The sequence below is a fragment of the Bufo bufo genome, chromosome 6, assembly GCF_905171765.1.
Source record: "Bufo bufo chromosome 6, aBufBuf1.1, whole genome shotgun sequence".
Taxonomy (NCBI): Eukaryota; Metazoa; Chordata; class Amphibia; order Anura; family Bufonidae; genus Bufo; species Bufo bufo.
This window is the reverse complement of record NC_053394.1, coordinates 362,608,736-362,721,176: the sequence shown is the minus strand read 5'-3', so window position 1 is coordinate 362,721,176 and position 112,441 is coordinate 362,608,736. Positions and strand designations below refer to the sequence as shown.

At 44.9% G+C, this 112,441-nt stretch overlaps 2 protein-coding genes across 3 annotated transcripts; both read left to right on the top strand.

The window, feature by feature from the left end:
- The first annotated feature begins 5,678 nt into the window (after positions 1–5,678).
- RSAD1 (radical S-adenosyl methionine domain containing 1) lies at positions 5,679–18,315 on the top strand. 2 transcript variants are annotated; one of them, XM_040435739.1, is made up of 9 exons: positions 5,679–5,864; positions 6,954–7,087; positions 8,011–8,215; positions 8,727–9,092; positions 10,778–10,841; positions 14,103–14,250; positions 14,710–14,764; positions 16,411–16,514; positions 17,363–18,315. In XM_040435739.1, the coding sequence occupies exons 1-9, from the start codon at positions 5,733–5,735 to the stop codon at positions 17,490–17,492; spliced, it is 1,338 nt and encodes a 445-aa protein (XP_040291673.1). In that variant the 5' UTR covers positions 5,679–5,732; the 3' UTR covers positions 17,493–18,315. The 2 variants fall into 2 exon arrangements, with proteins under 2 accessions (XP_040291673.1, XP_040291674.1); XM_040435740.1 differs by having other exon boundaries at positions 5,702–5,810.
- A 4,685-nt stretch (positions 18,316–23,000) lies between these two features.
- LOC121003826 (MYCBP associated protein) lies at positions 23,001–95,792 on the top strand. Its single transcript, XM_040435738.1, has 19 exons — positions 23,001–23,126; positions 29,887–30,017; positions 46,215–46,368; positions 48,234–48,340; positions 49,611–49,785; positions 51,868–51,983; positions 52,317–52,467; positions 52,550–52,659; positions 54,556–54,674; positions 54,776–54,884; positions 61,249–61,441; positions 65,079–65,266; positions 65,853–65,996; positions 67,628–67,831; positions 71,210–71,331; positions 73,534–73,649; positions 80,616–80,755; positions 86,371–86,559; positions 95,594–95,792. Exons 1-19 carry the CDS (start codon positions 23,081–23,083, stop codon positions 95,729–95,731), a joined length of 2,652 nt encoding a protein of 883 aa, XP_040291672.1. The 5' UTR covers positions 23,001–23,080; the 3' UTR covers positions 95,732–95,792.
- Positions 95,793–112,441: the final 16,649 nt, after the last annotated feature.

Here is a 112,441-nt window from a genome sequence, read left to right as displayed (position 1 = left end):
ACACACATGTACACACAGACATATATACTGTACATACCTACACACTGACACACATGTACACACTGACATATATACTGTACATACCTACACACTGACACACATGTACACACTGACATAAAAACTGTCCATACCTACACACTGACACACATGTACACACAGACATATATACTGTACATACCTACACACTGACACACATGTACACACTGACATCTATACTGTACATACCTACACACATGTACACACTGACATGTATACTGTACATACATACACACTGACACACATGTACACACTGACATGTATACTGTCCATACCTACACACTGACACACATGTACACACTGACATATATACTGTACATACCTACACACTGACACACATGTACACACTGACATGTATACTGTACATACCTACACACTGACACACATGTACACACTGACATATATACTGTCCATACCTACACACTGACACACATGTACACACTGACATATATACTGTACATACCTACACACTGACACACATGTACACACAGACATATATACTGTACATACCTACACACTGACACACATGTACACACTGACATATATACTGTCCATACCTACACACTGACACACATGTACACACAGACATATATACTGTACATACCTACACACTGACACACATGTACACACTGACATATATACTGTACATACCTACACACTGACACACATGTACACACTGACATATATACTGTCCATACCTACACACTGACACACATGTACACACAGGCATATATACTGTACATACCTACACACTGACACACATGTACACACTGACATGTATACTGTACATACCTACACACATGTACACACTGACATGTATACTGTACATACATACACACTGACACACATGTACACACTGACATGTATACTGTCCATACCTACACACTGACACACATGTACACACTGACATATATACTGTACATACCTACACACTGACACACATGTACACACTGACATGTATACTGTACATACCTACACACTGACACACATGTACACACTGACATATATACTGTCCATACCTACACACTGACACACATGTACACACTGACATATATACTGTACATACCTACACACTGACACACATGTACACACTGACATGTATACTGTACATACCTACACACTGACACACATGTACACACTGACATATATACTGTCCATACCTACACACTGACACACATGTACACACTGACATATATACTGTACATACCTACACACTGACACACATGTACACACAGACATATATACTGTCCATACCTACACACTGACACACATGTACACACTGACATATATACTGTACATACCTACACACTGACACACATGTACACACAGACATATATACTGTACATACCTACACACTGACACACATGTACACACAGACATTTATACTGTACATACCTACACACTGACACACATGTACACACTGACATATATGCTGTCCATACCTACACACTGACACACATGTACACACAGACATATATACTGTACATACCTACACACTGACACACATGTACACACTGACATATATACTGTACATACCTACACACTGACACACATGTACACACTGACATATATACTGTCCATACCTACACACTGACACACATGTACACACAGACATATATACTGTACATACCTACACACTGACACACATGTACACACTGACATGTATACTGTTTATACCTACACACTGACACACATGTACACACTGACATATATACTGTACATACCTACACACATGTACACACTGACACACATGTACACACTGACATGTATACTGTTTATACCTACACACTGACACACATGTACACACTGACATATATACTGTACATACCTACACACATGTACACACTGACACACATGTACACACTGACATATATACTGTACATACCTACACACTGACACACATGTACACGCTGACATGTATACTGTACATACCTACACACTGACACACATGTACACACTGACATATATACTGTACATACCTACACACTGACACACATGTACACACTGACATATATACTGTACATACCTACACACTGACACACATGTACACACTGACACACATGTACACACTGACATATATACTGTACATACCTACACACTGACACACATGTACACACTGACATGTATACTGTACATACCTACACACTGACACACATGTACACACTGACATATATACTGTACATACCTACACACTGACACACATGTACACACTGACATGTATACTGTACATACCTACACACTGACACACATGTACACACTGACATGTATACTGTACATACCTACACACTGACACACATGTACACACTGACATATATATTGTACATACCTACACACTGACACACATGTACACACTGACATGTATACTGTACATACCTACACACTGACACACATGTACACACTGACATGTATACTGTACATACCTACACACTGACACACATGTACACACTGACATATATACTGTACATACCTACACACTGACACACATGTACACACTGACATATATACTGTACATACCTACACACTGACATACATGTACACACTGACATGTATACTGTACATACCTACACACTGACACACATGTACACACTGACATATATACTGTACATACCTACACACTGACACACTGACATGTATACTGTACATACCTACACACTGACACACATGTACACACTGACATATATACTGTACATACCTACACACTGACACACTGACATGTATACTGTACATACCTACACACTGACACACATGTACACACTGACACACATGTACACACTGACATATATACTGTACATACCTACACACTGACACACATGTACACACTGACATGTATACTGTACATACCTACACACTGACACACATGTACACACTGACATGTATACTGTACATACCTACACACTGACATATGTACACACTGACATATATACTGTACATACCTACACACTGACACACATGTACACACTGACATATATACTGTACATACCTACACACTGACACACATGTACACACTGACATGTATACTGTACATACCTACACACATGTACACACTGACATGTATACTGTACATACATACACACTGACACACATGTACACACTGACATGTATACTGTCCATACCTACACACTGACACACATGTACACACAAACATATATACTGTACATACCTACACACTGACACACATGTACACACTGACATGTATACTGTACATACCTACACACTGACACACATGTACACACTGACATGTATACTGTCCATACCTACACACTGACACACATGTACACACAGACATATATACTGTACATACCTACACACTGACACACATGTACACACTGACATGTATACTGTCCATACCTACACTGACACACATGTACACACAGACATATATACTGTACATACCTACACACTGACACACATGTACACACTGACATATATACTGTCCATACCTACACACTGACACACATGTACACACTGACATATATACTGTACATACCTACACACTGACACACATGTACACACTGACATGTATACTGTACATACCTACACACTGACACACATGTTCACACTGACATATATACTGTACATACCTACACACTGACACACATGTACACACTGACATGTATACTGTACATACCTACACACTGACACACATGTACACACTGACATGTATACTGTACATACCTACACACTGACACACATGTACACACAGACATATATACTGTACATACCTACACACTGACACACATGTACACACAGACATATATACTGTACATACCTACACACTGACACATATGTACACACTGACATATATACTGTCCATACCTACACACTGACACACATGTACACACTGACATGTATACTGTACATACCTACACACTGACACACATGTACACACTGACATGTATACTGTACATACCTACACACTGACACACATGTACACACAGACATATATACTGTACATACCTACACACTGACACATATGTACACACTGACATATATACTGTCCATACCTACACACTGACACACATGTACACACTGACATATATACTGTACATACCTACACACTGACACACATGTACACACAGACATATATACTGTACATACCTACACACTGACACACATGTACACACAGACATATATACTGTACATACCTACACACTGACACATATGTACACACTGACATATATACTGTCCATACCTACACACTGACACACATGTACACACTGACATATATACTGTACATACCTACACACTGACACACATGTACACACTGACATATATACTGTACATACCTACACACTGACACACATGTACACACAGACATATATACTGTCCATACCTACACACTGACACACATGTACACACAGACATATATACTGTCCATACCTACACACTGACACATATGTACACACTGACATATATACTGTCCATACCTACACACTGACACACATGTACACACTGACATATATACTGTACATACCTACACACTGACACACATGTACACACTGACATATATACTGTACATACCTACACACTGACACACATGTACACACAGACATATATACTGTACATACCTACACACTGACACACATGTACACACTGACATATATACTGTACATACCTACACACTGACACACATGTACACACAGACATATATACTGTACATACCTACACACTGACACACATGTACACACTGACATATATACTGTCCATACCTACACACTGACACACATGTACACACTGACATGTATACTGTACATACCTACACACTGACACACATGTACACACTGACATATATACTGTACATACCTACACACTGTGACACATGTATGCAGTACATATATTCATACACACTGACACACACTATGAACACATATACACTGTACATACGTTCATACACACATCTACATGTGACACATGTATATTATACATCTATTCAAACACATGTATACAGTACATATATTCATACACACAGGCACACACGTATATTGTACATACACACATCTACACAGTGACACACATGTAGACCCTGACCCGCATGCCTAAGCTTTTACATGGGCCGCTGCCTGGCTATAGATTAGGGATGCCGCCCATAGACAATAAAGTCAGTCGATCGGTGCTCGTTTAAGGGGCTTCACACCAGCCAAAGCAAACTGAAGGAGGGACAGGTGATCATTAGTACGATCATTCATCCCTACTCTTCTTGCATACTCAGCAGCACGCTCCCGGTTTATGTTGGACATCGTGCTTCTGACCAGCGACCATTTTTATGCCCAACTAAAGGTTGTGATCAGCTGAGTGTTTTTTTATGAACGCTTCTTTAGCCAATCATTGGCTCATCTAAAAGAGCACTAAAGTAGCAGAAGCATTGCCCCCTGCCCCCTCGCTGTGCAGCTGTGGACATGCTCTTCTTTCTCCACCCAACAGTGGTACAACAGGGGCTCAAAATACGTTCTCCTCCCCCTCCCACCCGACTACAGCCAGTATGTAATGCCACCATGTAATGTTCTCCTTCCACCAGCAGATGGCAGCAAGATAGATAGGACTGGCGGAGGCGAAGAGTGCTAGGCAGGGAAGCGTTCATGTTTCCACATTACACAGCGTGCTGCTATTACCTCTATCCTCCAGCAGGGGGAACGCCGGAAGTAGCGCAGGTTGACGGACGCAACTTTCCTATGAAATGAGGAGGTCAGGCTCTGGTCATGCTGCGCTCCTGTGTGTCTGTACCTGCGGTAGCGGCTGCGATAAGGAGTGTGTGCGGCCGGTCTTATAACCAGGACGTGTATAGTGCAGAGGAGCCGAATACGGAGGAGGCTGCGGCCGTATACGTGCATGTAAGTAGTGACCGATGCTGGCACTAGTATATAGGGGGAGCTCTGCAGGGACCTGGGCATTACATATGCAGGGTGCCGGGGACCAGGGACCTGGGCATAACGTATGCAGGGTGCCGGGGACCAGGGACCTGGGTATAACGTATGCAGGGTGCCGGGGACCTGGGTATAACGTATGCAGGGTGCTGGGGACCTGGGCATAATGTATGCAGGGTGTCGGGGACCAGGGACCTGGGCATAACGTATGCAGGGTGTCGGGGACCAGGGACCTGGGCATAACGTATGCAGGGTGTCGGGGACCAGGGACCTGGGCATAACGTATGCAGGGTGCCAGGCATAACGTAGGCAGGGTGCCGGGGACCTGGGCATAATGTATGCAGGGTGTCGGGGACCAGGGACCTGGGCATAACGTATGCAGGGTGTCGGGGACCAGGGACCTGGGCATAACGTATGCAGGGTGTCGGGGACCAGGGACCTGGGCATAACGTATGCAGGGTGCCGGGCATAACGTAGGCAGGGTGCCGGGGACCTGGGCATAACGTAGGCAGGGTGCCGGGGACCTGGGCATAACGTAGGCAGGGTGCCGGGGACCTGGGCATAACGTAGGCAGGGTGCCGGGGACCTGGGCATAACGTAGGCAGGGTGCCGGGGACCTGGGCATAACGTAGGCAGGGTGCCGGGGACCTGGGCATAACGTAGGCAGGGTGCCGGGGACCTGGGCATAACGTAGGCAGGGTGCCGGGGACCTGGGCATAACGTAGGCAGGGTGCCGGGGACCAGGGACCTGGGCATAACGTAGGCAGGGTGCCGGGGACCTGGGCATAACGTAGGCAGGGTGCCGGCTATAAGGTATCCATCAGCCTAGCAGTTATCACCTATCCAGTGGGTAAGGGAGGATTGCTTCGTGTATTAGAAGATTTTTAAAACTTTCCAGAGTGCAGCGTCTATGACCCCTCGCTGAGCCTTCTGCTCGGACTGTGTCATTTGGTTTTCTAGTATTTATCACTAGGTCCACACAGGATTTTGCAGACATCCCCATACCCTATAGATAAGCCGTGTAGACCTCCTCTGGACTGTCCCCTCTTTCCTCAGTGGCCGTACTGTGAGAAACGCTGCACTTACTGTAATTTCAACAAATACATTGCTCGCTCTGACAACGAGGACGCCATCCGCTCCTGCCTGGTGCAAGAAGCTCACACTTTGATCCAGCTCAGCCAGGTGCGCAGGTGAGAGCTGCTCCGAAGCGGGGACATTTGGGGGTATGAAGGGCGGCAGGGTGTAGCGTTAAATTAATATTTCCATGGCAAATATTTATGGCATGTCCACAGGATATGTCCTAAACGTCCCACATCTATCTCTAGAAGGTGTCCCCCCCCCCCCCATAAATCCACTCTCACCTGGATGCAGTGGCCAAAGGTGGTCGGCACTACAGCACAGCCCGCATGACTGTTTCTCTAGTTCCCACCACCTCAAGCCACCGCATCCAGGCAGGACGAAATTAGAGGAGCCCTCTTCTGAGATGGAAGTACCCTTTTAAAGGGATTGTCTGGAGATACATAAATTCTGAAAGGATCTTTCCTGCTCCCTGCTGGCTCCGGTCCTCTGCGCTGGCTCCCGCGTCTCCATCTTTTGGTCTGGGGTTTATTTTCTTGCTCCCCAGCATGGTCACCTGATCCTCTTCAGTGGTGACATGTCTCCTTTGGACGCATCACCATTGAAGCCAGTGTTTGGCTGAAGAGGATCAGATGACTGTGCCCATGTCAGAGCGGAAGAAAACAAACCGCGGACCAGGACTAGCATGGAAGATCGGAGCGGTGGGGAGCAGGTATGTATCATCCTTTCAGTAGGGTAGGCAGACTGCCAGCACCTATTAGAAATTATGTATTGACCGGACAACCGTTTTAATGAACACCCATCAGCAGGGTCAACCCTGTGAGACCAGGGATGCATCGGCTAGAGGTAGGAGCAATGTAACAGTAGGAGGTACTGTAGTAAAATATCCGCTGTATGCTCAATATGGGTGGGCTGCAATGGATGAAAAACTGTGGTGCTCGCAGGGTTAAGCAGCGCTATAAAATCTAGTAGTAATCCAATGAATGGAGTGTTAGTAAGCATTGTGTTTTTCCTTTCTATATTTTCTGACATACAGAGTACCCTCAGTATTTTTCGGTGGGGGAACACCAAGCCTTGCCAGTCCGTCCACCATAAGTGCTGTTTTGGAGGCGATCGCTAAGTATGCGGACTTACCAGCAGATGCTGAAATCAGCCTGGAGGCAAATCCTACGTCATCCATGAAGAGTAAACTGCAGCAATTCCGGGATGTCGGGGTGAATCGCCTCTCTATTGGGGTCCAGGTAAGTACATTATACGACCATCAGGTAATATTGTAGATCCTATCAAGACACTGTGTGGAAGACGCAGGACTTATCCTGGATGGCTCTTAAAGGGGTTGGCCACTTCCTGGCTACTTTTGACCAATGTGTATGTAAGATGACTATTTGACATTTACTAATATAGTCTTCGTTGATTTTCTGTACCATTTTTCTTTATTGATCTCTCCTCCCTTCCGCTCGCGATTGGACTCTCCTCTTTTTCCCTCCCGCTCGCGATTGGTCTCTCCTCTTTTTCCCTCCCGCTCGCGATTGGTCTCTCTCCTCTTTTTCCTTCCCGCTCGCGATTGGTCTCTCCTCTTTCTCCCTCCCGCTCGCGATTGGTCTCTCCTCCCTTTCCCTCCCGCTCGCGATTGGTCTCTCCTCCCTTTCCCTCCCGCTCGCGATTGGTCTCTCCTCTCTTTTCCTCCCGCTCGCGATTGGCCTTTCTTGTATATAGAATTTTTATTCTGTTCTACTTGTGCTTTGTTTCAAGTCCCTGAATGATCATGACCTCCTGCTCCTTGGAAGGACACATACAGCCTCAGATGCACAGCGCACATTAGAGGAAGCAAGCAAGATCTTTCCTGGTCAAACTTCAGTGGATGTAATGTTTGGTCTTCCAGGTCAAAGCCTGGGATCATGGCGCAGCACATTACACAGGCTCTTGGAACAGTGTGACGACCACGTGTCTCTCTATCAACTCACCTTGGAGAGGGGAACCATGATGTTTAAATGGAAGGAGAAAGCCCAAGTTACCTTTCCTGATCAAGAACTGACTGCTCAGATGTACGATGATGCCAGGTGGATTCTACAACGGGCTGGATTCCAGCAGTATGAAGTGTCAAATTTTGCCAGAAACGTGAGTGTTATATATATATTTTTTGGTTGAAGTTGAACGTCTTTATGAGACCAATATGAATCCAAGCTATCAGTAGGTCAAGTTATTTCTACAGCTTGGTCATAATTGGTGACTACCGTTCCATCCAAAACTGGGCACTGTTCATGCTGGGCCAGTGCGTAAATCTTTTTTTTCACTGTATAGGAAAGCTTAGACTTCCTATAAAGTTGGGCACAGTAAAAAGATTTTATACCATGTACTGTCCTTTTTTTTTTTTTTGGTGGAAGTCAATGGCTGACGTTTGGCACAGTTTTCCTGTACAGTGGCATACATTGGAGGCCTCCATCAGACATGTATAATGAGGAATACTCCTAATGTATCCAAAACCAAGATGTGAACAGAGCCTTAAATCTTACTGCTGCATGGCGTGCACCATAGCTTCCTTAAGGGTATGCCCACACAGTACTAAATTGCTGCGGATTTGTAAGCGGCTGATCCTTAGCGTTTCACAGTACAAGTGGCTGAGACTTTACGATATCTCTCTTCGATACAATCCTAAAATACGTCTGTAGTGTGAATTGACCTGTCTCTACGGACTGAAAATCTAGATGCTTTAAAGCAAGGGGTGCACAACCTGCGGCCCCCAGAGCCATGGTTTGCGGCCCACGTCCTGCTGAGCAGAAACGCATATGATCCTGTGATCAGTTGTGTTTCTGCCCGGAGCGCCGCACAGCGATGGATGACCGCTCCTGCTCTTGTACTGTAGCAGAAGCGGAAAGGGTCCCCAGCTGTTGGTGAGAGCGGGGAAGGCGAGAAGACAGAAGCACTTTATCAGCGCTTCTGCCTTCTCCTCTATGAGCGCTCTGCAGTGTGGACCCGTCGATCACATGATCGCTGGGTGTCTCAGGGGCAGAGGAGCGCAGAGCTGCAGGGTCAGTAGACCCTGATCAGCTCTGCCCTGTACAAAGCACCACTAGCAGGTTGGTTTCCCTGTAACTGGGGCTCCTTTGGATGCTTCAGTTACAGTGGAAATAGTACCAAAAAAAGTCACTTATAATCTCCCAAAGGTCTTTCAGTGACCTCTTGGGGACAAATTATGTGGTAAAAAAAAAATAAGTTAAAAAATTATTTAAAAAAATTTGAAAACTAAATAAAAATATAATAAAATATCAATAAAAGAAAAGAGAAATAAAATATGAAAATAGATAATTATATATATATATAAAAAAAAAAATACAATAAAAAGTTCTAAATAAGAGTGTTCACTGTCCCGCAACAGTCTTTTGATGACTCCTTGGGGGACATATGTGGCAAAAATATATTTAGAAAAATAGAAAATTCAAAAAAATAAATAAAAATACAAATAAAATAAAAAGGAAAAGTGTTCATTGTCCTCCAACAGTGTTTTTATGACTTCTCTTCAACGTACGCTCTGTATGCGCGATTGTACGGGCGTTTACAATCTCGCATACAGACGCTACGCCCCAATGAAGCTCCTGAACTTCTTGGGGCATTGGGCGTTTTACAGCGCGATCGTACGCGCTGTAAAACGCCCAGGTGAAAACCATGCTGATAGGGAAGCATTGGTTTCTCCTTGTTGAGTGTTTTTACAGCGCGTAGGAACGCGCTGTAAAACGCTCAGGTCTGAACCGGCTGTCAGGGTTGCATAGCTTTTGTTGTATTCTAACCACTTTTACTTTTTGTAGGGCGCAGTGAGCAAACACAACCTCTCATACTGGCTTGGAAAACAGTACATTGGTATAGGACCAGGTAAGCCTATAGGGAAACCACAGGAAGTGGCTGGGTGAGGACGGCTTTACTTAAAGGGGTATTCCCATTTTAAGAAGTGATGGCATATTGCTAGAATGATCAATGGGGGCCCAAACTCTGGGACCTCTACCTATCCTGAGAATAAAGGAGCTGCAGTGCCTGGGAGACCCAATAGCTGGTCTAAAAGAAAAATGGAAAACGGATGCAGGACCTTTACCTTCTAAGCAGTGGCAATCCGTCCTGGAGAATACACCTGTATTGTCTATTAGTGAGGCTCAACGTCGATCACAACTGTTCCTGTTGTATAGAGTGTACAGAACGCCCCTAAGGCTACTTCCACACTAGCGTTTTTTACTGGATCCGGCAGGGCTCAGCAAAAACACTTCCATTCTGATAATACAACCGTCTGCATCTGTTATCAACGGATCCGGTTGTATTATCTGTAACATAGCCAAGACAGATTCGTCATGAACTCCATTGAAAGTCAATGGAGGACGGATCAGTTTTCTATTGTGTCAGAGAAAACGGATCTGTCCCCATTGGCTTGCATTGTGGGTCATGACTGATCCGTCTTGCTTCACATCCCATGACGGAAAGAAAAACGCAGCATGCTGCGGTTTGCTTTCCGGTATGAGAACGCAACTAAACTGAATGCATTCTGGAGCACTCCGTTCTGTTCAGTTACGTTTTGTCCCCATTGACAATGAATGGGGACAAAAACTGAGGCGTTTTTGTTTTTTCCTGTATTGAGCCCCTATGACGGATCTCAATACCGGAAAATATTAACGCTAGTGTGAAAGTAGCCTGATGCTCCATAAGGTGGGAATCCGATCATGCCCTCGCTGTACAGAGGCGGAGGCAGGCCTCATCCATATGATATGGTCCTGTATAGAACTGGGTACTTATTGATCTGAGGTGTTTAGCTTGTTGGCTGCCGTGTATAATATTCCAGTTCCTAGGACCCCAGTGATTGGATTCAAACTGACGGTCCGAACCAGCAGGAACTGATGGGGGCTGTAAATCACCTGGTCCGCTTAGAAAGGGGTATTTACTTAAGAAGAGGAGAATTTGGAAAGAGGAGAATTGGATTGTAGGTTCTGGTTTAGCCTCCCAGGATCTGACGAGAACATGGCTGGTGGATAATGAGAATATCTGGCGCAGGTCGGAGAAGTAGGAATGCCCATAGATGATCAGTGGACGTAGTAGATGAGGATGGAGTGGTTAACCTTTGTTAGGAATCGGGTAAAGAAAATGCTAAGGGAGGGAGGACACTGCATGGGGGAGGGGAGGGGGGTTTGAGGGGGTTATCATTTTGTACCATTTAAATATTTTGGACAAGACAAATAAAAAATGATCTGATTTAAAAAAAAATAAAAAAAAATGCTGGTGTAGGTAACTGCATTTGAGTCCATTTCAGAGTATAGGTTATCAATACCTATAAGGTGGAAGACCCCTATAAATTTGTAGTAGAGGTCGCTACAGATGGGGCATGTTTAAAAAAAAAAAAAAAAAAAAAAACATTCTGTAATTCATTAACGTTTTCTGTGAAATCATTTAGGTGCCACAGTTAGCACTGATGGCAGCATCTGAAGGGTTAAATAGCTAGTTGGATGTAGAGGAGTGATTACATCTTTTCACTTCTTTTCTGAATAAAAAAATTGACCCCATCATGTGCGACATTCAGAGAGCGGTTATGGGGTGAGATAACATGAACAGTTAAATAGCATTTATCATGTAGAGAAAGTTAATACAAGGCACTTACTAATGTATTGTGATTGTCCATGTTGCCTCCTTTGCTGGCTGGATTCGTTTTTCCCATCACATTATACACTGCTTGTTTCGATGGTTATGACCACCAATCCAGCAGTGGTGGTCGTTCTTGCACACTATATGAAAAGGCACTGGCCTCTTTGGTAGCCGGGACCGTGGGAGCACACACGGGCTAGTACTTTTTCCAATAGTGTGCAAGCACGACCACCACTGATGGATTACATGTGGTGGTCGTAATGTGATGGAAAAATGAATCGTGCAGGTCGCAAGAAATCCAGCAGTTTTAGATTTCTTGCGACTGGCGATCCCATTCATTGCCATGGGGATCACCACTACTCTGCGACCAGTGTAGCCGTACCCTAAGTGTTTTATTGGTGGAAGTCTGACTGCTGGGAACCCACCAATCACCAAAGCGGAGGTCTGTGTCCCATTCTATTCAAAGTCTATGGGACCGACAGAGTCCAGTCATGCGCCTCATCATAAATTTGGGTAATCTAAGGCAGCCGTGCGCCTGGCGGTTTCCAGGCATACATGTTAGTACATTTGTCAGGGCCGGCTCTGACATGCGCCTTTCCCACCCAACTGTTAGACTTTTTAACACCAGTAGAGATGAGCGAACTTCTGTTTTAAGTTCGGCGTCTAAAGTTCGGCTTCCGGTTAGCGGAGGATCCCGATATGGATTCCGAATTACGTTGTGGTCCGTGGTAGTGGAATCAATAATGGTCATTATTGATTCCGCTACCACGGACCACAACGGAATTCGGAATCCATATCGGGATCCTCCGCTAACCGGAAGCCGAACTTTAGACGCCGAACTTAAAACAGAAGTTCGCTCATCTCTAAACACCAGCCATGCGACAATATTGTTGCATGGCCAGTCAAAAAAGGGGACTTGTGGCTGTTTTTTACTTAATAGTCGCAAGTCCCTTAATAAATGACCCCCAATAAGAAGTGATTTATATTTTTATATTGATGACCATCAATTAAAAAAAAAAAGAAGACAACCGCAGCGCTCATATTGAGCGCGGTTTTCTCTTATCTGTTTACCTGTTCATTATCGGCACTGCAGCAGTGAGCAGTTTAATTACAGCTCAGCCGTTCCATGCAATTCAATGAGGCCGCTCCCTCCTATTCACTTTGCGACAGTGAGCAGTTAAACAATGAAGAGAAGGAAGTGCTTGTACGAGCGCTGCTCTCTCTTCAAACAGCTGATGAGCAGGGGTGCCAGTAGTCGGACCCCCTGCCGATCAGGTATTAATGACCTATCCTGAGGAGAAGTCATCAATATAAAAACAGAAACCTACTGTAATCCATGCAAATTTTCCAAAATAGGAAACTCCAAAGAACATGGATCTTTGAGGTTTGCCCAAAAGATACAAGCTAGTCATGTTTTTATCAAAGGGATATTAAAATTCTATAAAGTAGAAAAACACGATGATACATCTGACTGGTAGTGAATTGGGGGTCTCATTCACCTCTTTATCGTCCCAGGAGCCCACGGAAGGTTTGTCGTCCACAGTAGTCGGGGTAAACGGAGGCAGGCGCGAATTCAGACCCTAGAACCAGAACCGTGGATGCAGGAAGTGATGAGCTATGGACATGGCACTCGGAAAGTGACTGAGCAGAATGACTTTGATATGTGAGTATTCTATTAGAATGTGTGGCTTGTTTTGCACATTGCATCTTCCATTTCTTAGGGTCTGTTCACATGCGGTTTATTTTTTCCCTTATATTTGACAAAGGCATGGGGAGAGCTCCTGGCGTACACGTATCCATAGGCCCACTGCACCCAGCATATGCCAAAAGCGTGTCTGAGAACAGCGTGGGAGTACTGGAGGATTTTTATATTTCATACAATTTATTGACATGGGGCAATGTTTGAAAAAAAAATAAACCCTTTAAGGTTTATTAGAGAAAAGTCTCCAGCCAGTCAGGATGTACGCAGCCAGTGATGTGTATGGCGATTTTCAATCCTCTTGACCTCTCTCTGACGGCAATGACCGGAATTGAAAGGCAGGATATTAAAAATGTTCTATGTATTTTGGTGTCTGAAAACTGTGCCGTCCTCTGATGTCATCTGGCACTTTCTTCTTTCCAGATTATCAGAACTGCTAGTGCTGGGCTTGCGGACAGACATTGGAATATCGCATAAGGTGAGGACAATGCAGAAATTATTGGGGATGGAGTTGGCGTCTGTAAGGGTGGCCATACACCTAAAGCTTCATTCACACGTCCGTGTCTGTGCTAAAAATCTGTGAGAAGGTGGTCAGTAATGCAGCCGTGAAGGATCCGTGTGTTTGTTGTGTCTGTTTTTTTTTGCTGTCCGTGTTCCATCCGTGTTTCACTGACCCTGCACCGGTGAAAAATAATTTTCTAAGCATCTCCTCCTAATGATCTGTAAAATACAGATGCAACACGGATGGCATCCGTGGCTTTCATGGACCCATAGACTATAATGGGCGTGATGGATCTGTGAACACGGACAAAATAGAGCATGTATCCGTGCTAAAAACACTGAAGTGTGAATACACATACTAAAATGAATGGGGACGTGTGCTGTCCGTGCAGAACACTTTACATAGATGTCGCCACCCCATGTACATGCATGCTTGTGTGTTCTGAACAGGGGGATATGGATCTGGTGGCTGCTTATCTCCCCTGAGAGCAAAAGGATCAAGGATGTTGAAATCCAACATGTCTGGTCTTTCCATCGGGTAATGTCAGACACCCCCATACACGTTAGATGGTCAGCGATCCTACCAAAATTGTCTGGTTCAGCAGCAGATGTTCATGTAATGTGTATTGCCACCTTACTTTTACCTTTTTTTTTTTTTATCCTGATCTTTATGGGCCAACGGTCAATGAAAACCGCGGCATCTAAGGGGTAAAACGGCCTGAATCTACGCTTCTGCTGATCTGGGCTGTTAGAGCTGGAACCCGGGTGTCATATGGGACTTGAGCTGAGCTTCTGCTCTCTGCTGCATGGGAGACCTGCGCAGCCCCTATTCTAGGCCGCTGTAAAAAGGCAAGAGCGTCCTAGGATAAAGCCCATTTAATGAGCACTGTAAAAACACGTATAGGCGGTCGTTAAAGAATTAATTATTTGAAAAAACTTCTGACATGTCAGAAGCTTTGATTGGCGGGGGTCCATGTGCTGAGAACCCTGACAATCAGTAAAAGGAAGGCTTAGGGTCCATTCACACGTCTGTAGTGCATTGCGGATCCGCAATACACCCAGCTGGCACCCCCATAGAAATGCCCATTCTTGTCCGCAATTGCAGACAAGAATAGGACATGCTCAAGATGGGAAGATGGGGCCCGCGCTCCGGAAATGTGGATGCGGAGAGCACATAGTGTGCTCTCCGCATCCATTCAGTCCCCATAGAGAATGAATGGGTCCGCACAATTGCGGAACGGGTGCGGACATCACTTGTGAACGTGTGAATGGAGCCTTAGAAGCGCTCGGCTGTCTTTTGTCCCTCTTTGGAGAGACCAGGGAGCTTTCTCTAGCTCCATAAAAAACAGAACCGAGTGCCACTGACCCATCATTTTAGCGATTGGTGGGGGACTCGCGACTCAGACCCTCACTCATGAAAATCTGTGACATGTCACTAGGAGATGTGAAAAGTAGTGTTGTGCATATTTCTGATGAGCATTGGGTAATATCTGCTGATGTTGCCAGGAAGCTACAGCATTGGGTGGGCATGTGTAGAAAGAGGAGATGAATAATGTATTCTCATGCTTGTGGAAAATAAATTCTTAGTCAAAGATTTCCCTGTCTGTACTTCCTATTGCACAGCGCTGGCACACGCTCTGCCATGCGGTCAGCTTACATGGCTTATTTGAAGCATCACAGGAACTGAGGGATCTACAGGAGAATGGACTTCTGGTGCTAGATCACACGTAAGTAAAAAAAATATCACATGCAGAAGATAGAAGAAATCTTTAGTCAGCTTTTTTCTTTTTAAGCCATGCCCACTGAGCTGGTAGCCCGAAATACATCTAGCAGAGCAACTAGAGCAATGACTGTGGAGATCTCTAGATCCATGTGAGGTACAGGGCTGGTTCTAGCTTTGTTAGAAAGAGATTGTCATGTACTATGACGTCTGATTTTCACTTTTTACATCCGTCATGGCGTAACCCCTTTAAAGGGATCTTCCACCCTTGATGACCTGTTAACCTCAATATCAGATCATAGGGGTGCGACACCCTGCACCCCTCACCGATCAGCTGTTTTTGGCAGGAGCTAGAAATAAAGCTGAAGACTCCATCCAGTGTGCATCGGGTACTGTTGCTCAGGATTTGTTTATCGTGTCGCAGGGGTAAAGGTGGAGTGATAGGAGGACGCTTTCCTTCTGTTACACTCCTTAGATGCCATGGTCCTTATTGTCCACCGGCATCTAAGTGGTTAAACGGTGGAATCAGAGTTATTACCGATCCTGGCCTTTACAGTGTGATGTTGGGAGAAAAGGGCTTGTGTCTTCGGTACGTGCTGCTGATCCCCTTATCTTAGGTCCTGCAGTGCAGTGCCCGATCCATTGTACGACAGATACCACCAGCGCCCATTGAATTATAATGTGGACCGTTGGGTTCTGTCATTGTGACAGGAAAAATAGTGCTGCATGCGGTGCAAATCGGACGGAATCTGCGTTGTGGTATCCCACTGCACAGATTCCATTTCTCTCGAGCCCCTGGGGTCCAGGATTATGCTGATTTATAGAAGTGATCCTTGTTTTCTCTCTTCTGTTTAGTGGTCTTCGCTGCACGTGGAGGGGGCTTGCTGTGTTAGACTGTCTTCTGCCGACGCTCTTAAGCCAGTTTCAGGATTCTTGGGCTCAGTCTGAGAACATAAAACCTCATTGGCCACAGACCACTGCGTAGAAATGATGTCCCAGGCTGTATCCCATGTGAATACTGCACATACCTGTAGTCTCTGGTGTAGAGACCCGCTGCCGCCAGTTCTATGGTGGGAATGTGTTTAAAGGGAGTCTCTCCACACGATTTTGCACATTAAACCAGAGCTTGCTGAGAGTAGTGTAACTGCACCTTTATTATGCAAATTAGCTGTTCGGTGCACTGAGGGCAGACACTAACACCTCAGTGCACTCTATCTCCGCCGTTGTACAAAGGAAGTCCCTCCTTTCCTTAGTGGATTGATAGGGCCAGGTGTCTGAATTCTGTTCTTGCCTGGCCCTGTAATCTTTCCCCTGCACCATGGATCACAAAGAACTGTACTGTGCATGTGCTGAGGTTGTGGCGAGGCCAAGGAGGCACTCACTGTGTGCAGCAGCGGAGCTAGGGTGCACCGAACAGCTCATTTGCAGATTGGAGCAAAGTTATTTTTTTTTGGGGGGGGGGGGGGATGCAGGAATGGATTACAACAATATATCAAGGGGAGAAAAACCAAACTGGATCACACATCCACAATGCTATGCTTGGATTTAATTAAACTTGCTTCTCAGCGCAATATTAAAGTGTACAGCCCCCCATACTGAATGCTGTACAAGAGGCATTAGTGTACATTTTGATCAAAAGGCATAAGCCCACTCACCACGCCAAGGTTACCTCTTTGAGTGTGCTGAGAAGCAAGCTTAATTAGATCTAAGCATACAATTGTGGATGTGCGATCCAGTTCTGTTTTTCTCCCCTTGATATATGCATGTTGAATCTTTCTTCTTTACTACTGGTATCAGCACTCCTCCCATTCGGCACAGGTGGTTTTAATTTCGCTTTGTCACCGCACTGTGCTGCGCCTTTTTGTCAGAGTAGGTCCCACTCAATGAGGCAACCTTGGCGTGGTGATTGGGCTTATGCCTTTTGATCAAAAAGTACAATAATGCCTCTTGTACAGCATGCAGTATAGGGGGCTGTACACTTAAATATTTTTTTCTCCCTTTGATATATGGATTACCACAATGAAGGCTTTACCACGCCAGGCATTATGTCTGGTTTAAAGGGGACGTCCCATTAAAGTGGTTGTTCACCCAACCTGGGGCCTTATGGTCCAGCGGCTCCCCCTCCCCTCCATGACTCAGTGACATAACGCATGGGGGTTACGTCACTGCTGTGGCCAGTCACTGGCTGCAGCAGCCACGTGACCGCTTCAACCCAGATGTTGATGCAGGGAGATTGGTGATCTGCAGCGACGGGGATCTGATGACTCCCTCTGCAGGTCTGGGAACGCAGAGGGTCTGTCTGAAAGTCTGCTGGGGATAAGGAACCCCTTTAAGACAACTTATCCTTTCTCCACAAGATAGGGGATAAATGTCTGATCGGCATGTCCAACCTCTGGAGCTCCGCTGATCAGGAGAATGAGGGCCTGTGCTCCCTGTTTGAATGGAGCGGTAGACACTCATGCACACTGCTGCTCCATTCAGCTCGGAGATGGTGGATGGCTATCTCTGGTAGACCCATTTAGCTGGATGAAGCAGCAGGGTGCATGCAGGACCACCGCGCCGCATTATTCACACTGGCATAGGCCCCCATTCTCATCAGTTGGATCCTTGCTGATCAGACACCCATCCTGTAGAAGAGTTTGCAGTGGGAGAACACCTTCAATATGGAAAAATCGAGCAGGCAGATTCCCTTCATCTTGTTGTACACTGTTTTATATAACTTTATACATTTATTTAATATGAATAAAGCATTTTCTAGATTTGTGTGATTTTTATATGTTTTTTTTTAATTATTCGACATGGAGCCTATTGTACATTTATAAATACATTGATTTTCTAGAGTTTAATGGCAGACTGTAAATCCAACATGTTCCTTCCCTGGTATATACAGAGGAGTCTGTTCATACCGTCTCATTGTTAAGTCTCTAGTTCCAAAATACACTGTTGTGATGACCTCAGTGACAAGATGGTTATTGGTTCATTCGTGAAGATGTCCAGGAAGGATCTGTGTTTGGTCCTTGTGTCCGTTTCTGTCCTCTGTGTTCCATCCTTTCTCCATGTACAATGCTCAGCTGAAAATTAATTTCCAGAGAATTTGCGTCCGTGTTTTTTTTCTTTTTTTTTTCTCATGGACCCATAGACTATAATTGGCGTGAACATACACAAAAATTGGGCATGCTTCGGTGAAGAAACCACAACCCCACGGACTGTGGTAAATCATCGATGTGTGAATACACACATTAAAATCAATGGAAGGGATATGAAAACCAAGTCCACCAGTTATTTGTCAGACATTTGGAATATGAGGGCAGTGACCTGACTGGGTGTCTTGGGAAACTACTCCATCACCAGCGCTGATACCTGTCCAGCAATACTGTGCCTCATTAAAGGAGTCATCCCGCCTTTTCTAAGTGATGGCCAGTCCACAAGACAGGCCCTCAATAGATTATGGTCGGGATCTACTAAAATACAGCAAATGATGAGGTAAAATTTGCAATCTTGCAAAATTTGGCAAGTGATATGAAAGGTGTGCGTGGTGCTCAAAGAGACCTACAAGGCAAGTGTCCGGCTCCCAGCTAGTATCATGCACGCATCCGATCAACCATCTGGTGCCCGGCACCTTGCTGATCCAAGCACTGCCGTTCCAGTGCTGTCCTCCACATCTTTCTTCGGTCTCAACACATGGGAAATAGCTGAAGATGCCCATTCCACCACACCCTGGCTGAGGCAGGTCAACGCAGCATTAGAACAGCGAGGCCGGGGGATCGGAGAGGTCATGATTTATTTTTTCTTTTTAACCTATTCTGCCCCATTTGGAAACCCCTTTTGTGTGGTATTTTACACTTAAAAACACTGTCCAGATATGATTCTACAAGCTTTTTTTGTGGCGTTTGTCTTCACGTTTGGACTTGTGTTTGTTTGTTTTTTTGCATTTTTGAGGGGATTTGCAGTTTTTAGTGTGCTTATTTTGCTGTTTTTTTTTTTTTTAAATAAAATAAAAAATCAGCTCCAGATGTTGCAAGGTGGTCTATAGGAAATATTTAAGCACAGGATAAAAAGGATTTTTTTTTTTTTCTAGTGTTCTTTTTTGACCCTTGTGGTGAATTATTCTGGGTCAAGGCCTTTTTCTATTTTCTTAATCACTTCAAGACTGGGCCATTTACTTATTTTCCTCACCTTTTTTATTTTTTTTAAAGGGAACCTGTCACCGGGATTTTGTGTATAGAGCTGAGGACATGAGTTGCTAGATGGCATCTAGCACATCCGCAATACCCAGTCCCCATAGCTCTGTGTGCTTTTATTGTGTAAAAAAAAATTTTTTTTATACATATGCAAATTAACCTGAGATGAGTCAGGGACAGGACTCATCTCAGGTTAATTTGCATATGTATCAAATGGGTCATATTAATTAGCACCATTTTTGAAGAGAGATATATATATATATATATATATATATATATATATATATATATATATATATACTTAATTTTCCCTTTTTTGTTTTTCCTTTAGTTTTTATACTTGGGAAAAATATTTCAGATATATAATTGCCACTTCCTGATCAGTATACACAGCGCCAAATTGAGAACTTTATACACAGCGGAGATAAGCATGCACCAGAAGTGGTTTATAGTTGACGGGCGGCCCAGAACTGGTTCAGCATGCTCGGGGTCTGATGTTTTTGTCCCATTGTGTGTTGGCATTTTATTACTGGCACATTTTGCACTTACGTATTTTCCCTGTACTGCTCTAGAGAAGAAGTGACATTATGGAGGGCACATACTTTCCTACAAAAAAAAAAATATTTGGGAGGCATACAAAAAAAATTGCTATGAAAGCATGCCAGGTGGTAAAAGACTATGGGGGTAATTTATCAAACTGGTGTAAAGTAAAACTGGCTTAGTTGCCTATAGCAACCATTTAGATTCCTCCTTTCATTTTCCAAATGAGCTGTCCAAAATGAAAGGTGGAATCTGATTGGTTGCTATGGGTAACTAAGCAAGTTCTACTTTACACCAGTTTGATAAATGACCCCCTATATGGGCAAAAAACGCACTACACAAAACTGTGTGGAGGCCCCTGTGGTGACTGGGCATGCTGAGGTTTCCTGGAGATGTCAGTGCCTCAACCAAATCTCACTTTGGTCAGCTTACCTCTAAGTCCATGCCTCGTGCACACGACCGTGTTGCGCATCTGTGTCCGATCTGCATTTTTTTTTTTCAGATTGCACATAGATCCATTCATTTCTATGGGTCTGCCAAAAACCAGACCGCACTGATGTAATCCGTAGGCTCTGTGCGAATCTGTCTGTCCATGCCCCAAATCGTAAAACACGTCTTATTCTGGTCCGAACTGTAGATGAGAAGAGCCATTTCTATTACCCTAAGTTCACACCTGAGCGTTTTACAGTGCGTTCCTACACGCTGTAAAACGCACAACAAGGAGAAACCAATGCTTCCCTATGGGAATGGTTCTCACCTGGGCGTTTTACAGCGTGTACGATTGCGCTGTAAAACGCCCGATGCTCAAACAAGTACTTGAGCTTCTTTGGGGCGTTTTGTCGCGCGTTGCCGTACATAGACTTTCGGGAACGCGCGACAATGGGCTCCGTCACATGACACAAAAATTTTGAGGATTTTTTGGTGTCGAATTACTCGATTCAATCAAGTAATCGTTTCAGCCCTAGTCGTATATAACGGACCGAACTGTAGTCAACGGGTCCACACCAGCGGAGTGCACACGGCGAGTGCTTATGTTTTGCGTACCCGCAATTTGTGGTCCGCAACACGGGCACTACAGCCCCACGAAGGTGTGCATGATGCCTTGGGAGAGGGAAAAGATGCAGAAAGCACAAGAAAGGTGTCTGTATTTTGTGGATTTGTATTATGTAGTAAATTTTTAAAATGTAAGAGCTCATGCACACAGGTGTATTTTCTTTTCGTGCCCGTTCCGTTTTTTTGCGGACCGTTTGCGGAACCATTCATTCAAAAACCGGAAGTTACTCCATGTGCATTCTGTTTTGTTCTGCAAAAAACCAGAACATGTCCTATTATTGTCCGCATTACGGAGAAGGGTAGGACTGTTCTATTAGAGGACAGCGGTTCAGTTCCGCAAATTACGGAATGCACACGGACGTCATCCATTTTTTGTGGACCGCAAAATACATACGGTCGTGTGCATGGGCCCTAAGCTACGAATTGTGTAGAAAAGTGCATCACCCTTTGTGAGGGGCCACTCCATCAAGCCAGGGACATATGTACAGTTTTCGTAATTTTAAATAAAGACATGCACTTGCACACCCTTGCAAATAATTCAGCAAAATGAACGATGGAAACATACAAGTCGCCTGAACACAGTGAGTACACTACCCGGAGTGCGCGCGCCTCTGTTCCTTCTTATAGAGGCGCCTCTAGGGGGCGCGCACGCAACATGACGTGAGCTGGACTCGGCAGTAAGAACGGCCAGGAGCGTCACGCGTGCTCGCACTGGCTTATGGGGCTTGTAGTTCGGGGAGGGGATAACTCTACGGCTCACTTGTGTACCGTTACCATAGCTACCGTTCTCCAGGACATCATGGCGAACAAGGCTGGGAAAAGAGAGTCTCGTACCAGGACTCCGGGTAATCTAAGATATATCTGACAACTAGGGGAGGTCATGTACATACTCCTGACAAACCCATAGGATGTGTGCAATGTCCCCTGACTGATCGGGGGCTGGGCACTGACCACATCATCCCTGGTGTGCAGTTATAAAAGGGTCTGACCCCCATTGTGTGGTTACTGGTGGTGGTAGGAGAGGGTCTGGTCCACCTTACTTTTAGTAGAATTAAAAGTTTTATTAATTGAGGTTCTGAATTAAATGGTCAAAGGGGGCTTCCAGGACGCCCGCTGGGGCTCGGCGATCACCTCTACTCCATGTGATCTCTGCAGCCAATCACCAGCCTCAGTAGTCATGTCAGGTAGTCGATATGTTATCAGAGTAGTCATCCCGTGCTACCTGACGTGACCACAGAGGCCAGTGATTGGCTGCAGCAATCACATGGAGTAGTCAGTGACGTGATTGCTGCGGACTGGCAGATGGGGTCCTGGAAACGCCCTTAAAAAAACTGGGGGAATACGATTTAGCATTGCCCCAATTATATATATATATATATATATATATATATATATATATATAAAATATGAGTACCGCGGCACTTCCATAAAGTGAAATGTGCTTTATTCACCAATAAGGGGCGATGTTTCGGTTCACTCCATGGAACCTTTTTCAAGCAGTGATCGTTCCATGGAGTGAACCGAAACGTCGCCCCTTATTGGTGAATAAAGCACATGTCGCTTTATGGAAGTGCCGCAGTACTCATATTTTTAATGGATGTTTAGGCGGTAGGACCAGTGCCTCAGCCGCTGGCACTCCATCTTGTACGTTTGGTTGGTGGTGCTGCCCAGGAGTGTTATATATATATATATATATATACAGGTCCTTCTAAAAAAATTAGCATATTGTGATAAAGTTCATTATTTTCTGTAATGTACTGATAAACATTAGACTTTCATATATTTTAGATTCATTACACACAACTGAAGTAGTTCAAGCCTTTTCTTGTTTTAATATTGATGATTTTGGCATACAGCTCATGAAAACCCAAAATTCCTATCTCAAAAAATTAGCATATTTCATCCGACCAATAAAAGAAAAGGGTTTTCAATACAAAAAAAGTCAACCTTCAAATAATTAAGTTCAGTTATGCACTCAATACTTGGTCGGGAATCCTTTTGCAGAAATGACTGCTTCAATGCGGCGTGGCATGGAGGCAATCAGCCTGTGGCACTGCTGAGGTGTTATGGAGGCCCAGGATGCTTCGATAGCGGCCTTAAGCTCATCCAGAGTGTTGGGTCTTGCGTCTCTCAACTTTCTCTTCCCAATATCCCACAGATTCTCTATGGGGTTCAGGTCAGGAGAGTTGGCAGGCCAATTGAGCACAGTAATACCATGGTCAGTAAACCATTTACCAGTGGTTTTGGCACTGTGAGCAGGTGCCAGGTCGTGCTGAAAAATGAAATCTTCATCTCCATAAAGCTTTTCAGCAGATGGAAGCATGAAGTGCTCCAAAATCTCCTGATAGCTAGCTGCATTGACCCTGCCCTTGATAAAACACAGTGGACCAACACCAGCAGCTGACATGGCACCCCAGACCATCACTGACTGTGGGTACTTGACACTGGACTTCAGGCATTTTGGCATTTCCTTCTCCCCAGTCTTCCTCCAGACTCTGGCACCTTGATTTCCGAATGACATGCAAAATTTGCTTTCATCCGAAAAAAGTACTTTGGACCACTGAGCAACAGTCCAGTGCTGCTTCTCTGTAGCCGCTGTTTCTGGTTCAAAAGTGGCTTGACCTGGGGAATGCGGCACCTGTAGCCCATTTCCTGCACACGCCTGTACACGGTGGCTCTGGATGTTTCTACTCCAGACTCAGTCCACTGCTTCCGCAGGTCCCCCAAGGTCTGGAATCGGTCCTTCTCCACAATCTTCCTCAGGGTCCGGTCACCTCTTCTCGTTGTGCAGCGTTTTCTGACACACTTTTTCCTTCCCACAGACTTCCCACTGAGGTGCCTTGATACAGCACTCTGGGAACAGCCTATTCGTTCAGAAATTTCTTTCTGTGTCTTACCCTCTTGCTTGAGGGTGTCAATGATGGCCTTCTGGACAGCAGTCAGGTCGGCAGTCTTACCCATGATTGCGGTTTTGAGTAATGAACCAGGCTGGGAGTTTTTAAAAGCCTCAGGAATCTTTTGCAGGTGTTTAGAGTTAATTAGTTGATTCAGATGATTAGGTTAATAGCTCGTTTAGAGAACCTTTTGATGATATGCTAATTTTTTGAGATAGGAATTTTGGGTTTTCATGAGCTGTATGCCAAAATCATTAATATTAAAACAAGAAAAGGCTTGAACTACTTCAGTTGTGTGTAATGAATCTAAAATATATGAAAGTCTAATGTTTATCAGTACATTACAGAAAATAATGAACTTTATAACAATATGCTAATTTTTTGAGAAGGACCTGTGTATATATATATATATATATATATATATTTATATATACACACACAGATTCACTGAGAAAAACCTACCACTCCCAGATAGAAATGTCAGAAACTCCGCATGCAGTTATGTCTCAGGCAGATGATTACAGGTGCGGTCTGATTAGACCCCGGGTCTTGCCACAAGAGGGCGTAAAAGTGCTTCCCCTGCTGCCCTATGTAAAGGCTCTCAGAGGCTACTTTTGGGTAGTGTAACTTGTTGACTGCTAGACATGCTTCTGCATTTTTCTCAGACATTTTGCCCAGTTGACAGACTCGGAGACAGGACCGAGAGAAGCAGGACGGTTGTTTTGAGGAATTGCCCTCCATCCAGGCGGATCTGACCTAGCTGTTAGAAAGTGTAGGGAGCAGTGGTTACATGAGGGCACGCACTGCTGACAGGTTCTGGACGGCCCAGACAGACACCAGTAGAGAGGATTGTGTGATCCACGATCCACCAACAAGAACAAGCGGCTCCCATAGTTTCATTGTCCACCATCCAGACCCCTTCATTACACATTTCTGTCTCTGCCCAGACCAGTAGCTTAGCAGAAGGAAATTTGGCGTCACAGCACCAATTACTTATCCTGTCATTGACAGCCAGCCTTCATCACCTACATTCACATTGGGGTAGTGAACATGAAACCTGGAATTCTATAGACTGGATCCATATAATTTTTAGTGATAAATCCAGGTTCTGTCTGGGATCTGACTATGGTTGGTTCGAGTATGGAGGTCTCGTGGTGAGCACTTCAGTCCTGGCTTTGCTGTGGAACAACACACTGCCTCAATGCTGGTGTGATCGGGGAGCGGTCACATATGACAGTCGGACACCCCTAGTAGTGACACAAGGGACACTAACAGCTCAGTGATATGTACAGGACAACCTGCGACCACGTGTGTCCCTCTCATGGAAGGGCTTCCAACTGGCATTTCTCCGCAGGATAATGCTCGCCTGCACACAGCAAGGGTTTCCCAGGAATGTCTCCTCCAGATTACAACACTTCCTTGGTCGATGGGTAACCAGATTTATCACCAATTGAGCATTTATGGGACTGACTGTGACACCAGCTTCAGCAACCTACGAGTGTGCAGGATCTACAGGCCCAGCTGTAACATCTGTGGGCAAATGTGCCCCAGGATACCCAGAACTTGTATGCCTCCATGTCCCACCGTATCTCATCTTGTATCCAGAATAGAGCCTGTATCTCATCTTGTATCCAGGCTAGAGGCTGTATCTCATCCTGTATCCAGGCTAGAGACCGTATCTCATCCTGTATCCAGGCTGGAGGCCGTATCTCATCCTGTATCCAGGCTAGAGGCCATATCTCATCCTGTATCCAGGCTAGAGGCCGTATCTCATCCTGTATCCAGGCTAGACGCCGTATCTCATCCTGTATCCAGGCTAGAAGCCGTATCTCATCCTGTATCCAGGCTAGAAGCCGTATCTCATCCTGTATCCAGGCTAGAGGCCGTATCTTATCCTGTATCCAGGCTAGAGTCCGTATCTCATCCTGTATCCAGGCTAGAGTCCATATCTCATCCTGTATCCAGACTGGAGTCCGTATCTCATCCTGTATCCAGGCTAGAGTCCGTATCTCATCCTGTATCCAGGCTAGAAGCCGTATCTCATCCTGTATCCAGGCTAGAGGCTGTATCTCATCCTGTATCCAGGCTAGAGGCCGTATTTCATCCTGTATCCAGGCTAGAGGCCGTATTTCATCCTGTATCCAGGCTAGAGGCCGTATCTTATCCTGTATCCAGGCTAGAGTCCGTATCTCATCCTGTATCCAGGCTAGAGTCCATATCTCATCCTGTATCCAGACTAGAGTCCGTATCTCATCCTGTATCCAGGCTAGAGTCTGTATCTCATCCTGTATCCAGGCTAGAAGCCGTATCTCATCCTGTATCCAGGCTAGAGGCTGTATCTCATCTTGTATCCAGGCTAGAGCCCGTATTTCATCCTGTACCCAGGCTAGAGGCCGTATCTCATCCTGTATCCATGCTAGAGCCAGTATCTCATCCTGTATCCAGGCTAGAGGCCGTATCTCATCCTGTATCCATGCTAGAGCCAGTATCTCATCCTGTATCCAGGCTAGAGGCCGTATCTCATCCTGTATCCATGCTAGAGCCAGTATCTCATCCTGTATCCAGGCTAGAAGCCGTATCTCATCCTGTATCCAGGCTAGAGGCCGTATTTCATCCTGTATCCAGGCTAGATGCCGTATGTCATCCTGTATCCAGGCTAGAGGCCGTATCTCATCTTGTATTCAGGCTAGAGGCCAGATCTCATCTTGCCTCAAGGCTAGAGCCCGTATCTCATCCTGTATCCATGCTAGAGCCAGTATCTCATCCTGTATCCAGGCTAGAGGCCGTATCTCATCCTGTATCCATGCTAGAGCCAGTATCTCATCCTGTATCCAGGCTAGAGGCCGTATCTCATCCTGTATCCATGCTAGAGCCAGTATCTCATCCTGTATCCAGGCTAGAAGCCGTATCTCATCCTGTATCCAGGCTAGAGCCCGTATTTCATCCTGTATCCAGGCTAGATGCCGTATGTCATCCTGTATCCAGGCTAGAGGCCGTATCTCATCTTGTATTCAGGCTAGAGGCCAGATCTCATCTTGCCTCAAGGCTAGAGCCCGTATCTCATCCTGTATCCAGGCCAGAGGTCGTATCTCATCCTGTATCCAGGCTAGAGGCCTTATCTCATCCTGTATCCAGGCTAGAGGCCGTATCTCATCCTGTATCCAGGCTAAAGTCCATATGTCATCTTGTATCCAGGCTAGAGTCTGTATCTCATCTTGTATCTAGACTAGAGCCCGTATCTCATCCTGTACCCAGGCTAGAGCCCGTATTTCATCCTGTATCCAGGCTAGAGGCCTTATCTCATCCTGTATCCAGGCTAGAGGCCGTATCTCATCCTGTATCCAGGCTAGAGGCCGTATTTCATCCTGTATCCAGGCTAGAGGCCTTATCTCATCCTGCATCCAGGCTAGAGGCCGTATCTCATCCTGTATCCAGGCTAAAGGCCGTATCTCATCCTGTATCCAGGCTAGAGGCCGTATCTCATCCTGTATCCAGGTTAGAGGCCGTATCTCATCCTGTATCCAGGCTAGAGGCCGTATCTCATCCTGTATCCAGGCTAAAGTCCGTATCTCATCCTGTATCCAGGCTAAAGTCCGTATGTCATCTTGTATCCAGGCTAGAGTCCGTATCTCATCTTGTATCTAGACTAGAGGCCGTATCTCATCTTGTACCCAGGCTAGAGCCCGTATTTCATCCTGTATCCAGGCTAGAGGCCTTATCTCATCCTGTATCCAGGTTAGAGGCCATATCTCATCCTGTATCCAGGCTAGAGGCCGTATTTCATCCTGTATCCAGGCTAGAGGCCTTATCTCATCCTGTATCCAGGCTAGAGGCCGTATCTCATCCTGTATCCAGGCTAAAGGCCGTATCTCATCCTGTATCCAGGCTAGAGGCCGTATCTCATCCTGTATCCAGGCTAGAGGCCGTATCTCATCTTGTATCCAGGTTAGAGGCCGTATCTCATCCTGTATCCAGGCTAGAGGCCGTATCTCATCCTGTATCCAGGCTAAAGTCCGTATGTCATCTTGTATCTAGACTAGAGGCCGTATCTCATCCTGTATCCAGGCTGGAGGCGTCCAACAGGGTCCTAGAGCCTCCTTTCAGTTGTCCACTTTTTCCCAATAAACTTCTCCTTTCACTCTAATATTGCAATCACTTCCATATATCATCATTACATTCACACATATCAAGTGTCATTCCATCACAATGACTCCTTCCTGGTGCAGTAGTTTCAATAAGTGTGTGTGTGTGTATATATATATATATATATATATATATAATGACAATAATGACAAATTATTACCTCCATATACCAGGCTGGTGCCATCAGAGAGAGAGAGAGGCTTCTTCTGCAGATTTCTCCAGCCAGACTTCGCTGACTGCTCACTTTTTACCACATATCCCCTTATGACTGCTACGGGGGTCCTACATCCTTCACACCCCCACTATGTACTGGATGGAGCTGGTAACTGCAGCACTGCTCCCATTCTCTTCAGTAGCTCCGTCCACCACCCAGGGGATGGACCTGTCTAGTTCCAGCGCCTACTTCCACCACACGTGGTACTGCAGAATGGCTGTTCGTTGGGGTGTCAGATATTGATGGCCTGTCCTGAGGATATATAAGTACTCTAAAACCCCTTTAAGGGGAACCTTGTAGAAATGTCTCCAGTTCTTATTACTCTTTTATGCAGACCGATGTTTTACGTTGCAGAGAAGAAGAAGTTGAAAGGGTTTGAGCAGTCGACCTCGCCTGTGCCAGAACAGACCGAGCCAGACATCAGCGCTGGTCTTAAAGATGATGAAATCCAAGCACTGGCTATCAGACTGGAGGACCTGGAGAAGGTAAAGTTCTGTTCTGGGCACATGAGCTCACGCTCACAAATGGCATAACTGTTTGGACTCAAGGATTCATTTCCATTCGTGAATTAGGCTACTTTCACACTAGCGTTCGGAGCGGATCCGTCTGATGGGGCCACAAAAGATGGGGCCACACTCTGTGTGCTGTCCGCATCTGTTGCTCCGTTCCGTAGCCCGCTAAAAAAATATAACATGTCCTATTATTGTCCGCGCTTTGCGGACAAGAATAGGCATTTATATTAAAGGCTGGCCGTGCCGTTCCGCAAATTGCGGAACGCGCACGGACGCCATCCGTGCTTTGCAGATCCATGATTTGCGGACCGCAAAACACACCACGGTCGTGTGCATGTGGCCTAAATCAGATCTCCCTGGTAAACAACATGGGACTAAGTCAGACTAAGTCAGACTAGGTGGGGGGGGGGGGGAGCCCCAGATCATAGTCCCTGGGTGGGTTGGGGCCAGCCATAGCCGTTCAATTTCAGTCCAGCGGTTATACAAATGAAGCGTAGACCAAGAGGCTATATGCTCAAATGGGTTGCTAGATAATATAAAGTAATACTAGGAAGTGCGGCCTCCATTGGAGATGGGCGTTTCCCTCCCGCATCCTTTCCCACATAAGCATTTTTAACAATAGTAATTCAGCAGTTACTTCCTATGACGGAGTCCATAAGCTGAGACCCTACGGAAAGGAGTCCTCGTGACAGTGATCTGAGGTTCTACTTTATACTGCCCTCAGTACGGTCAGCATAAAGTTGATGACAGGTTCCCTTTAAGGATTATAGACCCTCTGCAGCTGGGAAATGGTTCCCCAATTTCTGTTACCCATAAGCATTTTTTTTCCAACTTAGGTTTTATATTTTCCAAGCACGTATAATATACAGCGAGTTGAATGGTCCCAAACAGGTGGGCCCATGGACAGTTACTAATGCCCACCCTTAGGCATTAGTGGGGTCCATCTCATGTGTTTCTATATAATGTCCACGGTATATCTGCCTGGCCCTGTCTCGTTGTAAGTTTCGGTGTAACAATGGTGCCTTTTAGGTCTTTGTAAAGAGTCTTGAGCCTTGGGACTCCAATCTGGATACTTTTTTGTGGGGGTTACGGGGATCCTGTCCTCCCTTTTGGGGCCACTAAACCACCAGTGTGCCGTTATGAAGAGTTTAGCCAAACCTGCCCATTGGAAGCCTGCCCATCTCCACAAAACAAAGGGCTAATGCCTGTTTTGTGTCCCGCGCATTGCAGATCTGCAAAACACGGATACCAGCCATGTGCATTCCGTATTTTGCGGAACAGAATGGCTGGCCCCTAATAGAACAGTCCTATCCTTGTCCGTAAAACAGAGGCCACGGAACGGACACACGGATGCAGAGATCACACGGTGTGCCGTCCGCATCTTTTGCAGCCCCATTGAAGTGAATAGTTCCGCAAAAAATGCGGATCAGAGGAGGTCCAAAAATACGTTGTGCCTGAGCCCTTACCGGGAGAAGAGTCCGGGACACTTCTCTAGCTGTATCAGGCGTATGCGTACTGCGCCAATGAAGCCGAGGACCGTACACCTCTCTTCAGTGCACATGCACAGTGAGGCGTGGTGTATCGTTCTCGGCTTCGTCGGCACAGTGCACATACACCCGATGCCGCTGGAGAAGAGTCCCAGCTCTTCTTCCTGTGAGTTTGTATTTCATTTGCTTAATTTTCTGGGGATTGTTGAGTTTGCTATGGGTAGGTCTGCGACCCTGAACCCTGGCTGCTTACCCCCATACGGGGGCTTTACTGGCCCCAGAACTGGTGACAGGTTCCCTTTAAAGGTAAAGAGCAGGAAGATTCCTGACACCCCGCACCCCAATGTAGCCAGAGCCTACAATCAACTGCATGTCTGAAATCTTTGCCAGCATCTAACTGGGGTAGATGTCAGGTTCTGGCACAAAAATTGACAAACGTGCGCCTATTATTAACTTTGGCGCGTCTCATGCCAGCGCAATGTAAATAAATCCTGGCATTAGAAAAGCTAGTCTTGATATATTCCACAATAGTCTTTCCATTTATGAACCACTCCTGGCTTTGGCCTCAAAAGATGCATTCAAAACTGAACCTGGCTAAGGCCTCCTGCACACGAACGTGTGTGCTCCGTGGCCGTATTGCGGACCGCATTTGCAGATCCGCAATACACGGTTCCGTGTGCCTTCCGCATCACGGATGCGGACCCATTCACTTCAATGGGTCCGGAAATCCGGAGACGCGGAATGGTGTGGAACCGAAGCATGGAACTGAACCCTATAGAAGCACTATGGAGTGCTTCCGTGGTGTTTCGTCCCGTACTTCCGTTCTGCAAAAACATAGAACATGTCCTATCTTTTTGCGGAACGGCCGGATCACGGACCCATTAAAGTGAATAGGTCCGCGATCCGCTGCGGCTGCCCCACGGACGGCTCTAAGGCCTCTTGCACAGGAATGTTTTTTTTTTTTCGTTTACCGTAGGTTTTTTGCGTTCCGTATACAGAATCATTCATTTCAATGGTTCCACAAAAAAAAACGTAATGTACTCTGTATGCATTCCGGATTTCCGTTTTTCCGTTCCGTTGAAAGATGGAACATGTCCTATTATTGCCCTCAAATCACGTTCCGTGGCTCCATTCAAGTCAATGGGTCCGCAAAAAAAAACGGAACACATACAGAAATACATTCTTATGTCTTCTGTATCCGTTCCGTTTTTGCGGAACCATCTATTGAAAATGTTATGCAAAGCCCAATTTTTTCTGAGTAATTACCGTATACTATATATGCCATACGGAAAAACGGAACGGAAAAAACGGAACAGAAACGGAAGCAAAAAAACAGAACAGATCCGTGAAAAACGGACCGCAAAACACTGAAAAAGCCATACGGTCATGTGAAAGAGGCCTAAGGTCTCATGCACACGACCGTTCCGTTTTTTGCGGTCCGCAAGTTGCGGATCCGCAAAACACGGAAGCCACCCGTGTGCCTTCCGCAATTTACGGAACGGAACAGGTGGCCCATTGTAGAAATGCCTATTCTTGTCCGCAAAACGGACAAGAATAGGACACGTTATTTTTTTTTGCGGGGCCACGGAAAAGAGCAACGGATGCGGCCCCATTGAAGTGAATGGGTCCGCACCTGAGCCGCAAAAACTGCGGCTTGGATGCGGACAACAACAACAGTCGTGTGCATGAGGCCTTAGGTTGCTTTCACACCGTCAGTTTTTTGTCAGTGTTTGATCAGTGATTGTGAGCCAAAATGAGATGCAGGTGAAAAACACTGAACAGGTGCAGATCTTTCCCTTATACCTTATAGAAACATAGAATGTGTCGGCAGATAAGAACCATTTGGCCCATCTAGTCTGTATATATACTGAATACTATGAATAGCCCCTGGCCCTATCTTATATGAAGGATGGCCTTATGCCTATCCCATGCATGCTTAAACTCCTTCACTGTATTTGCAGCTACCACTTCTGCATGAAGGCTATTCCATGCATCCACTACTCTCTCAGTAAAGTAATACTTCCTGATATTACTTTTAAACCTTTGCCCCTCTAATTTAAAACTGTGTCCTCTTGTGGTAGTTTTTCTTCTTTTAAATATTCTCTCCTCTTTTACCTTGTTGATTCCCTTTATATATTTAAAAGTTTCTATCATATCCCCTCTGTCTCGTCTTTCTTCCAAGCTATACATGTTAAGGTCCTTTAATCTTTCCTGGTAAGTTTTATCCTGCAATCCATGTACCAGTTTAGTAGCTCTTCTCTGAACTCTCTCCAAAGTATCAATATCCTTCTGGAGATATGGTCTCCAGTACTGCGCACAATACTCCAAATGAGGTCTCACTAGTGCTCTGTAGAGCGGCATGAGCACCTCCCTCTTTCTACTGGTAATGCCTCTCCCTATACACCCAAGCATTCTGCTAGTATTTCCTGCTGCTCTATGACATTGTCTGCCTACCTTTAAGTCTTCTGAAATAATGACCCCTAAATCCCTTTCCTCAGATACTGAGGTTAGGACTGTATCACTGATTTTATATTCTGCTCTTGGGTTTTTACGCCCCAGGTGCATTATTTTGCACTTATCAACATTAAATTTTAGTTGCCAGATTTTTTGACCATTCCTCTAGTTTTCCTAAATCCTTTTCCATTTGGTGTATCCCTCCAGGAACATCAACCCTGTTACAAATCTTTGTGTCATCAGCAAAAAAGACACACCTTACCATCGAGACCTTCTGCAATTTCGCTGATAAAGATATTAAACAATATGGGTCCCAGAACAGATCCCTGAGGTACCCCACTGGTAACAAGACCATGGTATGAATATACTCCATTGACTACAACCCTCTGTTGCCTGTCCCTCAGCCACTGCCTAATCCATTCAACAATATAGGAGTCCAAGCACAATGACTGCAATTTATTGATAAGCCTTCTATGTGGGACAGTATCAAAAGCCTTACTAAAGTCTAGATAAGCGATGTCTACTGCACCTCCGCCATCTATTATTTTAGTCACCCAATCAAAAAAATCTATAAGATTAGTTTGACATGATCTCCCTGAAGTAAACCCATGCTGTTTTTTATCTTTCAATCCATGGTATTTTAGATGTTCCACAATCCTCTCCTTAAGTATGGTTTCCATTAATTTCCCCACTATTGGCTTACTGGCCTATAGTTGCCCGATTCCTCCCTACTACCTTTCTTGTGAATGGGCACAACATTTGCTAATTTCCAATCTTCTGGGACGACTCCTGTTACCAGTGATTTGTTAAATAAATCTGTTAATGGTTTTGCTAGTTCGCCGCTGAGCTCTTTTAATAGCTTTGTGTGTATCCCATCAGGCCCCTGTGACTTATTTGTATTAATTTTAGACAGCTGACTTAGAACCTCTTTGTCACTACCAGAGCTTTGAGGCGTTCTCACAGCTCTGTTTCTCCACCCCTGTGATGATGTCACTACTAGAGCTTGGAGGAGTTCTCACTGCTCTGTTTCTCCGCCCCTGTGATGAGGTTTTTACTTTCTGTTTCCTTCCTCCCAGCTGTTCCTCCTGTGTTTGATTTCCCTGCCTTTAAATCACCCCTCCTCCTTTTGTAGGGTGTGGATTATATTTCTCATTTGAGTTGTAGCTCTTGCTTGAGTATCTTCACTTGTAAGCTATCATTTCACTGGACCTGTGTTCTGCTGCAGCAAGTACTCCGGATATTGCCAGCTGTCTTTGGATCCGTCTTCTCTGCTGCTGCAGCTCCTTCAGCTAAGTGTGCAGACATTGTAGTGTATCTGTTTATTTTCTGACTGGATCTGAGGCGACCACGGTTCCCTCCATATACTGAGCAGGGCACCGGTGGCCGCGCCCCTTCCACTATTGTAGGGGTTACAGTGGTCATTAGTCTTAGGTACGCGGGCATGCCTCGTTCCACCATTTGGATCCGGGCATGTGCTTTAGCAGCATAGGGAGAGCTTTGAGGGTCTGACAGGGGTCACCCTTTATCCTCCCTAGTTTGGGTCCGGTCAGTAGCTCCATTTACTGTGTATGCTCTTGTTGCTCACATACAGCCGTGACATTATAATCCACCAAAACCGTCCTTTTTGACATGGATCCGCTTTCTGGCCTGGTTGACCGCATGCAGGGTCTTTCTTTGGAGGTAGCGGATCTCCGTCAATCTATGACTCAGCTTCAAGCATTGGGCTCTGCTCCGGCCCATGGAGTCTGTTGCGAGCCAAAGGTCTAACTTCCGGAAACGTTCTCCGGGGGCAGTGAGAATTTTGTTTGCTTCAGAGAGGCATGCAAACTCCATTTTTGCTTGTGTCCCCACTCCTCTGGTAATGAGGAGCAGAGGCTGAGGATTGTCATCTCCCTGCCCAGGGGTAATGCTCAGACTTGAGCTTTTTCGCTGCCATCAGGGGATCCCTCCCTTCGATCCGTGGAAAGATTTTTTGTGGCCCTGGGGCAGATATATGATGACCCGGATCGTGTTGCTCTGGCCGAATCTAACTTACGTTTTTTATGCCAGAACAAACTGTCTGCAGAGCTTTATTGTTCTGAATTTCGGAGATGGGCAGCTGATTCAGGTTGGAATGATGCTGCACTCCGGAGTCAGTTCTGTCATGGTCTCTCAGAGAGATTGAAAGATGCGTTTGCTTTCCATGAGAGACCAACGTCCTTAGAGTCTGCCATGTCATTGGCGGTACGCCTTGACAGGCGTCTAAGAGAAAGAAACGAGACCTCTCTGTCCAGCCATTGTCAGTCTAGGGGCAGTGGTGCGGACTCATTCAGTGTGCAGGGGCCTCATCCTGTCTCGGTCCCCTCTGAGGAGGAGCCCATGCAGCTAGGTCGACTTGCCCCTGATAAAAGAGGATTTAGTCCTCAGAATATGGTGTGTTTTTGTTGTGGGGGCATAGGTCATTTGGCAAATGTTTGTCCGTCTAGGAGATTCTTGAACTGTACTAAGAGCGATAATAAGAGAAAAACCTCAAAAGGTAAATCATCAAGTTCTGCTTCATCTGCTACTTTGGGCAAAGTTGATGTAGGAATTGATGCTTTTCCTCTGACCTGCAGTTCCCGTTTTCTCCTGTCTGCCAGGGTGGCGCTAGAGAGCAAAGTCATTTCTTGTGAGATTTTTGTCGATAGTGGAGCGGCCGTCAATCTTATTGACACTCAATTTGTAGCCATGCATGGTTTTCAGGTTTGCACATTAGAAAAGGATATACCTGTTTTTGCTATTGACTCTGCTCCACTCTCACAGAGATCTCTGAAGGGCATTGTTCACAATATCCGGCTAGCTGTAGGTGACACTCATGTGGAGGATATATCTTGTTTTGTCCTTAACGGATTGCCTTCTCCTCTAGTTTTGGGGTTACCCTGGCTCACTAGACATAACCCCACTATTGATTGGCAAGGAAGGCAAATAAATGAGTGGAGTGACTTTTGTAGAGAGAATTGTCTCACAGCGACTTTTGCAGAGGTGTCTACTAAAACTGTGCCATCATTTCTCTCTGATTTCTCGGACGTGTTTTCCGAGAGCGGTGTTCAGGAGCTACCTCCTCACCGGGAGTTTGACTGTCCCATTAACCTCATTCCCGGCGCCAAGCTGCCAAAAGCTCGCCTCTACAATCTCTCACAACCGGAAAGAATCGCAATGCGAACCTATATCTCTGAGAGTCTCGATAAGGGGCATATTCGTCCCTCAAAATCACCTGTTGCCGCGGGGTTTTTTTTTGTTAAAAAAAAAGATGGCTCTCTGAGACCTTGCCTAGATTTTAGGGAGCTGAACCGTATCACGATTCGCGATCCCTATCCCCTTCCTCTGATCCCGGACCTCTTCAACCAAATTGTTGGAGCCAAGGTTTTTTCCAAATTGGATTTGAGAGGCGCGTACAACCTGGTCAGGGTCAGAGAGGGGGATGAATGGAAAACGGCCTTTAATACCCCTAACGGGCATTTCGAGAATCTCGTTATGCCTTTCGGCCTGATGAATGCTCCGGCCGTCTTTCAGCATTTTGTTAATAGTATTTTCTACCATTTAATGGGGAAATTTGTATTGGTGCATCTTGATGATATTTTGATTTTTTCCCCTGATGTTCAGACCCATCAGGATCATCTTTTTCAGGTTCTGCAGATTCTGCGGGAAAATAAATTGTACGCCAAGCTGGAGAAATGTCTTTTCATGGTATCGGAGATTCAATTTCTGGGTTTTCTCCTCTCTGCTTCTGGTTTTCGCATGGATCCGGAGAAGGTCCGTGCTGTACTTGAGTGGGAGCTTCCTGAGAATCAGAAGGCATTGATGCGCTTTCTGGGTTTTGCGAACTATTACAGAAAGTTCATTTTGAATTATTCCTCTGTTGTCAAACCCCTCACTGACATGACAAAAAAGGGGGCGGATTTTTCCTCTTGGTCGGAGGAGGCGCTTGCAGCCTTTTCTAAGATTAAAGAGAGTTTTGCGTCTGCTCCCGTCTTGGTGCATCCCGATGTTTGCTTACCTTTTATTGTTGAGGTGGATGCTTCCGAGGTGGGTGTGGGTGCGGTTTTGTCCCAGGGCCCTTCTCCTGCCAAATGGCGACCCTGTGCCTTTTTCTCTAAAAAACTCTCCCCGGCAGAGAAAAACTATGATGTGGGAGATAGGGAGTTGTTGGCCATCAAGTTGGCTTTCGAGGAATGGCGCCATTGGTTGGAGGGGGCCAGGCACCCTATCACCGTTTTTACCGACCATAAGAATCTGGCATACTTGGAGTCTGCCAGGCGTATGAATCCGAGACAGGCCAGATGGTCTCTGTTCTTCTCCAGATTCAATTTTGTTGTTACATTCCGCCCTGGGATCAAAAATGTGAAGGCTGATGCTCTCTCTCGCTGTTTTCCGGGAGGAGGAAACTCCGAGGACCCGGGTCCCATTTTGGCGGAGGGGGTAGTTGTTTCTGCTCTATATTCTGATTTGGAGGCCGAGGTCCAGGCTGCCCAGACTGAGGCACCTGCCCGTTGTCCTTCTGGGAAGTTGTTTGTGCCTCCTGAGCTACGTCACAAACTCTTCAAGGAGCATCATGATACTGTTCTTGCTGGTCACCCCGGGAGTAGAGCCACGGTAGATCTCATTGCTCGGAGATTTTGGTGGCCGGCTCTTCGTAAGTCAGTGGAGGGTTTTGTGGCTGCATGTGAGACGTGCGCTCGCGCTAAGGTCCCTCGTTCACGGCCTTCAGGTTCCCTTCTCCCGTTACCCATACCTTCTCGTCCTTGGACACACCTGTCCATAGACTTTATCACGGATCTTCCTCGTTCCTCAGGGAAGTCGGTGATCCTGGTGGTGGTGGACCGTTTTAGCAAGATGGCTCATTTCGTACCTTTCCCTGGTTTACCCAATGCTAAAACGTTGGCGCAAGCTTTTGTCGACCATATTGTTAAATTGCATGGCATTCCCTCTGATATTGTTTCCGATAGAGGCACGCAGTTTGTGTCCAGGTTCTGGAAGGCTTTCTGTTCTCGCCTGGGGGTTCGGCTGTCCTTCTCTTCTGCTTTTCACCCGCAGTCGAATGGTCAGACTGAGCGCCTCAATCAGAATCTGGAGACATATTTGCGCTGTTTTGTGGCAGAGAACCAGGAGGATTGGTGTTCATTTCTCCCTCTTGCTGAGTTTGCTCTGAACAACCGTCGTCAGAAATCTTCTTATAAGTCACCATTCTTTGGTGCATATGGGTTCCATCCGCAGTTTGGGACATTCTCAGGAGGGGCTCTTTCTTGTTTACCTGAGGAGGAGAGATTTTCCTCGTCTTTGTCTACCATTTGGCAAAAGATTCAGAGTAATCTTAGAAAGATGAGTGAGAAGTATAAGCGTGTGGCTGATAAGAGACGTATGCCTGGTCCGGACCTGAATGTGGGTGATCTGGTGTGGTTGTCTACAAGAAATATTAAACTGAAGGTTCCCTCCTGGAAATTGGGTCCCAAGTTTATTAGGCCTTATAAAATCTTGTCAGTCATCAATCCTGTTGCCTTCCGTCTTGATCTTCCACTGGTTTGGAAGATACATAATGTATTTCACAGATCTCTCTTAAAACCATATGTCCAGCCCACGGTACCCTCCTCTTTGCCTCCTCCTCTGATTTTGGTTGATGGCAATCTGGAGTTTGAGGTTTCCAGAATTGTGGACTCTCGCATTGTCCGCGGTTCTCTTCAGTACCTCGTTCATTGGAAGGGTTATGGTCCTGAGGAGAGGATGTGGGTTCCGGTGTCGGACATTAAAGCCACTCGCCTCATCAGGGCATTTCATAGGGCTCATCCTGAGAAGGTGGGTCCTGGGTGTCCGGAGTCCACCCGTAGAGGGAGGGGTACTGTCACTACCAGAGCTTTGAGGCGTTCTCACAGCTCTGTTTCTCCACCCCTGTGATGAAGTCACTACTAGAGCTTGGAGGAGTTCTCACTGCTCTGTTTCTCCGCCCCTGTGATGAGGTTTTTACTTTCTGTTTCCTTCCTCCCAGCTGTTCCTCCTGCGTTTGATTTCCCTGCCTTTAAATCCCCCCTCCTCCTTTTGTAGGGTGTGGATTATATTTCTCATTTGAGTTGTAGCTCTTGCTTGAGTATCTTCACTTGTAAGCTATCATTTCACTGGACCTGTGTTCTGCTGCAGCAAGTACTCCGGATATTGCCAGCTGTCTTTGGATCCGTCTTCTCTGCTGCTGCAGCTCCTTCAGCTAAGTGTGCAGACATTGTAGTGTATCTGTTTATTTTCTGACTGGATCTGAGGCGACCACGGTTCCCTCCATATACTGAGCAGGGCACCGGTGGCCGTGCCCCTTCCACTATTGTAGGGGTTACAGTGGTCATCAGTCTTAGGTACGCGGGCATGCCTCTTTCCACCATTTGGATCCGGGCATGTGCTTTAGCAGCATAGGGAGAGCTTTGAGGGTCTGACAGGGGTCACCCTTTATCCTCCCTAGTTTGGGTCCGGTCAGTAGCTCCATTTACTGTGTATGCTCTTGTTGCTCACATACAGCCGTGACACTCTTCCTCTGTAAAGACACATGCATCAAAAGATTCATTAGTCTTCATCCCTAACTGAGGTCCTTTTCCTTCATTTTCCTTTGTAAAAACTGAGCAGAAGTATTCATTGAGGCAGTCAGCTAGTTCTTTATCTTCTTCCATATACCTTCCTTCTTTTGTTTTTAATTTTGTAATTCCTTGTTTTAGTTTCCTTTTTTCATTTATGTATCTGAAGAATGTCTTATCGCCTTTTTTCCCTGACTGAGCTAATTTCTCTTCTGCCTGTGCTTTAGAAGCTCTTATAACTTGTTTGGCCTCTCTCTGCCTAATCTTACAAATTTGCCTGTCATCCTCGTTGTTTTTTTTTATTTTTATAATTACTAAATGCTATATTTTTGTTTTTAATGATTTTGGCCACTTCTGCTGAGTACCACAGTGGTCTCTTCCTTTTTTTGCTTTTACTGACAAGCCTAATGCAATTATCTGTTGCCTTCAATAGTGCCAGTTTTAAGTAGTCCCATTTCTCCTGGACTCCATTGAAACTGATCTCTGTGTAGCCTCCATTCCTGGTTTTGGCTCACAGTCACTGATGGAAATCACTGACCAAACACCGACTGGTTTTCATGTAGCGGCCTTATCCCAGTTGCATACCCCATGCCCGTTACCATGGGCTCTATAAATAGTGGTCCGCAATGCACAGGCGCTGGCCGTGTGCACGCAGTGCTCCTGATGCGGACCCATTGACTTGAATGAGTCCGCGATCCACCAGATATGGCAAAAAACTAGGACATGTCCTATCTTTTGCAGTGCGGAGGCATGGCCCCGAAAGTGTTTCTGCAGGCTTCTGATCTATTTCTCCACTCCACAAAAGATAGGATATGTCCCATATTTGGCCGTATCTTGCGGATTGTGGACCCATTCAAGTCACGGAGGGCACACGGCCAGTGCCCGTATATTGCAGACCCGCCGTTTGCGGTCTGCAATACCGGCACGAAGGCCTCAAGTTCGTGGGCATGAGTCCTAAATTATCAAATATAAGAAAAAGAACTGGATCGCACATCCTCAATACTATGCTTTTATCTAACTGCTTCTCAGCATAATTAACATCGCTTCTCAGCGCAATATGTCGTATCAGCACTCATCCCCATTCTGCCCAGGTGCTTTTAATTAGCAGGAAGGGTATAAATTCACATGGTGCAGTACTGCGCGGCGGCCATTTTTGCTTTGGTGCTGTCCTGATGGGTTGGTGGGGCCCAGTACCAAGGTGGCTTTGCCAGACAGCTGGGGCGCTGTTTGGCTACTGGGTCCTGCTGCCTGCTGGGGCGGTGCTGTGGCGTTGGTGGTCGCCGTCCAGTGATGAGCCAAATTTAGGTTAGGGTCCTATTCAAAGAGGCAACCTTGTCGTGGTGAGTGGGCCTATGCTTTTTGATCAAATTGTATACTAATGCCTCATGTACAGTATTTAGCATAGAAGTAGGTATACGATATATTGCGCTGAGAAGCGATGTTAATTATGCCGAGAAGCAGTTAGGTAAAAGCATAGTATTTAGGATGTGCGATACAGTTCTTATTCTTATATTTTACAATTTGAGTCCTAAATTTGTCGCCTCCTCTGGCAACGCTGGGGATATCAGCTTAGATAATGGCGGTCTTAATAAATCTCGCCCCATGGTTTTTATGTGCTTCAGGTATACATGTTCAGGAAGCACATCCATTAACGGCATACCGCAGCAGTCCTGCCGCATGGTTTCTGACTGCACGGTAAACCTGCAGCCGCTGCGAGGAAAACCAGCCTTTCCAGCATTTCCATTGCACATGTATTTATACAGAGGGACACATTTACTATAGTGTCTGCGCCTGTTTTTAGGGGTAAAAATGCTGTTTTAGACTGTCTTATTTTTTTAGTCTTGTTTACTACTGAAAATGTGCCTGTTTTGGAAGAATTTGTACCTCGTTCGCCTATTTAGTTTTTTTTAGACTAATTCAGAAGCTTTCTAACTTTTGCGCCTATTTCCCGACCTATTTATGGAGGTGTGCCTGAATTTGCACCCGATTTAGTCATAAAAGCAGTCTAATTTCTGCTCCAGTCCAGGGCTGGCGTACTCTTCTGCATCTGTTTGGAGTGGTGAGTTGCGCCACCTTTTGCCTACTTTCATGGAGACGTGCGCCTATTTTCAGCTCACTTGCGCCACAATTTCATACTAATTAGACTAGTGTTAGGGTCCATTCACACGTCCGTGTGTGTTTTGTGGATCCACGGATCCGTGGATCTGCAAAACACGGACATCGGCGATGTGCGTTCTGCATTTTGTGGTCCGCACATCGCCGGCACTTAATAGAAAATGCCTATTCTTGTCCGCAATTGCGGACAAGAATAGGACATGTTCTATTTTTTTCGGGATCGGAAGTGCGGACCCGGAAGTGCGGATCCGGGCAGCACATCGTGCTGCCCCATAGAAATGAATGGGTACGCAATTCCGTTCTGCAAAATGCGGAACGAAATTGCGGACGTATAAATGGACCCTTAAGGTGGATTTAGACGGGACGATTCTGCAGCCGATTGTTGGGCAGGAAGCGTTCCTTCCCAACCGTCGGCTGCTCGTTCAGTGAAGGAGACATTTACATGCAGCGATCTCCTTCACAGTATGAGGACGAGGCATTTCTATTGCGATCCCTCGTCCTCATACAGAATCATTGTTTTTGAGCAGCAGATCGGTGTGTAGATAACAGGATCTTCTGCCCAGAAACTATGATTGGTGGTGCCTGCATGAACGACAGGATCACCCGATGAATCAGCGTTTCAGTCGTTCGATCGGCGGAGCATTTACATGTGCAGATTGTCGGGAACGACCTCTTGCAGGAAAAGTCGTTCCCGATAATCTGGACGAGTATTGGCTCGTGTAAATGCAGCTTTAGTGAATAAGAACCTGTCGCACTGATAAAGAACCACTAGAGGTCAGACTACAGGGAGTGCAGAATTATTATGCAAGTTGTATTTTTGAGGATTAATTTTATTATTGAACAACAACCATGTTCTCAATGAACCCAAAAAACTCATTAATATCAAAGCTGAATATTTTTGGAAGTAGTTTTTAGTTTGTTTTTAGTTTTAGCTATTTTAGGGGGATATCTGTGTGTGCAGGTGACTATTACTGTGCATAATTATTAGGCAACTTAACAAAAACAAATATATACCCATTTCAATTATTTATTTTTACCAGTGAAACCAATATAACATCTCAACATTCACAAATATACATTTCTGACATTCAAAAACAAAACAAAAACAAATCAGTGACTAATATAGCCACCTTTCTTTGCAAGGACACTCAAAAGCCTGCCATCCATGGATTCTGTCAGTGTTTTGATCTGTTCACCATCAACATTGCGTGCAGCAGCAACCACAGCCTCCCAGACACTGTTCAGAGAGGTGTACTGTTTTCCCTCCTTGTAAATCTCACATTTGATGATGGACCACAGGTTCTCAATGGGGTTCAGATCAGGTGAACAAGGAGGCCATGTCATTAGATTTTCTTCTTTTATACCCTTTCTTGCCAGCCACGCTGTGGAGTACTTGGACGCGTGTGATGGAGCATATCCTGCATGAAAATCATGTTTTTCTTGAAGGATGCAGACTTCTTCCTGTACCACTGCTTGAAGAAGGTGTCTTCCAGAAACTGGCAGTAGGACTGGGAGTTGAGCTTGACTCCATCCTTAACCCGAAAAGGCCCCACAATCTCATCTTTGATGATACCAGCCCAAACCAGTACTCCACCTCCACCTTGCTGGCGTCTGAGTCGGACTGGAGCTCTCTGCCCTTTACCAATCCAGCCACGGGCCCATCCATCTGGCCCATCAAGACTCACTCTCATTTCATCAGTCCATAAAACCTTAGAAAAATCAGTCTTGAGATATTTCTTGGCCCAGTCTTGACGTTTCAGCTTGTGTGTCTTGTTCAGTGGTGGTCGTCTTTCAGCCTTTCTTACCTTGGCCATGTCTCTGAGTATTGCACACCTTGTGCTTTTGGGCACTCCAGTGATGTTGCAGCTCTGAAATATGGCCAAACTGGTGGCAAGTGGCATCTTGGCAGCTGCACACTTGACTTTTCTCAGTTCATGGGCAGTTATTTTGCGCCTTGGTTTTTCCACACGCTTCTTGCGACCCTGTTGACTATTTTGAATGAAACGCTTGATTGTTCGATGATCACGCTTCAGAAGCTTTGCAATTTTAAGAGTGCTGCATCCCTCTGCAAGATATCTCACTATTTTGGACTTTTCTGAGCCTGTCAAGTCCTTCTTTTGACCCATTTTGCCAAAGGAAAGGAAGTTGCCTAATAATTATGCACACCTGATATAGGGTGTTGATGTCATTAGACCACACCCCTTCTCATTACAGAGATGCACATCACCTAATATGCTTAATTGGTAGTAGGCTTTCGAGCCTATACAGCTTGGAGTAAGACAACATGCATAAAGAGGATGATGTGGTCAAAATACTCATTTGCCTAATAATTCTGCACGTAGTGTAAGGGCTCATGCACACGACCGTTGTTGTTTTGCTGTCCATTTTTCACGGATGCGTTCCGTATCTGAGTTTTTTTTCCCCTGATTTAAGTCCTGTTCTGTTATTGCACAAAACATATCCGTATGGTTTCCGTATTTGATCAGTTTTTTGCGGATTGTATACAGAAACAGTAACTTAAATTAATCACCAAACACATGAGCAATATGGGCTGGGCATAGCATTTCTACAGTATGGATCCGCAAAATACAGATGACATACGGATGCGTTCCTTATTTTTTGTGGACCCATTGACTGGAATGGGGCCTCGGACCGTGATTGCAGACAATAATAGGACATGCACTACTTTTTTGCGGAACAGCCATGCGGACAAACGGAAACGGAATGCACACGGAGTAACTTCAGTATTTTCTACAGCCCCATTGAAGTTCTGCATACGGCCCGCAAAAAAAAACCGGAACGGAAGCGGAAAGAAAATACGTTTGTGTGCATGAGCCCTAATAGCAATATGCCAAGTCTGATTTATGAAGTGCTTGATAAATAGTCGGCAAAAGACCTAGGGGGAGATTTATCAAAACTGGTGTAACGAAAAACTGGCAACCAATCGTATTCCACCTTTCATTTTACAAAGGAGCTCTGAAAGGTTAAAGGGGGAGTCTGATTGGTTGCTATGGGCAACTAAGCCAGTTTTCTTTTACACCAGTTTTGATACATTTCCCCATAGAGGTGAAGCAAATACGCCTGTCTAATTGAAAGCCTAAAAACAGGCGGGCTTGATAAGTGTGCCCCAAAATGTTTTTGACCAATGTCTGTCAAAATCACCTCCAAAAACTGCAGCAAAAACTACTACGGTTTTTGCATGGCAGTTCATGGTTGTACGGTTTATACCGGCTAAGCCCATGATTGAATTGTGCTTAACCTGTACAAGCCACTGCGTCACAAACCCTCGGCTACTCGCAGTAGAAACGCACGCGGTTTTTGGATGTGTTCTCAAAAATGTTCCATAAAAATACCGTACATCCTAAAGTTTTATTGTAGTCAGGTATTTTCTTAGCCTGGCTGTACGCTGCTGTCGAAGGCGGCACAATTTTGGCATAAGATCATGGACCACCAACCATGTGCAGCAGCCGGCCACAGGATCTTACGCTCAAGTTCATCTGCTTTGTCAGGTTAACGATTATATCCTAATGACCCCTTTCTTCTGATAGCTTCACCCCCCACGACGCCCTAAAGAAGAACAGAAAGCTCCTACAAGGAAACAGATCTTAATCCGGAAGCATCAAGAGCAGAGCAGAAAGAAGCGGCTGCTGGTAGCCCGACCAGTGCCCCCAGGGTCTCCCAGCAAAGGACAGACTTTTTCTGGTAGGCCACAGCGATAGTCCGGAGAAAAAGCCTCATTCCATAGGTCACCTGTTATTGGATATTTGCCACACTGAATAATTCCTAACCTATGAACAGTATGTGATACTACATCACCGATTACATTGTATTACCACTGAAGGGGTTGTATAGGATTAGAAAAACATAGATGCTTTGTTTTTGGAAGAAAGCGGCCATGTTTTCCCCGTTTTAATGAATGCGTCATGCAACATCCATATCTGCAGTGTGGCACAATCAAACCGGGCAATTGTCAATGTTCTTTGCCAGACTGCCTCAATTTAGGTTCATTGGTAGATTTTATTAAAAGGGGTTTTCTAACTTTTTTATTAGTGATGATCTATCCTTTTTCATCAGCATCTGATAGGTGGTTGTCTGACACCTGGCACCCCCACCGATTAGCTGTTCGAGAAGGCAGCAGCACTTGCAATAGCTTCTCACTGTTTCCCGCAGGCCAGTGATGTCACAACTATGTCATGTGGCCTGGGAGCAGCTCAGCCCCATGGCCACCTAACATATTCATGACATCAGTGGCTTGCGGGAAACAGTGAGAAGGCCACACCGCTACTGCGAGCTCTTCTGCCTTCTCAGCTGATCGGCGGAGGTCCTGGGTGTTGGACCCTCACAGATCAGATGCTGATGACCAAAGTATTTTCAGTAATTTTATTTTATTACTTCCCAAAGAACCTCTTTAAAGGGGTTATCGAATCCTATAAAATGCTCCCCCATATGCCAGGCCCCTCACATTAAATATACTTACCTTGCTCCCCGCTTCCTGCGCCGCTGCTGATCCGCGCACCGCCGTTGCTGCCTCTTCCCGTGCGCGGATAAAAACATCCGGTGTCGGGGGGCAGCCAATGGCAGGCGGCGACCAGGACGAGCCTCCCTAGCATCACGGATGACACTAGGGATGCTCGTCCCCGTCACCGCCTGCCATTACCTACTCGACCTCCCCCGATACGGGATGTTTTCATACGCACACGGGGAGTAGCTGCAGCGGCGGTGCAGGGAGCCAGGTAAGTATATTCAATGTGAGGGGCCCGGCATATGGGGGGACATTTTATAAGTTTTGATAATCCCTTTAAGAATCACTGCGCAACGAAACTCTCACCGCAACAAGATGTCCACTAGAACACATTAGTATATTAAAGGGGTTCTCCGGGAATTAAGAAAATAAAATGACTGAAAAATGAAATATTACTTTATTATAAAAATATTCCCAAATAATTTTCATTAGTTATAAAGGCTTGTTTTGTCTAGGGAGAAATCATTAGGAGAAATAAAATGGCCGCTGTCCTATTAGTGCACACAAAATCTCTCCTAATCACACAAGAGGACAAGTTACTTCAGAGCACTTGTTGAAGAGCTGCATCATCCACCTCTCTGCCTCATTTCTTGGCACTAGTGGAGAGTGGTTACATAGACTATTTCTTGCTCTGGAGGACCTGTCCTGTGTAATTCTCAGTTTCCCCTGTGGTGGCGCTGCAGGGAAATTGAACACTTACTGCTAGCTTTTTTTTTTTTGTGATTACTGCTGATTCCTGGGGGACCCAGCAGGAGGCAACTTGTAAACAGCCTATTGTCAAGGAACCTTTCTAAAAAAGTGGAGAACCCCTTATCTAGATTTATTATATGGAGGGGTTGGGGGTCCAGGCAATGACTGATGGGTCACTTTAATGTTTGCCTTACTGAACACAAATCTGGAGTTTACTAAGCCGTATAAAAATATTAATCAAAGATACCTAAATGTACATCCAAAACTTCTGGAGCCATACATATTGTACAAGAGGAATACACCTTGCAAAAATCTCCCTTCTCACACACCTATATGAATGCATGTCTCGTTCCAGGGGTAGAAGTCCCTTTGAGTGACACTCGTGGTCAACTTCTGCCGCACAACGTTCTTGGGACCTTACAGGAGCTGAGAGAAGAAGCCACCACAAGAGGAGACTTACAGGCAAGGCCATAAACCAGGCAAGACCCTAACCATCTCACTAGCGCCACCTTATGGAAGTGGCTCCCTATGAGTGGATATTTGGCATGGCTATATTCCCTTGTCATATCTCAAGGCTTGTTAAAAAGTCGGATTTTGCCTCATAGAGAGCCATTTCCACAAGGTGGTGCTAGCGAGATGGCTCTGCTTTTTTTGGGGATACCTCTTTGCTTATTGTTTTCCCGTGGAACATTGCCAATAAGTCTCCATACATAGCTGGTCTCTTTAAGGAGACCCAAAATCCTGCCTAAGCTATTATGTTCCCATTGAATTCATCAATGACTATGACGTGTTTTCGACATAGCACACAGATTCACACTGCTGTTTCTTTAAATGCCATATTTCTTTCCTGTTACTGATGTCCCCATAAAACCTTACTATATTGGAGTGGACGTTACCATCACTACTGTGGGCTGTCCATGTAATGCATGGGGTCTCCTGAAGAAGATACTCTTGGAGAGGCGAGGTTTTAAATCGGTTATGGCATGACTGATGTGAAAAATGAAAATCAGACACCATAATACATGACAGTATCTAACAAAGCTAGAACCAGCCATGTAGCTCACATGGATCCAGAAATCTTCCCATTCATTGTTCCAGTTGTTATGCTAGATTTATTTCAGGCTGGCAGCTCAGTGGGCGCGACCTCTCGGGGAAGGGGGAAAGTGTACTTTCTGCTGCAGTTCTCTCCCTGTAACTGACAAAGCTTCTAACAGAAGATAGGGCCTTTGGCAGTTGAAGATTTAAACCGAGCGCGTGCGACCACCTCAGTGAGGTGGACAAGAAATAAGGAAAAGAAGAAACAGCAGGTGGCGCTGTACAGATACATTTTACAGAATAGCTCAGTGGCTACACCAAATTTTTTATGACATGCAGTTACAAAACTATTTAGATCGAGGTGCTGTAGGATATTGTTTGTGGCACAACCTCTTTAAAGGGGAACTAGACCTTTACTGAAACCAAAAAGGTGCAGCAGCTCTTTTCAGAGCATTTGGATTTCATGTCTCTGCTCTGCTTTTCCAATGCACACAGTACGGATCCATAGAAAGTATATTGAATCCACACTCAGGAGACATCTGCACACTGGAAAATCTGAGAAGACCCCATAGAAGCCGAAGGTGCACCTTCCTGGTTTTAGTAACGGTTTAGGTCCTATGTAAAACCTGGAATAATCTCAGAACATATGCTATAGCATGTTATATCATTTGATTATTATTTGGATGCTCTTTATTAGATCGCGCAGCTTATACCAGATGGACCGCAATTTGACTTTCTTGGACCATATGACGTGGAGGGGACACTCCAACAGAAGAAAGAAGCTTTCACGCATCTCCAGAAGCAGGACAATGCCCTGAATAACTGGCAGTTCCACATGAACCTCAGGAAGAGGCAACTGGACTCTTTATCCCGTTAGTATATTTTTTGGGGGGGTTTCTGTTAAAAGCTGAGCTCTGGTTGGTCAGTATAGACAGCATAGAAAGCCATTTTTTCTACAGACAGGGTTTTGATAGTTCATTGTATAGCAAGAAGCAAGCTTCACTTTTTGTGAAGCATGCCACAATGTGTTTCCTGTCCTGTATGGAAACTGACAGACAAAAAACTCTGTACAGTAAAGCCCTCTGTAGGTGCCCCTTAAAGAGGACCTGTCACCTCTCCTGACATCCCTGTTTTAATAGCGTCATGCATTCCCCATGTAATACCAATTCTGGAGCATCTATTCTTATGGGTCTATGTTGTGCCATTACTTTATTATTTCTACTAGAAGTAATGAATGAATTGCTAGCAGTCTGCAGTAAGGGTACAGAGGGGTAGTGACCAGTTGGGGGGCGTGTACCTGCACAGTCTGACAATGGCAGCCCTGATTGGATAGAGTGAGACTGTGCAGGTACACCCCCCAACTGGTTACCTCCCCTCTGTACCCTTACTGCAGACTGCTAGCAATTCATTCATAGCTTCTAGTAGAAATAATACAGGAATGGCACAACATAGAGCCATAAGAATAGATGCTCCAGAATTGTTATTACATGGGGAATGCATGACGCTATTAAAACAGGCATGTCAGGAGTGGTGACAGGTCCTCTTTAAAGGGAACCTGTCACCTGGTTAGGGGCCTCTTCTGTGTTCCAGCGGTCGTAATTGTTTTAATTTTTTTCTTCAGTTTTGCTGTATGTGACCTTGTATTTGGCGGGATGAGTTGTGGGTTCTTTTTAGAAACCATTTTAGGGTTTAAATAGTGTATTAAATAACTTATTATTTTACTTTTAGGGAGAAGAAAAAAACTGCAATTTTAACATTATTTTGAGGGAACTATTTTTATCGCAAAACATAACTTTATTTTGTGGGTCAGTACAACTATGATGTATTATCTATTTCTGGCTTGCTAACAGCTAGAGATATGGTCTTGTTTGGAAGCTGACCGTCTAGGCTTTAAAACAAGATCTGAACGGCAGTATTATCAGGAGATATAGCTGTTACAAATTAGGTTGGGAGTGAAAGCAACTAAAACCTGCTTTCATTTTCAGCTGCTATCATTCCCCACCAATTTTCTAAAAGCTATATCTCCCGATGTAGAGGAGATCATGCTTCGATTCTGGTCTTGTTTTAAAGCCTAGGTTGTCAGCTTTCAAACAAGACCAGTCCCATGTCTCCAAACCGGGCCTCCCCTGCTAGGCATGCTCTGCTCCGCTGAATTATTAGTGCCTTTTCTCAAAGTTCGGGCAAAACTGTTAAGGGGTTAAATCCATAGTGTAAATGTCACGCTCGTGTGTGGGAGGAAAACACCACACCGAGCATAGGAGGGAAAGGGGATACCGGAATAAGGCCTGGAAAATAGGGAAGGAAGATGGACACCTCCTAGAGAAAACCCTAACTCCAGTCCTGACAGAATACCAGTATGAACAAGCCCCAAAGGTAGGCAAGTTCATACACTGGATACCTAGAATCCTATCTCACCCTATAGGACCCTGGAACTAATGTTAGGACTGAGTCTACCTGTTCCTCCAAAGGGAAGGACGAACAGGAGTCTCCCTAAGGACTAATGATAATAATAATAACAGGGAAAAGCAACACACACACATATATAAACAAAATACAAAAGGGAAAGGAAACACTTATCTTCAATGAAGCTTTGGTAGCACCAGGAAGTCAGCCGAGAACTAAACACAAGCTAACCACAAGTCCAACAGAAGCTATAAACCGCATAGCATTGTGGGAGAAACAACAATAAATAGAGAAGGTTAAATGACCATAATAGCCACACCTGGGGATAGAAGGTGTAGCAAGCACCAGAAACACAGACGTCATTTGATCCAAAAGGAAAACATGACAGATCAAACCACATGTTGCCAGTCTCACAGATCTCCTGCCACCTGTCACGGGAACGTCTGTATTTCTCGGTACGTCCGTGACAGTAAATCAGCCTATAAACAGAGAGACATCACAATTCTTTTCTCTTATTGCCCCTCTTACCTGTTCTGTCTTTCCTGAGGCAGATCAGCTCTGCAGACCCAGCGAACAGCTTCTAATGAATGTGTGCGAAGATTTCCGCAGAGTTCAGGAGGAAAAACACTTGATAGACCGCGGTATCCCAGCACTGGAGCATGGCAAGGTGGGTTCATGGCACAGTGTTGTGCTGCGGGCATATGGCACATGGTTCAGATCGGATAGGATTGGTGATAAATGTCTAATCAGTGGGGGGGCCCACCTCTGTGACCATCACCAATTTTATGGGAATGAGAGATCGTAGAGCACACAGTTTGCCACTGAATGGAGTGGGGGTCATTCCCTTTTGAATAGAACGTCATACTGTTGTCGTGCAGTGAGGAGGAAACGGAGACTTAGGACCTTCATTCCAGTGATGGGTGGGAGTCCCAGCGGTCAAGTTTTATAGATAGTTTAAATTTCCATTATGGGAAAACCCCTTTAACCTTTTTTCATATAGGGCCATCGCATTGGAAGTGAATTCTGGAACGTGTCAGAACTTTTAGGAGATGAGCTGACAGGCCTGACGCTAACCTTTACTCAGTGCGAGCGGGGTTACCCCTCACCTGTCACTCGCATAGGAAAACCATGTAGCATCCAGCAGGAGACAGGTATGACAAGCCTTTTATCTATCAAGTCCAGCTATCCCGGCAAACATAGACATGACTCTTGTCATTCTCCTGCCTCCCTCAGGTTCTGCAGAAAGGCCCCCATTTCACTGCACTTGGGATAAAAGTTTATATCTTCAGCACCGCAAGGAGAAACTCAAAGCTGTCCTGGAGGAACTGAACTTCACCAAACCAGTAAGTAAAAATACTTCACCAGAAAACTGTTCCATAGAGGCACAATGTGATGGTGACATGAGCAGTGGAAATGTGCTGTACCCATTGTAAGCAATCAGTATCTTCCATTTTTAATATACAGGCACATAACTTTAAAAGAGGTTGTCCCACAAAAAATATTCAGCAGCTTTCAAACCAGCACCTGGATCTGAATACTTTTGTATTAGCATATAATAAAAAAATGTAGTATAGCCACTGAGCCATTCAATAAAATGTGTCTGTATAGCGCCACCTGCTGTTTGTTATTTTCTTATTTTACTGTCCACCTCGCTGACGTGGACGCACATGCTCATTTCCATTATTCAACTGCCTCCTGAGCTGTGAAAGCTACAGTGCTAAAGCAGAAAGGACACACCCCAGAGCTGCAGCAAAAAAAAACATGCCCCTGAGAAAGGATATGCCTCCTGAGCCGCAGCATAGAGGACATGTTCCCTCTCTCCCTCCCTTTTTTGGTGTCATAATTCTTGGTGCTGTCTCGGTTGCTAACATTGTGGTACTTGTGGTTAGTAAGAGCCCAGTGAAGGCTCAACATCACCCACAGGATGGGCAGACTTGAACAGCACCATTTCTAAGAGCCCTAAAGCAGTTCCAGGTGCCGTCCCTTTTTTCTTGAGTATGTAAGTTTAAAAAAACATTTAGAAGAAAAGTCCACTTTCGCCATTCATATTTTTTTTTATTGCTCCAATGCATCTAAAATGAAAAAGAAATCACCTTTGCAATTAAGATCAGGAAGCAGCAATGCTCCGGTCCTAGCAGTCACGTGATTGCTGGGGTTTAGGAGTCTGTGTGAGCTGCTGGGTCTTATCAGACCCAGATCAGCTCTTGAGTGAGGATGTACAACAAAGTACATCCTCTCATAACTGGGGCTACAGCCCCAGTTACAGGAGAAATCAGCAATAAATGTGAAACAAATGTATTGTTTGTTCCACAATTGTCTTTTTTAATGAGCTTGTTGGGGGCACAAAGTGTAAAATAAAAACAAAACAAAAAATTGAAATAAAAAAAATAACTAAAACACACCACCACACGCAACACCTAGCAACTATAAGCCCTAAATCTTATATATCAAAATTACCATTGTGGAAAAGGATGTAATGTAAAAAAATATACTTGTAGTTGCAAAAACATTTGAAAACAGACTCTTTTTCTATTTTATTTTATTCTCCTTCTTAAAATAAAAACAAGATAATACCAAAAAGAAATTGACATGAAAACAAAGCCTCGTGTCAGACCAAAAAAAGATGCAAAAATTATTTACATAACCAATGGAAAAAAAGTTATGGCTTTCAAAGACGCTTGAACTAAAAAAAACTGAAAATGTGCCTGGTCAGGAAGGGGGGTACATGGATAAAGGTCAAAGCGGTTTTGCAGTTCTTTTTTACTGATGATCTATCCTCTGGATAAATCATTAGCATCTGATCGGCGGGGATCAGCTGTCTGAGAAGACAGCGGCGCTCCAGGAGTGCCGCAGGCTTCTCGCTGTTTACCGCTGGCCCAGTGATGTCATGACTAGTATCACTGGCCTGGGCTAAACTCCATTCAAGTGAACCGCACCCAGGCCAATGATACTAGTCGTGACGTCACTAGGCCCGAGGTAAACAGCGAGAAGCCCGCGGCACTCCTGGAGCGCTGCTGCCTTCTCAAACCCCCACCGATCAGATCCTGATGATCTATTCAGAGGATAGATCATCAGTAAAAAAAGAACTGCAGAACCTCTTTAATATAGATCGTAACGTGGAAAAATACACAAAAAAATGTAACACATGTTTAACATATAAACATCATATAACACTAGCTGTCACATAAGATAATGATTTTAAGTAACACGGACACATATTCCTATCGCCTGTTTTGTAGGATATAGAGGGTTTGGAAGTCATTGGGCGAGGACGCCCATTTACATCTGTATCTTCCGAACGTGTTCCACTAAGTGAAGAGCATCAAGAAACTCCATCAGAAGAAGATAAAGAAAACCAGTGAGTATGCCAGTGGAGCAAGACATGATGGCCAACCAAAGACTGGTGAGTTGTAGACTATGACGTGTACTACAAGGATGTGCCATACTTGTCTTTTGCAGGGATCCGCTCAGCGATTTCCCAGATGTTGTTCCTGATTTCGTCCTGGGCCCCTCACTGCTTTTCTGTGGTCAGCCAGCAGTTTGGGTGGAAAATCCTTTGACTTACAGGGTAATGTGAATTATTACAGAAGGATCTTGAAAACGACAAATGAAATGGGGGGGGTCCTGTTTCTCCTTGTGGAGTCTTAAAGGGGTTTTCCAGTTACACAAAAAAATGATGCCAGCATTCAAGCTTACTGCATTATACTGTATAAGTCAGATATAGCGAATATTAATCGCGAGGATCGGCACTTTGAGAATTTGCGAATATTTAGAATACAGTGATATATATTCGTAATTTCGAATATTCTAGATTTTTTTCTTCATCAGTAACCTCCCTTCTTGCTTGTGGGCCAATGAGAAGGCTGCAATGTCTTTGTCTGAGCTTAGCAACATCCCTAGCAACCAATAGGAAAGTTGCCTGCCCCTTACTATATAAGAACCTCCCCAGCAGCCCTTGTATGCAGTATTTTGCAGATCTGAGAGAGACAGCAGTGTTATTGCTGTGCTCTGCACTTTGCTGAGTCATTACATTAGATAGGTAGTCAGCTCATATATATAATACAGATAGTTAGGGGGAGATAGTCAGTGTAGGTTATATCCTGATATAGTGTAGCTGATAGGTTCCAGTGCAGGGTGTTAGGCAGTGTGATAGGCTCTGCTGTCCATACATACATGCTGCATACATAGTGCTGTGATGTCACAAGTTCACAACACTTAGTGCACCAATCAGTAATTTGTAGTCAGACCTGCTAAAATGTGAAGTTGCACGTATTGCGCCAAAATATGCGCATCATTAATTGCCGATTTTGCAATTGCGAATATATTGGAGCACTCTATCTGCATATAAAGCTATTGTAATGTTCTGCCGTGCCAACCATTTTCTCCAGTCTCAGGAAACTTCTAGCAGCTTGAAAAATGTAGCAACAGTGACCCACGCCTGTATTTCGCACGTATTACGCAAATATTACATTGCCGATTTTTTTTCGCGATCAAGAAAATAATCTCAGATTTGCAAATATATGACGAATATTCTACCAAATGTTCGCAAAATATTGCGAATTCGAATATTGCCCCTGACGCTCATCACTAGTCTTCATAAGGGATTGAACACCAGACCTTCTGTAGGGCAGAAGAGTTACCACTAAACTACAGACCTGCTCTGTTGGAAAGGCTGAATTTTCTGTGCTCAAAAAACTATTGTCTTCACATAACACTATATAAATAGTATATTGCTGAGATGAAAAGAAAAAAAATCGTGCCATCTACCGATCACCATAAATAATATGTTCACTATATTGTAAAGCTTAAGCAAAAAATTTTAAATGCTGAGAAAAAGGGGCTTGTTTAGCATTCAGGCGCGAAGTACGACGCAATTTATGGACCTGTCAGGGCTGTTTTAAATTAGCATGGTGCACTTATTTTAAGTTTTTACTTGTGAAATTGTGCAAATTGCACCAGATATACCAAGGACATATACCTATAGTGTTGCTCACTCACAAACAACAAAGACATACCCAATATAGTCAAAAATATATCCACTTTATTGCATAAAAATCCATGTACACAATATAATAGTAATAATAAAAGGAAACAACAGATGTATAAAGGTGCCAGAATCACCTGACCTATGCTGCTACTACCCCCAAATAGATCTTCCACATGTCAAGTGTCACCATATCCAAAAAATATACACAATAAAATATACAATATAAAACATGAATATCACAAAACGGCCTACCTGTTACTCCATGCATGGGTATATCCCTCAGTACGGGTAGATCTCTATATCAAGTTCACTTCTAGGAAGTGTATAATAACACTCCCTAATAAATATTGCCCAAAACAATGGTACAGCATGAGCCCAGAAATAAGCAATGGGACGGAAAAAATGGGGTAAGAAAAATGAAAAACGAAAAATGAAAAACAAAAAAGAAAAGTAAAAAAAGAAAAGAAACCCCCCAAAAGCCACTACCCACAACCTAGTCAGGAAAGCCAATAACAGTGTGACCACAAGTTGCCACAATATTATGTACAATACATACCACAGGACATGATTGGGGGTATACAGAGGAGCGCAAGTCAGCAAGAATACCTGTAGCAGTTTGATAAATCTGGTTTTATATACCATAGGGAAAATTGGCACACATTATTAATAAATGTGACCCTTTGTACCTCAGTTACCATTTCCAAGATATCAAATAAAATCCAGGTAATACATTTTTATATTTTTTTCCATTGGGCAGATTCTTGTGTGCATACGCTCTTGAGCTGCAGTGAAGTAACATGCCAGTGCAGTGACACAGCTAGGGGAGGGGGGGGTATCCTAGTGCAGTGACACAGCTAGGGGGGGGGGTATCCTAGTGCAGTGACACAGCTAGGGGAGGGGGTATCCTAGTGCAGTGACACAGCTAGGGGAGGGGGTATCCTAGTGCAGTGACACAGCTAGGGGAGGGGGTATCCTAGTGCAGTGACACAGCTAGGGGAGGGGGTATCCTAGTGCAGTGACACAGCTAGGGGAGGGGGTATCCTAGTGCAGTGACACAGCTAGGGGAGGGGGTATCCTAGTGCAGTGACACAGCTAGGGGAGGGGGTATCCTAGTGCAGTGACACAGCTAGGGGAGGGGAGGGTATCCTAGTGCAGTGACACAGCTAGGGGAGGGGGTATCCTAGTGCAGTGACACAGCTAGGGGAGGGGGGGTATCCTAGTGCAGTGACACAGCTAGGGGAGGGGGTATCCTAGTGCAGTGACACAGCTAGGGCAGGGGGTATCCTAGTGCAGTGACACAGCTAGGGGAGGGGGGGGTATCCTAGTGCAGTGACACAGCTAGGGGAGGGGGTATCCTAGTGCAGTGACACAGCTAGGGGAGGGGGTATCCTAGTGCAGTGACACAGCTAGGGGAGGGGGTATCCTAGTGCAGTGACACAGCTAGGAGAGGAGGTATCATAGTGCAGTGACACAGCTAGGGGAGGGGGTATCCTAGTGCAGTGACACAGCTAGGGGAGGAGGTATCCTAGTGCAGTGACACGGCTAGGGGAGGTGTTATCCTGGTGCAGTGACACAGCTAGGGGAGGGGGTATCCTAGTGCAGTGACACAGCTAGGGGAGGGGGTATCCTAGTGCAGTGACACAGCTAGGGGAGGAGGTATCCTAGTGCAGTGACACAGCTAGGGGAGGTGTTATCCTGGTGCAGTGACACAGCTAGGGGAGGAGGTATCCTAGTGCAGTGACACAGCTAGGGGAGGGGGTATCCTAGTGCAGTGACACGGCTAGGGGAGGTGTTATCCTGGTGCAGTGACACAGCTAGGGGAGGGGGTATCCTAGTGCAGTGACACAGCTAGGGGAGGGGGGGTATCCTAGTGCAGTGACACAGCTAGGGGAGGGGGTATCCTAGTGCAGTGACACAGCTAGGGGAGGGGGTATCCTAGTGCAGTGACACAGCTAGGGGAGGAGGTATCCTAGTGCAGTGACACAGCTAGGGGAGGGGGTATCCTAGTGCAGTGACACGGCTAGGGGAGGTGTTATCCTGGTGCAGTGACACAGCTAGGGGAGGGGGTATCCTAGTGCAGTGACACAGCTAGGGGAGGGGGGGTATCCTAGTGCAGTGACACAGCTAGGGGAGGGGGTATCCTAGTGCAGTGACACAGCTAGGGGAGGAGGTATCCTAGTGCAGTGACACAGCTAGGGGAGGGGGTATCCTAGTGCAGTGACACAGCTACGGGAGGGGGTATCCTAGTGCAGTGACACAGCTAGGGGAGGGGGTATCCTAGTGCAGTGACACAGCTAGGGGAGGGGGTATCCTAGTGCAGTGACACAGCTAGGGGAGGGGGTATCCTAGTGCAGTGACACAGCTAGGGGAGGGGGTATCCTAGTGCAGTGACACAGCTAGGGGAGGGGGTATCCTAGTGCAGTGACACAGCTAGGGGAGGGGGTATCCTAGTGCAGGGACACAGCTAGGGGAGAGGGTATCCTAGTGCAGTGACACAGCTAGAGGAGGGGGTATCCTAGTGCAGTGACACAGCTAGGGGAGGGGAGGGTATCCTAGTGCAGTGACACAGCTAGGGGAGGGGGTATCCTAGTGCAGTGACACAGCTAGGGCAGGGGGTATCCTAGTGCAGTGACACAGCTAGGGAAGGGGGGGTATCCTAGTGCAGTGACACAGCTAGGGGAGGGGGTATCCTAGTGCAGTGACACAGCTAGGGGAGGGGGTATCCTAGTGCAGTGACACAGCTAGGGGAGGGGGTATCCTAGTGCAGTGACACAGCTAGGAGAGGAGGTATCATAGTGCAGTGACACAGCTAGGGGAGGGGGTATCCTAGTGCAGTGACACAGCTAGGGGAGGAGGTATCCTAGTGCAGTGACACAGCTAGGGGAGGGGGTATCCTAGTGCAGTGACACAGCTAGGGGAGGAGGTATCCTAGTGCAGTGACACAGCTAGGGGAGGTGTTATCCTGGTGCAGTGACACAGCTAGGGGAGGGGGTATCCTAGTGCAGTGACACAGCTAGGGGAGGGGGTATCCTAGTGCAGTGACACAGCTAGGGGAGGGGGTATCCTAGTGCAGGGACACAGCTAGGGGAGAGGGTATCCTAGTGCAGTGACACATCTAGAGGAGGGGGTATCCTAGTGCAGTGACACAGCTAGGGGAGAGGGTATCCTAGTGCAGTGACACATCTAGGGGAGGAGGTATCCTAGTGCAGTGACACAGCTAGGGGAGGGGGTATCCTAGTGCAGTGACACGGCTAGGGGAGGTGTTATCCTGGTGCAGTGACACAGCTAGGGGAGGGGGTATCCTAGTGCAGTGACACAGCTAGGGGAGGGGGGGTATCCTAGTGCAGTGACACAGCTAGGGGAGGAGGTATCCTAGTGCAGTGACACAGCTAGGGGAGGGGGTATCCTAGTGCAGTGACACAGCTAGGGGAGGAGGTATCCTAGTGCAGTGACACAGCTAGGGGAGGGGGTATCCTAGTGCAGTGACACAGCTAGGGGAGGGGGTATCCTAGTGCAGTGACACAGCTAGGGGAGGGGGTATCCTAGTGCAGTGACACAGCTAGGGGAGGGGGTATCCTAGTGCAGTGACACAGCTAGGGGAGGGGGTATCGTAGTGCAGTGACACAGCTAGGGGAGGGGGTATCCTAGTGCAGTGACACAGCTAGGGGAGGGGGTATCCTAGTGCAGTGACACAGCTAGGGGAGGGGGTATCCTAGTGCAGTGACACAGCTAGGGGAGGGGGTATCCTAGTGCAGTGACACAGCTAGGGGAGGGGGTATCCTAGTGCAGGGACACAGCTAGGGGAGAGGGTATCCTAGTGCAGTGACACATCTAGAGGAGGGGGTATCCTAGTGCAGTGACACAGCTAGGGGAGGGGGTATCCTAGTGCAGTGACATGAATATGTGACGTGGCTAGGTGAGGTAATGCCGAGGTGGATGAGGCTGCTGATGGCAAAGGACCCAAGGGGTGCGCCAAACTAACATCTCAACATGAGACGAGGAGCAGTTCCTCCCCTGTCAAGACCAGCGTGAACTACTCAGCTTCCAGGCAAGGAATAAGGGTCCAAGTCAGAAAGAGTGGAAAATGCATTTGCATTTCAGGTTTGTTGCAGAAATTTCTGCGCCTGAAAATCTGTCCCATGCAAGATGTAGCAGGTTAACACACAAACTCTTAACTCAAATTTCTTAACTCATCGCGTTATCTTGAGACAAAAGCAATGGAAGGTGTTTGCTTAATGCATTTAGTTTAGATAACACGTCTCATAAAGCATGAGTGTTAACTCTACTACATCTGTACACGGGAATGTGGCTGGTTCTGCAGCACGTGCATGGATTTCTGCAAACACTCTTCTGGGGGCAGTCGCAGAAAATGATGTAACATTTCTGCTGCATATGAATGTACACTTTAAGAGGTGCGGACTAAGCCCCTTGCCTTTGCCTTGCACACAAGATAAGCTTTAGTAATCGAGAAGCCTATTCCTGAAGGCCCTATTACACGGGCAGATTATTGTCAAGATGATCGCTAACGAGCATCCATATGAACGCGCGTTAACGATCATCTGGCAGTGTAATACCGCCGCCAATTAGCATTTTAAAAAATACTAGTTTGCCGGCGCGCCGTAATTTGCGGTTCCCAATGCATGGGCAACATCCGTGCAGCGGCCGGAATGGATCGATACCCATTCAACTTGAACGGGTCTGTGATCCGTCCGCACCGTAAAACAATAGAACATGTTTAAGTGATGTGGTGAGCACACAGCCGGTGCCTGCAGCCGGTTCCGCAATGCGGCCACGGCCGGGCAACGGTCGTGTGCATGAGGCCTTACTGCTCTTTTTGGGCGTTCTGCCAAAGGATGTCATTACATTGGGTCTCATAGCCCAGTAAGAATGCATTTGTCATTAGAAAATGTTGTTTCCTTACCGTCATCCCTTCTTCTTAACTTAGGAAAAAGTTGGCATCTCCACCCGCATTACTTTTGAAGCCCTTGCAGGGGAGAAAGCGTCCTCAGTCCTGGAGGTTGTTAACAATGGAAGTGCGGCGGTGTGGTATGAGTGGAGACGCCTGCCACATGCCACCAGTCTGGGCGATCGACGCAAGGAACCTCGAGTACAACATTTCTATTTCAACACCAGTGCTGGTGAGGAGAGTCTCAGTATGAGCATGCTTCAGGAGTGGACGATGACTGGATAATAATTTTTTATAATCAACTGTGGGGTTTCGCTCTGGTAGATAGGGTAAGCGGGCGCAGTACAGAGGCAAAACACAAGTTCTTAACTCAAACGTCAGTGTTTATTCACACGAGGCAATTGCACAAAACAACACGTAACTTTGCAGTCTTGGTGATAATTCACACACAATGGAAAGTTCATATAACACAAGTCACCTTGCTGGCAGTTCTGCCTCCAGTAGTCCACAGCAGGCTTTAGGGGGCCCGTTTCCCCAGCATGCAGCTCTCAGTCCTCCAGCACAAAAGCCTCATATCCCAAAAACAGAGACATCTCTGCTGAGCCCAGCTGCCTATTTAAGGACAGCCAGGTGCTGCCAAAACCTGGACCGGGACTTAAACTCCGGTCCGGTATTTGACCTCACCTGGCTGGAAACCAGCCCAGCCGCACATGCCTTGCCAGACATAACCCCTCACTGTGTCATACAACATAAAAATAAGTTTGGTAGTTCCCAGACACATCATAAAAGCCGGTCCGCTTTATACTGCAGCGCTGCGCACAATCCCTGTTCAGATTCTTCAGTCTGCAGGGGTGATTTAATACTAATTCGTCCCAGCCAGTATAACAATAGCTTTTCTAGATCACTTAATTTCCACGATTGACACTTATCTCCAGAACGAGAGTCCCCAGCTGGTCCCGCATCCACATGAAGAGTGAAAGGAGAAGAGGCCACATTTTGGTGCACGCACGTCTCCCCATGGAATAAGATGAGCATGCTTGCTCAGCTAACTTCTATAGGAGTGAATGTAAAGATCTGTACATATGTATTGTGACCTCTCTATTCGTTGTCCACCTGAATGCACTGGTCACCTTTCCCGGTGGGAGAGAAAACATCTTCTGGAGATAGGTGTGGATCCCAAATGTGGGACCCTCATCTATCAGACATATCACGTGGATGTGCCATAAATGTCTGAGATGAGAATATACTGTACCTTTAGTTCTACTTGTTGTGACCCTCCTGTGTGCATTTGTCCCTTCTGCATACTCTCTGTGCTGTGACATTGCTGCATTATTCCTGTACTATGTCATCTCTACGTGTGTTATTACTGTAGTGTGACATCACTGTGTGCGTTATCCCTGTACATTACATAATTGTATGCATCATACCTATACCAAGTCCTAACTGCTTGTTATTCTTGTCCTGTGTACATTATCCCTGTACTGTGACATCACTGTGTGTTATTTCTGTACTGTAACATTGCTGTGTGCATTACCCCAGTACTGAGGTATCACTGTGTACATTGTCCCTGTCTTGTGACATCATTGTGTGCATTATCTCTGTACTGTGGTGTTACTGTGTACATTATCCCTGTACTGTGACATCATGTGTTATTATTGTACTGTGACATCACTGTGCATATTATCCCTGTACTGTGACATCACTGTGTGTATTATCCCTGTACTGTGACATCACTGTGCGTATTATCCCTGTACTGTGACATCACTGTGCATATTATCCCTGCGCTGTGACATCACTACGTATATATTATCCCTGTACTGTGATATCACCATGTAATATCCCTGTACTGTGACATCACTGTGTGTACTATCTCTGTACTGTGACATCACTGTGTGTACTATCCCTGTACTGTGACATCACTGGATTATCCCTGTACTGTGACATCACTGTGTGCATTATCCTGTACTGTGACATCACTGTGTGTATTATCACTGTACTGTGACATCACTGTGTGTATTATCCATGTACTGTGACATCACTGTGTTTATTATCCTGTACTGTGACATCACTGTGTGTATTATCCATGTACTGTGACATCACTGGATGCATTATCCCTGTATCGTGACATCACTGTGTGTATTATCCCTGTACTGTGACGTCACTGTGTGTATTATCCCTGTACTGTGACATCACTGTGTGTATTATCCCTGTACTGTGACATCACTGGATTATCCCTGTACTGTGACATCACTGTGTGTATTATCACTGTACTGTGACATCACTGTGTGTATTATCTATGTACTGTGACATCACTGGATGCATTATTCCTGTACTGTGACATCACTGTGTGTATTATCCCTGTACTGTGACGTCACTGTGTGTATTATCCTGTATTGTGACATCACTGTGCACATTATCCCTGTACTGTGACATCACTGTGTGTATTACCTTACCAGATGGTGTTGTACATCCTAGGCACAACACTAGATAAAGGCAAAATTTCTCTCATACGGGAGGGACCCCAGGCTGCTGCGCTTTTTTGCCTAGCCTCTCAGGAAGCTGGATAACCATGTAGAACCAACCTTCCTCAAGGAGCAGGAAACAAAAGGAGCGCTGCACTAAGGAATTTAGTTCAAATATTTATTGTATAAAACAAGGAGGGCAGAGCTACGCGTTTCCGTAACGGTCTGTTACCTTCATCAGAGCTGACTAGCCTGATGAAGGTGACTGACACGAAACGCGTAGCTCTGCACTCCTTGTTTTATACAATAAATATTTGAACTAAATTCCTATCCCAGGACTATAACATCACTATGTACATTACACCTGTATTGTGACATCACTGTATGTACTACCCATGTACTGTGACATCACTGTGCGTACTACCCATGTACTGTGACATCACTGTGCGTACTACCCATGTACTGTGACATCACTGTACTTACTACCCATGTACTGTGACATCACTGTACGTACTACTCATGTACTGTGACATCACTGTACGTACTACTCATGTACTGTGACATCACTGTACGTACTACCCAAGTACTTTGACATCACTGTGCGTACTACTCATGTACTGGGACATCACTGTACGTACTACCCAAGTACTTTGACATCACTGTATGTACTACTCATGTACTGGGACATCACTGTATGTACTACCCATGTACTGTGACATCACTGTATGTACTACCCATGTACTGTGACATCACTGTACGTACTACCCATGTACTGTGACATCACTGTATGTACTACCCATGTACTGTGACATCACTGTACGTACTACCCATGTACTGTGACATCACTGTATGTACTACCCATGTACTGTGACATCACTGTACGTACTACCCATGTACTGTGACATCACTGTGTGTATTACCCATGTACTGTGACATCATTTTGCACATTTGTCATGCCCAATAAGAGAAACATATGTAGCAGAGTGGAGAACAAAATAAGGTCATGAATATTTAAAGAGGTTATCCAACCCCTATAATGGTCCCCCCCCCCCCCCCCCCCAATGCCTGGGCACCTCATAGAGATTATACTTACCCCGCTCCCCTGATCCCTGCATGGCTGCCACTGCATCTCCCCGTCGTGTGAATCAAAACCTACAGGGTGGGGATGCAGCCAATAGCAGGCCACAACGGATGACGAGCCATTGTGGGGGTATGTATAATCCATAGGAGATGCCCGGGCATTGATTGGGGGGGTTATTTTAGGGGTTGGATAACCACTTTAAGCTCCGAAAGTATCTGTGAGGGACAAATGCACCTAATAGAAGTGACCATCCAGTGTACTTACATGTGAGCTCTGTATCCTCGTCTATTATGTTTTGTCATTTTACTGACTTGCGGCTTTTCTAGGCGTCATCCTGCCGGGAGAAACACAGACGTTTCCCTTCGACTTCAAGTCACCGACAGCAGGAATATTTAGTGAGAACTGGGAGTTCTGCACCCACCCCGTCTTACTGGCCGGCGCGCTGATCCAGGTGTCCCTGTGGGGAATTTCTTTGTATGAAGACAAGACTGCTCCCCTGAGGGAGGCTCTGCAGGTAGGTAGGAAACATGTAGGCCTGTGATGGCTAACCTCCGGCACTCCAGCTGTGGTAAAACTACAACTCCCAAGATGTACACTTGCTTGGCTGTTCTCAGAACTCCATAGAAATGAATGGAGCATGCTGGGAGTCGTAGTTTCACCATAAGTGGAGGTTAGCCATCACTGATGTAGGCGAATAGACACTAGACAGATATGTAGTGAAACTACAACTCCCAGCTTGCAAACTTGCTTGGCTGTTGACAGAACTGCCATAGAAGTAAATGAAGCATGCTGAGAGTTGTAGTTTCACAACAGCTGGAGTGCCGGAGGTTAATGCTAACCCTTGCTATAGGGTACAGCATGACCATGGACAGATTCATGCTGTGCAAGCGTGCACCCATAGCACGAAGCAGGGCGGTGGTTGCAGATTTGGGACCCACATCTATCGGCATCCATGGATATGCCATAAATATCTAGAATGGGAGTGCCCCTTTAAATCTGATACTGTCCTCTTATAATCAAGGGGATTTTGCGCCATTCATATTTATACTGTAGGGGTGTAGCAGCTCCGATAATTAACATTGCTGCTCATTGTCTGATAGAGGGAGCTGGAGTCTCGGGAGGCCTTGTTTATTGCTCAGAAGATGGTTCAAGAAATTCTGGATGGCGTTCGAAGCCCGGAGCGCCCCCAATCCCCAGTTACACACTTGACGGAAGAAGAGATGTTCTGTACCATGAACCCAAAGGTATGTAAGCTATAGTGTTCTTTAGGACACTGCAGTCTTCTTCTAATTATTGTCCTTACTGTTAGGTTCACTCCCTGCTCACATTGCTCGCCACGTGCGTACAGCTGTACTCATTGTGGGCCACTAGAGGGCACCCTTGTCTTGTTGGATGAAGCATATAGGCAGTGTATTGTAGTTCATTTTACAGCCTCGTTACCCACAGAAGCATCTACTCTCTCTATTTCTCATATGAATTACATGAAGATTAGAACATTCATGTCCATGAATTATAGTCATCGAGAAGTTCTGAGGAATCTGATTGCACAGACAACCTCCTACAAAATGTATTCTGCAGCGCCGTTAAAAGGTTTGCAGAAACTTTGTGCACCTTAAAGTTTTCTTTATTGCACTCAACAGTTTAATTAGACGTTGACTATAACTTCTATGTAAATCTGATTTTGGGATTCAGTCCACTCGACCCTTGGCCGTGTCCACACATCATCCTCATCATAAATCCACAGCAAGCAACGGCACAGTGCAAGTGACTGAGGTTTGGAAAAGCCCTATTTGAGGGTATGCTGGGAATTTTCATTGTGACCTGGTTTTGTCCTGGATTTTGCCTTAGGTTTTACCTTCTCTTTTGTGAGGGATTAAATCTGAGGCATATCAGCTGTAAAATCTGTATGATAAAGAGGTTGTCTGGGCTATTTGATATTGATGACCTATCATCAATATCAGATCGGTGGTGGTCCGACACCGTGGGTCGACGGCGCGCGTTGTGCTCATGTGCTGTCTCCTGTCTCTCTTCCTGCTCACTGCTGTATGTCTATGGCACAGCAGCAGCAGAGCAGGAAGAGAGAAGGGAGACGGCGCGCACTGTGCCCGGTGTGGGACCCCCACCCATCTGATCCTCAGGATGAGTCATCAATATGAAAAAGCCCGGAGAACCCCTTTTAAGACATATGGATTTAAAGGGATTTTCCCACAAAGGTCACTCATCACCTATCCTCAGTGGTGGTCCCACCTCCAGTCACTAAGAAAAGAGGTCCCGAGCCCCCCCGAACACAGTAAGGAGGAACCTGAATGAAGTCGCAGTTCATGTGTGCACAATGGGGCTGATGGATATAGCAGCGCAGTGTATCTGGTGTGTGTGACCACTGTTCAAGCTCCTGCTCTGTGTCTGTGCAGTGAAGACGGGGAGGCTTAGATCACCCATTCTATTGGTCACTTATTGTATCACTTATTCTGTGGATAGGTGATAAATATCCTTTGTGGACATTGCTGGTGGTCGAACCGATCAGGAGAATGGGGTTCCTGAATCCCCTGCCTGACCGAAGTTCTGTTTGCTTCCATGGGATTTAGGGAATTGAACAGAGGGGTGGTCACACCTGTTCACCACCTCTCCATTCACTCGTGATCGATGGGGGTACCAGCAGTCGGACCCCCAGCCAGCAATATCCAATAGACCTCTCACAATTACCTCCTGATGCTAGCAGAGGGATACACAACCGCAAGGTGCAGCTGGGAAAGCCTGTCTTCTGGGGGAGACAATGTCAGCATGTATCCTGCTGGTAGGCACACAGGTAGGTGGCAGGCAGTGGGACCACCCCATCTCTGATAAAGTACATTGTGTGATTTTGTTGTTGCTGCAGTTGCACCACAAGCATGAGACGGTTCAGGAGTTGCACCAGTTGTGGAAGGACTACATCTCCCCGGATGTCCAGGACAGCCTTAGCTTATCCGAAGAGGTTCTGGATCACTTTGTCCAAAGCACAAATAGTGTAGAAAGTGATGAGCTGAAAGAAGAAGAGAAGGTAGAGCAAGCCTGGAACTTATCGGTTGTGGATCTGAAACAGGTAAGATCAGTGTGTGAACAAGGGTGACAGTGACAGTGCGACCGTTCTTGTGACTACAACGTCCAGCATGCTGTGCAAACCAGTCACTGTAGAGCATATTAAAGGGAATCTGTCACCACCTTACAGCGCGTGTAACTGCTTGTACGGCACTGGAGCTCTGCTACAGCCATTTCTAAATATACCCTTATGTTTTATTCAAAGTTTTCTGTGCTCCCCCAAAAAAAGTTTTTATAAATATACAAATAAGGCCCCATTCACACGACTGTGGAGTCGCCATGCCCTTGTTGCGGACCGCAAATAGCGGGTCAGCAAAGCGCGGGCATCAGTTGTGTGCACTCCACATCGTGGTGCAGACCCATTGACTTCAATAGGTCCGCGATCTGCAAGATGAAATACACGGAAGCCCTTCTGTGTCCTATCTTCCGCTGTATCTCGCGGGTTGCAGACCCATAGAAGTCACTGCTGTTTGAAGTCCGCAACATGGGCACAGTGGCCCCCACAGTCACGTGACTGGAGCCTCGGGCTGAAAAGAGCCCAAGGGGGCTGTAGTTATCCTTTCTTTAACTGAACTGCGCATGCGCCATCAGTAGGCACAGTTCAGTTGACAAAGCTTCTCTCAGCAGATAAATACAGACAAACACATAAAGGAAAGACGCGCATGCGCAAGATTTTACAGCGGCAGCGCGGTGAAGTCGCCTGAGCTAGGAGGGGAGGAGCGGCGCTTACTACCGATTGGCCTGGCTGGGCTCCACAACGGATAATTAAAGCCCCTTGGGGTCTTTTCAGCCTAATTTGCATAATTATTAAAGAGTTTTTGGGGGCACTGAGAACTTTGAATAAGACATAAGGGTATATTTAGAAATGAGTGTAGCAGAGCTACAGTGTCGTACAAGCAGTAAAAAACGCTGTACGGTGGTAACAGATTCCCTTCAAAAGGGTTTTCTGAGATGGGCACAGAGCCGGGGGCGGTATCAAATAAACAAAGTTTTCAATTTCCCTTCAGTCCCAGTCCACCTGGTCCTCCAGTGATGATGTCACGTCCATGCAGTATCCACAGTTGATGTAGAGGGAGGGTTGGGACACCCCCCCATACACAATAGATGTTCGAACGGCGTTTGTCTAAGGGCTCATGCACACGACTGTATGTATTTTGCGGTCCTCAGAACACGAATACACAAAAAAGAAAACTAATGCCATCTGTGTGACGTCTGTGTTGCATCAGTTTTTTTTTTTTTTTTGCGGATCCACTGTAACAATGCAAAACGGACAAGAATAGGACATGTTCTATTCTTTTGTGGAACAGACTTGCGGACATACGGAAATGCAATGCACACTGAGTCATTTCCGTTTTTTTGCGGACGCATTGAAGTGAATAGCTGCAAAAAAATTGGAACGGACACAGAAAGAAAATACAGTTGTGTGCATGAAACCTGAGGCTAAGTGCACATCTGAGATTCTGGTATAGGAGCAGAATACCAGACTAGTCCCATTCACTATAATGGGGTCTCTTGGGTGTCTGGCAAAAATAGTGGCACTTTGCCAGACAAAATACTGCTGCAGGCATATAGTATTTTTTTTATTTTGCAAGAACCTCTACCGCAGATGTGAACCTAGCCTGATGTGTGTGGCCACCTCTATGGTCTGCTCGACTAGATGACATTACTTACTCCTTTATTCCAGTCCCTGGAGATAACCATCTGATCCCCTCTACAGCGGTAGCTTACTAGTATGTGCTCACACACAAAACCCACGCAGATGGTGCCCTGTTTGAATCAAACTCTAAGGCCTGGCACAGTGCCATCATGTGCGTTCAAAGGAAGTGATGTTCTGGAGTAATAGTAGAAAACCGCAATAAACCTTTCTATGAATTCCCTTCAACATCTTAATCGCTGCTAATTGGTTTAAGGAGAATCCTGCGTGTCCATGTGAGATTGCAAAGGGGAAATGACCGACTAAGCACTGCATCCATGAAAAGCCCGCATATTAGAAAAAGTAGTGTTTGTTTTGTATAGCACCACCATATACAGAGATTATCGTCCCTCACATCAGTGCCTGTCCCCAATGAAGGTCACAATCTAAATTTTAAATTAAAGGGGTTATCCAACCCCTATAATGACCCCCCTAATGCTGGGGCCCCTCAGATAAGTTTTACTTACCCTGCTCCCCGGCACCCGCATCGCTCCTGATGCCTGCACGGCATCACCTATGATGTTAGGGAGGCTCGTTCCCGTCGCTGCTTGCTACTGGCTGCCCCCCCGTTGCTGGATGTTTTGATCTGCGTGACGGGGAGATGCAGCGGCGGCCGCGCGGGCATCAGGAGTGGCCGCTGACATTAGGGGGCTCATTATAGGGGTTAGATAACCCCTTTTAGCTACCAGTATCAGTGGGAGGAAACCCATGCAAACACAGCGAGAACATATAAACTCTGTGTAGATGTTGTCCTTAGTTGGTTCAAACCCTGGACAGTGCTGACCACTGAGCCACCAGTGACGGTCAGTTCGCAGGTAGTAAAGGTAGACTCACCTGTCCGGCGATGCAGGCCCCCGGCGGCTGTTCTCGGAACTGCCTGCTCCCGGTGACTGTATTTGATTTCAGACCGGCTCCCGGCACAGGTAAGGGCTTACCTGTGCATCGCCGGATCGGTGAGTCTACCTTACTAAAGATGGCAGCCCGCATGTGTTCGCTGGCAAACACTGCGAACTGACCATCACTGCGAGGCACTAGTAGAGAAATGTCCACATGCCAAGTGAAATGCCACTGCCCCTTTCCTTATTCGCTGTATGGTCTAGTGGACCTGTACCATCCATACATTGCATAGTTGGCCATTTCTATAAACGGTTAGCATATAATAGTACTCCAGGGGAAACGAACGGTCAAATATGACTCCCCCCAGTGACAACAGCTCGCTAGGCCGGTTGCTGTTCCAAAAAGGGTTGCTCTAGGTCACTATGATAAAAGCTAAATCACCTTTCTATAATAGTATGTGGTGTACAGAGGCAGCAAACTATTGTTTGATACTTAAAGGGAACTCATCTCACGTACGGGACTCATCTCAGGTTCATTTGCACGTGGAACAAATCATTTTTTTTACACAATAAAAGCACACAGAGCTATGGGGACTGGGTATTGCGGATGTGCTAGTGGCCATCTAGCAACCCATGTACTCAGCTCTATGCACAAAATCCCGGTGACAGGTTCCCTTTAACACGACAAAAGCCATTGAAGTCAAGTCAAAGATGGCGGCAGTGGTGTGTATAACATGTTAAAGTTTATCTCCCATTCACAAACCCTGTGCCATGGTACGTAGCAGTCTGTAGTCATCTCCCTGTCTAGAAGCCTGTGCATGTCCGTTCCAGCTTGGTTGCGTTATTTTTTCAGGCCGCCATTGCCATTCCTGAGGACGAAGCGAGAGAAGCTTTCTTACTTCAGCTGAACAAAAGTATCACCCAGCTGAACGAACCGGTGCAGGACGCTCCTCTAGACCTGTTACATCAGGCTTGGTGAGTATTTTACGTCTGTTAATTCCTTGGGCTTCCTGACAATGTATTTTACTTCAGGGAAGAGAAATATGGAAATTAGGGTGAAAGAAATCCTCGTCAGTGAAACAAAATCCAGTTTCCCCTGCGCCCAACTCTCTAATTTAAATTAAAGTGTGCATGTCATGCACTTTGGGCTGGTCTTCTTCTGAAGGAAGGTGTGGAGCTGTTTCAGAGGACACCAGTTTTCATGACTGATGCTATCGCCTGATTTCCTTTTGTATCTTTACAGAACTGTCTAGCAAGAAAAAAGCAATGGCATATCACAAAGTTATGCTATCACTTTATAATAAGTGGGGGCCCGACCTTTGGGAGCCCCACCGATCCTATGAATGAAGAGGCCGCAGTACTGTGTAGTGCTACATCTCCTACGTTTTCCCTGCACATCAGCCCCCAGTCATAGTCACTTGGCAGTGTGCTATGATTCCCTGCACAAGTGTGGTGCTGGAAGTAATGCTGTGCAGGTAAAACTTAGTAGGGGTGCCGCACTAACTCGCAACTAAGGATCTTTCATTCTAAGGATTGTAGGGGTTTCAGAGGTCGGACCTCCACGAGTCATAATTCATGGCATATCCTAGCAATATGCAATCACTTTACAGGATAAGACTACTCTCCTAATGCTTACCTCCAGTGCCCCACCTCAGCGTAACTCCCCACTACTTGTTACAATACAGGGAGCGTAACTCCCCACTACTTCTTACAATACAGGCCAGAGTGAGGACTATACTTGTCTACAATGCGCACCTGAATAGGACATTTTCTATAATTTGCAGAACAGCCCCCATAGAAATGAATGGGTCAGTGTGCTATCGAATATCCCACGGATGAAAAGTACAGTCAAGTGCATGAGGCCTTAGACTTGGGGCGCATTCAGACGACCGTAGTGTTTTGCGGATCCGCAAAACACGGATACCGGCTGTGTGCGTTCCGCAACTCGAAGACCGCACATGGCCGCAACCATAGTAGAAAATGCCTATTCTTTTCCACGGACAAGAATAGGACATGCTCTATTTTTTCTGCGGAACAGAACCACCGTGTGCTGTCCGCATCTTTTGCGGCCCCATTGAAATAAATGGGTCCGCACCTGTTCCGCACTATGAATGAGCCCTTGGACTGCTATAGACATTTTCTTGTTCCTCGCAGAAAGCGGAACAGATAGCTAAAATAACTTGGAATATATTCAAACAAGGAGTTTTGAGCTGTTTTTGCATCTGTAGAGTGAACATGCCAGCTAATAAAGTCCTGTGATCACAGCAGCATCAGCAGAGATTCAAGCAACAGTCTTTGTCAGATTGGTGAGGGAAGAAATGAGGAGTGGCAAGAATAATGGGAATAATCTAGAAGGCTGGTAGAAATTTTAACTGCTTGTAATACTGCAGACAATTATAAGAATCTATTCCATGTCCCTGAGTGGTGCTCATTGCAAATTTATTAAGCCCCCACACCATATACTACATTTTTCAGACCTCTTCCTAGTCCAGTGATGTCAAGTACAATGGTCACATAGCCTAGGCGCAGCTCAGCCCCATTCAAGTGAATGGGCCTGAGCTGCAATCCCAAGCACAGCCGCTATACAACGTACAGCGAGGAGGCTGTGGCGCTCTGCGGCCTCCTCAAACCGCTGATCGGCGGGGGTGCCAGGAGTCAGACCCTCGTCAGTCTTATATTTATGGCCTATCCTGAGATCATCATTATGTAAATCCTAGAGAACCCCTTTAAGGCTTGAATCACACATGCAGTCTTTGGTGCTGATGACGCCAAACACATAAGTAGATGTGAAAAACAGAAGGTGGGTCAATTGTTATATTTTTCCTTTTCTTTTAGGTCCATTCCTGGCCTAGGCTTAAAAACTGCACCAGAAACTGCAAGTGTGAATCCAGGCTTAGACCTCCTTCTCACACCTTTTTAAATTGGTACAGTTGTAACATGCCTTTTTACGGCGTATGCTGTAGGGAAGTCTATGGGAAAGACTCTAGGACTCTAATCACAGCACGCTGCGTTTTGGGGAAAAAAACTAACAAAATGCTACTTACCTGTATAAAAATAAAAAATAAAAAAATGCAACAAATACATAATGCAGCATATTCGTACTAATTCCTTAAATGTAAGTAAACATCTCCTTCTTGCATAACCTGATTGGAGAGCATCTTGATGTATTTGCCTTAGTTTGCAGCTCTGGCGTGAAGCCATAGACGAGCTCGTAGAACGCTCCATGGAGCTGCGCTCCGTACTGGGGATGCCAGACAAGGACCTGACAGCGGAATTCATCATTGAAGACTCAGGTTTGTGCCTCATTTGGATTCTCTGTTTAAGTGAGGAGTAAATATTCTATGGATTGTAGCAGTTTTCTTTTGTATTTTATGTATTATTTATATTTCTTTTTTTTTTTTCCTCTAAATATTTTTCTATTACCGTATATACTCGAGTATAAGCCGACCCGAGTATAAGCCGAGGCCCCTAATTTTACCCCCAAAAAATGGGAAAAATTATTGACTCGAGTATAAGACTAGGGTGGGAAATGCAGCTATAATGCAGAGTGTATGTGTATATAATGCACACACTCTACATTATATACACACATCTGCAAGAGGGTGACTCAGATTGATGGGAGTCTGACTCTGACTCCCTGTATTTAATGCAGAGTGTGTGCATTATATACACACACACTCTGCATTAAATACAGGGAGGGGAGGCTGTGCAGGGGCCGGTACTTACTGCCAGTGTAAATCTCGCGGTCTGCTTCCAGTGTAAATCTCGCGGCCCGCGTGTCTCGCGAGATTTACACTGGGAGCTTAAAGGGACACTGACAGAGCATAATTAGCTCTTTATATGCCCCCCTAGGTCTTATAATAAGTTTCCAATTCATATAAGTATTATCCCTGTGCGCATTTTAAAACGTTAAAAATAATCTTTATAATCACCTCTCCTTTCTGCCCAAGGGGCGTTCTTTGTGCCGCATTTGTGCACAGCCGCGTCCCAACTGCCGGATCCTTAGACACGCCCATCTCATTAGTATTCACTTCGCTGGGCGGTATTTTCCTGTCCCTGACATTCGGAGATCCTGCGCATGCGCCCGGCACCCTCGCTCGCCGGGATCACATTGCGCCAAGTGAATACTAATGAGATGGGCGTGTCTAATGATCCGGGCAATGTAAGTTGCCATAATACAGACCTAGACTCGAGTATAAGACGAGGGGGCTTTTTGAGCACAAAAATATGTGCCAAAAAACTCGTCTTATACTCGAGTATATATGGTATATTTTATTAGGATCGTGCAGCATGAGGGAGGGCCAGGCCAGGACAGACACAGCATCTGTTACACTGGCGCCTTTGCTTAGAGGCAGAATGGATGTTTATTGGGTTGTTTCACTGGATCAAGTGAAGATTATGATTTTTTATATTAATTGATTTCACTAAATTGCTTAATGAAATATAAAACAAGCAATAAACTGTGTACCTCCATCTTTAATTTATTATCACTAAAAATATTGGCAGCAATGTAGTGAAATAAACTAAAATAAATAATCCATGATCTTGACTTGATCCGTTTCGCCTTGGGAAACCATGTCGCTTTAAATGCCATCTGTCAGCAGATTTGTACCTATGACACTGGCTGACCTGTTACATGTGCGCTTGGCAGCTGAAGGCATCTGTGTTGGTCCCAAGTTCATATGCGGCCGCATTGCTGAGAAAAATGAAGTTTTAATATATGCAAATGAGCCTCTCGGAGCAACAGGGGCGTTACCATTACACCTAGAGGTTCTGACCTCTCTGAAACTGACACACCCTCTCCACTTTGATTGACAGGACCAGGCAGTGAAAACATCATCACACCTGGTCCTGTCAATCAAAGTGCAGAGGACGTGGCAGTTGCAGAGAGAGCTGAGTCTCTAGGTGTAACAGTAACGCCCCCGTTGCTCCTAGAGGCTCATTTGCATATATTAAAACCACATTTTTCTCAGCAATGCGGGCACATATGAACATGGGACCAACACAGATGTCTTCAGCGCACATGTAACAGGTCAGCCAGTGTCATAATAACAAATCTACTGACAGATGTCCTTGACACAGATGTCAACCCTTTTAAACCAGGCATACTACCTGGTAGGGTTGATCCTGCTGATTACAATGATGTCTGTCTTGTAAATATTGGTTGCGGTGCTCTCTAGAAAAAAAGACTTATTCTTTATACAAATGAGGTCAGCACTGGAAAGCTGAGGGGCACCGAGGGGCTAGGCTGCGCCTGTCGGTGCACTGGAGCCCTCATTTGCATAAAGAATAAAAGCCTCTATACTTGGGAACACCGCCACCAGTTTTAACAAGACAGGTATCATTTTAATCAGCAGGATCAACCCTACCAGACAGTATACCTAGTTTACCAAGATGGATCCTGCTGACAGGTGCTACCATGTTAATCCTGTGCACCCTGTGAGTTTTCCATGGTGAGCTGACCATTACTGACTATTCTATACCCACTGGTTACATTGGTTGGCCAGTACGTGAATGTTCCCATCAGCCACCCATGTTCTTTCTCCTAAGGCCGGATTCGCATGTCTGTATGCCAATCATGTTACATGTCTGTATTGATGTGCCACTACCCAACCCAACCGTGAGCTAACTTACCTGAATTCTAATTCTTTAGGGCCACCCAAGGGTGGGCCCATTATACGTCTTAGTAAGGCTATGCTCGCTGTGTTTCGGAGATCCGGCACAAATGCTAGCTGTTGACCGGACACAAAAAAGAAACTTTGCATGCAACGTTTTTTGTCCGGCCGAAACCCGGTATTTGTGGCCGGGTAACACAACCAGCACACGGACTGGTGAATCCAGCCTACACATTTCGGATTTTCTTTCATTGGTAGATTTTTGACCTTGGCATCTGCTGTTTGTGTAGCCTGGCACACCTCTTTGGCACAGATTCATTAACTTTTGCTTTTTAATTATTAATTCTTATGCTGGTATGGCAGAGGTTTATTCGTCTTACCTGAGCTGACAGGTATACACCCAGCTAGACTGAAAAGAAGAAGAAACCACGACAAGGTGATGCAAGAGCAGCCGTCAGTCTGTGCATTCGACGTCATTTCAGGGGTTCTCTGCATTGTACAATCCCGGTCAGGAGGGTCACTTGACAATAAGCCGATCACAAAGTGTTCCCATTGCTGGGCCGCCCAGTAATCAGCTGTTATCAGTCAGGATAATTGGTAGTAAGTTTACAGTTTCCTTACAGCGCCACCACAGGGGAAGCTAAGTATTACACCATACCCATTCACATCACTGGACAGGACTGGTCCTCCAGAACAAGAGACTCTCGTTTCGTTTATGAATAGAGCGTAGACAGTCAGCTCACAGTGCACATGGAGAATCCAGCCTTTCCTTTAAAAAAGTTTTTCTTAATTTTTAGGTATTTTTAAAACACATAACAAGTGACTACACGTCAGGGTACGATTCAATATATGGTCTAGACCAGGGGTGCACAACCTTTTCTGGTTGGGGGCCACATTGTCAGCGTGAACCAAATCCAAGGGCCGAAAAATAAAACTTAAAGGGGTACTACCAACTGAAAAACTCTATTAATGGCATATTGTACACACTGTATATACCATAAATGTCTAGTTCTAGTACTCCCATCTAATAGGAGAATACATGAAAGATACATGTGAGCAGCCACAAGATATAGACATACATATCTGTTACCAGATGATTGGGGGCCGCGCAGAATGGTATAGAGGGCCGCATGTGGCCCCCGGGTCGCAAGGTTGTGCACCTCTGGTCTAGACAGTTGGCAGGAAGATAACCCCGGGTGTTCAGTCCTAGATATCGAATTGTATGGATTTTAAAGGGGTTGGCCCATCTCACATGTTGGTGGCATAAGGCTAGGATATGCCACGAATGCCCAATAGCTGCAGGTCCCACCTCTGAGACCCGCACTTATTTCTAGAACGGGGCCTCCAAAGTGTAAGAGAGCTGCCCTCACAAGCATGGCCACCCTCCATTCACTTTTATGGGAGGGCTGAAAATAGCTTAGTGCCGGTGTAACGTTACATTACCCTACTTCGTGAGATTTCCCTACCTCCTAACTTCCGGTCGCACCGCAAATGACGTGGGAAGGCGTGCGCAAAACGACAGTTTAGGGAAAATCTCAGCGGAGTTCAGCTGCACACCGGGACACTGCGCATGCGCCGGAGAGCCTCAGTAGGAAAATATTACGGCGCAGTGCGCAAGCGCGACTAACTCCACAACATCCATCAGATCTCTGCGCCTGCGCAGTGTGGGGGTAGGGAGATCTGATGGCCATTTTTTCTGTTAAATAAATATATATATATACAGTGCTGCCCATAATTATTCATACCCCTGGCAAATTTTGACTTAAAGTTTATTCAACCAGCAAGTAATTTTTTGACAGGAAATGACATAGGTGTCTCCCAAAAGATAATAAGACGATGTACAAGAGGCATTATTGTGGAAAAAAAATTCTCAGCTTTTATTTACATTTGAGCAAAAAGTGTCCAGTTGGTGTAAAAAACGAGAAGCCTTCAACCCAAAGAACACCATCCCCACTGTCAAACATGGTGGTGGGAACCTAATGCTTTGTGGGTGTTTTTCAGCCAATGGACCAGGGAACCTAATCACAGTAAACGGCACCATGAAAAAAGAGCAAAACATGAGGATTCTCAACGATAACATCAGGCAGTCTGCAGAGAAAGTTGGTCTTGGGCACCAATGGACATTTCAGCAAGACAATGACCCAAAACACACAGCGAAAGTGGTGAAGAAATGGTTAGCAGACAACAACAGTAACGTTTTGGAGTGGCCCAGCCAGAGTCCAGACTTGAATCCAATTAAGAATCTGTGGCGGGAGCTAAAGATCAGGGTGATGGCAAGAAGACCCTCCAACCTGAAAGATTTGGAGCTCATTGCTAAAGATGAATGGGCAAAAATACCTGTGGAGACATGCAAAAAGCTGGTCTGCAATTATAGGAAGCGTTTGATTGCTGTAATAGCCAATAAAGGCTTTTCTATTGATTATTGAGAAGGGTAGGAATAATTTTGGACTGGACACTTTTTGCTCAAATGTAAATAAAAGCTGAGAATTTTTTTTTTCCCCACAATAATGCCTCTTGTACATCGTCTTATTATCTTTTGGGAGACACCTATGTCATTTCCTGTCAAAAAATTACTTGCTGGTTGAAAAAAAGTCAAAATTTGCCAGGGGTATGAATAATTATGGGCAGCACTGTATATATATATATATATATATATATATATATATAGGGGTTGTCTGCCTGCGCAGTGTGGGGGTAGGAAGATCGGATGGATGTTCTGGAGTTAGCCGCGCTTACGCACTGGGCCGTTATATTTCCCTACTGAGGCTCTCTGGCGCATGCGCAGTGTCCCGGTGTGTAGCTGAACTCCGCTGTGAGATTTTCCCTAAACGGTCGTTTTGCACATGCGCAGATCGGCACAACTCTGGCACGCCTCCTCACGTCATTTCCGGTGCGACCGGAAGTTAGGAGGTAGGGAAATCTCACGAAGTAGGGTAATGTAGCGTTACACCGGCTTGGCTATTTCTAGAACTCCCTTAGGGGCGAACGGAGAGGTGGCCCCACTTGCGCGGTGCGCTCTCCATTAACGTCTATAGGACTTCCATCAATAGCCGAGTGTGCTCACTTTGCTCTTTTCAAAACTCCCATAGAAGTGAATAGAGAGCGCGCTACACATAAACTGGACACTCTCCTTCACTTTGGGGTCCCGTTTTAGTGGAACACGTACCTCTGGAACCTGCACATAACCTTTTAAGGATTCTTTGAAATAAAGTGAAACTTATAAGAGACGGTGCTGTAACCCCTGATTCTTGGATTCTCCAAGAGACACTCTTTGTAACCGCTCTCCACTTCAAGAGATGGGGATCCCGAACAGACGGTGCCCCTCCATAGTATATAAAAGTGGATTTTCAAAACCGAACCACCCCTTTAGTGCATTCATCATATGGCTCATGTACTACACGCCCGTTCTGCTGGTTAATCCTATGTCACTTGTTCTCATTATACGAGTAAATATTAATCATACGCTTTGTTTAGTGAATAAATATTGAGACTCTTCACGTGAGCGATTAAAGCCGTGCATGATAAACGTGACTCATTGTATGGGCAGGGTAGTCACGTCTGCCAACATGTGGGCTGGTTGTCATTAACCGCAGCTCGTATTGACGCCTACCATTTAGGTAATTTATTTCCATGTTCCATGGAAAGCCCTAAGAAACCCAGACTATAGGTAAGATTGTTGAATGATAACATTTTTCATTGTAAACTCAATTACACCTAAAGTCTGGGAATTCTGTGTAGTCCTGATATTAAAGGGGTTGGCATTTAATATTAACGACAACAAATTTAGAAATAGAAGCCGGCTCGCCATGAGTCCAGCCTCTCTCACCCTTGGCAGGAGATGGCAATATATAAGTGACCAGGAACCCCTTCTGTCACATCTAGTAGTAGGGCACAGTGAGACAACCTTCTGAACACAGTGGAGGGTGTTGGGTATTAAAAGGGTTTTCCCACAATGGACATATATCATTATCCACGGAATAAGTGATAAATGTCTGGGCACTAGGATCCCTAATGACCACTAGAACTAGGGTCCCAAGCCCCTTGATCCTCCTCACTATACACCCTCAGTAAGGAGGACTTTGAACATGGCAAAGTGGCAGTCAAGGATGTGTGGCGCCGCTTCCTACTAAGTCTATAGGACTGACAGAGACAGCTGAGTACAGTGCGTGACTGTTTCTGTTTGTCCTATAGAGATCGATAGGGAAGCAGAACGTAATAAGGAAATAGGGGGCTCAGGACCCTTGATCCTCCTCACTGTACACCCTCAGTAAGGAGGACTTTGAACATGGCAAAGTGGCAGTCAAGGATGTGCGGCGCCGCTTCCTACTAAGTTTATGGGACTGACAGAGACAGCTGAGAACAGTGCGTGACTATTTATGTTTGTCCTATAGACATCGATAGGGAAGCAGAACGTAATAGGGAAATAGGGGGCTCAGGACCCTCTTCTAATGAGGGGCGGTTCCCATGGAGGGGGGGGTTAGGACAAGCGTCTATTGTGAGACAACCGCTTTGCTTCTGTTTGGTAAAGTGACTTCTTCCTAATAAATAAAAAGAGCAAAAAAAAAATTGGAACGTCGTGTTGCTCGATATGATGAACCATGATCAGTTTTAGAAACCTAAAATTTCTGAACACCTTGTTTCTAGTGTTGGATCAAAAGCGTGCAAAAGGAGGCAAAGATGATAAGAGAGGAGGAGGCGTGAAAGAAGATAAAAGGATGCCTGGTGGAAAGGAAAAAGATGAGAAGAAGGCCGGGAAGACTGCAAGGGACAAATCAGAGAAAGAGGTATGCTAAAAGCTACACTTAGTACAGTAGTTACATATTTGTCTTTTGGGGCATGCTTAGATGGTAGATGTCTGTAGATTTCTGCTAATGGTAGAAGTATTTTCATCTCCCAGCTGATAGGACGACTATTACTATCACTTTTTTGTGATGTCTGATTTCCCATAGCCCTGGAGTATGTGCCTATACCGAGTAGAACTGACAATCGCTGAGCTTTAGATGAACCTGGTTGCATTTCATTCTTAAAGTAATATGGTTAGTAAGGTTGGATAAAGAGATAAGATCAAGAAGAAGACAAAAAGCAGGAGGCAATTTTCCTCATCTTTCGGAAGAAAGATTAGTGCTAATAAAGTGTGTGGATTACTTCAGTACCCATAGTTTAAAGTCCTGGAGGCCACAACTTTAGTGACTGCAACGCTATTGTAGCACCGTTTCAGTGTGAGAGGAACCCAAAGACCGGAGGTAGTAGATTTATATTTGCTCTTTGGTCTTTACTCCAGGAGGTCTGATGCTGTTCTTTTGTGTCTCTTGGTCAGCAGGGCCCTCCTCAGACATTTCTAGAATCCATAGACCAAAAAATATCCCTCAGTTCCTGGCTGTCCTGAAGGCCACAGCCCATAGTCATATTGACCCTGGTTTATTGAGTTCCTCTCACACTTCACGTATCCGGGAGGATGAACCCAGTCACCACCATTCATGGATATTAAACCTCCAGAAATGGAGAGCCCCAGCAGCATACCAGCTTGTGCTACTATAGTGACTATAGTGTTACTATAGTGTAAGATTCCCAGTAGACCACTATAGTAGGACCAAAGTGTCCTTCTTGACTCAAAGTTTGGCATAGATCCCTGGATCAGTGACCCTTGTACAGAAATCTAGTACATATACCGGTAATTTGCAAATCAGCCATGACGGCTTCCTCTCTTCCATAGTCCATCTGTATCATGGATGTGTTAATATCAATCAGTATTTAATTTCTCCTTCCATTCCTAAACTGTGAGCACTCAAAGGTATACCCAAAAGGTGACATGACTTCTGAGACAATCACACAAACAACCTTAGGGTATGGGCAGACGTTGAGGCGTCCATGTACAGTTGCAAGAAAAAGTATGTGAACCCTTTGGAATGATATGGATTTCTGCACAAATTGGTCATAAAATGGGATCTGATCTTCATCCAAGTCACAACAATAGACAATCACAGTCTGCTTAAATTAATAACACACAAAGAATTAAATGTTACCATGTTTTTATTGAACACACCATGTAAACATTCACAGTGCAGGTGGAAAAAGTATGTGAACCCTTGGATTTAATAACTGGTTGAACCTCCTTTGGCAGCAATAACTTCAACCAAACGTTTCCTGTAGTTGCAGATCAGACGTGCACAACGGTCAGGAGTAATTCTTGACCATTCCTCTTTACAGAACTGTTTCAGTGCAGCAATATTCTTGGGATGTCTGGTGTGAATCGCTTTCTTGAGGTCATGCCACAACATCTCAATTGGGTTGAGGTCAGGACTCTGACTGGGCCACTCCAGAAGGCATATTTTCTTCTGTTTAAGCCATTCTGTTGTTGATTTACTTCTATGCTTTGGGTCGTTGTCCTGTTGCAACACCAATCTTCTGTTGAGCTTCAGCTGGTGGACAGATGGCCTTAAGTTCTCCTGCAAAATGTCTTGATAAACTTGGGAATTCATTTTTCCTTTGATGATAGCAATCCTTCCAGGCCCTGACACAGCAAAGCAGCTCCAAACCATGATACCCCCACCACCATACTTCACAGTTGGGATGAGGTTTTGATGGTGTGCTGTGCCTCTATTTCTCCACACATAGTGTTGTGTGTTTCTTCCAAACAACTCAACTTTGGTTTCATCTGTCCACAGAATATTTTGCCAGTACTGCTGTGGAACATCCAGGTGCTCTTGTGCAAACTGTAAACGTGCAGCAATGTTTTTTTTGGACAGCAGTGGCTTTTTCTGTGGTATCCTCCCATGAAATCCATTCTTGTTTAGTGTTTTACGTATCGTAGATTCACCAACAGGGATGCTAGCATATGCGAGAGACTTTTGTAAGTCTTTAGCTGACACTCTAGGATTCTTCTTCATCTCATTGAGCAGTCTGCACTGTTCTGTTGCAGTCATCTTTACAGGACGGCCACTCCTAGGGAGAGTAGCAGCAGTGCTGAACTTTCTCCATTTATAGACAATTTGTCTTACCTTGGACTGATGAGCAGCAAGGCTTTTGGAGATACTTTTATAACCCTTTCCAGCTTTATGCAAGTCAACAATTCTTAATCGTAGGTCTTCTGAGAGCTCTTTTGTGCGAGGCATCATTCACATCAAGCAATGCTTCTTGTGAAAAGCAAACCCAGAACTAGTGTGTTTTTTATAGGGCAGGGCAGCTGTAACCAACACCTCCAATCTCATCTCATTGATTGGACTCCAGTTGGCTGACACCTCACTCCAATTAGCTCTTGGAGATGTCATTAGTCTAGGGGTTCACATACTTTTTACACCTGCACTGTGAATGTTTACATGGTGTGTTCAATAAAAACATGGTAACAGTTAATTCTTTGTGTGTTATTAGTTTAAGCAGACTGTGATTGTCTATTGTTGTGACTTAGATGAAGATCAGATCACATTTTATGACCCATTTGTGCAGAAATCCATATCATTCCAAAGGGTTCACATACTTTTTCTTGCAACTGTATGTCTAAACATGTGGTGGCCAATGGCCACAGGATCTTAAAGGTGATACCTCAGTTTTACTTAAAGTATCGTGGCTGGAGAAGGAATGGGGTTGGTCTCCTCTGATCATGTCAGTGTCTGCCCTACTCTTTAAAGGAGGTTTCCATTATTTTGATATTGATGTCCTATCTTTAGGTTAGTGTGGGTCCAACACTTGGGCAGGCTCCCCAACTGATCAGTTGTTCTGCAGTAGCTATGGTGCTAGAAGTAGGTGCTGAAACCACACACCTCCGTCTATAGTGGAGGGAGCTGCCCCCTTTTAGGTGAACAGGAGCAGTGCTGCAGTAACCAGCTTCGTACACTACACCCTGGATGGAGCTGTGGGGTTCCGACACTTTCTTCCTGCATCGGAGTTACTCCTGAACAGATGATCGTCATGAGTGTGTAAAGTTGGAACCCTGCTGACCTGATCATGAGGTTATACCATGAGTATCTGAATACTGGAGAACCCCTTTAAGATGATCTTATACAGTCGATAAATGTTAGGCTAATCCAGGATCAGGAGATCTGCCAGCAGAACTGTAACTGTGTGTTCTTCACTGACATAAATTGCTGGGCATATTGCGCCCATCAATCCCTTTCCTGACATCATTTTTACATCATTCTACGGTTTGTTTAATTACACAGCATAAACTTTGCGACAGCATGCAATTTTCATCTAAGAAGAAGTCCGCACGTCAGTCAATTATACGCTTGCAAATAGCACCTGAATTACAGAGAGGTTAAAATTAGAGATCTCACTTGCATAATATCTGGAGGTTTATTTTACCATGTAACTTTCAGACTTTTCTAAGCAAGGTCGAAATTATCTCCGGCTGCTTCTTATTCAGACTGAGTCAATCGGCAGCAGCCGCTAACTTATAGCGTATACTACAAAAACCTGTAAAAAAAGATTGAGCCATCATGTACCCAACGTTTCAAAAAAATATAAAAATAATGTAGAACTGAGTTTCCCTCTGGACAACAGTGATTTCTTAGGGTACGGCCACATGCGCCCGCAGTGGAATTGACGGTGGAAAATCAGCAAAGGGGATCAGATTTTTAAAAAATGATTGAAATAATGAAATTCACGCACAACTTGACCCGCGATGCAGATTTTAAATCGGCAGGATGTCAGCTTATGCAGCGGATCTCCTTTGCAATGCAAAGGGCAAAATCTGCAACATTTACGCACTGCTGTAAAATCTGCAGAATTTGGTGCAAATTTAGCCACTGTGGATTTCGGCCATGCACACTGCCAGATTTCCTGGCAGTACCCTGGGGGTATGCAGTATTTAAGGAGGACCTGTCACCTCTCCTCACATGACAGTTTTAGTAACTCCTTGCTTCCCTCATGTAATAACAAATCTGGAGCATACTTTCTTACGACTCTCTGTTGTACCATTCCTGTATTATCCCTGCTAGAAGTTTGCAGCAAAGGTACTGCTGGGTGTTACCAGTAGTGGGTGTGTCTGAGTCTGTCCAATCAGTGCTGCTGGTGTCAGACACACCTCCAACTGGTAAAAATCCATCTGTACCTTTACTGCAAGTTGCTGGCAATTCATTCATAACTTGTAATGGAAATAATAAAGGAATGCCAGAGCATAGAGTCATAAGAATAGATGCTCCAGAATTGATATTACAAGGGGGATGCAAGGAGTTGCAGCTCCTCTTTAAATAAGCCACAGGTTGTGTTTATTAATTACGGGGAAAAATCTACCATTTTTGCAAAGACGACAGCTCGGACCCAGCCAGACCCAGCCTATCCATGCTTTACATGGATGGCCATTTGTTTAATTGGTCAGCATGCAATACTACAGTCTCCCCACAGCAGCTGCTGCCAGAAAGATGAGTAGTAAAGTGGCCAGCCCCTTTAAATCAAGTTTTTATGTTTTAAACATACTGTTTTACAATTTTTTGGTGATGTTATTTTTAATTTCCCATGTTGCTGCCTACATTTGTTAAAAAAAAGCTAAAATCCTGAAGTTTTTACACTAAGCCTCTTAATAGGCTGACACTTCTGTTCTGTGGAGATCACTTCTCAGCAGTCATCTCTTTATCATCACAGATGGGATTACAATGACATGTGGCAACTATACATAGATAACACAGGATCCACCATTCACAAAAGGTAACAGCATACCTCCTCCCCCTCCCTGCACAATGACCTCTGCACTGGTCACATAACATGTCTAGGAAACTCTCCCATAGAACATCTGTGTAACTGAAGGTGGACATACAATAACATTAGACTTAAGTCAGAAGGACCAGCTGACCACCTAATGTGTATTAATGGTTTGGCCAGTGTTAGCTTGGAGGGAAAAAATGATGGGCATGTTGAATTTCAATATGCCGGATCCTTTGTCCTTAAAGTAATCAGTGGCCTATTCCTTTCTCCCCATCGAGAAAACATGCATGCTCGGCCCAGCTAAGTTTGCTTGTGCATAGAGGGGTAGGGAGGAATAGCTGCTGGTCGATTGCACATTTGGCCAACAGCTATTGAATATGTATGGCCGCCTATACACTGGTGTCTGTCCCTCCCCTATGCTTTACACTGCAATCTGCTAATCTCTCTAATAGGTCCATGTGTGGACAAGATACTTCCACTACAGCAATGATTATAAACTATAAGGAACAAACCACCAGTAAGAAAGAGACCACTAGGCCATAGCCACCCACATGTAATGTGAGACGTGAGCTATAGCATGGAGGGAGCCAGAAGGAGCCTCCAGTAGAGATATGAAGCATCCTGCTGATGTTTGAAACTGTTAAGAAAGTCTGGATTATGTCACATTGCAAAAGTTGTTCATAAAATTGGGAAGTAAAAAAAAAACGTGTTCCAAGTGCTTGAAAAATTTATCTCAGAAATGATTTTTTTTCCAACCAAATAGGAACGTCCGACCAGTAGAAAACTGAAAGGCAAGGATGACAAAAAAATCCAGAAGCCATCAGCCATCTCCAGAGAGAACAAGGAGCTGGTGTCCTCCGGAGAAAGTTTGGACTTCACCCCTCCAGAGTCTCGGCTCTGCCTCGTGGATCCAGTTATACAAGAAAAATATAAGGAAAACCTGTATACCGTGGTGAGTATTGATTACCATATGAATGATCCAATCAGTGACACACTGTGAAAAGCAGAAGGATTACATCCAGTTGTTTATACATTTCCAGGAGGAATAAAAGGGGATCACAGGGGTTATTAGAGGTTACATTGGGGTTATGCGAGAATCATTGTCCGTGTAGTGCAAGCACACAGGACATTATGGATAAGCGGTGCCAATGCGAGTGTAGGGTTAAATGGAATATCTTGTGTAGTTAATTTTAATTTAATGAATTGCATGTAAGTGTTTAGAAGAAAAATTATGTTTATATTTAGGGATGAGAGAATCGACTTCGGATGAAAGATCTGAAGTCGATTCGCATAAAACTTTGTTTGAATACTTGCTCCGTACAGTATTAGAATGTATTAGCTCCTATGAGCCGAAGTTATTACTTCGGATAATAACTTCATATATTGATTTCTACTGTAAAAAAAAACATTTCCCAAACTTGGGTTCGGTTCCAAGTGGTACCTTGGAACCGAACCCGAGTTCGGGAAATGTTTTTTTAAGTTATTACCCGAAGTCTCGCGAGACTTCGGAAAGTAATAACTTCGGCTCATCGGAGCCAATACATTCTAATACTGTACAGAGCGCTCGCTAATGTGTGCGAATCGACTTTGGATGTTTCATTTTTATTATATTTTAGGTTTGTTTGTACATCCATCCGTCCTGTAGTGTCTGTATAGACAGTGCAGCAGGGTGTATGAGATTTATGGCGGTTGTCTGATTAAGAGTTGATTTATAGAAAAATGTGATAGGACATTACCATCTTTCTGAAGAGATGGAGTGTAGCGCCCCCTCCCTCCCAGAGAGCGACAGAGCTGTATCTGTGTTTTTAGTGTGTAGTGTTTCTATCCTGCTTTACCCAGCTCTCCACAAGTATACAGGGAGTGCAGAATTATTAGGCAAGTTGTATTTTTGAGGATTAATTTTATTATTGAACAACAACCATGTTCTCAATGAACCCAAAAAACTCATTAATATCAAAGCTGAATATTTTTGGAAGTAGTTTTTAGTTTGTTTTTAGTTTTAGCTATTTTAGGGGGATATCTGTGTGTGCAGGTGACTATTACTGTGCATAATTATTAGGCAACTTAACAAAAAACAAATATATACCCATTTCAATTATTTATTTTTACCAGTGAAACCAATATAACATCTCAACATTCACAAATATACATTTCTGACATTCAAAAACAAAACAAAAACAAATCAGTGACCAATATAGCCACCTTTGTTTGCAAGGACACTCAAAAGCCTGCCATCCATGGATTCTGTCAGTGTTTTGATCTGTTCACCATCAACATTGCGTGCAGCAGCAACCACAGCCTCCCAGACACTGTTCAGAGAGGTGTACTGTTTTCCCTCCTTGTAAATCTCACATTTGATGATGGACCACAGGTTCTCAATGGGGTTCAGATCAGGTGAACAAGGAGGCCATGTCATTAGATTTTCTTCTTTTATACCCTTTCTTGCCAGCCACGCTGTGGAGTACTTGGACGCGTGTGATGGAGCATTGTCCTGCATGAAAATCATGTTTTTCTTGAAGGATGCAGACTTCTTCCTGTACCACTGCTTGAAAAAGGTGTCTTCCAGAAACTGGCAGTAGGACTGGGAGTTGAGCTTGACTCCATCCTCAACCTGAAAAGGCCCCACAAGCTCATCTTTGATGATACCAGCCCAAACCAGTACTCCACCTCCACCTTGCTGGCGTCTGAGTCGGACTTAAGCTCTCTGCCCTTTACCAATGCAGCCACGGGCCCATCCATCTGGCCCATCAAGACTCACTCTCATTTCATCAGTCCATAAAACCTTAGAAAAATCAGTCTTGAGATATTTCTTGGCCCAGTCTTGACGTTTCAGCTTGTGTGTCTTGTTCAGTGGTGGTCGTCTTTCAGCCTTTCTTACCTTGGCCATGTCTCTGACTATTGCACACCTTGTGCTTTTGGGCACTCCAGTGATGTTGCAGCTCTGAAATATGGCCAAACTGGTGGCAAGTGGCATCTTGGCAGATGCACGCTTGACTTTTCTCAGTTCATGGGCAGTTATTTTGCGCCTTGGTTTTTCCACACGCTTCTTGCGACCCTGTTGACTATTTTGAATGAAACGCTTGATTGTTCGATGATCACGCTTCAGAAGCTTTGCAATTTTAAGAGTGCTGCATCCCTCTGCAAGATATCTCACTATTTTTGACTTTTCTGAGCCTGTCAAGTCCTTCTTTTGACCCATTTTGCCAAAGGAAAGGAAGTTACCTAATAATTATGCACACCTGATATAGGGTGTTGATGTCATTAGACCACACCCCTTCTCATTACAGAGATGCACATCACCTAATATGCTTAATTGGTAGTAGGCTTTCGAGCCTATACAGCTTGGAGTAGGACAACATGCATAAAGAGGATGATCTGGTCAAAATACTCATTTGCCTAATAATTCTGCACGCAGTGTAATAGAGCTGTCATTAAATTCTCTGCTGACTCTGTCCCAGTCTATACAGCAAATCTGGCAAGTGAGCTGCAGAAAACAGGAAATGAGAGTGTAGGGTGTGTGCTCTAGTGGCCAAGGTGAAAACTGCAGTATGTCAGGATTTTTGTGGCATGTACTCTAAAAATAAACAAAAATCACAGAAAAGAGAAAAAAACAAAGATAAAAACATCCTGCACGATATGATAAATAAGTATGCGGATGTCCCTGGCTACATTTATGAAAAAAATCAAATAAAAAAAAAAAAAAGATAATAACGCACTAACAAAATAGATGCAAGCATTATACAGTGGGGCAAAAAAGTATTTAGTCAGCCACAAGTTGTGCAAGTTCTCCCACTTAAAAAGATGAGAGAGGCCTGTCATTTTCATCATAGGTACACTTCAACTATGAGAGATAATAATGAGAGAAAAAAATCCAGAAAATCACATTGTCTGATTTATTTGCAAATTATAGTGGAAAATAAGTATTTGGTCGATAACAAAAGTTCATCTCCATACTTATATGGTTATATACCCTTTGTTGGCAATGACAGAGGTCAAACGTTTTCTGTAAGTCTTCACAAGGTTTTCACACACTGTTGCTGGTATTTTGGCCCATTCCTCCATGCAGATCTCCTCTAGAGCAGTGATGTTTTGGGGTTGTCTCTGGGCAACACGGACTTTCAACTCCCTGCAAAGGTTTTCTATGGGGTTGAGATCTGGAGACTGGCTCGGCCACTCCAGGACCTTAAAATGCTTCTTACGAAGGCACTCCTTCGTTGCCCGGGCGGTGTGTTTGGGATCATTGCCATGCTGAAAGACCCAGCCACGTCTCATCTTCAATGCCCTTGCTGATGGAAGGAGGTTTTCACTCAAAATCTCACGATACATGGCCCCATTCATTCTTTCCTTTTACACGGATCAGTCGTCCTGGTCCCTTTGCAGAAAAACAGCCCCAAACATGATGTTTCCACCCCCATGCTTCACAGTAGGTATGGTGTTCTTTGGATGCAACTCAGAATTCTTTCTCCTCCAAACACGACGAGTTGGGTTTTTACAAAAAAGTTATATTTTGGTTTCATCTGACCATATGACATTCTCCCAATCCTCTTCTGGATCATCCAAATGCTCTCTAGCAAACTTCAGACGGGCCCGGACATGTACTGGCTTAAGCAGGGGGACACGTATGGCACTGCAGAATTTGAGTCCCTACCGGCGTAGTGAGTTACTGATGGTGGCCTTTGTTACTTTGGTCCCAGCTCTCTGCAGGTCATTCACTAGGTCCCCCCGTGTGGTTCTGGGATTTTTGCTCACCGTTCTTGTGATCATTTTGACCCCACGGGGTGGGATCTTGCGTGGAGCCCCAGATCGAGGGAGATTATCAGTGGTTTTGTATGTCTTCCATTTTCTAATAATTGCTCCCACAGTTGATTTCTTCACACTAAGCTGCTTGCCTATTGCAGATTTAGTCTTCCCAGCCTGGTGCAGGTCTACAATTTAGTTTCTGGTGTCCTTCAACAGCTCTTTGGTCTTGGCCATAGTGGAGTTTGTAGTGTGACTGTTTGAGGTTGTGGACAGGTGTCTTTTATACTGATAACAAGTTCAAACAGGCGCCATTAATACAGGTAACGAGGACAGAGAAGCCTCTTAAAGAAGTTACAGGTCTGTGAGAGCCACAAATCTTGCTTGTTTGTAGGTGACCAAATACTTATTTTACCGAGGAATTTCCCAATTAATTCATTAATTTCCTGTATTCTTTCCCCCCATTCTGTCTCTCATAGTTGAAGTGTACCTATGATGAAAATGACAGGCCTCTCGCCTCTTTTTAAGTGGGAGAACTTGCACAATTGGTGGCTGACTAAATACTTTTTTGCCCCACTGTATATGGACTAAGCCCTCACTCTGATGTAATAAAATCTGAGACTCTTAGCCAACATATTTTGATCAAAACGCATCTGTGCCCACCTACCCCCGCCAAGGTGGTCTCAGGTCTGGCAGGTCCTACGCTAAACCTACTTATGCTATTGGGCATCTATGTTCAGGAGCGCAGACTCTGCACATATAGTGTGCTGCTCCTAGTCACCTCTGTGTGCATCCAGTAATTTCCTATAACGTGGCCGCTGCTGAGCCCAATGAAAAGAGCAGTCTCTGAAGCTACCCGCACCACTGCCACCAATGAATGGGCGCAGGGCCGTCTTTAACAAGGGGCAGCTGCCCCGGGCCCAGTTGCTCCTGGGGGGCCCAAGGCAGCTGCCTCTTGAGCCCTGCTAGCCACTACCCCGTGTGTCAGGCTGTCAGCTACACAGGGGGTGCTGCCATGCCATGCCTGCCGGCACTCCAGGCAGCGTACTGTGAGAGCTGTGATTCTCTAGGACCTTAGATGACATCATCACCATGTGACCAGTAACCTAGCAATATTACTGGTCACATGGCTATGAGGTCATCAAGGTCCTACCAGGAGTGTTGCTGTAGAAGTTTGCCTTAACTGTGGAGCTTTTTATGTGAAGATTACATCAGAAAAAGGTGACAGGGGCTGTTATGCTAATATACTGTAAACTACTGTATAGTGTGGGGGCCTGTATACTGTGGGGGGGGCTGTATACTGTGGGGGCTGTATAGTGTGGGGGGCTGTATACTGTATACTGTGGGCGCTGTATATTGTGGAGTGCTATACTGCTGTACTGTATAGTGTGGGGGGCTGTATACTGTATACTGTGGGTGCTGTATATTGTGGAGTTCTATACTGCTGTACTGTATACTGTGGGGGGCTGTACAGCATGGGAGAATGAGACGCCGTCAGGTTCCCCTGGGTGGAGCCTAACTATGAAGATACCGGAGGCTATACCGGGCAAACGGAGCGGCGCCCAGGTATAACAGTAAGTGCAGGGGGATCCCTGGGCGCCGCTCTACATGTCTGTATAGTTAGTTTAGATGTTTTATTCTGGTGAAAGGTCCTCTTTAAATGTTTGAAAACTCAATTGCAGTAATACTGTCGTGTGCTCGCATATGTGTGTAAATGTATAGCTTGTGGCTCCTGGCAGTCATACGTTTTTTTTTCTAGCTCTTTGTGTCTGTAAGGTTGGCCACCCCGGCTCTAATACATATAGGATCTTGGCACATCTCTAATTCAGTATTATTTTGTGTTTAAAGGGGTTCTGCACTTTGTTTAAACTGATGATCTATCCTCTGGATAGATCATCAGTATCTGATCGGCTGGGGTCCGACACCTGGGACCCCCGCCGATCAGCTGTTTGAGAAGGCAGCGGCGGCTCCAGCAGCACCGCGGCCTACTCACTGTTTACCGCAGGCCCAGTGACGTCACGACTAGTATCACTGGCCTGGGCGCGGCTAAGCTCCGTTCCCTTGAATGGAGCTTAGCCCCACCCAGGCCAGTTGATACAAGTCGTGACGTCACTCGGCCAGCGGTAAACAGTGTGAAGCTGGAGCGCCGCTGCTGGAGCACCGCTGCCTTCTCAAACAGCTGATCGGCGGGGGTCCTGGGTGTCGGACCCCCGCCGATCATATGCTGATGATCTATCCAGAGGATAGATCATTAGTTTAAACAAAGTGCAGAACCCCTTTAAATCATTTTTTATTTTTGGTATATCTGCATCTACTACCAAGAGACACGGGTATTAGGGCTCCCTACGGGCATATAGGAGGTTCCTGATACGGGATCGCCCCGGGGCGGCTATTCCGTTTATAGGCAGGGCACCGAGGATAGGGTGAGATGTAGGGCAAGACCTTCATGGGTTTACCCTTTATACCCTATATCCATCCTTGCTTTTTAGTTTTTTCGTTATTTTATTTTTCGCTTTTTGGCACATAAGGGTTATTTTTATAGTATACTCATTAAAGGCTACATTTTATATGGTGGTTGTCTGTGATACTGCACTTCCCCTTTATCACTATTGTCAATTATACCTACTGACAGGTTATTTGTCAGTGCTGTGAAACTCATCTGTGTAGGGGGCCTCCTGACTGTACCCCCATGGCAGATGTCGGAGGAGATTGGCCACTTTGAATTTTGACTGCCCACGGGGGCGGACTGGGAACTTAAAGTGGCCCTGGGAAAAAAAATAAAAGTTGCCTCATGTTGTAGGCGGGTCCAAATTGACAGAAGGTGGGACAACAGAAGTAGACGGGAACGTCAATACTGCAGTGCAAAACAAAATACCATCCCAGCAGAACCAGATACCACAGTACAGCACAAAATACCCCCCAGCAGAACCAGATACCACAGTGCAGCACAAAATACCACCCCAGGAGAACCAGATACCAGAATGCATGTCACCCGCACCACAGTATGAAAGCTTATCATCGTCCTGAAGAAGGATATACAGTTGAATACAGGAGGAGCCCTGCTTCCAACCAGCCAGGTCCATAAGTACTTGATGCTCCTAGTATTAATTAAGGATGAGAGCATCAGATCATTATGTACCTGGCCGGCGGCCAAGAGGAGGGCTTGAGCGGCCCCCTGGTCATAGGCCCACCGGGAAAGTTCCCTGTAGGGTCTATGGCCAGTCCACGCATGACAGCCCAGTCCTTTGGGAATCTTTCTCCCCTCTCTCCATTCACTACATATGTATGCATACAGTCTTGTGAAAAAATTAGGACACCCTTTGAAAGCATGTGGTTTTTTGTAACATTTTTAATAAATGGTTATTTCATCTCCGTTTCAACAATACAGGGAGATTAAAGTAATCCGACTAAACAAAGAAAACTGAAGAAAAGTCTTTTCAAGATCTTCTGTAAATGTCATTCTACAAAAATGCCTATTCTAACTGAGGAAAAAGATAGGACACCCTTGCCCCTAATAGCGAGTGTTACCTCCTTTGGCTGAAATAACTGCAGTGAGACGGTTCTTGTAGCCATCTACCAGTCTTCGACATCGGTCTGAGGAAATTTTACCCCACTCCTCAATGCAGAACTTTTTCAGCTGTGAGATGTTTGAGGGGTTTCTTGCACGTACAGCCCTTTTCAAGTCACCCCACAGCATCTCAATGGGATTCAAATCTGGACTTTGACTTGGCCATTCCAGGACTCTCCATTTCTTCTTTTTCAGCCAATCTTTGGTTGATTTACTAGTATGTTTTGGGTCATTGTCATGTTGCATGGTCCAGTTCCGCTTCAGCTTTAATTTTCTAACTGATGGTCTCACATGTTCTTCAAGCACCTTCTGATACACAGTAGAATTCATCGTGGATTCTATGATGGTGAGCTGACCAGGTCCTGCTGCAGCAAAGCAGCCCCAAACCATGACACTTCCACCTCCATGCTTCACAGTTGGTATGAGGTTCTTTTCTTGGAATGCTGTGTTTGGTTTACGCCAAACATGTCCTCTGCTGTTGTGTCCAAATAATTCAATTTTGGACTCATCTGTCCAAAGAACATTATTCCAGAAGTCCTGGTCTTTGTCAACTTTATCGCTGGCAAATGTCAGTCTGGCCTCGATGTTTCTCTTGGAAAGCAAAGGTTTCCTCCTTGCACACCTCCCATGCAAGTTAAACTTGTACAGTCTCTTTCTGATTGTAGAGGCATGTACTTCTACATCAACAGTAGCCAGAGCCTGCTGTAGTTCTCGAGATGACACTTTAGGGTTTTTGGATACCTCTTTTAGCATCTTGCGGTCTGCTCTTGGGGTGAACTTGCTGGGGCGACCAGTCCTGGGCATGTTGGCAGTTGTTTTGAAAGCCCTCCACTTGTAGACTATCTTCCGGACAGTGGAATGGCTGATTTCAAAATCTTTTGAGATCTTTTTAAATCCCTTCCCAGACTCATAGGCTGCTACAATCTTTTTTCTGAAGTCCTCTGACAGCTCTTTTGCTCTCACCATGGTGCTCACTCTCACTTCAACAGTCAGGAGCACACCAAACTAAATGTCTGAGGTTTAAATAGGGCAAGCCTCATTCAACATGCAGAGTAACGATCTACTAATTATGTGCACCTGGTGTGATATACCTGTGTGAGATCTGAGCCAATTTAAGAGGGAATACATGTGAGGGTGTCCTATCTTTTTCCTCAGTTAGAATAGGCATTTTTGTAGAATGACATTTACAGAAGATCTTGAAAAGACTTTTCTTCAGTTTTCTTTGTTTAGTTGGATTACTTTAATCTCTCTGTATTGTTGAAACGGAGATGAAATAACCATTTATTAAAAATGTTACAAAAAACACATGCTTTCAAAGGGTGTCCTAATTTTTTCACATGACTGTATATATGGGAGGGTCAGGAAAGATAGTGCTTGGCCAAACAGTTGTTCATTTGACAGTTATCTTAAGTGTATGCTCAGGTTTAGTCTTTACTCCGGTTAAAAAGATTTTTTAGAGTAGTTTTAGTCCTTCATTAAAGGATTAAAATCTGTCAGCAAATTTGGTTGAATGTTGGTTCATATGCAGTAAAGAATGACTGCACAGTCCACCGGGGACTTTATCCTGTGCATCTAGAGCATAAAACCAATATAGGGTATCATGGACCCAAGCACCATTTTCATCATGGTTTAACAATGTTCCTGTGTAAACCCTCAGTAGATTTCATGTTCTGTCTTTCAGATGTATGGCATCCTTGAAGCAGTGGCAGAAAATCTGGTCCTTATCGCAGAAGACTTGAAATTGGGGAAATCTGTGTCCAAAACTGTCGACCAAAACACATCAGAAGGCTTTGAGAATTTTTTAATCTTTAGTTCTTGAGCCGATGTTTCATGGAATTAACTAATATTGTATGTACACATGAATAAATTAATATAATTAAATTGCAGCATTGTGGTATTTGATCTGATGGAGACTAGTCACTTTTCGTATTTGCATACTATATACGTTATATATAGTTCTTCCCCCATTCGTCTCCATTTCACTTAGAATTAAAGCTGAGACATTTATGAAAAAACCTCATGTGTCCCGGGTGTGTAGTCATGTCCTCCATCCTCCTTCTCCCTGCCCTCTGTCTGGCTGTAAGATAACTGGCTGGAGCAGGAGCTTCTCTTGCAGCTCTAAATTACCATATTTTTCGTCCTACAAAAAAATGGCAGTGCATCTTATAGGGCAAATACTAATGAGTTCTTCCATTAATGGAAATGCTCATTAGTACATTGTAGGACCAGGGAGCGGTTAATAAAGGACTCCTTATGCTGGCTGTACATACCACTTCTTCTGCCGGTGTTGTGACCTGCGTACAGTGTGACTATGTAGGCTCACTCTGTGACCTCATACTGTTGTGTGACCTCACGCTGGCGCGGCATCCATAGCAGGAGATGTGAGTTGTTTATTTTGTCTAATCAGAAGCCTGATTAACCATGCGGGTCTGATCTGAGGTCTGATTAACCATGGGGGTCTGATCTGAGGTCTGATTAATGTTGAGGGTCTGATTTGGGGTCTGAGCTTAGGACTTATTAACATTGGCGGTCTGATCTGAGATCGGATTAGGGGGTCTGAGCTAGGGTCTAATTAACATTGAGGATCTGATCTGAGGTCTGATTAGGAGGTCTGAGCTGGGGTCTAATTAACTTTGGGGATCTGATTAGGGGATCTGAGCTGGGGGTCTAATCAACCATGGGGTTCTGATCTGAGGTCTGATTAAAATTGGGTTCTGAGCTGAGGTCTAATTAAAATTGGGGGTCTGAGCTGAGGTCTGATTGACATTGGGGTTCTGATCTGAGGTCTGGTTAACATTGGAGGTCTAATTTGAGGCCTGATTAAAACATATTTATTTTATTTCCCCCCTCTAAAACCTAGGTGTGTTTTATAGGGCAAAAAATACAGTAACTTTTGTGTTTTTTTGCAATATAATATTCCTTCAAGACTGTTTAAGGAACATGCAGAAGAACCTTCACACGGGCAAACAGCAGGGCTAAGAGTGTCTCCTGTTTACTTTTATCATTTGTTTCTAGTTTTAGTTCCTTTGAGGATACTCCATTATGAAGCTGGGGTTTTTTTTGTGCTGTTTGTATGCAAGTAAGTAGGTAAGCCTATTTATAGGTGTAGTGTCAATAAAAGGCCATAGTATGGAGATGCAGTGGAAGGCTTATTCTGATTTCAGCTCCCACACATTTATGAGGCTTTTCAACAGGCAAAATGAGTAATAATTGCTTCCAAAGGGAACTCAGGTTATGGCGTAGACAAGCAACACCCTGTATATGTTTGCCAATTGTCTACGGTAATACTCAAATTCAGCTGAATCAGATTCTAGTTCTGCATGCAATGTCAAGTGGAGACGAAGAGAAGTATACACCTGTACTAGACCTCTTGTATTCCGTGGTAAGACAAGGAGTTTGGCACAATCTGCAGTACGGTCAGAGGTGAAATCCTGATGTCTTTGGAAGAGAACAACAGCTCAGTCATACTGTCAGATGTAGATTAGTCTGTTCTATAGTATAATGAAGGGCACAGAATGGGTCAAAGTGACATGATTTTACTATATGATGCACAGAAAATGCTGTCTCCACAACAGGTTGCATATCTTCTAAGTGTCCCTACTTTTGGCCCCTGGGAAATAGATCTACATTAATTGACTTACCACATCTAGAGGAAAGGTTTCTACAACAACATAAAGCCGGATTCTTTACTGTAAGAGCAGTGAGACTATGGAGCTCTCTGCCAGAGGAGGTGGTGATGGACTTATGGTATATATTTTCCCAACCTTACCAATGGTATCTAACTGTACTAGTCCAGAAAGCACATATCTGCTTCCTTACTAATGTGGTGAAGTGCATGGTAAAGTGGTGGAAGACGTGTATATCTCACCCAGATTCCACCCAGATAGATGAAATCCAGGAAGCTGCACTTGTTTCAGCAAAATGTAGTTTGCTGGAACTGTTTGTTTAAATATCATGGGCTGGATATTATTTGGACTGAGAGGTAGGATTGGTAGTGGGACCTCCAAGTCCACACCCTTCCACTACAGGTATTCCCTCTAGCCTGAAGTATTCCAGGTGTAGGGTGATGGGATGATTAGTGGGGAATAAATGAAATCCCATACTGTCCGTCTGGGGAGAAGCAAGCCTGAGAGGCTTTGTATGGTCACTGCCAGGAGGGCTGTTAGACTGAACGGGGGATTGAAGCCTGGAGAGAGGCATCGTGTGGTCAGAGGCAGGAGGACTATTGGACCTTGATCCCTCAAGATGTTATGTGGGCCGTATGGTTGTGTGTAGCCGGATCTCCCAAGATGTGAACAGTGTTCTATAGGTGAATCAGAAATCATCTGTTGTATTAGTTAGAACCTAGATGGGCAGGGTTTTGTTTTGTATTATGCCGGTGCTGTAGCTTCACCTCACCAAGTGATGATACCTTGGATGTTTATGTTATGCTGGAGTTACCAAATAAGCACAGATTGGACTTTAACCCCCGCTGTCTGTGGAAAATCTTCCATTACCATCCCCACTGCGAGTACAGATCCCTACACTGTGTATTAGACACCGACTTATATGTTATTTCATCATGGGGTACAATTTGGTCCTAAACAGTTTTAGCATTTTAGATAATTTTGTGCTCCTATGAATATTAAAAAATATAGTCAGGTGTATTTATATGCGTGAAAAAATGATTTTTTTTGTTGTGGAAATTATTATTAGCATAGGATGACTATAGTGGACTTTCTGTTTAGCTTAGGAATGTTATGTAGGTTTATTTTGTATATGCCTCCCTGTGTAAGGTCTGACCGGATTACGGTTATAAAGGAGCGTGATTGGGTCACGACGTTACAATGGAAATTCTATAGATCAGCACTCGAGTTCCTACTGACCCATGTGAAAGCCGCCACCGTTGGTTTGAGGGGGATCTAATGGCTGCTGGCTCTGAGAGCAATGTTCTTAGTGAAAGCTACCAGCGGGTCCTCATCAGCAATGGTGGGGTATAGCACGCTGATGCCAGTCTCATTGAACCATGGGGGCCCCAACATGAAACATTAGTTGGTGGGACTGGTGGCCATGTGAATGTTATATCACCTTTCTTGGTCAACCCTGTTTTAAAAGACCTTCCTCAGGGACTGATCCCCCTTTTGGAACCATGTCTAACAGAGGTTCACTTTGGGTCAGTAGGATATCTATACTGGATTAAATAGATGTTGTCCGATTAGGGCCATATCTGTTTAATTAAAAGGCTGATTCATTTGGAGGCACTTGCACATGTTCTGGGTGTGGTAGTGGATTGTGAGCATGTTTGAGCTCCACCCACCGGCAGTGTCAGGAAGTGTGCAAATGTGTACCTTCCAGTTCTAAAATGTATTCCTATTGGTGAAGGCATGAGGTGGATTGTACCTGCCTATCTGTAATATTACTGGGCGGCCATGTGCCATGGAGGGCAGGGTTAGCCCAGTAAAAGGTCTAACACATGTTAACAGGACACAGAATTTCTTGGACACGAAGCAGACTGTACGCGAGTCTTCTTTCATCAGTGCTGGTTGCTTACACTTGCAAACCTCCATATATCTAAAAGAGCTAATAGTACTTCACAAGGATCAGGATCCGACGGTACCAGAGACCTGGACCACGACTACAGTTTTCACATAATGAAACAACTATCCATAAGGTTCAGAGGTCTGCAGGTTCATAACAATATCCCATAATATACTGATATGGCAATGTCGGCATCTGAATAAGGCCCTACTAGTACGGTAGCTCTGAACTTTTCCAGCCTGACATTGCTTCTGCTTCAGAATCCCTGACATATATGCTTTTCGGGGACAAATTATGCTGATGCGTACGGGCAGCTTTAGTTGTAATTGAGGCCTCTTGATAAGGTTAAAATTGCCCGCACCCAAGTACAGGATTTCTCATTTTTTTTTTTTACAACTTATGACTCATGTTTTATTCACAACATGACAAGTATATGGTGTCATTTTAATGGATTACCTTATTGATTTTGTCATTACTACCCACTGTGCGAAGACGTTCCCTTACTTTGTGCAACCTCCTCTAGAACTGATAATGAAAGCACCTTTCCTCCATATGTGACTTGTACCGCCCTTAGAATAAAAATCACTGCCATCGAGTGCCTGGCGCTGAGCCCTGAGCTGGCTCTTTGCTTGCTGTTACTCAGGGTATCCTGCTCCTCTATAGGTCACATCTATCACCCTACAGACAGGTTGCGACTTTCAAAAATTCTTCAAGCTCTGGAGGACATTTACAACATTACAACTATGGTACATACAAATATATGGGGCCCGCAATGCCTGCTAAAGGGATTGTCCAGCTTGTTAGGATAGCAGGGACTACAAGTAGCAGCAAACTGCCATGCGCAAAGACACATGTAAACACTGGAAACGTGAATAAATATAGCATTACTGATATACACTGCTTGACCACAAAAAAAAAGGTCACACACTCTAATATTTTGTTGGACCGCCTTTAGCTTTGATTACGGCACGCATTCGCTGTGGCATTGTTTCGATAAGCTTCTGCAATGTCACAAGATTTATTTCCATCCAGTGTAGCATACATTTTTCACCAAGATCTTGCATTGATGATGGGTCTGACCGCTGCGCAAAGCCTTCTCCAGCACATCCCAAAGATTCTCAATGGGGTTAAGGTCTGGACTGTGTGGTGGCCAATCCATGTGTGAAAATGATGTCTCATGCTCCCTGAACCACTCTTTCACAATTTGAGCCCGATGAATCCTGACATTGTCATCTTGGAATATGCCCGTGCCATCAGGGAAGAAAAAATCAATTGATGGAATAACCTGGTCATTCAGTATGTTCAGGTAGTCAGCTGACCTCATTCTTGGAGCACATACTGTTGCTGAACCTAGTCCTGACCAACTGCAGCAACCCCAGATCATAGCACTGCCCCCACAGGCTTGTACAGTAGGCACTAGGCATGATGGGGGCATCACTTCATCTGCCTCTCTTCTTACCCTGATGTGCCCATCACTCTGGAACAGGGTAAATCTGGACTCATCAGACCACATGACCTTCTTCCATTGCTCCAGAGTCCAATCTTTATGCTCCACAGCAAATTAAAGCCATTTTTTCTGGTTTGCCTCACTGATTTGTGGTTTTCTTATGGCTACCCAGCTGTTCAGTCCCAATCCCTTGAGTTCCCTTTGCATTGTGTGTGTGGAAATGCTCTTACTTTCACTACTAAACATAGCCCTGGGGACCGGAAGTTGGGTAGAGAGGACGTGAGTATGCACAGCTCCTCTGAGGATAATCCTGTCCAGTGTCATCGGTCACGATCTAAAGGTTGTACCGCCACTACTCCAGGGCTATTGTATTTGTCTCTAGCTCCATTTTGAGACATTTGGAGCAGATTTTGACCCCCAGGAGCCGGAGATACACTTGAGGCCTACGAGCCGCACGAGACCGCGGCCTAAATCTACGGATCTCATCTAGCTGCTGCCGTTCTCACTGTGTTGGGTCCCCTATACAGGGATCTCTACCCGACTGCATAGCAAGAAGGGGCCGCGGCAAATACACGGAGGCTGCATCGTGACAGCAAGAGCTCTGAAAGAACACGAGGGCCTGCGGAGCAGCTACAGTCCAGCGCTCCCCATACAGAGCTGCCCGGTTTACCTATAGGCCTTCCGAGACAGAAGACCAGCGCCTTACAGTACCGTCCGTATCTTCCATTCGCTCTGAGAAGCCCGGACCACGCTCCCGCGCAATGTTAAGGCCGCTGTCTCGGATGCACGTCACGTGTCTCCAGCCGCTCTGCTCCCAGAACCTGTGAGTACACAGACTGCACAATCTAAGTGCCAGCAGACCGCAGAGATTACCGGGTGGGCCCCATTAAACAGAGCCGGTCCTCCACAACTTTCTCCTGCTGTCTCGCCACCCCCCCCCCCCCCCCCCCCCCATGCATAGGCATTTTCTGGAGGGAAATACAGTGAAGCTCTGATCACCTCTCTAGCAAGGGCAAGAAGGAGGGGATACACGATCAATACCCTTCCACAAGTAAAGACCCCACCATAATAAAGGCTCTCAACATTGCCGCACTGCACTGAATCCAATAACTATTCCTAGCTGGGAAAAAGCCGAACCGCAGTGGTCCATATCTGGTGCCTGCCCCTTCAATCTATAGCGATCACTTATACTGCACCTCTTTGTGAGATACCACATATAGCGTTTCAGGACTACTTCCTGAATCAGCCTGCTCAACTGTTTCAAGATTTGCCCCCTCGTATCCTGATATATCCTATACTCCTAACTGAGAACCTTCACCAAATGTATCCCTAACCATCTGAGAGAAGGAAGTGTACCCCGTTTCCATACAACATTCTGGAAATTATCTGCCTGCCTAAATATGGTTAAGGGTCCATTCACACGTCCGTTGTTTCTTTCCTGATCTGTTCCGTTTTTTGCGGAACAGATCTGGACCAGTTCTGTACCCATTCATTTTCAATGGGTCCTGAAAAAAAATCAGACATTGAGCTGTCCGATTTTTTTCAGGACCCATTGAAAATGAATGGGTACAGAACTGGTCCAGATCTGTTCCGCAAAAAACGGAACAGATCAGGAAAGAAACAACGGACGTGTGAATGGACCCTAAGGTTGGCAAACCAGAAGTGGCGACCACTTCAAAACAGAAAAAAACACAACACGATATGGAGAAATTCCTAAGAAAACGGTCTCCCCACTCCAAACCTAATCGCCATCTGCCTACTCAAGGCTCCACGCCTCAAGATCCCATGGAATCATCTGATGCAGAAAGTGTGAGCTGTGAAGGCCCTCCATCCAAAGATGTACAGCTAGTCACCACGCAAAAGGCCTTACAGAATATAATAGAGTCAGCCCTACAGCCAGTTCTAGCTGACCTTTCAGACATTAAGCAAGATCTCAGGGAAATAGGTGGTAGAGTGGAACGCTTGGAAGAAAACCAAATCTCCCTAATAATTTTTGGGGAAGCTACATCTACAGCACTCCACACAAGTCAGGCAAGAATGAATAATCTACTATCTTATATCGAAGACCAAGATAATAGGGAGAGATGAAATAACCTACGAATTAAAGGGGTACCGGAAACACAAGCTGACTATTTAGTCATGGATATAACCTACTCCATCTTAAAAAACCCTATTAGAACCAACAGCTGCCGAAACCTTGGTCCTGTAGAGAGCACATAGAGCATTATGACCTAAATCTAAAGAGGGAGAACCCCCTAGAGACATTGTCTGCAAGATCCTCAACTCTCATCACAGAGATGCAATCCTAAAGGCAACGAGGGAAGCAGCGGACGTCTCCTACGAAGGCTCCAAACTCTCCTTTTTCCATGACCTCTCTCCGGTTACACTCAATAAGAGGAAACAACTCAAACCAGTAACAGATGCCTTGCGGGCGAAAGGAATACGATATAGGTGGCTGTTTCCCTTTGGCATCTCCTTTTCCCTACAGGGATCTACTAAAATCATCAGGAGACCAGATGATCTGATTCCACTATGCAACGCCATCGGCCTACCATCCTCAGAGATCCCGTCATGGCTACAGATCACAGATTTGACAGATCTTCCGAAACTACCGGATGCGACGCCCTGGAACCAAACCAAAGGCCACCACTCCAGAAAGAGACTGCCCACTCATGATTGAGTATATATACACCTTGTCTAACTTATTAGTATTGTTGGTTAAACTTAACTGATGGCTTTTCCATCCTTCACTGTTTCTGGTTGCCTATCTATTAATACCCCAGGTCGCACCATATCCATTACTTACTTTAAGTAGCTGGACATAATTACAGTCGGGTGTTAGCGACTACCATACAGTTCCTGGGTATGGGTCTGGGGTATTGGAATTGGCCACCAAATACCACATTCATGTATTTGAGTTAATAATAGTTCCAGTTTGTAAATGAGTATTATTGTATTTACTAGGGGTACATTCATTCTCTTAAATTAGCTATACTCCTAGTTAGGAATTCTCCTGGCGGTTAGTGATATTAGTAGAAGTTACCTTATACATTTGACTTATCTCACTGTTCGTTTTTCCCTATGGCTACTGTTAATGTTATCACATGGAATGCACGGGGTCTAAACTCACCACAGAAACGGTCACGAGTTTTTCAACATCTCCGGTCTCTTCAGGCTGAAGTTGCTATCCTCCAAGAGACCCATTTCAAGCAGGGTATGATCCCCACTTTATCCCATACTTATTTTTCATAATGGTTTCACTCCTGCTACGCTGAATCCAAATCCAGAGGTGTAAGCATTGCAATCAAGAAAAATATACCATTTACACTTCACTCTAGCCTGATAGACCCTGAGGGGAGATTCCTTTTTCTAAAAGGCACAATGGCAAACACACTAACCACCATAGCAGGCCTCTATGCTCCAAATTCTGGACAGGTTCATTGGTAAATCTTGTCCTAGAACCAAAGCTTGATTCAACCTCACACAAGATTCATACATCACAGAGAAAGCTTAGGGACCTGAAAAAGTCTCTAGCCTCAATACACCTCAGCGATGTCTGGCGTATAACCCACCCAATCGATAGGGACTACACCTACTTCTCTGAAGTGCACAAGTCATATCAGAGGATAGATTATATGTTTATTTCTTCAACATACCTCTCTGCCTTGGTAAAATCCTCCATAGGAAATATAAGCATCTCGGACAATGCACCGGTCAGCATGTCCATCACCATTAATTCCATGCCCAAAAGGTCCTATATGTGGCACCTAAATTAATCCCTGTTAAAACACATCCCCCATAGAGACAGAATACTAAAGGCCTTAACTAATTATTTTTTCGAAAATACCACTCCTCAAATCTCACCCACAATAATCTGGGAAGCCCATAAGATAGTAATAAGAGGGGAATTAATTGCAACGACAAAAAGAAATAGATGACGTGCTAAAAACAATTACTAAATTAGAATAAAGCCACAAATACTCATGAACTGTGCAGGAACTAGCTGAACTCACGTCATGTAGAGAAAATCTGAACCAACTGCTGAACCACAAAGCCTCTAAAGCGTACCTGCACGTACCTGTACATCCAAGCTAATGGCGTTAATGGCAAAGCGTAGGCAGGAGCAGACATTCATTAAAGAAATCCGTAAATCCTCAAGGGGGACGACCACAGACACTGAAGAAATCGTGGCCCAGTTTGAAGAATACTACTCCTCCCTATAAAACCTAAGATCTGGTGATACACCTCATGTATGTAACTCTAGAAAAGAGCAAATAGAGAAATTCTTACACTCCTTACAACTGCCCTCATTGTCCATGCTACAGAGTAACCACCTGGAGATCCCATGGAACTACAACTGGCTCTGAAAGACACCCCCACAGGAAAAAGCCCTGGCCCAGACGGGCTGCCACTACAGTATTACAGGTCTTTCTGTGACACGCTTTCTCCGCATCTTCTGCTAGCTTTTAACTCGGCAGCCAAGGATAGAAACTTCTCACCTCAATCTTTGTCTGGCCACATTACAGTACTGCCTTAAAAAGGTAAAGACAGCAAAATGTGTAACAGCTACAGACCTATATCCCTACTTAATGTAGACATAAAACTGTACGCCAAAATGATCGCCAACAGGCTCTCTCCTTTACTCCCCTCTTTGATTCATTCGAAACAAGTGGGATTCGTAAAAGGCAGAGAAGAAAAAGATAACACCCTACGGTTATTACAGATCATACAATACGCTAAGCTTAAAAAAGTCCCCATTGCCCTCTTATCTACAGATGCGGAGAAGGAGTTCGAATTGATTAGCTGTGTATGAGGAAAGCGTTAGAAAAGTTTAACCTTCCCGAACCCTTCATAAACGCCATATTTGCTTTATACACCAACCCCACAGCCTCAATTAGGATCAATGGAACCCTGTCCTCCAGTTTTAGAATCTCCAATGGGACTAGGCAAGGGTGCCCTCTTTCTCCCCTCCTTTTTATCCTAATAATGGAGACATTGATCCAACATGTCAGACAACACCCAGAGAATAAGGGAGTCACGATTGGGGGTCGGTGTCATAGAACGGCTGCATACGCAGATGATTTACTCATTGTAACTTCTAATCAAGATGTGTCTTTTCCAGCATTATAGAAAGTATTTATCGAATTCCACTCTTTATCTAATTTCAAAATAAACCCAACGAAGTCAATAGCCATGAATATATCTTCCTCTCGAAACGCGATACACCGGGCTAAGGCCAACGCAGACTTCCCATGGACCACTGATCATCTAAAATACTTAGCCCTCAAAATATCACCTAATGCTGATAGCTGGTTCTCCCTCAACTACACCTCATTACTTTGGCAGATAGGGACTATCATTAGCTCGTGGAAAATCCCAAATATTTTGTGGATGGGAAGAGTAAACCTAATTAAAATGATGATAATGCCGAAAGTGCTATACCTATTTCAAACACTTCTCATATTCCTACCCAAATTGTTCCTTATGCAAGTGCAGAAAACTCTTCTAAAGTTCACCTGGGCAAATGGGATATATTGAGTTGCTTACTCTACTATGGTTCACCCAAAACATCTGGGTAGAATTGGGTTCCCTGACATAGAAGGTTTGTATAGAACAGTTCAGCTAACCAGAGTACTGGACTGGTATAGGAACCCCTCACAGAAACTATATGTGAAGATTGAGGAAGAGAACACAGGATTTTAATTGACCCAAGCATTAACTGGGGTTGGCTTAGGTAAACACCCTCCCACTGATACACCTTTATTGACGAGGGCCCCACTGTCAGTGTGGGCAACTACTTGTCACACGCATTCTCTGTGGGCGCATCCCTCTCCACTATTGAATGTTGGAGATCTATTGGGCCTTACAGACCCATTCTCCTCCCATTGGTTTGACAAATAAAGATGGCTGAAAGACCACAGACTATGCGACATACTGATAGACGAGGCCTTCCCAGACCTACTCACCCTGCAAACCAAACTTCCGACCCTCAAATTAGACTACCTCCCATATGCCCTACTTATAAGCAATTTTAAAACCATTAAGTTGGGAGAGATGATGAGAAGAGAATATTATGGGTTTGAAAAGTTGGCCTTACTTAGATCTCCACCTCCGAAGCTGATATCTACAATATATAAAATGATGTGGGTTCCGTAGGTTGTCCTAAACCCTCGTATATAGGAGCTTGTGAAAAAGAGTTGAACCTTGAACTGTCCTCAGATGACACCAGAGTTATCTACAGAAATGCCTGTGGTCCATCCAGATGTATCACTATGCAAGAGACTTCATACAAGGTCGTTAGTAGATGGTACAAAACTCCAGTTATACTACACTCTATGAATCCGCTCATACCCTCCTCTTGCTGGAGGTGCCTCACGGGTACAGGTTCATATATGCACTTATGGTGGGACCGCCCCATGATCAGCCCCTTTTGGGCAAAAGTAGGGAAAGAATTACAAAAAGTATGTACAGGTTCACCAGAGATCTCACCAACTATGTTATTCCTTAATATCCTACCCGACTCCTTGAACAAATATAAAGTTCTACTTTGGAGACATATGGTACTAGTAGCCAAGAGTATGATCCCTCTATATTGGAAACAAATGATAACGACACCTCTCTCTCACTGGTTTCAGAAATTGGGTCAAGTGGCCAGGTTAGAGGACCTGAGCGCCTCTACACATAAAGCCACAGCCAAATATTACAGAACCTGGGAACCCTGGCTAACTTTCGCTAGTGACCCAGATGCACAACAACAATTCTTAACAGAATAAATCGGAGATTAAGCTCCTCCACTTTCCTGAGTGACCATCCCACGCATCCCTCCTACTCTTACCTTTAGTTTCTTTATTTTGATCTCCCTCAACCATTCTATCTTTGAGAGCATTTTATTCCTGGAATCTTTCATGCTTTGCATCGTATAACCTTGCATATTTGTATTTTATGTTTCGACTACATTGCCTTAAACCCGTTATACCCCTGCGTCTTATCGTGGACCTCTTTAGACACATTTCTGTGAATCTGCATAGAGCTGTTTCTCTAGTTAGAGGCAGATCTGGTTTTGTATGTTATTACTTGCAATTACTAGGATGAACACTTGATTTAAACCTGGTGTATCATATAATTAATAAGAAAGAAAACTTCTGTAGTGAGATGTTAATCTGTTGAACACTGTTCTGAAAGAAGGAAAATAAATAAAGAATTTATAAAAAAAACAAAAAAAAAACATAGCCCTAATTTCTACTGTTGTTTTTCTTCGATTTGATTTCACCAAACATTTAAGTGATCGCCGATCACAATCATTCAGGATTTTTTCCCCGTCACATTTCTTCCTCGAATGCGATGGGTCCCCACTATCCTTCCAGTTTTTGATAATGCGTTGGACAGTTCTTAACCCAATTTTAGTAGTTTCTGCAATCTCCTTAGATGTTTTCTCTGCTTGATGCATGCCAATGATTTGACCCTTCTCAAACAGACTAACATCTTTTCCACGACCACGAGATATGTCTTTCGACATGGTTGCTTAAGAAATGAGAAGTAACTTATTGCACCAGTTGGGGTTAAATAACTTGTTGCCAGCTGAAAGATAATCGCCCATGCAATAATTATCCAATAGGAGGCTCATACCTATTTGCTTAGTTAAATCCAGGTGGCGACTTTTTTTTGGGACAGGCAGTGTACTTACTATATGAAACTTAGAAGCTCTTTGTGCACAAGTTTTTTTTTTTAAATCAAAATTGTGTTAGGCCCATCTACCAGCGACGAGGTGTATACCCATTAGAGACTATACCAGCCAAGTTTGTGCCCATTATAATTGTAACTGCCAAGCCGTGTACCCACTTAAAACTAAAACTGACAAATGAAGTGCCATTGTCTGTAACCATTACTCCTCTTACACCAGTTGGACTAAAGCTCTGTCCACCTCTAATACTGCACCATCCTCAAGTAGGGTACCATGTCAGGATCAAGAGCCATCAGGCCCTCTCAGGCCCCAGAACATTTGCACACCTTACATCTACGGCCATGTGTCCATTCATACCATGTGGTCATACTGAGTCCTCCAGTGTGCTGTAGGACAAATGTGGCCTCACATGGCATCTGTTCAGATAAGTAACTTGATACTCTTGGGTCCCCATCCATGACCAGATAGAAATCCCTGTGTATCCTGCAAGTGGTTTATATATCAAGCATGGTTGTCAACACTTGTAGCCACCAAGCTGTGTGCCCATTAGAGACTTTACCAGCCATGTTGTGTGCCCATTATAATTGTAACCGCCAAGCCGTTTACCCATTTAAGACTAAAACCTCCAAATGAAGTGCCATTGTCTGTAACCATTACTCTTCTTGCACCAGTTGGACTAAAGCTCTGTCCACCTCTAATACTGAACCATCTTCAAGTGGGGTACCGTTTCCGGATCAAGGGCCATGCACTTAAAATTGTAACCATTTACATTCTTTTGTGGCAGAGGAACCATTAGGCCCCCTCAGGCACCAGAATATCTGCACTCCTTACATGTACGGCCATGTGTCTATTCATAATATGTGGTCATACTGAGTCCACCAGTGTGACCATGGTTTCAGCAGATCTCTGTTCAGGCTAATAGTCACTCCGTATGCACTCATAGGGCACCTGGATGGAGTGTTGTCCTATTTAGCAGTTTCAATCATTGATATTTGTAAATGGCCCTTAACTTTTTAATCCTATTTATAGTTTCATGTCAGTTTGTGTTTTTCATGGTGCATGTTCTGGAGGTCCGAAACAGTCACATACTGTATGCAGTGATGTTTCGGTATGTGTTGTAACATGTGTGATATTACACAGTGGCTTCCCCATAATTATTTAAATGTGCAATTATAAAAAAAACTTTTTGAAATTTTTGGAAAACATGCTAAGTTGCTGAATACAGATGGTACAGTACTGAAACTAGAAGATTGCAGTGGATTTAAAGTAGACATATCAATTCCAAGGTATACAAGTGAATAATTCAAAGAAAAGTTTCAAAAGAAGCCCCTCAGGCCAGTATCTCCACACTTGTCGGTGCCTGTAAATGATCAGGCCTGACCTGAGCGTTAAAGCTCTTGGCTTCCGTGTGATCCGCCATCGACGTTGTGAAATGACAAGAATTTCATTCGGTGACACATGATCTAAATGTGGAAGCAAAAACTGGACAAACCTGTCTACTCATCAATGTTCTGGATACTGCTGAAACTTTCCACCCAGAACTTCAGAAATCTAGTTTTGTAATTCCTCAGCGATGCCCTTCCCATGTGTCTTAAACCTGAGAGTGTCACAGCCTCCAACAGTGAATCACTTTTAAGGACAAATCAGGCGTTTTCTTTTCTAAATAAAGTATATTCAGTCATTTAGACTACTTGGCTGGTACTTAAAGGGATTGTCCATTTTATTAGAGACTGAAGGAAGCCATCATTATTTTAATTTCCTGCAGTGCCACCACAGGGGAAACGAAGCATTACATGGTGTCCATTGTACTAACAGGACTATCTGTGTTATGCATGGACACCTTGGGTCCTCCACAGTGAGAGACGCTCTTTGCAGTTGCTCAGCTCTATCAAACTGAGATCCTAAATGAGGGAGTCTCATTTATAATCTGATAAAACCCCAGTATAACACTTGAAAATTGGGTTTCCAAAACAGAAACTACCTTAAAGGGGTGGAAAAAAACCCAGAAAAGGATGGCTGCGTTCTTCCATAAATAGCACAGCCCCATTCTCATGGTTGCCAACTGTCCCGAATTTGAGGGGACTGTCCCTGATTTGCAGAGACAATCCCGGCAAATTGGAGCTGTCCTGGCCCGAAAATTGATGGGTATAACATTAATCCCACCTACAGGGGTGGACTGGAAACATAAGGCGGCCCTGTAAAAAAAATACTAAAAGTGGCCCCGTTTTGTAGTTGGGTCCAAACTGGTGGAAGGCTGGGCCAGCAATATTATATTGTAGGACATTATACCACCCCAACCACAGCCCATCACAAAATACTGCCCCAGTAGCACAAAATACATCCCCAAAAACTTCCACTGCCCCCCCCCCACACACACACTTCCTCAGGAAATTTCACTGTAAGGTCTATGGCCCACCTATAAGGAGTCAGGTTATTCCTGGGGGCAGATTTTTGATCCCCCAAATTTACCAATTTAAACGTTGGTAAGTATGCATTCTCTTCAATGGAGCTGGACTGCAGTACCAGACACAACCCGTGGACAGGTGTGGCACTGTTTTTGGATTAAAGCAGCCATATTTTCTAATCCTCGACAACTCATTAAGTGCCCATTCAGATGGCCGTATGTGTTTTGCAGTCCACAAATTGCGGACCCTCAAAACACAGATACCAGCCAGTCCTAGGGTAGAAATGCCTACTCTTGTCCGCAATTGGGCACAAGAGTAGGATATGTTCTACCTTTTTTGCAGGGCCGTGGGACATTACTACGTGTACTGTCCGCATCTTTTGCAGCCCCATTGAAATGAATGGGTCTGGAGCCATTCCGCAAAATTGCAGAACGGATGCGGACCCATTAATACGGTCGTGTGAATGGGCCCTAAAGTTCATCTATGAAGATGAAATATATGAAGTGAAAACTGTGTGTAGAATCTTCTGGCTTCTAGAGGGCATCATACTGTGCTGCCCCATTGTACTCTGATTTTAAGAAAACCTCAGCATTTAGAAAGTTAAGTATTTTCTTAATAGTTTATTAGCATTTGTGCTCGGTTTCTTTAGGATAACGCTTTGCTCCTCCATTTTGAGGGAAATTTTTATAAAACTTAAGGAGACTTTCTCACAGAAGAACTAGCCTTGTCACCCATAGCAACCAATCACAGTTCAGTTTTCATCTTACAAGAGCAGTTTATGAAATGAAAGCTGAGGCCTGATTGGTTGCTAGGAGCCTCAAGGCCAGGTATTCATAAATCTCCCTGATAGGGCCTCATCTATCAAATCTGTCTCACAGCAAAACTGTCCTTGTGGCCCATAGCAACCAATCAGCGCTCTCTAAGAATAAAAGCTGTGCTGTGATTGGTTGCTAGAGGTAACAAGGCCAGTTCTTTTGTTAGACAGCTTGGTTAAAGGGGTATTCCGGTTAGATTAAAGGCGTTATGACTAATGTAAAAAATTTATCTGTTTTTTAACAAAGCTAGAACCAGCCCTGTACCTCACATGGATCCCGAGATCTCCCCATTCATTGCTCTGCTAGATTTATATCAAGCTAACAGCTCAAGGGGAGTGTCTTTTCTGCAGCAGCTCAGGGGGCGTGTCCATGCTCTCCCTATCACAGCTCAGGAGGCGTGTCTCAGCTCTCCCTATCACAGCTCAGGAGGCAGTTGGAGGATGAAACTGAGCATGTGCGGCCTTCTCAGTGAGCAGGACAAAGAAATAAGAAAAAAGAACAAACTGCAGGTGGCGATATACAGTTACAATTTATTGAATAACTCAGTGGCTATGCAAAATTTTTCATTACATGCAATTACAAAAGTATTCAGATTCAGGTGCTGGTTTGAAAACTGTAGAATTTTTTTCGTGGGAAATTAAATGAGGCTCATAAAGCTGACAGT

Bases quoted from the DNA above. Each gene is read 5' to 3' on its own strand.
- RSAD1 (XM_040435739.1), top strand. From the start codon at position 5,733: ATGCTGCGCTCCTGTGTGTCTGTACCTGCGGTAGCGGCTGCGATAAGG. The intron at 5,865-6,953 runs GTAAGTAGTGAC...CTCTTTCCTCAG, and splicing joins CTGCGGCCGTATACGTGCAT to TGGCCGTACTGTGAGAAACG. The intron at 14,765-16,410 runs GTGAGGACAATG...CCTATTGCACAG, and splicing joins ACATTGGAATATCGCATAAG to CGCTGGCACACGCTCTGCCA.
- LOC121003826 (XM_040435738.1), top strand. From the start codon at position 23,081: ATGGCGAACAAGGCTGGGAAAAGAGAGTCTCGTACCAGGACTCCGG. The intron at 23,127-29,886 runs GTAATCTAAGAT...TTTACGTTGCAG, and splicing joins GTCTCGTACCAGGACTCCGG to AGAAGAAGAAGTTGAAAGGG. The intron at 71,332-73,533 runs GTGAGTATTTTA...TATTTGCCTTAG, and splicing joins GACCTGTTACATCAGGCTTG to TTTGCAGCTCTGGCGTGAAG.